Raw genomic sequence first — 135,960 nt, 5'->3', positions numbered from 1 at the left:
CATATTCAAACACATGGTACACTGTATTTATTTATTTTTGCATTCTAGATAATGAGATTTATCCTACTCTTTTCTACCTATTTTTTGGCTGTATATGTGTGTTGACTGAGACTGTTTTGCTTTTATATTTGTGTCTTCTTTTTCTGCACTGATCAGCAGTATAGTGCTCCTAATTTCCTCATATTCTGTTCAGTGACAATAAAGTCTGTCTATTCTATTCTGTTTACATTGTTGACTATATCATGCTGTTGTCTCGCAGTCCTCCACCATGCCAGCTTCACTGTAATGGTTTGAAATATGTAAAAATGTGCTTATAAAGAAAGCAGTCTAAGATGTGTCCTTGATGCAGACAGGCTGAGAGAAGCAGCTACCAGATCGCTGACAGGCAGGAGATACCAGAGGAGGAGAGAGTGGACCAATTCTGGGCCATGTGAGAGAAAGACGAGTGGTTGGGCCAACTGGCAGTCCTCATGAAAGCACTTCTCTGCATCCCCCAAATGTCTCCTCAGAGAAAACCCTCAGAATGATTAAAAAAATTGTCAGAGAAAATGAAAAGAGTGCGGACAATGGCAGCCTCTATTCTATTTCATCCTGCAAAAGCCGCTGTGGAAACAGTGGCTACAAATTCACTCCAACCCTGAGAGCTGCCAAGTCTGCTACCAGTAATTACAACTGTGTGAGTGAGAGACACCTGCAGGAGAAAATATTGCAAGCAACCTTTCAGATCCCCCCCTTTTTTAAAGGAATGTTTGTATCCTGACGGCCCAGTTGCTGCTGCGCTCATTTTGGTAAAATAAAGTTTCAACACAATAGTTTCTTTGTAACCTTTGTAAAGATGTTTTTAGCAGCTATATAGGTCTTAATCACAATCAGGTCAGAATCTCATGGGTCTGAGAATACACAGTCGTACCGAGAGGCAGCACCTCTGAGAGCGTTTACACCGTTTACTCTCAGATCTTTCTTTCACAGTCAGTCTTCTGTGCACACATGCACTGAGGCTTCACATGAAAGCTGTGCATTACAGTAACTGACCTTGTCATGAACAGAAGAAAGTGGGAAAAGCAGCAAATAAAAACATTTCACTGCGACTGTCCTTCATATCCTGCTGTTGTTGAGTCATTACTATCAGCTCTTCGTTCCTCTGCAGAGGTAGTCTGAGTAGGAGTTCGAGCCGCTGCCTCCATAACAACAAATATTTCTGCCAAACTGTCAAAACTGTTGAACAATCACAGAAACAAAACTCCAGTTTTATACGGATATTTCAAACTTTTACAGTTACTAGTGAAATGTTGTTACACGGTGAAAACCCACACAGTGTCATCTTACACCTTATTTTGTTGTATCAAACATTGTATGTCCTTAAATTGTTGATAACATAACTCTTTATCAACTTGACAGAACCTGAAGTCTTTCAATTAACTCTTTTGTGTTGATGTAGGATCATCACTGCTTGGACTTGATGACAGGGATGTAAGTACCATTGATTATATCGATTACATAAAACCTAAACTCTAAATAGGATGTACTGATCTAATTTTTTGGATCTTGATACAAATTCTGACATTTCAACTCATGATATCTACCAATAACAATAACAAATCTGTTTCAAGTGCCTTGTCTTTCCTACATTTTATATCTGTGTAAATGTGTGGAGCTCATGGTAATGTAACATGAGGCCATTTACTGCAAAACTAATTATGTTTTAAGAAGAAATATGATGACTGCTATGATCGCTATTTCTTGATTGTCTCCAGGGAATTTAACCCTTATCCTCCCAACGTATCTATTTATAATCAGTACAGGTTGTATTATGATGTGTTATATTATGGTACGTCGGGAACGTGCCTATGTTCCCACATTTTTCCCCAAAATTAGGCCCTATGTTTCCACATTTCCTTTTTCATAAATATGTATCAGATTTATCCTCCTTTATCCCAATTTGGTAGCCAATTGCACCCCTAACCCTAACCCCAAAAATCGTGTGGGAGGATGGGGATTAAATTGAGAAGAAATGTAGGAGCACAAGACCTAATTTTGAAAATGTCCTAGAAATGTGGGAACATAGGGCCTAATTTTCAGTGAAAACAAATATATATGTATTAGAAATGTGTGAGCAGTTGTGTACTTTTATGTTGTGTGCTGCTATATACTTTATTTTTTCTGTTGTGTTATATTATACTACATCATGTTATGTGTACTGTTTTTACTTTCACGAGTTGTTATGTTACATTATGTAATGTTACGTTACGGGTGGGTGTGTTATATTATAATATGTCACGTTATGTTATGCCATGTTATGTTTTATCACGTTGCGTTATGGTAGAGTGATGGTGTGTTATATCATCATAAATACGTCATATTATATTATGCTATCTTATGTTACATTCCATTACATTATGGTGGGGTAATGCCGTGTTATACTATGATCTGTCATGTTATGCTATCTTACATCACGTTACGTCATGTCATTGTAGGGGTAAAGCCGTGTTACACCAGAATATGTCATGTTACGTTATGCTATCTAACATTATGTTATGGTAGGGTAATGCCGTGTTATACTATGATATATCATGTCATGTTATATTATCTTACGTTACGGTAGGGTAATGCCATGTTACATTATGATCTGTTATGTTGTCTTACGTTACGTTACGGTAGGGTAACGCTGTGTTACACTATAATATGTCATGTTAAATTATCTTATGTTACGGTAGGGTAACGCCTTGTTACATTATGGTCCGTCATGTTATGCTATGCTATCTTACGTTACGTTATATTATGGTAGGGTAGGGTAGCGCGGTGTTGTATTATGTTGATATGTTCTGTTATCTTATGGTGGGGTAACCGTTATGTTTTACTAGTGCAGTGCCCGTAGGAAATATGCATTCCTATATAAAAGTGGGAGGTTAAGTAGCTTTTTCATGGATGGCCAAATGAGGCTGTGTTTGAAGGTGGGACACCAGGGATATTTAGGTTTGTTGTGAAATCCGATATTGCAGGGTATAATTGGCCGTTTTTGACTATTTTTGTTTTTGCCATTGTATTTCACCTTAAAAACTATTTACTTAATGTCATTATTTTCAGCACAACCTCACATGTGTGACTGTACAGTCATTTTTTTTTATTTTGACGTACTGTATTAATACAATGGAATTTTTTTTTATTGTGAAAACCACAAATATATTTAACAAGCCATTTTTTATTACTTATAATGCAAATATAAATTGTATGTGCATACATTTTAAAAATTTACAAAGTTATATGCAACTATTTACATTTAAATGCAGGTAATGCTCAAGTCTGCCTGAGCTCCTTCCAGCTGAATGAAGAGCTGCACTGCCTGCTCCACATTCAACCGTCTCCTCATTGTTTTGACTCATTAAACAAAAAAACGACTCCACTACACACTAAACACACTACATAACACACTAACTATACACTCCAAACACGCTAAATGTCACAAATCTCTCAACTCTCAATACTGCTGTCTCTACACTGACTGTCATTCATCTGCCTCCGTCCCTCCCACAACTTCCCCTGTTCCTCAGCTACCAAACTTGCTGCTTGGACATTTTCATGACAAAAGCCTGTTTTTACTGTTTCTTCCTGCACCAGACACAAAGCAAATATGACAGCAGTGTTTGTGAAAAAGCGTGGCAGATATTATTTACTCTAAGTTTGGTTTTGGACGTGCCAGTGCGTCTGGTCCGTGGACTCAGGAGGTGGGCTATGTGGGGTTGGCTAGCAGCTAGCTACGCACGAACATCCATAGATTCAGATTCCACTTTGTTGTCCACGTGTCTCCGGATCTCCAAAGGCTGGAACAGACTCGGTCTGGACTTGTTTAGTCTCATTAATCCATAACAGTCAGTTGCACAGAACAGAACGGGACTGAACCGCCTTTAAAATCCCGATCCAGCTCACACCGCTGCAGGTATAAATCCGCTTGTTTCTTGTATGTTGTATGTTTGAGCTCTGCAGTGATTGGCTCTGGTGCGCACGTGGCTACGGTGTGCAGTGACTGGCTCTGGTGCGCCCGTTACTGTGTAAAGCATTTATGAACTAATTTATTAACGGTATCATTGTAGTCCAAACAAATCCGACGTCGCACACCCTTGAACCAAACAGCAGCCATGTTGAAACTCTCAGGTCAGTCTGATTCTGATCCGCAGAGATATTTGAGAAACAGACAAACACATACATACACACACACACACACACACACACACACACACACACAGATACAATACATCTGGTAGCCAGATTGTGTGACTGTAGACAGGGTCAGGCTAGCTGTTTCTCTGTTTTTCGGTCTTTATGCTGCACCAAGTTAACTGGATTCTGGTTGTTGCTTCATAATTACTTTAAACACATTTAATAAAAAATGTTGAATAATTCCATTAACTCTGAAACAAGTGCTTGAAGTTCCAGCTTAAAGTGAGGACAGGTCAAAAACATCCTCACTCCTTGGCTGTAAAACACACACCCACATGTAAACACACAAATTCAGGCAGGTTGAGCTGGGAGCAAAGGTAATGATTTGCATGGGCAGGTGGGCAGTGAAGCATTTTGGAGTCCATCCATCGGAGAGACGAGGGCACAACATGCAGCAACATCCCGACAGACACGGCTTCACCAGGTCAGCAGAGAAGTAAGACAAAGACTGCTGTGAACCCGGATCAGACCGGAGTCAAGGTGAGACGCCGGAAAGTTGCTGATGACTTACAGCAGGTTTAGAGGAAGTAAGGGAAGCTGTACTTCACTGCCCCAGCATGTTGTGCTTTTCAACCTTTGAGAAGTGATTACAGGATTTACTTTGGACGTCAAGCTGAGAAGGTGAAAAGACTCCGTAGAACAAAAGCTGAAGGGATAACCAAGAGAGAGAAAGAGAAAGAGGAGAGAAGGCACATTTTGAGGAAGACCGAACGACACACATGTTGACAACGACAGTTCCCCCAAACACAAGCTGAAACTGAGCCAAAGACCATGAAGGGAAAACAAGTTTTAAAAATTTAAATGCATTCATATATTGGCAGCTCTGTTGAAAGAGTGTTCCCAGATGACAGGAAATGAGGGAAAAAAAGAGGAAAAGCAAGGAAAAGGGAGAAGCTCTATCTATTTGAGGCGTAAGAAATAGTGAACAGACAAGTTGTAATGTTGAACAGCTTCTCTGTCCCCCTATGGATTTTCCCACATTCTTTTGAGATCTGAATTCCCTTTAATGTAATCTAAGGACATTTTCCCCTCCAAAAGTACGGTTACATTGAAAAAGTTACACAAGTTGTTTTGAGTCTTTACTGTTGGCAAAAATATGTTTCCTCCCGAGCAAGCAACAGTCCTCCAGCCACAGCAAACCACACCATCATTTATCCAAAGAATATCTCTTGAAGAAGACTTCCAGCGATCATGAATGAGTGATGATCTCTCAGTCGTTCTGACACTGACTTAAAAAATCACACGCCTTTTGGGAGATATTTTTCTTCACTCATGAAGGATATTTCTTCCACACTGGCAAAGTTATAATGCCCTTTTAAAAACTGACAACACCAGTGAAAAAACTTTTTTTGTGATTTTCTGCACTTCAATGTGCAATCAGGGGATTGGCACCACGCTGAGACCTGCACAATGCAATCTGTACATACTACACATGTGAAGTTTACAACTGAGTCAGTTTTAGCATGTGTCGGCCGATTTTGCTGGCTGAAATGATGACTGTCATTAGCAGATTATATTTACCATTCAATTGAGCTAATGCTAGCTCCAAGAGTTAGTTGAAGAAAGTCTCTGAGTCGCTTGTTTTCCAGTTGATTTGTTTTAAAATAAATAAATAAATAAATAAAAATAGCCTATGCACTGGATGACATACATGATATCATGCTAAAAGTCAAAGCTAAAGTTAACATGTCCCACACAAAAAGTTAACGTCCTTGCCAGTTGATGGTCCATGTTGAGGATGATTAATAAAGAAATAGCATTACACTTGCACAGCAGGCAAACGCTAGTTTGCACTGATATTTATTTATGATATAGGCTGAGCTTACATTTTTCCCTAAATTATGCTAACCTAATTTGCCTGGTTACTTTACATACCCCGACAAGCAAGTCAGAGATTAGATATATGCTTCATTGTTTGTGTTTTCAAACTGTATATTTAACTTTTAAAGAGATTAAAGCGAGTCAGTGTTAAATCGGTTGAACTGTGGCTTGAGTCGATGGAATTAGCTGCTGGGTCCACAGAAACTTTGGGTTTATTCTCAGATGCGAACAAAGTCCCCGGGCCCTACAGGGAGCCGAGCCCTGCGCTGTGGAGTTGACTTTACTGATGAGCTGAAACAAGGAGCCCTGAGCAACCAAGTGACAGCACAACGAGCAAAAGATATGAAGGCGCGCAGAAAAATAACAGAGAGCTGGGTCAAGAGAATGAGAGGGCGAGGACACAAACGGAATTAGATAAGGACACACAAAGAAACAGACCTGAGGGGATGGATACATGAATAAACAAAGTCAGAATTGCTATAGATTCTATGCTTTCCACATGTGTGTGTGTGTTTTTTTCCCCATTATTCTGCACGTTTCCACTCTGGCAGTAGCAGCATCTCCTGTTGCTCCGTGCCGCACCCTTCTTTCGTACATTTCTGATCATCAGTGTTGTAACCTATGATCGTGCACGTTTCGTGTCCCCGAATTTGCTCCGTTCTGATTTACACAACCTCTCTCTTTGCCGTGGCCTTTTGCTATTTGCTGCTGCAACTTGTCATTCCCCGCCTCACCAACCCAGATCATGAAAGATTGATCTTATCACAGAGAGACAGAGGGGGAGGAAAACACAGAGAGCGAGAGAGAGAATCGGAGAGCGGGGAGTACACAGGGCACGGAGCTGCAGTATCTCTGACTGTGCTCTGCTGCTGTCAAGTGTTGTTGTTTTAATTGGAGCCAAACTCAGCTCAACGCGGCAGTCAGTTCCTCTCAACCTGACCCCAAAACAACAGATGCTAACCCACCGACCCACACACACACACACACACACACACACCGGGGGACTGAGGCACACAGTGATAGACTAGGAGAGCAGAAAAGTTTAAAAAGACAGAGAAATGCAATGCAAAAGAAAGACTGACTGGGAACTAAGGAGGAAATACTCTCTGAAAGCTAGCAATACCAGCATGTTGACGACGTGAAGTTTATTTTGACGACACTCCAGTCCTAACGTGCCATAGTCACACGGCGGCCATTTTCTTCTGACATCACAATCAGGGTGGGAACCTTAAATGTCGTGCATGCTGTTTTCCAGGTTGCGAGTCAAATAAAAGTAGCATAATCTGGCAAACTGTGATAATTCCACAGCTGCCTGATTGATCAGCAACTGAAAAGACGATAATGTGTTAGCTGAACGTTAACATTAGCATTCAACCACTTCCCAGCTAAAAGTTTCTGTTAAGTGTCAGTTAATTCTAAAATACCAACAGACATCTTGGAAACAATTATTTAAGCCTGGAGTTGAAATGCATAGAATCGAACTTTAGAGTTAAATGCTAACGTTAGGCTTGAATGGCTTATACCATGAACTATGGCTGTTTTCCAACTTTTCAGTTGCTGAACAATCAGGAAGTTGTGAAATAACAATTTGTACTTATAATTTGATTCCCTATGTTTACACACTGCAGGAACAGCCTGAGCCTGACATTAGTGGACAATGGCCACTGTGTGAATACGGTCTATTGCTGTGAATGTCCAACAGCACTGATAATGAAAATCTAAAATTAACATCACCATCTGATTCACTGGTCTTTAACACTGGGGGTGCGAAAGTGTCCAAATATTCTGAGTGATTATCATCTTTAATCTCCAATCCTCCGCTGCAAGAGGCGATGGGACTCATTTAGCCTCTAAAACAATGTTGATTATGTGCTTGAATGCCTTGGCATTGTTGTTCCTCATTCAGCAATCACAAGAGACAGTCGGACTGAAGTGATTTAAGCCCCAGCGAATGGGATCGAATTGTGCATTGTGGCACCGAAGGAGAGGCAGCCCAACTAACTGCAAAGCTCAGTGTAATAAATTAATTCGGCTGCTCGCAGGTGCCAGATGTATTGCCAAGTGTGGCTGATTAAAAGGTGGGACCTGCATAGGGAATCAGGACAATGGCGCTTTGTAAATCTAAATGTAAATCTAATCCGACGTAGCGTTAAATAAAAGAGACCGCCTCGAACGGGAACAAAAAAAAAATGTGTGGAAGAAATGTGGAAGGCCTTTTCTTTTATGGGCAGACATGTCAACAGTTATCGAACTTTGAATGAGCGTTCTGTAATCGCACAGGAAACGCTCCCCTTGAGATGATGTTTAACTGTATTTTTTTGGGGTATCTCTCAGATGTGCAGTGCTCCAAATAATATTTCCGACGCTGGATTGATTTTGACATTTTCCCACTTATGCAGTCAGCTAAAGCTACAGAGTACTTCTCTTTAAGATCCCCGTTTCTGACACTTCTCACAATGATGTTTGACATGCCTTATGCAAACTCAGTGGAACGAGCAGGAGTGAAAGCGACTGCACCTTCTTCCTGGCGACAGAAAATGAAAACAAAGTAAACAATGTGCCCCCCCCCCAATTCTGAATCTGAGGACAAATCTGGGAAGCCGTCTCTTTGAAGCTGCTGTTAGCGGACGCGTTAGTTTCTCTACCTCCCCTTGAGTACGTCTCTTGCAATATGAATATGTTAAAGGTTGAAAAAAGTGAGTCTACAAAGATGCCCTTTTTCTTTGATTGTGACAGGCAGACACCAAAGGCAGGTGTGTCTACAGTACAGTTAATGCTAACGATAGCTGAGCTGTCTTCCAAAAAAGGAAAACAGTCACCACGAATGCAGGAGGCACTCGTTTCCCTCACACAACATTCAAGACGTCATCAGGGGGTTCAAAAATATATGGCAAAAATGTATATATTGCCGCTATCATGTCACAATTGTGATTGTGATTCGCAACTCTTTTCATATTTTAATACATATATTTATCATAGCGACTATATAGGCATTGACTCAAAAGGCTAATGCACAGAAAGCCCAACAGTCTGCATTCATGCCGTGCTAGAACACTTAAATCTTAAATGCTGTGCTATTCCTGTGATTAAAGTCATTATCTGTCATTAAAGCTGCATGTTAACTCATAAAAATAATATCATTTCCCCTGTTAATAAGTAATTGAACGATGAATGTGTAAAGACGCCTTTTGTCGTGTGCTGTCATGAGTTGTTTGTGCCGCTGGAGTCCAGATGAGAGGCTGAGTTGTCCTCAAAAATATGCAGACTTTCACAGAGGGCTGAGATAGATTCTTGCGCACGGATTTTGGACCAAATAATCTGCACAGAAGAATGTCTTTTCTAACCCTAACCTCCACGTCAGGTGATTTCAGCTATTAGTTTAGGATTTTGCATTGACAGTCACCCTTCTTCGTCATGATTAAAAGACATCAACAACTTCAAGGATGCGTTACTATAAAAGTGAATATCATGTTTTGAGACGAGTAAATTGAGAAGTTGAAATGGATGCAGGTTTGTAAAATGTTACGTGTGTATGTTGGACGCACAATCACTTTGTGCAACTTTATATAACTTGTGCTAGCATAACTATTATGTTGCATGTTAAAAAAATGGCCTTTAACACAAGTGTGTTATGAATTTATAGGCACTACAATGTACATTTAATTCATTTTGTCAAACTGTTTAGCAAGTCTTGTAGTTCAGTGGTTGAGGTGCAACCTGAATATGATTTTAACGTGTTTCTTGTGAGATGTTTTGTGATAGACCTGTCGATTCCCCAGGTCGATGACATGTTTAGAGATTTTCCAGATTCATTTGTAACTTTTTGCCTCATTTAATGCTTTAAATTCAGCATTAACATACTTTTACTACTTTATGTCATTCATATGGAACCGTGCTAGCAAACACATCTAGCAGACCTGGAGCTACATTCCGCTCTCATTTATTCATGGAGATTATAGCCGCCTGATGTCTCGGTGTCACTTACCATCTCTTTAGCTGCTAAATGCTCCATTTATTTGCCAGATAGTTGCTGACTTTGTTTATTTGCTGTTGTTGCAAGATAGGGAATAAATCTCTGTTGTCCTCTTTCATTTTGTGGCAGCATCCTACACAGTGACAAGTCCTGGGTGCCAAACTAAAAAAGAACTTGACATTTTTAAAAAAATATATTTCTCAAATGCAAATTGAAATCTTTAGAGAGAGAAATGTGTTAAGCCAAACGATGCTAAATACATTCTGCACAACAAAAGAAAGGGAAGGCAGAAGTGTTTTGTTCCGTATGTTAATGGGAGCCGGCTGCTGGAGAAACAAATAATGCGTTCTCATTGTTTTTAACTCTTAAGCCAATTTACTTTCACCTTGAGCACAACTTAAATATGAGGAGTCGGGCGACTTCGGCAAGCAAGCCCCCATTGTGGCTCAACCCAGCAGTCAGCCTGAAAAAAGACATCTAATCAGCAAGAGTAATAGATCTGTGGATGTGTGCGGCCGTGAGTGTTTTCCCAATATGTGTGCGTCTTCACTTGATATGTTATAGATTTGACTTGTGACTTGTAAGAAACTAAATCACCCTGTGCGCACCCCGTTCGGCTTCTGCCCCTCCCCCCCACGATACCATGTGTTTGTTCTGTCGATTGTTTGGCTCTTTAAAAATAAAAGAGCCGCCTGACTGATTCGCCGTAGGAGACAGGTTAGTTATTGTGGAGAGAGGAACATAAAAGCTTCAGATGACGCAGATTAATGGCGGTAATTGAGTGGAAAAATTGCGGCTCCTGCGACGGGCGGGAGGTGTAGCGGTGCGGAGGTAGATTAGTTCAGAGCGACGTCGGGAGAGCGGTGATGGAGAGTGACAGGATCCAATCATAATCACTGACCGATTGTTCGCTAATGATTTATGTTGTGTGGGTCGGACCAGAATGAGAGCATTGTGTATTTGCTCAAATTAAAAAAAAAAGAGAGCATGTGGGAAGAGTGTTTTACTTCGATGAGGGATATACATTCAATATTCAACACACGCAGAGTTACCGGGAAAAAAAGTGCAATTTAGTCTTTTCGTATTTTTCTGTGTGTGTACTGACTCATATAAAAATCCAAATTGTTCAGCCATTTTTCACAGAAAGCAATTTAATGTGAGCGTCGAATTCAATTGGAGTCAATTACAGCTAATGTTTCCATTACCGGCCCTCTGTTTGTCTTGGCGTTAGTCACAATAACCGTCACAGTCATGCAGCGGCGCGATTACATTCGCAACACCCTGAACTTATTCTGTTTGTTTCTTATTCTTTTCGTCACTGTGAGGTTTTCTGTCTGACCCGATACACAAATGCAAGATGTTCAATTTCAACCCCGGTGCCTCTGAGGCTGTGTGATTAACTTTTTTTTCTTGCCTTGAGACAACTGTTGTTTTGAGAACTCAATCTGAACAATGTGATATTCTTCGACAAGGGTGACGATTCAGTCAAAAGATTTTCTCGTTCAGATCTTAAAAAAAAACACATGAAAGCAAACAGCTCTGTGAGGCTCCACGATGTGATCTCATGAGTGTGTTTACTCATCATGCCACTTTTAAGAACATTTCGCTTGTATTCTATGCTTTACGTGTCATTTAATGCGATCTGGATTTTGGGAGTTTTAAACTTGGTTGCTGAGGTAGTCGTTGTGGTGTTTGTCATACAGTATTGGATGCTGTGAGACCAAATTGATAAGATCCATTTTGACCAGGACATCAGCTGAAACAAAGGGTTTCATTAGTCACGTAATTAGTTGCACATATTATGTACATTTTCCGCAAGTAGACATCCACCGACATCAAAATACTTTCCCCCTGTGTGAGCGTTCTGCAGAGGTGTGCATGCAATAATAAGAAGCCATGAAATCTTTTTTTAATCAACTTTTGTGCAAATCTATATGGCGAAAATCCGTGCTTGGCATAAAAATGCTTTTAGTCCTGGGACCAGACTAGTGGACCGACCAACAAGCCATTACCGAAGCTCAGCTGCTAGAGTTGCTAAAATGGAGGTCACTCGTTAACTCAGGTCAACCACTCCAATCATCCTGGCGGCTGGAAGGCTGCGTCCTTCCATCCCACAAAAACTGACGTCTATTGTTTCCTTAAGCAAAGCGCAAGAGTGATGAGAATGTGCTGCAGGCGTCCACTCAGCAGAGCTTTAATGGAGAAATAAAAGTTAACATATGGGAAGCGACGTTCCCGGGCTGACACTCCCTGATTAATTGCGGCTGATTTCGGGTCAGGTCAGAGACAGAGTGAGCGGCCTGTTGTACCTGATGACTGACTGGTTTACTGACTGGGGACGAGGTACTTTACTTCCAAGGAGTTAATTTAAAAGAGCGCACACAAACATGCACACCCCCCCTCCCCCACTGCCTCTGTGATAAGACCTGCATTATTACACACACACACACACACACACACACACACACAACACACATAATCAAGTTGGAGTAATTATGGATGTGTCCAATCACCATGAATTTTCTTAAGTTTAATTAATTTTGTGCAGTAGGTCCCGGCTCTATCTATCCATCAGGTTTTTATGTGCTGTCTGCCTCCGGCCCACCTCTCCATCTACTATCATTTCCCCTTTAAAGCAGATATATTGATTGGGGCTCGTCGTCGTTTTATGAAGTAGTCTGGAGTGCTTGTCTCTATTTCTCTTTCTTTTACACCGCCGTTGTCCTGGCGCTGAAAGTAAGTGGTATTTGACTCGATGCCGCAACGGTAAAAACAGACGCCCCCGTGATATTATCTTTAAGATTCGGCCTTTAATGGCATCTCTCTTTTTTTTTTTTTTTTTTTTGACAGAGATGGGCATTATAAGTGCGGAGATAAGTGCGGCAAGATCCGAATCAGATTCCACATCGAGTCGTAATAAATGAGGTCCTCAAAAGGTGCTGAGTGGATGCTCTACGGACAGCAGTTATATTTTTAATTTCCTCTGTTATATCGCCCCTGACAGTAGAGGCAGGGTGTGCTGTTGACGCGGGAAAGAGAAGAGAATTAGTGGCACAAACCGGTAGATTTCCCACCAGATCGGTGGGTGGAGGGATAGATAGATAGATGGAGAGGGAGAGCTCTTCCTCAGGAGGCCTCCAGTTTAATTGAGTTTATGAAGCAGTGGACGGAGCAGATTGATGGAGGACATCCATCTAATAGCACCATGATGCCTGTGGAACTCTTCCTTCCTCGCTCTGCATCTTTCACCTGCTCTTTCCCCCCTTTATTCCTTCCCTATTCGTCTCACTTACTGTCCTGCTTCCCTCTAAATTTTACCTACTCTACACTCTCACACACTCTTCACAGTTATACTGTATAGCCATATTCATCACATCCACACCTATTTTAGAGACTCCATCATCTAAATCTATTCCTTGTTTCCTCCTCCCCCTTGATCCACTGTCATCTCTTCATTTTCATCATAACCTCGCTCTTCTTTTGAGTATGTCTGTGTTTTTTTTTTCCGCAGAGAAAGTGGCTGCTTAAGTAAATATTTCGTACATATGCAGTACCGATGAAATGTGGCAGCAAATCTATTTCTGTCAAGCCAAAACTTGATCTTTTCTGTGCCATGTTTTTAATTCTTAATGTGATGGTTCTTTTGATGTAAGGCAGTATGGTTGACTTATCCCTAGTCAGTGTTTTGCCTGCAGTAGATGATTGCGTGACTGACGGGAGAAGCAGAGTGCTGGATTGCTTGGCGGCAGAGGCGGCACGGACAGCCAGATGCATTTTGGCCACCTAAAAGAAGACCCACCAAAAAACGATATATCCGTTTAAATGTACGCTATTTTTTGTACTTTTGTGCTGCTTTTCGTTCCAATCAGACAGCTGTGCTTGTGCATCGGAATACGGACGTTGTACAGTTGAAAGAATGTCCCAAGGAAAAGTGCTGTCTGACGGCTAAGAAAAGCAAACAAATTTTAGAATATAAGATTTGCTTAAATGGATATGTATTTTTTTTCAAGGTGCCTTCTAAAATCCCTTCTGCCTTCGGTCCAGTTCTGCAGTACAACGCTCTGCTTCCCTGTCAGTGCTACGCACTGCTTCTCCAGCTGACAGTCATCTACTGCAGGTAACACTGACCAGGGACAAGCACCTCATACGACCCCACATCAGAAGACCCAAACTAATTCTTTAGGTGTTTTTGTGCCTAAACCTAACCACCGTTTTCACAACATGAAATTGAAAATTGAAGCATAAAGTGAAATGTAAAGAAATGTTAAGTTTGTTTGAAAAGTGTTTTGAAGCGTACAATGCCATTTATCTGACGATCTGGTTGCTATCAGTCCTTTCGCAATGTGTCATTTTGTCTGGTTGGGGCACGTCGACATGATCCGGTTCTGGTTTCATTTAAGTGTTTTAGAAGCCTGGAGAGGTCAAAGCATGCTTTTTTTGAGACACATTCGAACATTTTCGTGTTTTGTGGTAGAATGCTGATTTTTCATCCGTCCTTTCCCATCTATCATCTCAAGACCTCCCAGATTCATCACGTGTCAGCATAGGGCACCCTGATTAGGGGACTCACTAGCTTCTTCATCACCGATCATCATTTTTTACTTTTCATCACGGGGGCTCAGAGCTGCTAAACCTCTTCAGCCCACCTTTGCAAATTAAGAGTGAGAGGAGTTTAAAGCAGATCAAACTAAATCCACCTCAAGCCGCTTTAACACTAAAATACTACTTGATACATCTGTACTAATAATCTATTATGTTGTTCAAAGTGTCAGTCAAGGCCCAATTTTCTGTAAAACCAGAACTTTTACTTTGGCTACTGATGACAATTTTGCACATTGTAGTAAATGTACTAAAAGAAACTCCTAACATGTTGTGAACATGTCTCAATAAGACACACACAAACCTCTAAATAACCTTTGATCAAACAAGACTTTATATCTGTATAATCATTACATACATTCGTAATGCCCGTCTCAGGGTCGGATTCCAGTGAATTCAGGTTGGATAGGCTGTTAAGGAGGATGAATTGAAGGGTCTCACAGCCTGGGGAAAGAAGCTGAGGTTAACTTTGTCTTACCATCGTCATTTTACAGTTTTTCATCCTACGGCCAGGAATAGATATGTTACATCATCGACATGCAAACAGCAGTGTTCAAAGAAGAAAAATAGAATTCAAAATATGTTGTGTCTTTCTTTCGCTCTCTTACAAAACAAATGCAGATCAAGACGACAAAATCGACAATAAATGAAATTTACTTGTAGATTTTAAATGAATGACTTTTACTTGTAATAGAGTATTTTTACCCAAGTCAATGTTCAGAATACCAACCTACAGTATGTGGGGCTTTCACTGTTACATAAAGAATACACATAACTGTTGTAATATATAACTGTTTGTACTTTGAAAACTGTTTTAATATTTAAATGACTAAACATTGTTTTATGTTTTATATTTACTGTGTAAATAATGCTACTTATTACAGCCTGTGTATGAAATACCTATTTCTGTATTACATAAAAATTGGAAGGACATGCGACTGCTCTATTATACAGCCGGCACACCCAGGACTTATACTGAAATATGGAAGCTTTGGGACATGTGTCAGTGTCTTGTTATGATAGGAAAAAAAATCATGTCCATTACCTCGGCTGGAATGTCTTGTAGTTATCAGCGTTACCCGGTAACAACAATGAGTAGTACTGGAGTGTCATTCGCCGAGTTTTACATCCCTGAGTCAGTATATGTACACACTAAGCATTTTACTGATAAATAGTGCATACTAAAGTGTCATTTGCAGGCTGTAATAAACATTTTACCCAATATTTATGTTCATACTGATGTGCCAACAACTTCAACCCATTTTGTCGGCCTGTTACACTCCCGACTGTGTGTTGACAGCTGGTTGCGGACAGAGAGCTGACCAGATTGATGAAGCTGTCGCTGGCCAGGCCTGCAGAGTTGCAGATTTGCACGTGTGTGTGTGTGTGTGTGTGTGTGCCCGCATGAGGGAGAATTTATTGATTGAAGATTAGAGAGGAAGAAAGAAAGAGAGCGATGTCTCTGGGATGCAGAGCGATGTGAGAGAGGGAAAATGATATGCTAATGAATGCATGTTGTATGAATAAAAGAGCAGAGAGTGAATATGTGTGTGAATATAGTGAACATCCAGTTTCAGTGTGCACCAGCGTGTGTGTGCTTCCTTCCATGTGCGCATGAATGACAGTCTCCCACTTCTCCTGATGATGCTCAGTGTCACTGTTAGCCCCGTGATTATAATTCACAGACCGTAATGCCTCAGTACTTCTTATTGATTCTTATTTAACCATTCCAGTTCTATACAGCTTCTTTTTAACGATCAGCAGCTCATTAACTAATTAAGGCTTCTCATGCAGAGATGAACAGAATACTCATAATCTTACAAAGTACTGAAGACCAGGATTCAAACCCATTTATAAACATAAATACAGAGAAAATAAAAGGGGAAAAGGGGGGTGAAGAGAGGAAGAAAACAGCCCTTATAATGAGGATACAAAATTATGTAAATGTGATATTACTAGGAGAAAAGATGTTCTTATCTAGGTTATTAGAGTTATCTAACTGCAGAATTTGCATCAGTATCAATGGCTGCATAGAAAATGAACACACATACGAGGCATTCGGCTCTGCTTTTAAGTTGCACACTACTGCCTTTACAACTCGTGGGAAGATAGAAATAGACATTCAGATGAAAACAATGACAACAAAGCTTTAGAAAGGTCAAACTAAACATAGATCAACATTACGTTCATAGGAAAGACAGAACGGGAGTCTGTGGTGAGTGCCGACTTGAGCGAGAGGCTCAACTCAAACACAGAAACAAACACTGCGATATATTGTGATATCCCTGGTCCCAAACAGCTGGAACACCTTACAGCTTGTACGTTAGCTGTAAGCTAGTGGCAAGAGCATGCATGCCCCGAGTGTTTGTCTCTGTCTGAATTGAGTCGAGCCTCTCACCGGCCTCAGCACTCACCCCGATCCTCGCCCTTCTTTGTCCCCCTCCCCTCTCTGTGATGTTACATTCATGGAGTAAAGTGCGTTTCCCCCTCCAGCGCCGGTCGGCTGTCAGCATTAAAGTACATTAACGAACACAATGGAGGTCATCTCCTGGGATTGCTGCCGCCAGTCAGGCTGTTAAACAGGAGTGAAGATAAATCCGCTTTTAATTCCAAGGGTTAAAACGTAATCTCTGAGCTCTCTTAGCGTCTGTAAATAACTCTGGATCAGAGCAGAATCCAATATGACTCCAGGTGTTGATATAGGGATGCTTTACACTGCATACAGGGCATTTTAAGGCAAGATACAGCTGAAGCTTGGAATGTCATTAGTGTGGAGGTATTTGGTCATAAATCCAAGTATTGTAGAAGTTGAAAATCCTACCAGATGGTAGCGCTAGAGGAAATTTCTCAGGAGGAATCGTCCTTTGATGACCACGAATGTCTACTAAATTCCACAGTATCGCATCCAGTATTTGAGATATTCCAGTCAGGACCAAGCCACTGGCATTTACTGAAATATGAAAAGTAAGGCTTTTAGTGTGTATTAGAACAGCTTGGTCGACTGGCCACTGGTTTGAAATGATAGCCTTTGAAACCAGCATGCTTTTCGCCCCTCCGTGTCACTTAGCCCATCAAACCACCAGGCTCAGCACTTCTTTAGCTCTCCATGGCCCCGTTTCCAGCTGCTAACTCCCCAGTCAACCAGCGTATTAGCTGGATTAACCTCTGTGCTCACTTTGGTTGTCTGTCTCTCTCCTGCAGCAGCAGACTCAAAGCTGTCCTCTGGTTCTTCCTGCCTCTGCCAGTCTCGCTCTCTTTCTCTTTTTCCACAGCTTATGTTACATTCTGTTAGTTCTGCGGCAAAGCGAACAGCCCTCTCGCCTTCCTTCTGTCTGTGCCGCTGGAAATGTCATCTCCCTTTCTCTCAGATTTCTTTTGTCCTTGCTTTCTTCTCCTGGTATTATCTAGCTCACTCTCATTTTTGCAATTGTTCCCTTTTTGACAATATTTCATCAGAGAGGGGATATTTCCTCCCTTTTCCCTCCCTCTCCCATCCTCCTCTGCCTCTCTGGAGTGTTTTTTTCTTTTTTCATTTGGTTCTCTGTCCTGTCATTATCGACAGCAGTGAGTGGCTTTGTGTGGCAGCTCCTGTCTTATCTGGTTCTGTCAGGTGCCGGTTAAAATCCATTCATTGCTAAGATGCACAAAGGTGGGCTGGTAAAATGCCAGTGCTGCCTCCACACCGAAATGGGAGGAATATATATATATTTTTTATCTGGACACGCTGTGTGGTTCAAAATGTGTCTTGATTCTCTCTTCTTCTCTCTCACTTTATCTTAATTTTTACTATCTACCTGCCTATCAACAGTGGAAGAAATTAATTGGGTCCGTTACTGTCGGCTGCTCTTCATCAAGATTGTCTTGAGTGTGAACACAAAATTGACATATTTTCACCTCAGAGTGACAGTTTTATGTTAAACTTGTTACCAAACAGCTTTATTTACGCATCCAGCAGACATGGAGAAACATTATAATTAATTTCAGAGGCGATAAGATAATTGCAAGTCCACTATTTATGCTGTCCCTTTTTTGCTCTGTTTTGGTCTTCACCAACTCCTGAGAGAAATATCCGACGAATTGGACCATTTATAAATTCGGAGCAGTGATGGACTCATGTTGTTTGAGGGGCAAAGGAGGGCGCCAGCAGGCAGAAGGATGTGATACATGTATAGTAACTGAAACAAATAATTAAACACAAACGAGCAGATCAGAGTGAGCTGTTTGTGTGTTTATCATTAGCTTACTGCTAGCTAGTAGCCTGTATTTCTGAAGCTAAGAAGCATATGGTTAGAGTAGAATCATCACTTCTCACTTCCTCCCTATATCTACAAGCTATTGCACAAGAGGCAATTCATAGAGTGTCAGCTTGGATTTACAAATGTACTCTTTTGGGGCATAACACCAAAACAGTGAGCTAAAAGGTGCTGAAGTGCTCCATTAAGATAACAGGAACTACAGAACTAAGTGCTGATTCAGTTCGTTTGTAAATCCAAAAGGCACAACACAGTCATTTGATGCTTTGCTGATATAGAAATATGAACTAGCACAGCTTTAAAACCAATTAACTTTAAATGAACAACAGCTCCACCGTGTTCTTGATATAATCTAAAAAGCCATTTACCCAGCTAATTAATTGTAATAACCTTCTGTCATACCTTCTGAAGTAGCTAGTGTGGGATCAGTTTTGAGCCGGTGAGAAAGAAGAGGTTTTTTAAGTCAAAGATGAAGTGACTGTGATGGCTGGATTCCATTTAGCTGCTTCAGTTTAAGGGTCCTGGTTGTTCATTAAGGGTGCACCAGGTCATTTTGGGGAGGAAATTTTAATCAGAAGATCTTTATGACGATTTTCTTTTATGCCTAAAAAAAAAAAAAAAAAAAACCCTCCAAAAAGGACAACACAGTTTCATACCGTTACTTGTATTTGGTGGACCCACCTTTCTGGCTTCAAACAGCGTCCTGAGGACCTTATTTTCCTCTGAGAATAGCTTGTTCTCTTCTGTCGCTTTGACAGAGAGGACAATTTGGTTAAAAGCACCACCTGTGCTACTCTTATAACTTATAATAGCTTACAGTAATTCACAAGTCAAAATGTGTGCTCCAGATACAGAATCTATTATTTTCTAATCATTTCCTAAATAAACAATTGTGCCACTGCAAATCTTCCTCTTGTGAACTTTAAGGTCGCTGAAATGTTTCGTTTTGCTGCTTGAATGCAGAGTTCCTGCTTCAGTATTAGCGTGGCGTCTGAATAAGTAATGGTAATGCATTATTCCAGTATCCTCTGACCTGAATAAGAACATTTATACACTGGTACTGAGCCCCGGGATGGCCGCCATGGGCGAGAGAGAGAGAGAGAGAGAGAGAGAGAGAGAGAGAGAGAGAGAGAGAATTATTGCGGACATGGTTTGTGGCATTTGGCTTTTTGCTCTCTGTGATGGATTTGGTCCAAACCCTTGAGACACACAAATGAACTGTGACATCTATGACAGCTGGAGATGATGCCCACTGCCATGCACACACACACACACACACACACACACACACACACACACACACACACACACACACACACACTGCCACACATAGCCCGGTGCGTTGCATCCTTGGACAGCTGTTTTCAGTTTCCAAGACTAACTTTTGATGGATTATATATTCATTTGTTATCTGATACAGCTGTAATGTGTTTTACTGTCATTATTATGTCACAATATTCCCTGCAATAATAAAAAAGTGTGGACAGCTATTATGATTGGTTTAGATAATTGCATGACCATCAGTGCAGGGCAAGGATTTTAGCATTACCAGAGGTTTATTCAGTGCCACTTGCATCTTTTTCTGATTCTTGTGAGCACTTTGGTTTAAAATATGCAGAAACGCTGTGAAATTGTCTTTCAAGCCTCTGGGAGTAACAGTGGAGAAGCAGTGTGAACATGAAGAGTGCTATGATAAAAAAAGAGTCTTCCATCCTGTCTTTCTTTAATGCTTGTGTGCCTCGAGTGACATACGTATATCCTGTTTTGCCCCTCGGCTGCTTTGTGTGTTAGTAGTATATGTGCTCCTGTGCATTTTGCAGTAAGCATGACCACGTCCAGCGGCAATTCACATGTCATTTTACTCGCACCTGTTTACACATTACTTACTTTCTGCACATTAGCTATGCTTATTTTGCTCCATTTCTTCCAGCCACGTGCATGCAGGACAACATCTTTAATATTCATTCGAACGCAACGTAAATACAACATGGTACTGTCAGGGGCCTAATTTTGTCTCCTCTCTCTGTACCGTAACATTTCTCCAGGTCGCAACAATGAAGTGCCTAATTAACAGCAGGTCTTTATTGCAGGATAAATGGGCAATCATATTAGTGGTGTCAAAACCAATTAACTAATTCATTTTAAAGGCGTTTAATTTAAGCTGCAGGTTGGAACTAAATGGAGTCAGATGACTGTGCAGACACACCTAACTGGATCAGTGTATTGATCCAGTTGGGCGGATGTTGCTGCACCAACTAAATGTAGCTACATTATAATTAAATATGTTGTGCCGTCTTGTGAAGTATTCACATTTACTCCTGCAGTAAATGTAGACTAAACGTCTCTCACCACTTTCAGCTGAACTGAACAGGCTTTTTACTGCTCTTAATGCATTAAGATTGAGTTTTACTTCCATTGTGTGTGTGTTGTGTGTGTGCGTGCGCACGCGCAGAAGAGGTTTGGTCTTTTGACAGGCTGCAGGAAACAAGGTGGCGCAAAAGGTTTTACATGCTGTCGGATGACATCACACACTTGGGGGCTCTAAAACACACACTGCCAGCTCGCTCATAACCCACAGGACACGCATCCAGTCAAATCCCAGATGATGTCAGAACAAATTAGGTGGCAACACGCCTCTTCCGGAGATCCAGAGTTTAGGCTGTGTGTGACAAAGACACAAGGGGGGGGCGGGGGGATGAGGAGAGAGGTAGGAAGAGGAGAGACATGTTATTTTTCCCACGACTGAGTATGGTGAGCCCTTTAACACTTGATCAGTGGCGGTGTGAGCGAAGAATTCCAAGCAAGCATCCATCATGTCATTTTGACTTGTAGTAATTCTAAATTATGATATCTTCAACTCGATTCTCCATCCATCCATCCATCCATTATCTGTACATTATATGTACGCCGCTTAATCCTCTGCAGGGTCGCGGGGGGGCTGGAGCCTATCCCAGCTGACTTAGGGCGAAGGCAGGGGACACCCTGGACAGGTCGCCAGTCTATCACAGGGCTCAACTCGATTCTCACAAGTTAAATTGTTAATTCCGCATATTTGGACCACTGAATTCTAGTCAGAGGCAATTTTGACCTCATAGTTCTAGGGCGACATATCCATAATGTCATTTGACAATGTGGTCACTATCTTCCATAGAGTTGGATCATGCCAGCAATTTCACGTATTCTTTTATTTTTTTTACATTTTAAGATAAGACCCCAATCTATTTCAGTTGTTACGGAGAACTTTGCAACGGCATTTAGCTGTGACGCTCCAGAAACATTTGTAGACTATGAAGATTTCATCCGAATTTCCACCTGCATGGTGGTGAGTCGATAATGATGGCCCCATCTAAAATTCCTTGAATGTTCTAAATGGTCAAAAATCACATTTTGACAAATGAAATCACTGCTTACCAGTCGTGGCTGAAAGTGAAAAGAGCTTGCCATATATCCGTTTGGATACGTAGCGTGACAGGTTGAAGAAACTGGTGCTCTTTTTTTCCTGTGTTGTCAGAGGATGCTATCACGCCATCATATTCTAACCTGCTGGAACATTTTATCCAGCTATTTACTAGAATTTTTTTTCACTTTCCCCTTCTTTTGGTTTTGATGTGTGTTACTCACCACTAAACCTGAAAGCATAACGTCTGGCACATCAGGCTCGGGAACTTCCTAACTGGGTCAAATGAAAGTTTGAAGCAGATCTTTTGGGCTGCAGCTTGTAGGAGATGGCTGTCTCCTCACTAACACGCTGCTGCAAATGCTGTCGTCACAACCGTTTAATTAAGAGCATTTTAGGGGGAACGTTCATTCTTGAATAATCCTCTACTTGTTATGTAACATTAGTATATGACAGCCAGTGGTTTTTCTTTTTTTTTTTTTTGTGATCAAGCGTGGTATATTACCCTGGTGCTGAACCCACTTTCCCTCCCTTCTCCTTTCAGTTACATTTTTTTTTTTTTTTTTTGTAATTCTCTGGATGCTTCGTGACAAACCCAAGCAAGCCTGAACTTAATGAATTTCAGATGAAGGTTTGCTTGGTATCTGTGCTGTCGGATTTTATGCAGCGTGACTGTTTTACATCAGTGAAAAAAACTATTATTCCCACACGCCGGAGGTGGCAGCCAATTGAGCTGATAGGCGTGTATTTGCCCGCCCTAGATCCTACAACAGCCAATGAGTGATCATGTAGACAAGCGACCCACTCTTTTTTCTTTTTCCTCTTTCCTGGGCCACTTACATACCCGCCTCCAGATAACTGATGCATCACATAGCCACTGGGATTTGAAAACCAGTAATATTAAGTTTACATCAGGTTTAAAAGCCCTAAACTTCATGTGTTTGGCTCTTTGAATCTGAACCTTAACGTTCCTTTGGTTGTTGTTGTCTGTACAGTAAATATGAAGCTACAGTTAGCAGTCAGCTAAGGTGACAAAATCTGCCTACCGGTGCCAGCACAACTCTTTAATTGACATGTTGTACTGCATTTGTTTAATCTGTACAAAACCACTGGGTAAAAATGACAGAAATAGCCCAGCACATAACACCTGTAAAACCAAATTTCCCTTTTCTACACTAGGGTGTGGAATTAGTGAGCCTGAGATGTACTGACATGTGTACCCTTTCCTGTTTCAGCCTTTGTGCTAAGCCAAACTTAACTCATACTCTATCTCTATGTATCCATCATCTTATCTAATGCTTGGCAATAAATTGAGTGAGTATTAAACGTCCCATATCATAAAAAACACGTTTTTTCATATATAAGCTGGTCCTCCCTGAGCCTGCCTACTCCCAGTATGAGGTAAACAAGCGATTCCTGCATGGTCTCTGCATCCCATCCACTAGTAAACTGGCGCTCCTACAGGCTGTTCAGAATCTGAATGAAAGGAGTCATTATCATAGGCCGACCTCCTCTGCACAGTGATAGGAGGGTTCCGAGAGGGTGGCGTTCATCCCTGAGGTGAAGTTTGGTGTGTCCAGCGGTGAAACAGTAGTGTTTCACAATGTGGTTGCTTAAAGTTAGACACGCAAATTACTCTGTTGTTGGTTGTAAAAATCAACATCAGTGCCTGTATTCTGTCCCAGCTACAGAACAACAGAAGAGACAGTGGTTGTGTTTCATTTTTTAATGACAATGTCCCGGCTACGGTTCGTGTTAGCTTGTACGTGTGTGCTAACCACTTCACATCGGACTGCTTCAGTAACGACGGTCAGTACAAAGCTGGCTTTGCCTCGACACTGACCTTCATAAAAGGATCAGTCCCAACCATACCGGACCCAGCAAACTGCACCCGAGCTATCAAAAAGTGTCGCCATGGTTTAATAGTATTTATAGTTGCCTGCGAGCATGGTGAAGTCAGCTGGAAATCGGCTAACTAGTTAGCTCCACTTCGGTCCGCTATGCAATGGCGTTTGAAGCGAGTTTAATGTTAATAATATTACAAGGGAGCTTGGTTGTCACAGAAAAAAAGTCTGGAAACATGAGCAGACTTGAGACAAAAAGAAAACCCGCTGCGGCAGAACACACATTTGTGTCAACTTGTGACTGTAGATGACAGTGAAACGTGGAAAATACTCTGACATGCCGCTGAAATGGAAGGAGTGCACATAAATCAGGTAAACAACGCAAAACATTTAATTTCTCTCTATCAGATGTTGGTGGGACAGCAAAGAATCAGGCTTATCTGACCGAACCATCCTATTTCGGTCCATGGCCAAAATCTCAAACTGTTCGTATAATATTCTGTGTTAGATATTTGATCTTCATCTTCATCTGTACATTTCTCAATTGGAAAGAAACTGTCCAAACACACACACACACACACACACACACACAGATTTACAATCAACAAATGAATGCTACGTTTCTTGAAAGATTTATTCAAACAGGACACATGGGCCAACGTCGTATGAGTGCCTATAGACATTTCAGTCAGTTAGTCAGTCAAAACTTTATCTATATAGCATTTTGTATGCATGAAAATTCGGTTCACATCCCTTCATCCCTAAAAAAAAACCTCTAGAGAAATTTTGACTTGAGTTACAGAGAGCGACGTCAGATTGCCCGGTCTGCTTTTATATCTATAAAAAGCCCTTATATAAGCTGAGTAGTCAACAAATTTCACAGCAGACAAGTGGTACAGCATACATATATACACAAGTAGTACATAGCAATCCAAGGCAGCCTATTGCTGCCTAATACAAATTATCATGAAACAACGCATGACTTTTTTTTTTCTTTTTCTTTTCTTTTTTTTTTTTTTGCAGATGCAAAAGCTGTACAGGAAGTCACCGAATCTTCCCTTTTCGTCTTTCAGCTAATGTGTTGGCAAAGCACTTGGATACAATGCAATATCTTTTAAACATTAAGTACATGAGTGCATGTATACCATACGATGTAACTCAAAGAGATCACAAGCAAATCGAACATTTGACATCCTCTGGTGGTAAGGGAGGGGTGAGCGGGTGGGGGAGGGGAGGGGGGGGAGGTGAGGGGAGGAAGGGTGCGCAGCCATGAGTCTAAAATCTGGAAGCACTTTTCCATCAGTCAAATGAACTTTTTTTTTTTCCTCTTGTCTTTTTTTTTCTTTTTCTGTTTTTTTGACAGCAGGAGCTTAATCATTGAAAAAACACAGTACAAAAAACAAACTCGACAGAAAAACAAAGAAACAATTGTAACCACACACCATAATCTATATATTGCTAGGGATCATGGAGCCCAAGTATGTCTACCAGGTTGCATTCAGATAACCTGCGGTAGAATACTTGCATTGTTTCTTTTTATAGAGAGGAAGTTTTACAAACAACAGTCAGTTAGCTCTGACGCGAGCGAGTGACGCCGTAGTCTGTCAGCAATCAGGAGAGATTGAGTAAAACGCACTCTAAGCTGATGATCCAAAACAGTCTCAGCATTATCACTGTTTTGGATGGTTCAGGCATCAGTTAGGTGTACTCAGTTTCTCCTGATTCAAGGCTTTTGGTCCTGTTTCGTACCACAAATTGTGGACATTGTATGGAAGATATAATTAGTGTTACACCTCTGTGGCTCCTGTGTCTTGTTTTCGTGTGTGTGCGCATGTTTGTGCATGTGTTCAAGTATGTACATCGTCCACGGCAGACGCAAAACTGTGGCTCGTCGGAGGCTTTTCAGTCTTAATTTATTCAGCTTCACCAACTGTTTTTTTTTCGCAGGCAGTCCTCTGCCTGGAGGGAGTCGTAGAAGTCCATCCAGCATTGATGAAAAAAAAAAAAAATCCTGCATTCCAACCACAGGGAAATTAACTCTGACAAGTGTTTACCAACACGTCTGCATGATTGTGTCTTGTGACTGTGGCACCACTGACGCGGCTCTCTGATATTTGAGAATCAGCTCCTCACAGAGCTCGTTCAAACCGTCAGCAGACCACTGTTAGCCGTGCTAGCCGATAAAACTTGAGGAGAGTTTTGAAGAAGTTCTCAGTCTCTGTGAGCTTGCTGGTAGCCTGTCCTTAGGCTCTGTTCGTCCTGTACCGTAGTACGGACTGTCAATCCTGCAGCCAGTGTTGTGTTAAACCTCCGGCGCTGTTTGTGTGAATGGGTCCTGCTCCTTCACAAGACCCGACTGCAACAACAACACTGTTGAAAGTGTGCGATTCAGAGCAAAGAGCGACTCCCCCCTTTCATCTACAGTCGTGCAGCGCTTTTGAAAGCTGGTCGTTTGAGCACATCAGAGAGATAAAACCCAGAATTAATGTCTTTAGACGACCCAGACAAATCTGAATGAAAAACAACCGCGGCCGTATCAGCTGTGTCCACGCAACCCAATTTCTCTTTACCGTCTCATCTCCTTCATCTCACTCCCAAGCCCTCTGCTGAGCCAACTCTTTTGCTCGGCTCTCCCTTTGGTTTTAACACCCGCGCCCTCATTAGCACCCACCCCTAAACTCGGAGCAGGGCTCCACATAGTGAGACACATGGAGAGATAAGGATGGGGTGAGGGCGGTTGGGCGCTTATTGCTTTACTGACGCATATTGCTTGTTTACTTGCTGTCATTCCTCGTTTGTTCTCAACCTCTAATGCATTCCGAGTGATTAAGGACAGACCCCACAGAATATTTTGGTAGGGCTTTTAGAGGCCAGAAAACTTTTTTTGTATGAAGTGACCCACTTAAAGCGTGGCCCCTCGTGGGAATAAAAGTCAAAGAGAGAGGGAAGAAGAAACCTGCTGTAACATGGTACATTACATACTGTGCAGAGCTGGCAAGAGCATAAGCGCAGATGTGTTTGATGCATATTCACACCATGCATATCCCATTGATGCTTTTGTATTCATGATCCCCATTCTCGGCTGATCCCTTATTACAAAAGCATGCCAGCGGCTCCGAGCGCCGCTCCAACAGCTTGCCTTACAGGTTTTTCACATCTTGGAGAGGTAAAGCAGAGAAGCCACTGCAGCATTACAAACAAGCATAATATTGCTAATTTATTCTCTCTCATTAAAGTTTTACTCTGTTGCCCATTTTGTTCTCCTGTGTGCACTCACAGCTCCATAAAATTGAGATGCAAATTGGGGGAATTTGGCTGAGTGACATTTCAGCTTGGGAGAAAATTGAATGGATTCAAAAATTAGAAAAAAAAAAAAAAAAGCTTTTACGCAAAATCCACTTGGTTCATTTTTAAGGTGGTAGTGGAATCTCCAGATGTAAATAATATATTGCAAAGCATCTGTCTGATCATGCCTCAGCATGTGGTAGTTTGTGTGCGATCGAAATCTGCTCGCATGTGTGTGAGCGAGACGGCGTATCAGGGGGTGAAGTCTGCCACGCTGTGACGGACTCTTTCATTAATCATAGTTCTCACACACACACACACACACACACACAAAAACACAAACACATGCAAAGACGACCCGGTGAGAATATCATGCTAAACAACAGCGTGGTGCACTGGGTGCCGAACAACCAGAAGAGTGCTTGGGACCCATCGCTCAGCCCTCCGTGGACATGGATGCGCAGAGGAATGTCGGGTGGGTGGAGGAAAGTCTGCCAGGGAGCACGAAAAGAGAGGGAGAGCTGAGGAGGGAGAGAAAGTGCTAAATAGCGTGTGACTCTGGTAAGCACTGCTGTTTGATTAGGCTCCACCACCTGTCTGATGCGCCGTAGCATGTGCCAGGCATATGCACTGCGGCAGAGCTGGTGTCCTCATGATAACAAATGAAGGTGAATTCAATCAGTGAGTCACACTTGCTGTTCTACAGCGGAGAAGGTGAGAATATGTGGTGTGGAGGAGGAGAATGTGTTGGCTCCATCAGTAACCAGCATTGGAGGAGCTACTTGTAAAATGCACCATATTACTCATCAGTAGAAGTTACATTACTTTGTCACTCAGCCAAGCTGCCTCATTTAAAAGTGTATTTTGTAAAACAAAGCCAGAGGGGGGCAGCATTTGACCAGAGAAATCGTCGCCTGCTGCTCTTTGCTAACCATCCTACTTAGCTACCATTAATAAGCTAATTAGCTCAGGGCTCAGTAAGACGTGGAGTCTCAACTGGTGCTCAGCTCAACCGGGTTTAGCAGCCTGAAAGTGAGCACAACTGGACAATGAACTGGGACTGAACATCCAAGAGAATAGGAGGTCAGTGTGATGACAACGGACACAGTACAGAGGCGATTTACAGTGACTCTTAATAGGACTATGACATCAGGGAAGGGAAGACATAACAGGTGGGGAGGGACTCTGTGAATTGAGGATTTATTTAGACCAACCCAGGGATGATTAAGGAAAGACAAAAAAGATTGTGTGGGTGTGTTTAGTTTGGAATAAAGTGTGTTTTGCAATGAGCTAACGAGGCCTCATCTTAGTTCAATAAAAGAGAGAAGCTTGGATTCAGTTTCTGTTTGGCAAGGAAAACAGATGCAAGAGAATTTCCTGTCCTGACATTTGTGTGTATATCTTTTTATGTAATACACGAAAAGCTAACAGAGCTTCTGGAACATATAAAACCCCTTGCCGAAACTACACATTACCTCCTGCAATACAAAGTGGTACTGTGGGACAGGATAGGCTGTGGCTAGCTAGTTAGCATGCTTATAAGTAGACATCTCAGCAGCACATCACATAGACGTCTTTGAAACCATATCAACATTGTTGCATTCTCTGGAATGTAGAGATGAAAAAAGAATTAAAACTTCTGGCCATATCTTACAAATTGCTCCTTTAAAGAGGAATTCTTGTGTATGTCAACCTGGTGAATTTCCCATAAATTCAGCTATTGTAGCTCCATGGGTCAGGCTTACTTTGCACTCACCAACCAATCTTGGTTGTAGAGTTTTGGAGAACACAAGAAGTTGCGCAAATCAACGTATATCAGGCAAGCTGTGTGAGCCAATGTCAGCTTTCCAAGTAAATGGGACGTTTCCTTGAATAATTTCGAACACAGGTGGGAAAGTAAACACATAAACTTGCTCATCATCACGACTGGCTGCACAGCCGATATAAAAATCTGGGCTAACTTGTTGGCTAATGTCCATAACTATATTTTTGTGTGGTATCAGTTTACAACCACACAAACACTTTGGTTGTAAACTGATACCAACCCCCCCATTTGTCAAATTGATGGAGCACTACTGAGACAACTTACTGTACATTTGACCATTTTCATGCCAAAGAAACCATGTGTGTTGAACGTGTGTGAAAGCATTCGAAGCATAAAAGACACGGCAGCTCAGGAGCCAGCAGTCATTCATTTGTGCAGGTTAAAGTAGCTACTTCATTTACTGGGAGTGGAGTAAATTGCACAGCGCTGGCAGGTGGCTTCGGCCTCAGAGATTACGTTAGCATAGCGGCAGCAAACACATGCATCAAACAGCTGTGCTGAGGTAAAGCCATGCTGGGAGAAGGTGTTCCTGTAATGAATCAACGCATTTTCCTTCCTACATTGTAAAAACTCGCCGTGATGTTAATAATTAGTGTTTGATTATGACATAATGACTGCAAACTTATGGAGCTGTCGCCTTAATGCAGCAAAGTGGATATTGGTGTATGTATTCATATATTCATTTCACTTCCTTAGACAACCCGATGCCCGTAACAACATGCGGCACTGGCTGACATTTCTCTGACACAAACCCAGTCCCATCTGTCAAAGCCAGAGAGGAAGCAAGAATGCAGTGACTTTGTGATGACCTTTCTGAACGCGTGGACACCTTTGCTCCCTTTCGAGGGGACCCGTCCTGGGCTTTCCTTTAGAGGTAAACATCCACAGCGACACGAGAGACGGTGACTGGAACGAGCAGCTCAACAAACCGTTACAAATACCAACAAGAGAGCTCGCGCATTCACTTCCCCAGTTTCTGAGGATCAGTGCGCAGAGAGTGGAGTCTGCATCTGCTAGTGTGTCAGTGGGGGGTGCCTGTGGTCCCTGACACTGCTGGGAACCTTCTGTAGTTTTTGACAACTGTGTAGTGTGTGTGTGTGTGTGTGTGTGTGTGTGTGTGTGTGTGTGTGCATGGTTCAGATCCTTCTCATCTCATTTGCCCCTGGAATGAGATGAATAACCAACCCCCTCCTCCTCCCGCCCCTGCCCTCCTCTCTGGTATGAATTGCCAGGCTGATATCTCACTCTCCGGAGGGGCTGGAGGGCAACGAGAGCTGACAACACAATGGCATTGTCTCTGCTGATGGGGAGCCGAAGTCTTAGGGGGAAACACTTCCCTTCACCAGCCTCTCTGACGGGACTCTGAAAAAGCAAGGGGGCCCCGGGGGACGGAGCTGGTTTGTGGGGCAAAAAAGTTGTCTGTGTGTGGGATTTGAACATTTGTGCATGGTGGAGTGGTGCTACAGAGCCGGTGCAGAGTGTCAGAGAGGTGAGACGGGCAGACAGGGAAGAGGAGAAGCAGAGAGGTGTGCCAACACGCTGAGAGGCCACTCAATTATTCAGAAGAGCCGCCGGGTTCAAAGAGTCACAGCCAACACCTGCCAATCCGCCACCTTCCCAGCTTATCTGCTGCTGCTGTTGTTTTTGATCCGGTGGTCTCAAAAAGTAGACAAACACCACTCACATTATTATTATTATTGTTGTCAACAACGATGAGGAAAATGCAGAGTTAAAAAAAAAAAATTCAGATTATACACGATATTCGCTCGCTCCCTTCTCGCCGTTACGGCTGTGGATATATAAAAGATATCTGAGCATTTCTTTTTCCACTTCCTCTTCTGTCTGTTCGCCCGTTCATCCCCATGTTCAGACAGTGACCTCAGTCTTGCTGTTGGTGGGCAGTCCCTTGTGCTTGGGGTGCATGTGCGGCGAGTGGCCGTAGCCCAGCGGCTGCGAGAAGAGCTCGGGAAGTGTCTCGATGCTGAACTGCCTCTTGTTGGAGTAGGCCTGGCGCCGGCTGTTCTGCTGGTGCAGCGTGTGGTGCTGTGGCTGCTGCTGGATAGGGTGGTGCTGCTGCCCCTGGAGGGTCATGTGGGAGGCCACCGGGTGCTGGATGTGGCTCTTGCTGGGGTCCCATGCTTTAAACGCCGAGCTTGAGGTGAGCGGGTGGGTGTTGGTCTTGGAGATCTTCGGCTTGGGGATCTGGGAGGCGTTGATGGTGATGGCGAGCGGCGCGTGGACGTCGGGCGGCGGAAGGAAGGGCTTGTCCTTAGGGTGGAAGTTGATTGGCTGGAAAGTGGGAGGGGACTGGCGGTGGGTGTAGTCTACCATTGGGTAGCTCTTGTAGTAGTCTCTCGCAGTCGTGTCTAGGAGACGAGAGGGAGGGACAGTGGAAGAAGAGAAAGAAAGGAAGAGACGTGGTTAAATTATGATGGTGAAACTTCAGCTATTGATAAAAGCAATCAGTGTTTTTTGTTGTACTGTTTTGTATTTAACTGTAGTATAATGATGACAAACAGCAGTATTATTATAGGCACTGACACAAAAATGACACCGTCCACAAAAATCAATAAAATATTATTAACCATGTGAAACTTAAAAGAGCTGACTCTTTGTGAGCATCCACTCTCCACAGCTGAATCTTGTTGGATCAGCGCAGTTACGTATTAGGCGGTTGTGGCTGACAACATAGCTAACATCGACTCCCAAATCAGTTCTGCAGTTCTGAGTTTGGCTTGAGTCAGTGGTCCAAGCAGGTTTACCCGTTATGCTAGCATATGTTCTGCTGTGTGTCCATGATCGCAGTTTAGCTAAATGGTACGATTATAAGTTGTATTTTTGTAGGGAGGAAAATGCGGGGCCGCAACATAACCATGACTCTGCTCCTCCTGACTGAATAATGGACATGCATTTGCTCCGCTTGCTCCACTGCTCAGGCGTCAGTGCGTCTGTGTCCGTGAGGATCTGAGCGTTCCATATTTATGTGTTTGAGCTTTGAACCGTCTTCACGCTGACCATGGAGTCAAAAATACCAACGGCACCGGGGAGAAACAAACAGAGGGAGAGTGAGAGAGAGAGAGAGAGAGAGAGAGAGAGAGAGAGAGAGAGAGAGAGAGGAGAAATAACCCACAGATGAAGGGAAAAAGCCCTCTGAGTGAATGTCGGGCAAAACAGGAGATTTGTAGGGAATAAAAATAGAGCGGGTTTGGCGTGTCGAGTCAGATTAGAGCAGGCTCCCTGAGTGGAACTCGACTCTGCTGTTCGGTCATCACCACTACACCCCCGGCATCACACACACTCCGCCCTAAAGACACCAACAACCTTGTTTTGCTTAGCCTCATTTTATCAGCTTCTTCTTCCTGGAGAGAAATAAGATACTGAGATATTAAAAAAATGCAAAAAAACCCCAACCCATTCTAATGTTTTGTTGTTGGTATGTTTTCCACATCGTAACATCTGTCTTCCTCAGAACACAACAGGAGGCAGCTTGTACTACATGCTCATGACTAGACACATTTGTCTATTCGATCTTATCATTATTACAATCTAAACAAGAGCACGGTGATGAGATTATGTCAACGGTCTGGTCAGGAGATTTATGAGCAGTTGTGCTGCATTTGTTGTAATGAATGTCGGCGAGTGTTGCTGTTTTTTTTTTCATGGGTGTTAATGCTGTACCCTGCGCTGTTCTGCAACATTCATCTGAAAGCATATTTGCACCACACGGGTCTGCTTGAGCTCCGAGTTTTGTGCTCGCAATTACAGGGAAATAGAGGAAAAGTCTTTGAACAGTTTTCAGACGAACACCACTACCAGGAGTCACCCGTTAATGACCTCATCTGCTGCAGTTTCTCCCTCTCTAGCTGCTGCTGTCAATTCATTTCTAATCATTTATTCCACTCAGGACGACTGAGAATACTCATACATACTCGGACCAAAGATTTAAATGCAATCCTGATTTTCTCTGTGACCGTGGGAGCTGTTGTGCAACTGGATATTTTCCCTCACGACACGACAAAGGTGGCGGAGTGTACATTTTTAAATAAAGAATTGGTTTATTGATGACAGATATTTAATGTTTTGAACTATTTCCACAGTCTGTTTTTCTTCACAAGGAGAGGACCTTAACCACCTAGATGGTGCAAGAGAGCAGCTGAAAGATAGAATACAAGCCATGAACGAACCAGAGAATACTGCAGAGGTCTTTAAAGTTATAATCCTTAAGGTTCTTATGAAACCAAAAAAATGACTATTTATAGTTGGCCTATGTCTGCTATAGCTATGAAATGTATTTATATTCAGTAACATTCTCTCTTTACAGCAGTACTAAATTGGTCGTGGCGGAGTCCGCCAATTCTGCACTGGAACAGATGCTGGATGCAAAGGGAGCCTCCCTGCTTCACAGTGAAGAGCATTCAAGATTAATCATAATATAAACACATGACTTAACCAAATACAGTGCACAACAAAGGTCTAGCTGTTTACTGAGATTGTAATGGTGAAATGTTACATATTGTGTCTTTAAATTGAGAATCACTTCTGTGCCACATCAAGCAGTTCAGCGTTTAGACCAGTGTAAGGCCCATGGGCCAGAGTTTGCCCATCGTAAGGTTGGATTTAGCCTGCTATGTTTCATGAGTCACTGTTTTTGCTTGTTTTTTTCAGATAAAATGCTCTTTATGGAAACCTAATTACTCACAATTATTTATCTCAGAATTGTTTTGTACAGACGTCGGCCAATTAAGGCTTAACTTGGGATCCTAGTACGGAGGCCTGAAAAAAGCTTTTACATTAATCACTTTAATTGCACAAATTACAGAGATTTAGGAGGCAGAGCTCATATTAACAAGGCAATACACTCATTGTGTATTGTGTCCCGATATTGATGACTAAGAATGAGGAGCCTAAATACTGAAACTGCTTTGCTGTCATTTAACATTTTGAAGATAGGCATGAACGTGATGGGGATTAGCGTGGAATATATGAATGCGTGTTTGTACGTTTGTGTCTGTACGTTCATATATTCACATACATGCTCCTGCATGTGTGCCGGGCATTATGCAACAAAGAACACATTTGCATACATCCTGTGCACACTGACTGGGGAGTAAGCGGCTCGATTTGTACGCGTCTTTGCTGTGAAGTGCATCAAAAGGTTCTGGCAGCTTTTCAGGCACGACTGACGTCAGCAGGGCCACTACAGACAGACACACATGATTCAGGTTTAATGTACAGAATGCCATAAAAAAGACCGTGTAAGCATTCTGACATTTTTTTTTCACGTTTATGCTGCTTTATTGTTCATCACTTCGTACTGATTGTGGACGCTGGATGTTTCTTTTTTTGGAGCAGCTGAAGCTTCAGCAGCAAAAAACATTGAGAGAAATTGTGTTCAAATCTCTGGACAGGGCCGGAGAATCTGGGACGGCGCAGAAACAATGAATTAAACACACTCTTCCTCCCCACAGCAACTGCTGTTGCCGTCCACTTGAGTGTTTCCACACATGTTGCCAGCAGGAGCACCTGACAGTGGCGTCCGCTGTGACTGTATTAGGCGCCTTCCTCTCCGTTTCACAGACTCTCCATCTGCTCCTCCTTTCTCTGCGTGTCTCTCTTGTCTCTTGTTTTCATTCTCTCCATCTGTATTTCATTCATTTCGTACACTTGCACAACATCAGCTCCTGCCTCTCTTTCCAGCAGTAGCCTAAAGCGAGGCCCGTGGGCCCAATCTGAGCCACCCCATTATAACTGCATAGGCTGGGCTCTCCAAAGGCTAACAGAGTTTGACAACACACTGGATTCTATTTGGTCTATTCTTAATCCATTTTATCATTTTAGAGCAGTTATTCTGTGAGTGAAACCTGCACAGTATGATGTATGTTAACACACTTCAAACTGGCATAAGCCCAAAACACAGATATTATGCATATAATTCACACGTCCTAATGTTTTTCTGTTAGCAGCCACCTGTCGCACCTCGTGAATTTTAGGTGCAGTTTTGCAACCTACCGTTTAAAATATCACAAACATTTTGGTGATCTTTCCCTCTTTTTGACAACATATTGGCCATGTTAAATACAGTGTATGTTTGTCTACATGCTTTCCCTCTTCAGCTCTCTTTAACTCCCTCTTTTCCACAAGTTTGCTATGACAGTTTGCTCTGTAACTGCCTGTTCAAATATTCATTGCAGTGCTATGATGTCTTCCACTGAATGAAATATCTAAACCCCAGACAGCATGTTGTTACTGCACCATTACCTCGAATAGCAATATTTAGAAAGAAATCCAGACTGAAGTATTGGGTGCTAAACTTTGGGATCTCCATTAGAATTTGAAACACAGCTCTGCGGGCTCCGAGCGATGCTTGACAACACATTTCTCCAAGTGCGGAGCCACAGGAAGGTCCATTTAGGATTCAGCACATTATGTCCTGCAAGACAGCCAATAAACTCACAAGTTACAGAACACATTTTTACCCAAACCAGAATGTTTTCATCTCAGAAAAATACTAGTTTGGAAAAATGTCAAGAACTTTCTCCTCATTAGTCTCCACAGGTGCTCCACTGATCAACGCATGAAAAAGAACCCCTGAACCGGCGGCGCTCCTTCATCTTCAAAGCCAACTGTTGGGGAATTTGAGATCATTTTAATTCATGTATTCATCGAAAAAAATACCAAAATGTATTTGACCCATTAACATAACGGGAAGCACATGCTGATAACATCATTTAAATGTGGAGTGAGCATGATGTTATTTTCCTGCAGCATCGATGTGGTGGTTTCAATGGCAAATGACAACCAATCATTGTTGTTACGCTTAAAATCAGGATCTAGTCTCTCTTTAAATGTTCTCTACTGCATCTTCAAATGTTGTCCTGGCTGTTGGATTATTAGACTTTACTGCAATTTAAAAAAGCCTTCAGGCAGTCTTGGCTCAGAATTGGAGTCCTGGTGTCTTGGCAAACAGAGTTTCACGCCTTTCTTTGAGAACATCCGGCCACCTTCTGCCTCATCTTGCCTTTTCTGGAAACCGGACACTCAGTGGAGACTGACCTGGATCCAGCTCACTAACAATTTGTAAAATCGACATGAAATTAAATTTGCTGGATTTGTGGACATGGGAACAATTTGTGACACTCAAATGGAAAATCTGTGTCCATGTACAAGAATCCATTTGTTGCTGTTCCACAGACTGATCTTTTGGCAAAAATCACTATCTTTCTCTCACCTTCAAGGGTCAATATGTACGAATCTTACTTGAAAATATTCAAAACTTTACTGAAATTATTAAAAGTATATGAAGAATTAGCAGTTTTGGCATTATGATGTACATCTTATGTTGCAGACCTATCCACCGAGGTTAGCATGCTTACAAGCTTGCTGGGGCTCCTCCCGGTCCAGAGCTACGGGTGTAAACACTCCATTGGTCCGCAAGCTCCCAGTCTGAACCTCTAACTGCGCTGCTAACTGAGCTAGCTAGCAAAGGCTTCTACAGTTAGCAGCAGTTAGCGGTTACTCTTTAACAGATGCCCAATTCTTACACATTGCCCCTTTAACCAAAGTGGCAAAAGAGGCATTTTTTGCGACATAAAATTGTGAACTAAATGTTGCAATGGCTTTTAAATAATGACACCATCAGTGTTTAGATTGGTTTTCTTTCAGACTCACTTTCGCAATATAATTACATCTGTCACCAGACAGGAAATCTCCCGGGGAAATGAAGGCTGACTGGTGATCAAATCCATTTTCTATCTGCTTTCATGTCTCCATTATAGACAAAATGAAATGAAAGAGAAAAATGCGCCAACAAATCCAGCGGGAAATGCTTTGGAGGGTTGTCTCTTTCCACATTACACTCCATGACTCCACGTGAAGTATTTGCTATTTCTAACCTTTTCTTCAAGACAAATCTTAGACCACCTAAATCCAACCGCGTATCTTTATCTCTTCTTCCTCTCAGTCTGACATCCCGCTTGTTCATTCTGTCTCTGTCTCTAACACTTTCTCACTTCCTAACCTTCTCGCTGCCGGTCCACCTGTCCTCCTTTAATTAAGATAGATATATCAGAGGCTCTCGTGCCAGAGTCCTGCTGCTGCACCTGGCAGAGGTTTGCTGTCGCAGAGTCCCGACCTCTCTGACCTGTTATGCTCTGCGTCTTTTCCATCTTTTCGCTTAATTTTCTCAATATTTTACCACTTGTGTCTTGCTTTGTAGGAGACATTTAAAAAGAAAAAAAAAAAAGAAACACAAGCTGTCAACGGTTTCATTTAGTCGAAATGTGATTATAAAGATTTCAAAGCAGCTTGGAGCAGACACCTGCTGGTTCACTTGGCAAAAGGTCGGCAGTCCCACCCACAACTGTTGTGTGTCCTAGCCATGACTTTGTCCGCACAGCCAGGATCTCCGGACCTGGTGGCGGGTTTATGGCCCAGCGAGAGAGCTGATAAGCACGTGTGAAAAGATGATTGGGTTGTGTTTATGCGCATGTTCCCCACTTTGTGAGTGAATGATAGGTAATAGGACACAATAAACAGAACAAAATAATGACTTTAGGTGTGTTTTGGTTACTGAAACATCAGAACTGCACTGGAACAGGAGGGTAAATACGGAGGAGTAGTGTGTGTGTGTGTGTGTGTGTGTGTGTGTGTGTGTGTGTGTGTGTGTGTGTGTGTGTGTGTATTAGGTGGAGACAGAAACAGCAGATACCAAACAGAGGCGGACAAAGAGGAGCACTTCATCGTCTATGTGTCATCACACGGAGACAGAGCACCTAGATGTCGGGAGGGAGGAGGGAGCGGAGCATCGCACCTCGATGTGTGAGGGAAGTTGTTATTTTGAGCAAATCTTCATTGAGATGTGGCTGACTTCTGTTGCTCATGGTTCAGTGGTTGGGGTTGGGGTTGGGGGGGGGGTTACTGCTGCTGCTGCTGCTGGATTCGGCTTTTGTTTCTCACAGAAGAGAATAATGAGACAAGATTTTATGTTTCCTGCGCTCTCATAACACATCCTATATTGTAACACTGTTTGTGATCGACTTCCAAAAAAACTTTAAAAAAAAGTGGAATTAAGGCTTGTGAGCTGAGGGCTGTGATGTAAGTCATCACTTTGGTGTAAAGGTGGGTACACCTGAATATTCTGCAAAGTCTCTCCAACAGTTGAGTGGGGGGCAACAACCATAAGATGTGTAGCCTCACAGCTAAAGTACATAGTGGAACTTAAGTTTACTATGATTATGGGCACACTTACTTAACAATAACATTATAATAACATTAACAATTCTAAAGCAGTGGTCAGTCAAAATGACATCATGGTAAATGGTGCATGACATCAATGCTTTTTGTATGAATTTAAACTGTCGGGATAACTTAAGGCAGAATTTTATTGCCAAAAATGTACAACTTGAGAGGTTTTGCACTGCAGAAGATGTAAAAAACTTGAACACCGACACATTGTAGTTTGAAGCAGCCACAGCAACTACAGTTAACAATAGCAAAGAGATGAAGAAGGAGGGATGAGCCTCTCTTTAACCTTGTCAACTGGGAACCATTAAAATATCAGCTAGACACAGCCTTTTCCATCTACCTACTGAGTCAGAAGCTTAATTATAATTAATATAGTTAGTTATAGTTGTCGTGGTTTCATCTACCACTGTCTGAGAATCAAGGAGCCTTTGTTTAAAACATTACAAAGAATGTAATTATGTAAATCTGCCACTGCTATTAATTTAAACTGCATTATTTGTCATATAAGAAGCTTGACAGACTCAACAAGCAGCCACTGTGTCGCCGTCCTTTAAGACTCTGGATGTCTCATGCTCTTTAGATTCTATGTCTGATGCTCTGCAGAGATGATGGACAGTCCCGTCTCCCTTTGCATACCATGTCAATGAACAGTACATGTTCATGTGTCAAACTGTCACTCCTCATCATTGTCACTGTGCCCTTGTCTGTCTGCAGTGATCAGATGATAGATGGTGTGTGTGTGTGTCTGTGTGTGTCTGTGTGTGTGTGTGTGTGTGTGTGTGACTACGTACATGTATACGCCTGTGCCCAGAAGGGAGGAGTATAATGTCTGTGTGTGTGTGTGTGTGTGTGTGTGTGTGTGTGTGTGTGTGTGTGTGTTGTGGCGAGGACATGTTTATGTGTGTGTTTTCTCAGTGTGTTATCGTGTATGTGTGTGTGTGAGAGAGGCTTGAGGACGAGCTTGAGGCGAGAAACCGGTGTCTTCAAACTGCTGCTGTCCAGACTACTGTCACTAACCATCCACCGATGCCTCACTGCGTTAATGTATGTGTTTTTATTCCTTTTCGTTTAACGTAAACTAGTTCAGGTACAAGTTATGTCATCACCATGGCATTATGGGACCACACATTTATGCCAACCCCCCTTTTTTTCCAGAGCTGATTCATGGTTACTATTAACAGAAAGGCAAGCTGTCAATAACTGTCAGCGTAATATTGCGGCGGCACTGCAGGCAGATGACCGTCCCATCCAAAACAAACCACACACGGTGCTTCTTTTTCACGGCTGTGAGGCAACGACCATCCTAATGTCTGCTGTGTTCAATACGGGACTTCCCTGTTTCCATGTTTCATAAATCTAATACACCATTAACGTTACGCAATGTTTTCACTTCGTATCTATGTTGGATCCAAAAACAACACAGCAAGCATTATGTCAGTAAGGTGTGAGGACAAAGCTTTCAGGGTGCTTTGGTTTCATTTCTAGAAGGCTCTGAACCCATTGGTGGTGATGTGAATTGAAGTCAGGTGACTATGAAGTCCAGTTTGGGGAACTGAATAAATAAATAAATAAATAAATAGATAGATAGATAAATGGTATGTAAATAGGCCTTTTAATGTACCATTTCTTTTTTAAAAAAAATAAACATAAATGTGGCCATGAATTAACTATAAAATGTGACTTAAATTGATATTTCTGTTTTAATTCCATCTGCCAGGCAGGTTATGTTCTCCCCTGTGTCTGTTTGTTTGTTGGTTTGTCAGCAGGATTACACAAAAACTATTGAATGCATTTCCACAAAACTTGGATGGGTGTCAGCCCAGAATAGATCCTATAAACTTTTGATGTCAGTCCTGATAAGGGGATGGATCCAGGACTATTATCACATTTATATATATTTACATTTATATATATATATATATATATATATAAAACTGATGTCACATTTTACCCATGAATTAACAAATTGATGGCAGATGTAATGATTTACTGAGTCATGTTCATATGTCTTTATTTAGCTTTGGTTTGGGCAGGTTAAATCCTCCACAGTCCAGAATACCATTATGTTTTAAAAGAAAATAACTTTGCTAAATTTCCCCTTCTCTCTCCACCACCTGCAGGAGTTCTTTTTTTAAAAAAAATATTTTTGGATCCAAGTAACATATATTACCCACTGGTAGAGCACATTTGTATTTATGAGAGGGAAATTATTGAAATCATTGTAGGCCCTCTTTATTGTGATTAGTTGCTGGGATATGATCATGTGGTTCTCAGCACTCAAACATGACGTGTGATCAGCTGATAGTCCGATTCATAACAAAGCCGTCCTTGATTGTATGATGATTGTACTTCTTCCCCATTCAGTGTGTGTATTTTTCAGAATCCTTATTCAGGTGTGTCTATACTGTAGCATTTGGCCTCATTGTTCACTAAGCTATGTGTGTCTTCAGGTAGTTGGTGTGTGTGTTTGTGTGTGTGTGTGTGTGTGTGTGTGTGTGTGTGTGTGTGTGTGTGTGTGTGTGTGTGTGTGTGTGTGTGTGTGTTATCCTACTCACCCACGGCCTTGAGCGAGGTGTACTTGTTGAAGCCAATTCCCAGGTTGTTGTGGGGATGAGACAGGGCCATGGCTGGACCCAGGGGAGACAGGGCTGCGTTGTTCAGATGGTTATGATCTGAGCGAGCGAGAGAGAGCGAGAGCGAGAGCGAGAGAGAGAGAGAGAGAGAGAGAGAGAGAGAGAGAGAGAGAGAGAGAGAGAGAGAGAGAGAGTTCACATTTGAATATGGAGCACTTAATAAATCCATTTTCTGAGGTGTCAGTCGAGGAAGAAGTGTGTTTTCGCTACTAGAAATAATCCCAAGAGGAACCCAGTGTATCACATAATTAAGTCCTCTGCAACTTGTATACATCACGGCCCCTGTAGGACACACTCCAAGTTAAGGAGACATTTATGTTTTTGGCCTTCAGATGTGATGTTTGTACACTGTATCCAGAATGTGACGTAAGATACAAGTTAAGCTCATTTAGTGAAAACGGATGTAATGATTAGCTAAGGGTTGGATAACCATGTGCGCATTTCTATCAGCCCCCCATTACATAATGTTTCTGCTTAAAATAACAGATATATTCATAAAGCTTTAGATGCGCCAGTCGAACGGGACAGAGGCGAACGTTGTTTACCACAGGCCTCGGAACTGACAGGCAAAGTAACAGACAAGTTTATGTTTTGATGTCTCTTTACATTCTGACAAGCAGACACAAAATTAATCCTTCATTTGTGAATAATTAGGACATAATGAGTCTCAGCATCTCATTAAAACATGAAGTGTTAGTGGCTGATGTTTCTGCAAGTCCTGAAAGACTGAAATTTTAAAAATATGTGTCAAATCCCGTTCACATTGCATCTTTGTGGCCTGACTGTCATATCGGGATACAGAGGGGACAGTGTTGAGGGAACAGAGCTGCCGAGCTGGTGACTGCAGTTTCTGCCTGTGTTTCAACAATTGTAAGCACAGCACTGCCGGATATATTGGAGTAATCCTCAGGATCGTTTCCAGCCATGTTTTTGGTGAGTGAAAAACTGGTGTCTTTCAACAAACGTTGAGACATCTTCCAGCTGTGATTGTGGCGACCGAATCAAACTGAATTTGAAACCAAAAAGAGATATTTCCTTTGTGCCTGAACACAACCAGACTTCAGCTACCATGTGTCACAACATAAAATTATTATTTTTTTCTGGCAAAACAAGAAGTATGAGATAGTTTGTCATGTCTTGAACCGATTCTGAGATCAAGTTTTAACACATACATTCACCAGTCCTGGTTTGCATTGTTCTGGGAAGAACACTGAAGTCACTGCATCAATGGTTTTGTTCATGCTTCACGATCATTGGCTAATTGGCCGCTGAAATATGACCTAATTTCATGTTGATGCAGCTGCAGCCAAGCCATTGCAGCCTAACACTGCTAACAATTACTGTGCTGATACACACATTCCAACGCCACAAACCCTCCTCAGGTGCTATATTTTGTATGTTATTTATTTAACTGAAATGAAATGTTTATCGAGGGAGGGTTTCTTCTTCCAACAAAATACATACAACAAAAAATTGCTCCAATTCTTTGAGAGCTTCCTCAAATTAAATTCTGTTGCGTGACTGCAGTCACAATAGTAATTGAAGCGAATATGTGAATGCTATTCATCTCATCTATAGACCACTTGATGCCTTTCAGCTCATTGTTTTGGAATTCCAAGTGTACTGCTTATGTTTAGCCCCGCGGCTCTCATTAACTTTATTTCTAGCAGCAGAAAAAGCTGTTGCCACCCACTTGTGCACCACCTACCCTGCACCATACAACAGACAGAAAAAGTTAGCAACTAGCTAGGTGAGCCCAGAGGAGCATTTTGCAGCTAAGGGGCCAGATAGTTTTCCCGTGAGCTGGTGGAGACCAAAAATGGAGCTAAAAGGAAAGTGAAAATTGGATTTAGGATGCCAACTGCTGCAAAATAGATTAATGCAGAAGTTGTTAGAAGTGTTTTGAAAATACTCCACATAGTATCTTGAACTGAAAAACCCTCCTGGCCCTCGTAAGAAACAAGGTCAGGCCAGGATTACTCCTCAAAAATGTTGACTCTCCGAAAGTCTAAAACTTAAAGTGTTACCCACAGGGTTAGAACTACACACAAACACACACACAAACACACACACACGCAAACACACACACACACACACACACACACACACACACACACACACACAGTCTCTCCAACACACATGCATAAACTGACACACAAACCTGACACCCGCGTCCACCAGCCCCACGATGCCTGAGACGCATCAGCGCGAATGAAGCGAGGGGTGAAGAGGAGAGCGAGGCGGAGGGAGCGGGAGAGGCAGGGAGAAAGCTGGAGAGCGAGGGGATGTGACACCAGCGCTGACTGATTGAATTAGAAATAGATCTTCACTTCCCCGTGTAATTGATATGCAGTGATGACACGCTGTGTGGCGGGGGGTGGGGGTGTGGGGGGCGATGTTGTGATGTTGTGCGTGTGTAGCTGCGTGTGTGTGTTGGTAAAATAGTGGGGCTGTTGTTGTCGTCTTGTGCGGAGCACCGGTGCCACCTGCTCCCCTCACTCACTCACCCCAGACTTCAGAAACCCAAGTTTAAAAGTGCAAGAACTTCTATCAGCCAACCAGACAAAACAAACGAAAACATCACATTAAAAGATGCCCGCGAGAGCTCAATAAAGTGTTTTTTTTTCCAAGTCTTTCGAGTGATTACTTAATAACAACATTTGAAGAAGTGGCTTTTGCTCTTTAAGTGTCCTTCATTCAGATGCCATGTTCTCAAGCGTATTTCCAGCGAGCCAACAACAGTGGAAATAACGAGAGAGGGAGAGAGGGATGGAGTGAAGAACAGAAAGATAGAGAGTAGAAGGCAGAGATAGACAGGAGGGGAAAAAAATCAACTAATTGATGGAAAGATCTCTGGCCGGTCTCCAGTTTGACCACAGGGCTGTTCCTGGCCACCAGAGAGCACGGAGAGAGACAGAGAGACAGAGAGAGAGTACAGGAGTCATGTGCACACCATATATTTTTATCATTTTATTCTTTATCTTATTTATTCTTGTCTTGTACAACCTGCTTCAGCAATATTAATAACGACCATGCTAATGAGCCGCGGAAGAGATCTTTTGGGTTATTTCTCTCTTCTGTACTTGAAATAACTAAAAAAGTGTAGTAAATAAAAAAGTAACAGCAGCGAAAAAGTGAAATATCCATTTACCATCAACGATACAGGAGGGTATGAAAAAAGTAACACAACCACTCTGCTTCTGAAAACGCTCCTGGAGGGTTTTAAAGCTTTGAGGACTGTACGCCAGATGATATCAAGGTACAAAACCAGGTTTCCATCTCTGCTTTAAGCACCATGCATTCTGAATATGGACACAGATAATTTCAAACAGATATGGATACCGATGATGGTGTTCTCGCCATGCCCAGTTAGCATCATGGTTTAATTCAGTACACAAAACCTTGGCATCCCCAAGTTTAGCTATGTGCTAATTACTCCACATTGTTCACCAGCTTGTTGGTCACTTGACTTTTAACTGCTGGGTCCTGAGCAGGTTCTGGAGCATTCGGTGGCGTTTTAGAGCATTTTCACTGAAAACAGCTGATGACTGCAGTCTTACAGATGCAGTATGAATTTTGAACGAGAACATTTAAAACATGACCTAAAATGATCAACATTTGATTGCAAAGAACAAAACAGTTTTGGTTTCATCTTAGCATGCTAACCAGTTAGTCTTACACATAATGCATGTTTAAACCTTACTGGTAACACTACCAAATTGTACTGAACCAAAACATTAAGTAGTGGCCAGAAAATTACACCAAAAGCTAAAAGAAGCTAAAATGCTACACAGAGCTGAGGGGAACGGGTTATATGCTTTCTCTTTATTTATCCATCTAGTTTCTCATCAGTGCATCTTTAATGTTCAGCGAACAATTTGGATTTGAATAAATGCAACTTTTCCTTACAACACAGCACCCTCCACTCAGTACTTTTTCGTATGAATTGGGAACTGAACTTGTGATATCACAGTTGTCTCCTCTTTTGGCAAAAAAAAAGTGTCTCTCTGTGAACAGAGTATATACAGTATTTCCATTTGGAGACATCATTTTCATTTTATGAAATGTCAGGTCACCAGCCTGTTTTTATGTGTAATTCAGAGGGCTTCCTGCCTTAGTCACTTTGCCGCTATTCATACGACCGTATTGTGCGAGCGGGAGTGAGAGCAGATTGAAAGGGAATACATTCTTGCCTGTATTCTGTATTCTTGAATAAATTCCCTCTGAATGTCCTACATTTTCCCGGTGTGTGTGTGTGCATTCGTGAGTGTGTGCGTGTTCTTTGATGTGCTATAGTATAGCGGCCTCGGAGGAGAAGCACTCATAAGAATTCAAAGTTATGTTTATTAAAGAGAAGTGGAGAAAGAAATGAGGACTTAAGGTATATGATTGTAATTCACAATGTGTGTGTGTGTGTGTGTGTGTGTGTGATGGATACTATGTGGGTGAGAATAGGAAATGTATACTATTTAAGGTGTGTGTGTGCGACCACCATGTATGTTGTGGATGCTTTCTGGCTGGCACACATTTGTTTTTGTTTGTATGTGTGTGCTTGCAAGCGTAGTGTGTGTGTGTGTGTGTGTGTGTGTGTGTGTGTGTGTGTGTGTGTGTGTGTGTGACTGGTGTGTGTGCAGGCAGGCAGGCAGCAGAGCACCACTGGGTGATGGCCTAATTCAGCAGGGCTCAACATCAAAGAGGCAGACTGCTGCAAGTGCTTCAGCCAGCCTTACTCTGACATGACTGCTGTCACACACACACACACAGAGGGATGGAGGGATGGGAAAAGGGGAAGAAAGGAAAATAGGCACGAGGAGGAGAGAGTGTCGTGGGCCGCGGAAAGACAGGAGGGTCCTGTGTTGTTTAATGCAGGGCGCATAAAAGTAGCGGGGGTGAGCGTCGGAGTCCTGCGAGCCGTGCGCACTGAAATGAGCGCGCTGCAGAGCACGGAGCATGAAAAGCCAAGTGGCGTATATGTCACTTCGTTTCATGTGACGGTTTGAGAGGAGAAGAAAACAACAAGGACTGAGAGGAGGTCAGAGGAGGAGAGGGAGAAGTTTACTTTATGGTATAGAGTGGAAACTTGTCCAGACAGTGCAGTACAAAGACAATTAGTAAAGTGTTTTTTTAAATACGAGTCTGTGGTGTAATAAACTGCATGTAACCAGCACATCCCAGAATTTAAAGGGGCACTGCCTAGTTTTGGAGATGAAATTCAAACTCAGAATTTTAATATTTACAATATTAATAAGTTAATGATACAAACACCGAAATACTTATTTTTTTTCCATAACTGAATAAACAAGTTGTTCTAAGAGGAAAACAAGGTCGCAAAACATCGTTTGGAGCTAGAAAGGCGGCAGGGTCCGCCACATATAAACAAAATGAAACAGTAGCAACAATATTGTTTTTTTTTCAGTCATGAAAACAAAGACTGTGTTTATTGAGCTTGTTCAGGAAAAATAAAAATAAAAAAAATATTGTCATCTAACTCCCGGCCACAAAGCAAATGTTTGTACAGTAAATACAAAGAAGAAACCATCCAGACAGCTAGCGCTGCTCTGTGGGACGATAATAAAATCTGTTTACCGGCCCCACCAAAGCTCATGGATTCATACATTATTTTGGTCTATAATTTGTAGTAAAACAAATGACTTCTAAAGATGCACTATGTATGTTTTCATGTCTGAGTAAACTGAATAAACAAACTGACCTTAAAGGACAACTTTACTTTGTTTGTATTTGGCGGACCCTGCCACCCTTCTGGCTTCCAACAGCGTTCCGGGGACCTTATCTACCTCTGAGAACAGCTTGTTTATTCAGTTATGGGATAAAATAAATATTTCTGAGTTCATATCATTACCTCATTGATAGCGTAAATGTTAAAATACTAAGTTTGATTTTCTTCTCCTGAACTACACAGTGCCCCTTTAAGGGGTTAATCACCTGCCTGTTGGCTGTAGGTTCATATTTAGCATACAGTCAGGAGAGAAATATTGATCTTCTTGTCCAGTCCTCCACAGAAATTTAATAAGATGGACCTAATTCCCCACTATGTTTCGTCGTTTGTAAGAATTCCCAGCTCGTGACATTACGACATGTTGGGATGACGGCTGACCTGACCTATGATGTATTTTTGACGAGCTGGAAATGGGACTCAACAATCTGCTTTCTTACATGTTTGACCCTTAACCTAAGACTGCCTTAAGCAGTGGCAGATGGTTGCGCATCTGTATGCAAATTAAACTATAGACCGACGTGAAACTGGATAAACCCATTAAAAGTGAACCGCTGACATCCCTGACATCAAACTGCTCTTTACTATGATTTGGCAGCTCGACATGCTCATAAAAATATGAGCCCTACACGACTTGTCCCACGGAAGAGGAATGCATCATTCACACACTGCAGTATTTTAAGAAATGCCAGATTATGAATTAGCTAATCTAGATTTTCTTCCTGAATATTTAAAAGCTATGACAGTGTCAGGAATGCACATATTTTAATTTTTTCAGCTTTCATTTTTCCATTGTACGACGCTGCATGAGTACACGTTTTACACAGAACTGATGAAGGCCATAGCATCAATAGTAACACAGTGTACTATGTGCTTGCATATTTCTAATATCTGACTATAAGTTAATGATGTTTAACATTTTTTGTTTTTTCTGCTGCGCGACAAAAGGAGGATGTTGGAGGGTGTTGGTAACTGCATGCTCTTTGCGTGTTAAAGCTTCCAGTGTGTCACATATGGGCCTCCCTCATTAATATCTGCGCTGGAAAAAACCACACACGCCACCACTTGTTCGAGGCGCTGAGTAGGGCATTGTATCGTGCTGGGGTCCCTCTGAATCATGCAAACACATCCGCAGAACATGAGCAGATGCCGCTCCTCCCCTCCTCTCACTGTTCTCCCTCCACGCGTCTTTTTCTTCTTCACCTCCATCTCTTTTTCTCCGCGGCACCCAGTTTTCCATCTGTTTTTTTTTTTTTCCAAAAAAATTAAGTTTGGGGAGCAATCATCCACCTGTAATTTTTTTTTTTTTAAACTCTTTATCTCTCTATTGTTGCAGATGAGCATGAAAATGTGTATTTTAATCTTGGCGACAGTGTCTCACAGTAGATTTGCTTGTTGGCGCTTTGAGACCGAAGCACAGAAGTTTTCACACGTCTGGGTTACAATGTTTTTCACACAGCAGAGTAATACATGTTGTCTTGTTGTGTTGCTGGCTGTCTTTAGCAGCAGGATCGCCGGAATTTTTGTAACGCGAACGGGCACAGAAAGCGAGTGATGAAATGACTAGAAAGAGTGGCGGCACCCACTCGTTCCATGCCCGCCTCCTACTTTCTTTCTTTGGCCCCGCTCTTGTTTGTGTGTGTTAAATGGAGTAGATGGAGTCATTTCAGTACACTGATTCCGAAGAGGAAGTCTCTCTGTCACCCAACCCCCACCACCACCCCCACCCCCCAAGCCCGTCTCTCATACACTCTATTTGCAGGGTAAACGAGGGCTTATCCCAGGATAACACCATTATTTTCTGCCTTTAGCCCACACATTGAACAATTGCACTGACTGCCGGCCTGCTCAGCACTTTACATAACGCAGTGGACCGCTATACATGCACGCACACGCACATGGACACACTGAACTGGAAATAAACATAGGGGGAGTGAGATAGACACACTGGACACAGGGATGGACAGTGAGTTTTACTTTTAAAGACTCGCGTTGAAGAGATAGTTGGGGAAGGCCTATTGAGCACAGTGTGGGAACAGACTGATAAAGGTGGCGGTGACTGTCACTGAAGGAAGGACACGAGGAAGAAAGGAATGAAAGCAAATGCAGATAAAGCAAACCCAGTATGCATTTCTGCAAACCACTCGCATGTTGCACTAAACTAAAAAATTGACATTTCTTTAGGTAAAATGTTCAATTACCTGCACAAAAATAGAAATATGCTTTTCACGAGTGTAATGTTCAGTTTGTAGGATTTATGGAGGATCTATTGGCAGAAATGGAAAATAACATTCACAAATATGTTTTAACCAGTGAATAATCACCTGACAATACAAATCATTGCATTTTTAATAATGATATGAGCCATTTATACATTCAGAGCAAGTGAGTCGTCTCTCACAGTCCACCGTAGTGAACCATCGTGTTCCTACAGTGGCCCAGAGTGGACAAACCAAATACTGGCTCCAGGGAGAGCATTAAAGTCTGTTGTGCTTTGAGTGGCTGCTGTAGGTTAGGGCTCAGACGAGGTGTGTTCAGTTGGTTGCAATCTGCAGCCTCACCCCTACATACCATTAAATCCTACACAATAGACATAAACATTTGTTGACATTGAAGAAGTGAATCAAAAATGGAATCAAATAATCCTCGACAGTGTAACTGTAATCGTACTACACATTTCCTTTTAATGTAATGTATGTAATCTGGGTCAATTATTTCTTGTAATCTGATTACCTAAATAACATGTAATCTGTAATCCAGAATAATTTGGATTACCACACCCTGGTTGAAGGTAATTGAGAGATCATAAAGCCATTTAATAACAGTCACCATGTAGCCAGGACACTTGCAGTATCACAATTAAAGATAAAACTCATTTAACATTTAATGATGAGTTTAAAACTAACAAGGTCACAATATTTATGTAATCCAACCCACACGAGCAGACACAGAGCAACACCAGCATTTATTTGGCCATCTGATGCATGTATATTACTCAGTCTCCTTTAACTCCAGAAGAAAATATCTGACTCTATAGCTCTAACGCTGTTTGTCTGCAGTTTGCTGCTGAGCAGGTATTTCATTTGGATTTATTGAAGTGTTTTTTTTGTTGTTGTTGTTAAATAAAGTGACTTGAACCAAAACAGTTCAACTGTGACTCTCGCACAATGAGCTGAAAGATGCCACAGCGCCATTGTGTCCATCGTTAACATAAAAAGATGTTGATTGTTGCAACAATAAGCACTTTTATCACAGAGCGAGGGAAGAAACACATCCAAAGACTCAGAATTCTGTGGTCTTGATTTGTGCCGCAGAAGAGGAATGACAGGGGAGAGATGGACGAACAGATGGGAGACAGATAAGAGAGAGAGAGAGAGAGAGAGAGAGAGAGAGAGAGAGAGAGAGAGAGAGAGAGAGAGAGAGAGAGAGAGAGAGGACAGGAGTGAACTGAGAAGGTCCCTCTTGTGTTTTCATCTCTCCCAGAATGCATTTCAGGTGTTGTCAGCACCACGGACAGAGCTGTCAAGTGTCCGACTGAGCTCACACGGTTCTTTTCAGCACCACGGACAGCGTCGAGCTCCAACCCCTTCATTCCTTTGACTTTATCGGACAAAGCCTGGGAGGATACTCTTGTTATGCCTCTTCATTATCTTCATTTGATTTCATGTGTTTTTTGTGTCTCTTCCTGTCTCTCCAAAAACAATAAATGCCAAGAAAAGGATGTTTGTTTACACACACACACGGCAATCAAACACATGGAGACCTTTTTGTAGCTGCAGTGATCGTGTTGTGTTTGCCCGCGTGATAATTAGTGCCCGTCGGCGTGCGTGCGTGCACGCGTGGACGAGGCGGCGCACGGGCGTGTTATGTAACGGCAGAGCAAACAGCGCGGGTGCGTCCTCTTCATTCCATTATTTCTTTTTTCATTATCTACAAAGAACGTCTCTAACTCTGACAGCCGTCTGAAATCCCGTTGCCCCCCCCCCACCCCAAAGTCACCATGACTCACCCCCCGTCCTCCTCCCCCATCTCCCCCATGTTCTCCCTCTAATTGTTCTTCAAGGAACAACAAAGCAAACCCCTGGCCGCCGCTTCTTAACTTCTGAGGATTCAATTACTCAAAGGAGGTAAGTGTACTGCACAGTCATCTAAAAACCTGCTCGCTAACCCACAGACATTTACCGATGTTGTTTTCCGTGTCTGTGTTTTGTGTGCAACCCCATCATGATACGTGAGCATACTGCGTGTGCAAAATCAAGTGTGTATGTGTGTGTGTTGCATAATCGTCTCCATCTCTCCCCCACCCCCAACAGCTGCAGAAAAATTTGGAGAGGTAAAAAGAAAAACCCTCGTTACGCAACAGGACTCAATCTGGGTCTCATGCATCGAGCTCATTTGCCAGAATTAATCTTTCATGAGGAAATTTCACAACACTCGCTCCGGGCTGCAGAATCGAGGGGGTCCGGCGCACGGCAGAGGTCAAGCGGGGGTCACCTGTGTCCCTCGGCTGATTGACGACAGATCAGCAACCTTTGTCTTCTTTGGGCCTCGGAGTCACATTTGCGAGTCATGAATTCTTGATGTGACCTTGTTTGACCTGGTCATTTGCAACACGATCTGTTCATTTAGGCCCTTTGAAGAGGCATGATCGGTAGATCTGCTCATGAAGGTCCTTTTGTTGAACTTGACTTGCAAATTCACAACGTGCCCCCGGGGGCTTTTCCATACACGTGTGCAGGCTTTGTTTGATTCCATTTGACTCGGCACATCGACGTCTTATACCAAAGACAAGCTCATCTTGAGCCGAGTCTTCAGTGTTATTAAAGAATTGCTGCTAACGACGCTCCGTTAATTCTCAGTTTCATTTCCTTCTTCTTCATCGTAAAAGTCCCTCGTTTCAGTGTTACAAGGTAATAACACAAACTGAATAAACGAGCTGGAAAATAAGGTATCCAGAACACTGTTTGATGCTCAAGATGTGGCAGGGTCCGTCACAAACAGAGTGAAACAGACGGTGTTGTCCTTTAAGGTCAGTTTGTTTATTCAGTCATGAAAACAAAGAAAGTCTGTTTTTTAAGTTTGTAACAAAAATCAATTCAGATCTTTCCTTAAAAGTGAGGGGTTTTTGTATCAAGCAGCAAAATGAGAAAATGTTGCGTTTCATCAGCAGTAACTTGCACGACAACCAGCTGAAAGCGATCAAACATGATCAAACAGTAAAATGAAGCAGAAATCTGAAAGAACAAACAGGGTCTCGGGAGAGAAACTGAACTCCAAACCGCAGAGATTCATTTAGGAGCAACAAAAGCACCGAGAGCCGAGCACACAAAGACTTTCAAAAAGCGCCTTTCTCTCTGGAGTCCTGCACAGAAAGGGCTGCCATGGCGGGGCTGAGCTCGCAATTCCTCACGGTCACGATGCGCCCTTACTCCGGAGAGGGAGATGGAGGCGTGACTCGGCTCGACTCGGCGGGGCTAAACCAATAATGGAAAAGCAAACCGTCTTGCTGAGGTCTGACTCGGCCAACGGTGCCAGCGAAAAGCCCCTGTAACTCACCGAGCTTCCATCACCACTCATTTAGAGTGCTGAATGAAGTTTGCTGCACCGCCTGTCATGGACACTATCAGTGTACATTACTGGACATTTTTCCTCGTATCACAATCTTAGAGGGAAAACGAACAAACGTAAAAAGAAAAAAAAAAAGAACATCTTTTTGTTCATTATTGAGGTTTTACTGGTTCAAACAACTTGAGTACAAAGGTGTTTCGATTATTTTGTCCCCCTCATATTATCTAAACGGACACCTTATCTCCTTCTGCCATTTCACCTTCTAGCAGGTAGTCGCAGTCACACCTTTATAAATCACAGTGAAGACTACAAATATTCAGTCAGGCGGGGCTGCAATCTGCTCTACCTACAGAACTAATGAATTAATAATAACCTGGATTTGTGTGTGTTTTTGTTTGAACGAGTACGTATGTGTGCGAGTCGTTAGCGCCGGTCTGCTTACAGGTACAAGTCCTTCCTCCTGTGCTTAGAGAACTGGTGAATAATTGAGCCATTCCGAGTGTTAAACATGCCCTTTCATCACAGAGGCCAGGCAGCCCCCGGGGCTTCACTTTACACTCTCAAATCTCTGAAACTCCACTCAAAGGCTCGCTACAAGAGGGTCAGACCGTTCGATTCGAGCTGGGTTCAAAAGCCTCATTGCTTATTTTGTTTCGAAATCAGTTGTTTTTACCAGATGATGAGCTTTATCTTCTTTTTCACCCATATCACTAGAAATGTAAAACTGATGTTGGTAAGATTGTAGAAACCAGCAAGAGTCAGCTAGATTTTTTTTAAATATCAAACCTAAAAAATCCATCCCCTCACTCCAACATACACAGCCATTCTTCCAAAACAAATTAAGGTGTAGCACTTGCCGATCCAATGACAGGCTTTGCATCAACAGCCTACATCCGGTAAGTCAGACGAGTGTGAGTGTGCTAACTGGGTTAAACGAGTTTGTTGCTAGTTTGTCGCTACGGCAGCAGCTCTGTTCTCTACTGTTACTGCGTCGTTGACATTGCTAACAATATGCAACTACCTCATGTGTCACTCACATGTAAGAGAACATTATCATAAAGAACGCAAACACCAAACATGACCGTTGTGTGTTCAAATAGCTGTAGAGCAAGCAGGTTACAAGCAGGTTAGCATTGGGACATCTTGACAGCTCCTCCTCTGCCGTTCTTGTGACATTAGCTCGCTAACAACTTTCACAATACATCCACGCCAAATCTTTCAATAATTCATTGACAGGTTTATTAGATCCACAGATATTACATTGTTTTTTTTATTTCATTTTTGTCAGAGCATTTCATTTATTCATTGCTGTCGGCATGTGAAGAAATTTTCTACAACAACCCTAGCTTCAATCCTTTTAAGCCAAATTGTCTGAGAAATGAAAACTCACACTCATGTTTTGACAATCTTTTTGAGTTTGAATGTTGTTTTCATACAATTTCACATTCAGTTCTCTTAGGGGAGGATGCTAGTGTGCTGGCTGTGGAGATGTATTTTGAATTTTTTGTTTTTATACTCATTTTAAGCAACAAAACCACCTGTTTAAGCCATACCCAGCACCTGCCCTGTTGACTCATTAAAAGAAACTGGAAGCACGCGCTAATTCTATATCACTGATTCAAGTAACATGTTTTGAATGCTTCAAATTCCCCCTAAAAAACCTGCATGAATGTCACCTTTGAACAATATCTTTGACTAATGATGCTGAGATTTAAAACATTTTCTGGCCAGGTCATTGTCATTGTGTGTCTAAAAAAAGACCGCTGTGTTGTTTTGTACAGGAGTATAAATCATGACCAATTTTAGGCCTGGCACCAGAGATTTAAAGCCTTTATCCCTTCATCCACAAACCAATTGAAGCTGGAGCCAGGGGCTAATGTTGTACCCATAAAAGAGGCAAGGGAGAAAATAAATTAATTGATACCTGTTGTCTATTAAATCTAATTTCTTGCATGTTTCTGTCACCGTCGGGGGGCTTGACATTTGCACTGATTTAAGCGCTGTCACAGGGCCATAAAAATAGTCAAACCCATTTCATTAGCTGCAGGAAACTATCGAACAGGTGAGGATGATAATAAAAAAGGAGTATCATTAGTGTCTATATCGGCATCATTATACTGTACGTATTAAACTTTGTTTTATGGTTATCTGTTTTTAAAAAGGAGAAGTTGAGAAGTGAAGAAATGGATGAATCTGGATGTCTGATGCACTGGCGAGTGTGCCGCGCGACCAGCATGCAGATATTACTTCCAAATGAGGGTTTAAAAGCAGATGCACACACTCAAGGTCAGTGAGAACACACACACATGCACATATAATATGACATATAATATGACATATGGACACACTTGCTCAACTACCAATCATCACCAGGTTTGAGTGAAAGAAGAGTATCAAGCATTGGACTTAATTATTTATGTATGCATCCAGACGGGAAGAAAGGGCACAGGGTATGCATATTAGTTTCTCTATGAAATATTACTGAATAGACCTTTGATGCAGCCAAAGAAAGGCAATAAAGGATGAACGAGAGCAGAGATACAGAAGAAGAGAGAGACTTAGCGTGAGGGCGCTGGAGGTGGTGAAATATAGGGGAGACGAAAAAGCGATGGGGAGGACGGGATGTGATGAAGCCTCTTAATAAATTTGCTGTTCAAGTCAGAGGAGGAAATAGTTAGGATACAAGAGCAGCCAGAGAGAGAGAATAAGTGAAAAGGAAAGAAAATGAAAATAAAAATCACGGCCGACTCAGTTGGTCATGAGGAACTGGATCTCGGGAGCAACGTGAAAGTGATACACAAGAGATTAAGGATGTTGTAGTGTGTCATTACGCAAGAGCCGCGCTCCCTCTCTGTTACTTTAATAGTTTTGGTCGGTGAAGTGGCTCCAATCTCTTGCGATGTAATTTGATGTATATTGGTTGATGGCAGTGATACAAACTGTGTGCCATGTGGCTGTGTGCGGAGCTCCTCCACGTCTGAGCTTGGATCCTCCCCGTTTACTGGACGACCGCGGAGCAACAAGCGCAAACGCGAGTTCCCGCAGCCGCACACACGGATGCCGTACATGCTCGCCTCCCATCTATCCAGTCATGCTCAAACATCGGAAAAATAAGCATAGATTTCTTGGCAACGTGAGTCTGACTGTACAGATCTTCTGTCATTTGAGGGAAACTCACAATTGAATCAGAGGGAAGAGGAAAAGAAAGAAAGAAAGAAAGAAAGAAAGAAAGAAAGAAAGAAAGAAAGAAAGAAAGAAAGAAAGAAAGAAAAACAGAAAGAAAGAAAAACAGAAAGAAAGAAAGAAAGGAAAACAGAGAATCAGAGTTCACTGTTCATTCATTCGAAATGTATGTAGAAAGATCAGCCACATCACTACAACCTCAGACAGGTGAAGTGAATAACAGCGGTCATCAGAGTCAGGAAATTGAAGAGTAATGGACGGATAAAATCAATTTTTTGTCCTAAACATATTTGAAAGTCCTGTCCATACAGCTCACATGTAACTGTGCAGAAACTACCTTTAAATTGCATGCACCAGCCACACACCCATTTCTTTGCAGTTGTGTGCACGTACATATTTGTACATGTGTGTGTTTGTGTGTGTTTGCTGTCTTGGATTCCCCTCAGCTCTGTGCTGCGGCTCCCTGACTAATTGTCGCAGGTTGGTGATGTGATTGTAGAGGCGATAAGCCTTTCGACTCCCTCTAACCACTCAGGCACGTTCTTCGTTGTGGTAATTCCCCTGTGTGTGTGTGTGTGTGTGTGTGTGTGTGTGTGTGTGTGTGTGTGTGTGTGTGTGTGTGTGTGTGTGTGTTTTCATGACCAAACTCCATCTTCACACATTTTATGCAGGTGCTTCTGAGGCCCTTTTTGTTTCAGTCAGTCTGCGTGTGACTGTGTGGGAATGATCTCATCCATATTCTCCAGGCGGCAGCGGTGGCGGCATCGCTTCGCTCGCTGACTTCACGCCGCACCATAAAAGCCGAAGCAGCCAGCCGGCGCTGTCCTTCAGTCAACGGCTCCCATTACAACACTTGGTAAAGGGGGGGGCGACTGATCAGGAATATTAACTGCGAGCCTGTGGTGGAGAAAGGAGCTCATGCGGCCTCTCAGAGTCACGCCCATGTAGGTAACAATGGGGAAATGAAAAGAAAAAAAAAGGTGCATGGTTTCCATCTCGTCCTTAAGTGCTAAATCATGTGAATAGCTTTTTAAATCGTCCACAGAGGAAACCATCAGAGTAGAGCCACTTACCCGCCATTTATTCTGCATCTGTTCTGCATGGGCCTCCAGCATTTACCCTTGAACGTGCAGGGAAAAAACTGAGAGGAGCGAACATGTTGCCCTCCACATGTTAAAGCTACTTAGTCAGACCACACAGTGATTTAGGGATTGTCGCAGTTTTGATGTGTAATACTTCTAACTGTGAGAGCTGAGGTTAAAGTCTGCAGTTTATCTTGTCATGAGAGGGAGACGGGGATTGATTGAACTGAGGGTGAATAATGACACTTGCACAGACACAAAGACCTTAAACACAGAAAGCAGTTGTTGTTTTTTTTTTTGCTGTGTCTATTAATTTGAACTCTCAGAGTGAGGCGGTTATCCGAAGGTGTGTTAAATGTGTGCAGCAGAGAAAGAGCCATGTGAGCCCGCAATAGGGGAAAGGTCCGACTGATGCCCGGGATTTTAAATCAGCCAATCAGTACTGTCCGCTTTAATCTTGCTTCTGGTTTTAAGATTTTGGATATTTCTGCTTCCACTTTAATTAAAAATACAGTGAATGGGAAATTAATTTCTGGTATAATAAAGTAATGATTGATACAAATCTCATGTCTATAGGGCAACTATGAAGCAGCCAGTTAGCTTAGCTTGATGCGAATACTGGAAACAGGGGAAACAGCAAGCATGGCACTGAGCGCCTCTGTGGCTCACATTTCTGCGTTGGGAGACTTCACGATGTCTCTGTTGGTTGCTTCAGTGTGACAACAAGACTTCAGGAGGTCACTGCACATGGCCAAAAGGGAATCCAGCACATCCACTTCATAATAAACTTGAATGATCATGTCAATTGGTAGGCTCCAAAGGTGTGAACAGTGTCAGGCTAACTGGTTCCACCTGTTTCCAGTCTTTGTGCTAAGCTGAGCTAACTGACCACTGATTCTGGTCTCATTTTTATTGTAAACGCTTGAAAGTGGTGAACCAGCTAACTCTTCACAAAAAAGGGAATAAATGTGTGTAGAAAAAAAAAGTATTCCTTGGCTGGAGGCATTATGTTTTGGGATCCGTCCATGCCATTCCCGTGATGCCAATTACTCAAGAATGCCTCTTCAAATTTGGAAGAAATGTTCACTTGGGTGTAAGGATGAATTGATTTTATTTTGTGGGCCAAGGGTCAAAGGTCAAGGTCATAACACTAATATTAATGTGAAAACCCATGAAGCTGTTAATACCCATATCACTTTGAATTCAACTCATTGTCTGGAATCATTATTTGTCTCAATGTTTTGCATTTACTTATTATTGCAACCCACGTGATCAAATTTAAGTATTTATGTGTGTCACCTGTTGTCCATCGCTATATAAGCGTGCAACGACTGACCTCCCAAAGGATCTGTGTGTGACTGAGGAAGTGCATAAGATGTGAGGAGCTGCCAGCCAGAGTGTACGAACGTAAAAAAAAAAAAAAGAAGAACTCCTTACGTTTACTATGTTATGAATAAAACAGAGAGCAAACAGCGAGTGTTGTGAGAGAGGCTTTGCGCTCCAATGAGCTCTTTTTCAATGCAGCGGCTTTTACTCCTCTGCCACATCTTTTAGAAGCAACACACACACAAACACCTCGGTCACGGACTTCCCATGAGGACTGTGTGCAAAAAAAAACAAAACTTGTACTTGGTCACACAAACACACACACATACTGTATGGTCATTCACAAGCACGCACACACACACACACACACACACACACACGTACTCAGCAAGTCCTTTGTCATGTTGGATCAGGAGCCAGCTTCTCTCCATGCTTCCTAAAGCGTGAATCTCTCGCTGGTGTGCCCACCTACCATGTCTAACAGTGATTGATGCTCCGCAGACGCACTCTCAGATGGACCAGAGTGTGTGTGTGTGTGTGTGTGTGGTGTGCACACGCCTGTGTTTGACCTTCGAATCACCTTCCATCCCAGCAACACCCCCCCTGCCCCCCCCCCTTCACCACCACCTCAACACCTGCCCATTTGTGCTTCCCTCTCTGTGCTGTGCTGTGCTCTGGCTGATGCCTGATTAACATGGTGGACTGGGTCAGTGCCGCAAAGGCCACCTGCGAGGGAGGGAATCTGATTGTAGAGTTGGGGGCTGGGTGACGGGTGTTAGCATGTCCTGCTCAGACTGCTAATTGGCTGCTATATACCCCGCAGAGGGGGAAGGAACAAAGGGAGGAGAGGACGGAGGGAGGAAGGAGTGGGAGGATATGATGGAGAGTAGCAAAGGGAAGTGAGAGGGGGGAGAGAGTGCTGCAGAGGTGTGATGGCACGAGGGAGACAGGAAGATAAAGAGAGAGAGGTGCCTCATGAGGAGAAAGGGTGGGAGCAGATGGCTTTGAAAGGGGAACGGATGACACGAGGGTGACGAAGGAGGAGAGAAGTACATCGACGCATCCCGCAGCGGTCTCACCACGCAGGGAATCAATCTGCCTTCTTTTTTAAATGTTGTGCGCAGGTTGTCAGAAAGGTTTTCTCTCATCCTCGCGGCGCCATAAAGTTAGATATCACTCCGTGCACTACTTTTTTTCCAGACCGTTCTAAGATCCTGTTATAGCCTGTGGAGGGGAGGTTCCTGCCGAGCAAAGAAAAATAGATCAAACGGCATTAAAGCCTAAAAGGTCAGGTCATAACACTATTTGTTATAACAAAATACTATTATCTATCTATGTCATGTTATCAAACAAGAAATGCCTTTTATTAAAGGCAATATATGTCATTACATTATAACGTGATAACTTATTCTTATATCATCCAAATGTTTAAGAGATTGTCCCTTCGTATTATCATATTAAAACATGAAACTTTCAATGCTACAATTTAAGAAATGTCTTCTTTTTACAAAAAAAAAAACTTGTCCATTGTCCAGCGATCATCCTATTAAGTGTAATGTTGCCAATCGGTTTCTTAGCGTACCTCCTCCTCCCTCCACCCCCTTCATCTCCCCCCTGCTGTCGCTTCCCCACTTTCTGCTCCCCCTAGGCAGTGATTTGTGGAATCTGTCATAATGTGGCAGCTGGATCCTCTGTCTGTCCCCCTTAGAGAGCGAGGAAAAGGAGACAGAGACAGAGGGAGAGGGAGAGGATAGGGGGACGTGAGGGTCTCGCCACCTCCGAATAATTACACGTCCCCTCTCTCCATGCGCTGTCATCCTTTAGGTAGTGTGAAATGTAGGCCAGCAGACTAAAAATAATCCAGACTGCCGAGATGGTTTGCTCTCACTTTTATGAATGACTCCCCCCATTCTTAAAAAGACCTGCAGGTTCCTCTTGCACCCCTGGGTCTGTTCATCCAGAGCTCCTGTGGACAGACAGGTGTTTTTCAATCGCACTTCCTGATTGGATCTCCTCTTTTGAGCACAGGTGAGTCAGTGGTCTTGACTTTTACATGATGTGATACAATCATCTCATCTACAGTCCAGAGTTAAAACTCCTGCGCTGTTTCTTCATCATACTTTGCTGTTTGTTATTGTAGGTTAATAATGCCCAATCCAGGGCGCTTGTATCTAATATACAAATGTAGAGCGGCCTTTTTCAAGACATTTTGACCTGAAGCTAAAATATGACCTGAACATAATGGATCTAATGATGGCTGAATTCCCCCGTGCTGCTGTAATTTCATGGTTCTGATATGCATGGCTTGCTCAGAGTCAGCGTCATGACTCAAGACCCCCTATATGCTGCGTGATGTCCGGCTCCCCAGGACAAAAGTTGACGCTTTGACACAGGAACATCAAATCAAAACAGCGGTCCTAGATTGTGCAACCAATGGCTGATTTGGAGCTTGCGCGAGCAAAACTGGCGTACGCCAAATGCTCTGGCAGTGGCAGATTACCGTGACCTGGATGACTGAGAACCTTCATCAACATAAACTTCATAATATATATATACACACACACACATACACACAAATATATAAATCTTCTCATGAAACCACAAAAACAGCCTCACAAGACAGATATCACTGCAGCAAATGAGGAAAAGCACAAGTATAACTTATAACATTAATGATGACCACTTTGCATTCAGGTGAACTAGATTGTACATGCTCACTCACTGACATGACTTACAGGGACACATAATAGCACAGAGCGTAAACGTTATTGGTCACACCTGTGTTTTTCCTGCCACGATGAGTCAAAATGTCTGCTGTGAAAAACATCTACCAAACAGATCGCAGCCATCGTTAATGTCATTAGTACAGTAACACCTGCCTCTTCCCGCCACGACAAGTCAGGGTGATGGCTGTAATAAAGGCTGATTGTTGATACGCCTTTCTGACACACAAAACTTAGAGTGAGCGCAGATTCACCTAATTACATTAATGATAGCTCATTTACATTTCAAGTGGCCGGCGTGCTGTCAGGAGCCCGTCATCCGCACACCTCGACAGATTTTCCCCGTTCTAGCGTAATCGATTGCACCTGTGCTTTTCAGGTGCAAAACTTAGACTCGTCTGCATTCATTGTTTGGAATAATGAACCTTCATTTGAATTAATTTTGGTTTTCATAAGCCAATTGTTTGATGGTTTTGACTTATTAGTAATCATGTTTGAGTCAGAGCTTCCACATTTTTCTACTTATCCATCATGTCTGTCCACTCAAGCCACTGATGGACAATCTCCAGCCCCCAGGAAGCCACTCCAAGGCTGTACAGGCAACTCATCTAAGTCATTACCGTAGCTTGCAGCACACGTAGCTTCAGTGTCTAATCATGTCGAACACAAGCCGACCGGCACGCGACACAAATTGAGCTCAGTGACCTGTGCCTGACAGTACTGGCCTTTTTGTGACCTTTATCTGCCCCCGGGGCGGTTGTTGCCATCTCGTCCAGCATTTTTGCTCATTTTCACTCACAACATTTGGCGCAGTCGGCCCCTGAGAGAGCTGGCCCGGCATTAAACAGTGGGGCCACGGATCAGCTCCTCTGGAGCACAAGTGGTGGTTTAGTGACTTTGAGTTTCTCCACCACAGCTACGCATTCACTGTCCTGACCTCAGACCTCCAACCCTGGAAAACAATGCCACTTCATACGCACCTTCCAAAATATCACAGCGAGTCGATAAGGAGGAGCTGTGACTTCATATGCCAAGGTCAGGACTTTGACATTTGTAACATATGATTCATCATGTTATTGATGGAGACGGGCTGGGTGAAGTGTACCACCTCGGGGCATGTTACAAAACACACTCACGATGGGGCCACATGGCTGCTATGAGCTCAGGAATACATATATGCCAGCACTCAGCGTCGACACAAAACGTATACACAGACCTGGGATTTGTATGTATGACAGTGGTGTTACACTCAAAAACTATAGGGGGTGCCAGATTGAGCAACATGACAATTTCTATGTAATGTTGCTTTAACTTATATGTACTAGAAGGAGTCTTTAACTTGTTATGAAACAGTCTCTGTAATACTCAGGCCTCTATATACGCCTGCCACAGGGTTGGATTCCCCACAAAATCATGATTACGTGGAAATGTTGATAACTTTCTAAACAAAATTACTACTACCAAGCGAACAAATCTGTATCTGTAGACTTACAAAAATAGGTATACTAAAAAATCATCATCACATTACAGTTATTAAACTTACAGATATGTCACCTCATCACTATGCATCCTGCCAGCGTAATTCAAAAAAGAAAAACAATAAAAACAGAAACAAAAGTTTGTCAACTGTTGGTTAATGCTTACTTTCCAACAAAACAAATGCACCCATTAGCCAGACTGAGCTCTTTATGACATAAGGTGCTCAAAGCAATACTGCTTTTGTCCACAGGGGTCGCCAAAATCAACAGCTGATGAAAGTTCCTTGAATTAATGCAACTGGGAGCACCTGGCCAGTCTCCAACAGTGCCAGTTTCTACATAATGTTGCTTTAATTTTTAATGCCTAAACAAACTAAATGTGTCTGTGTCTATGTCACCCTGATCCAAACAGTGTTCTTGGGACCTAATTTACCTTTGAGAACAACTTGTTTATTCAGTTATATGAAACATACATTTTTCTGAGTTTGTATTATTACCTCATAACATTGCAAAAATTGAAATTCTGAGTTGGAATTTCTCTCTTCTCTTTCTGTATTTACAATAAAGTAATTCAATTTCACTTGTCAACACAAAACGCAACATTACTATTTAAAGACACTTGACAAGTAACACAATCTGCCACTTGCAAGATATCCACAAGCAGTGTGCAACAGACAGTGCAAATTAAACAGCACAATTAAAGATAACATGGAGGCCATATGTCACTGTAATAATACTATATGTTCATGCATGTTAACACGCATGAACATATACTATGTTAACATGCCTCGAGCCGCACAGCAACTGACTAATATAGAGCACATACGCAGAGACAGTGAGATACGTCAGCGGTTTGACCATGCTTGACATTTCTCTCACTCCGCAGCCAGCACATGTAAGCTGTCCAGTGACATTTCCCACGCTGGGTGAAGTGATAGACAGAGACAGAGGACAAAAATAAAGACACAAGAGCAAAGGAACTAAAATGAGAGCAGGAGAAGAGTGTTTTGGTGAGGGTTTAACAGGTTTTTACAGTGCTGCAGTCGCTCCATCCTCCCCTCATCTTTCTCACTCTTTCTTTCAAGTTTCAACCCCCCGAGAGTCCCTCCATATTTCTCACCTCATCATCACCCTATTGCCTCCATCTGTTATGACACACACGAGGACGCACACACCGCTCTGAAAGCCTTTATGCGCACACAAAAGCTGTCACGCTGCACTTTCTCTATGATATCTCTTTATTTTTGGCATCTCACGCATCACCTCTTTACTTCCTCTCCCCTGCTCCAATTTTCCTTCCCCTCGCCTGTTTTTCACCCTCTCCACCTCCAGTCCTCCCCTTCCTCCGTCTCTCCTGTGCCATGGTGAACGATTGAGATGCCACAGCGAATGACAGGCTGTGATTGAAAATCCTGTTTAGCAGAGTGTGTTTCCTCCTCCTCCTCCTCTGTTTTCTCTGTTTTCTCCCCCCTCTCTCTGGCGTCAGCTCCTGCATGGTGGCCAACTCTGGCCTCTCTTTGATCCCCCATAATGCATTGTGATGGCTGTGTCAGCGCTCAGCCTGATCTCGGAGAAACTATCTCTAAGCAACAAGCTGAGATCAATAGCGCAGCGTCACCAGGGAACAGTTTTCCCCTGTTGGTCTTTCTCCTCTCTCTGTCCGTCTGATTATCTTATTCCCTCACTACTCCTCAGCGTCTCTTTTTTTCTTTTTCTCGACCCCCGCGTTATCTCGCCTTCACTTTTTTCGCAACCCCTTCCCGCCTGGCACTGTGCCTTCACTTGCTATCTTGTCATCTGTCTTTTTGTGATTTATTTATCGCCTTTTTCTTCCCCGCGTCCTACCCTCTCCTGCCTCACACGCACAGGCCGGAACGCCTCGATGCACATTAAGTACGGTCGCGTTATGAAAAGTTAACAACTCTGTCAGCGTTCCAGCAGCAACAGCGCCGTCTTCTTCTGTGTGACTGCGGCGGGTCAGTGCGGCAATTACACATTTCAATTTGCTGCCCCGAGCCGCGCGTTTACAGGTGGCGTCATTTTCCTCCCAAAAACATCTCTGTCTTTTTTTATACCAAAAGAAACAGGGTATGACCGCGTGGTGCTCTGAAATAGAACAGAGCTCTTCCAAAAAATTGATTTTGTGTCCACAAAAAAAGGCCAGTTTGATGTGAACCACTTTCTGCAACCAGCCAATGACAAAAAGTGATGCTGGGTGTCCTATTTATAGCAAACAAAGAGAAAGTGCCGGTGAATGAGTTGTAGTAGCTGGATATTGTCAAATGATCCAGTGTGTGCAGTCATGCACTTGGATCTCAGAGATTACATCAGACCAACAGGTGACCTGCATTAAGGTTTGCACAAAAACTTTACAGCCTAAGTTTACTTAATGCTAACGCTAGCATGGCAACATGCTCACAATGACAGTGCTAACACTTCCTTTCCTCTCCTGTTACTATACCCATTTGCAACAGCATAAGCAATGGTCATACCCTTCGGGGTCCACTGCACACACGGTCTTGCATACTTATACACATGACAGCCACATAAATACAACAAACCAAACAGCATTCATGGAGAGGGGAATTATTAAGTGTATAGTTCCTCTCACTCCTTTTTGAATATGTACAAATCATCGAGTGTTTGACAATCAACATTTACGTCATAACGACAAGTTAAAGCAAATAACTTTTGTGTTGCCAGTTTGATTATGTTTGTCTCCAGGTATTCAATCATAAACCAAAGTACAGGACAAAACAAATCGTTTTCACCTGAAGGCGGAGTGGCTGAAGGTGAGGTTCGCCCAGGGCATCATGCAAGCTAGGACCGCCACTGAGTCGACCTACAGTACATCTAAGTCCAGACACTCTGTATGAAGCAGGCACACACAAATGCCATAGTCCACTAAATATGAATGTCCATCTAATCCAAGAAAATCTAAATTGAATTTGCATTATGTTTACTCAGGAAATGGGGTGGTTCTCATGAAATACCTGTGTAAATATTGTCCATCTCTATTCATATTTTACGAAACGTCATCGCTGAGGGTAGAAACATCACAATCACAGTCTGCTCAGAGCTCAGTAGAAGATTTTCTCGTCCCCAGAGCCAAAAAGAAGCCACATGATTGACGGCAGCGTGTGGGATAAGAGTGACAGCCAGACAGTATAATAGACAAAGACTATTATACTGTGTTTCTGAGCAGATGGTGGAAGATAAGATAAAGCAATGACATCACCTCTACCATATTAGCTCGTAATAAAAAGACCTCTCACTTCACTCAGCTTTCTACTTCGGTTTCATTATAAAGAATAAGAATCAAGCACAACATCAATAGCGGGGTGACATCACAATTCACATGTGTATAATTCCCAGGTGCGACAACAAGGATGCTGTCAAACTGCTAATTATCCAGATAGCATCCAGATGCAGATCGCAGTTTAATGCGAGGTATAAATGATGTGTTGATTCGCCCTTGTGTCGCAGATTGGTAATTGGCAGGCTGGGATTGCAGCAGCGTGTTTCAACATATGGCGAGACTGTTGGGACGAGGACGAGCACCGCGAAAAATGTGACAGTGTGTAGGGGGACGTTTGAGTGGGATCCAACGTGGTATTAAACGAATATGTGTGGATTAATGATTCAATTAAGAGAGATATTTATTTATAGTGATAACAAAAATGGATGTTCGGCTGTGTGTGTGTGTGTGTGTGTGTGTGTGTGTGTGTGTGTGTGTGTGTGTGTGGGAAAACAAGGAAAACAAGAACAAGAGATAGCACTGCTCTCCTTCTGCTGCTGTTAGATAAATGATATCTGTCACTCGCTCAGCAGTATACTGGCAGTGGTATATGGCTTCACTTTGTTATACGACAATCTCACCTTGTCATACACATAAACACACACACACTCACTACGAAGGTCTGTTTCTGTGATTGATGTAACTGTAGTAGTATCTGTGACATGACTGACCCCAGCTGTTAAATACTGACTTATAAAGCAGAGAGTAACCATGGACATAGTGAAGACAGGAGAAACGCTTACTGTAGACTTTTCATTCTGATTATTAACCGCTATACTCATTTTCAATGTTAGCTGCTTTGTAGCGGGTGAGGGGTGAAGGTGACGAGCGAGCGTCTGTCCGTTCGTCCGTCCGTCTGTTCGTACGTCCATCTGTCCGTCTCCACCCCCCCACCAGTGTCCGCCCCGTCCAATGATAGCGACCGTTCCCCCACCTCCCCCCTACACGGATGACAGTGAGCCACTACACAAAAAATTTCAGGGGAGAACTCTGTCAGTAGAAATGCTTGAAACACAATATATGGTAGATCTGATCTCATCAAAACTATTATTTCTTTACAATCTGTTGCTAATTGTATCTATTTTTTGAATGCTTTGAAAAAAGTGCTTACATGTTGCATCTTTAACACAGCAGCTTTATGTGGCTTCATGCTCCTGTCAGGATCTGTTTTCAGCTATTGACAGGGAGAACCATTTTTTATTCTCAACATGGCTAATATGACTCCCCATTCATGCATTAGCTTCCAGTCTCACCGGCTTTGTTTCCCCACAGGTAAACACTGAATCGAAGAAACCACTGGAGGTACAAACAAAACATTTCCTCGTGCCGTTTCATATGCCAAATCTGATTGGACGTGGGAGTTGCAGCCTGATGTGTGTCTGCTCACAGGTTAGCGATATGGAAATGACCCATACAATTAGTCACCCAATCTGCCTGGCAGTCCTGTCTGGTTGGCTTCATTCCTTGTCTGTCCACGATTTCGCCTGTCCTGTTGCCCCGCACAGGTCTTTTTCATGTGTTTCAAGCCACAGTGTGTGTGTGTGTGTGTGTGTGTGTGTGGGGGTGTGTGTGTGTGTGTGTGTGTGTGTGTGTGTATTAAAAGTAGGCTGCTGGCTGGTGCTCTGGAAACCCCGTGGCCGTCACACAGCACATCGACTGTCATAACAGACCTGACTCCCCCTCTGAGGATCACGCATGGTTGAGTGTGATTAGGTTAAACACGCTCTCTGAAATGACGTGATGTGATGTGGCACTGTATGTGTGTGCGTGTGCGCGTGCTGGACACAGAGGGAAAATGAGAGAGATTGTGTGTGCGTGTGTCATTTACGCATGTGTGTGATGTGCAGTGCTCACATGTGGGCATGTAGGAGTTTGTCAGTTTTTCTATTCTTAAGATGAGTATAGCTATAACGTGGTTCTATGTTCTTCTGTGTGTGTGTGTGACTCTCATGATGCTTTCCAAGAGCTCCTGCATTCCGATGTGAGACTGATTTCAATCAGATATGTTACAGCGTTGTTTGGTTAGACACCAACACACACACACACACACACACACACACACACACACACACACGGAGCTGTCATGCAGAGCCCAGCTAAGCCACTGTTTCTTTAGTGATAACTACATCAATTTAAGCCCACAGCAGGAACAACCTTCACAGACAGAAGAAGACATGGTTATCAAAAGCACATTCTCCCTCCGTTACTCCTTATTGCTCTAATTTTTTTAAACTGTATTTATGTCGTGTGAGAACCTGGCACCTTTAGTCCGCATCTCATCCATTCACTGACAAAACCCTCATGTCTGCAGGACAAAGATAAAATGATGCACTTACGTAGCAGAACTGGCCCGATCTATGAAAAGGGGAATGAAAAATAAGCAACGTCTTGCCCTTTTTTCAAGGAGATACAAGGTTTCCAGAAGACACTTGCCTTTCATCTGATATCCCCACTAAGCTTGTAATTGTGAGATTGAGCGTGTATGAGATTGCTGGTTTGATTATGGAAAATGACTGCGGTTGAACATGACAGAACACATGTACGGATTCTCGGAGTGGAGTGGAGCAAAAGAAAATTACCCCGCTGAATGGCAACATGGGAAAATCAGACGGAAATGCCCCAGAAAGCTGCATCGCCATCCCATAATCATTAGAAGGCACGCTTTTATCTTTGACAGTGTGTACAATGCACCTGACAGCTTTTATCTGCAATGGAGCGCAGAGGCAATTAAGGCAATGAAATGTTAATTAACTTTACCGTCACTCCGCATTCTGTTGGGTTCTTTAACCACAAGAAATATACATGTGCAGTTGTATAGACTTTATACATATCAAACAGATATCACACCAAAACCACGTCTAGAGACCTGCTGGTCCACAGGATCACTTTCTGGAACTTGATACTGAAGGAAAAGATGGCGCCAATTCAGTGGAATGAGAATTGCTGCATATGGCAAAAGTGGACTGTGGCTTCCAGGTTTACTTCTCGGTTACGTGGCCCGCTGAATGGATTAATATTTCTCATTCTCAAATTTTTCAACATTCAGTATATAAAGAAACAAGTAAACACTCAGGAAATCGTTCTGCAGTCCATTTTTAAAATTTGGGTCTGTAAACACTGCAACAAGATGGGACAACTAACACTGCATAGGGTAAAACTTGAGCATGTTGAGTCTAACTCTGGGTCAAAATAACCATTTTAATTTACTAAAGTAACATTCTACTCTGTTTAGTCCTGGAAATGTAATTTTAGCAGGCAGATTTTCCTGCATGTCCTCCGTGCTCTCATTCAAACACTCCCCCTCTGTCATCTCCTGATGCATTAACCAGAAAAACCATTGAGTCCTCCATGAGAGGGGTTATGCCTCATTATGATAGAATAACACAGCCAAAATGGAGCCCCGATCCCTCCCAGCCGCTCCATAACAGTAATACTATCAGTGAGCCCGCAGCAGTCGAGGCTAATCCTGGCCATTTAATGTATAGCCACGCACTGCACCTCACTCAGGGGCTCAGCGGCAGGCTGATATCAGCATCCAACAGACACAAACGCTCGCACACACACACCCATTCACACTGCTCTTCACATCCATGGAAATCCACATTCTTCCTTTGAACTTTCCCCACCACCACTCGCGGCTCCACACACATGAAACCGCCATCCTCTGCCTGCAACATACAGGCCCGCTAAGTGCTTTTGCATGCATGCCCCTATTCTCACCGTCTCTCTAAGTTTTTAAAATCCTCTTCAGCGCGCCATGAAACGTCCTCACAAGTTTTAATGGAAAAGCTTGGTGGTAATATATCTTATGTATAAAGACATCTGCGGGGGAAAACACGAAATGCATCACATGGCTGCACATACATCCGCTCGTTCTGCTGTCTTTTTTTTTTTTTTTCCTTTTTAAGGTCAAATGTGTGAAAATGTGTCAATCCATACAGGGGTGACCCGAGGGGTGACTGGAGGCAGAGGAGGTGACAGCCACAACAGAGCCTCCCTCATCCCCTCTTGATCTCGCCCATGCACACATAAACACACAACAAACAGTCATTGAGTCAGCATACGATCACAACATCCTACCCGGTGCCTGCTGTCATTTGTCTCTATTTGAGCTGCAATTTATGAATCGTCCATGTACGCTCTCCTTGATGGCTGTCTTTGCTGTGTGTGTGTGTGTGTGTGTGTGTGTGTGTGTGTGTGTGTGTAGGGGGGTTGTCATGACTGCTTGGCGTGTGGGGCTGCAGAGCGGGGTCTGGTGTCCTTCAAACGACTGAGAGGAAAATCTCCCCCGCACCGCGACGGATCAACGCACGCACACACGGGCAATGCGAGCACGCTCACATATAAGCCCCTTCACGCACACATGTAAATAACAGCACAGATGCGCCTCAAGGTACTCAACTGTACCTTATGTATGCCGCATACATTATGAACACATGTTCTCTGTCACAGCTGCAGGCGTCTATGTGTAAGTGTGTTAACCTCTCCCCAACAAGAGCGCAGGGATCCACGTGAGATTTTTTCGTATATATGTATTGCTGCCTGGGCTGGAGATATAAAATAAAATGAATACAAGCAGAGATTTCCTGAGCACTTCGTAGGACACAGTGGGATAGTAAACAAGCCGGATTAAGGCCATAGCCAGGATTTTAGAAATGCTCAGGTTGTGAGCCCAGCACAGCCTTCTCCTCACTTCCAGGAATATAAATAGATACCAATTCTAGATACTTAATCCTTTCAGATTTTGTCCAAAAGTCGCTACATTTTCAATATTTTATGTCTATAAGTACTGAAATCAGCCAGTAAAATACCCACTGTGTATAAGTTGTTACCCTTGTGAGAAGGGGGGATGTATGGATGCATGTTCCTTTTGCTTTCGCTATGATAATTTGTGCTGATATTTACAAAACATTCACATTGTTTCCACCTGATCATTAACAAAACTTGCCTACTTATTGTAAGATCTTAAAGCCAAGTAAAGATGAAAAAAAGGACAAGGACACTGCAAAAATAGCAGAACACAATGAGTAAATGAATAAATCAATCAATTCACAGCAAAACACAAACTACGTGAAAGTCAATATCTTGACTTTTGATGGTGTAGTTAGTAATACATTTATCTTATATGGTGCTTTTCAGGTGCACAAAGACACTTTACAGGTCAAAAATGAAATATAAAAACAACGTACTAAAAAAATAAAGAAAAAGACAAACCGAGATAAGTTTGGACAGCAGTTAGATGACTTATCATTACATCTTGTGTGAATGAATGGCAGTGGTGGCCTAAAAAGTTAAAGAAGCAAGCTTGTGACTGGATCCAGGATACAAGCTGGGTGGGGAAAGTAAGGCAGCAACTGCCCCTCTATCATTACCACCAATAAGCTGCCCTTGAGCATGGCGCTTAACCCCAGCTGCTCTAGTAGAGCTGGTCAGTGGCCGCAGATAAGAGTCAGTGAACTGTCCCTGAATAAATAAAGGACAAAGATGGAATGAGTACCCACGGGGGTCCTTCACCCCATAGCATCGTAGGAGAGAGGCTAAACGAGTTAAGGTCGGCTTACCCGAAGAGCCGGGTCAACTCGTATGTGACCTGTCTGGACTCCAGGCAATGACTTGCTTCAGGATCAGAATTTGATCTCTTTGTTCAGATAACATTTGAGCTGCACAATTAAATCATAATATCAATACTGATGCCATCAGTTCAGTTAGGTCTCAAAATGATCCCACTCTGTCGATCAATAAATGAGCCAAACATGGTGGAAACCTTCATTACAAATAGAATAATAGATAGCTTCATGTTACATGTATTTTTCAATGAAACTACACGTCTAATAAACTCAATCTACAAGCAAACCTAGCTGGTTTCCAAGTCGTGGTGCTGCTAGCACCGTATTTGCGACAGTAATACCACAGGAAAATGCTAGGAAATGGGAAAGTTGAACAATTGTCTATTCCTGCTTCAGCTTCTCATGCAGCACCATCGTCCTGTCCAAATATACCCATCAGCCTCAGCTCTACTCTGTGTTTAATACTTATCTGCAAATGTGAGCATGTCAATAGGCAACATACGGCAGTGACCACAGCCAACCTGCTAACGTCAACATGTTAGCATTGCAATTGTCAACACGTTAGCATTTTGCTCAAATCACCACTGTGCCTCAGTATGGTGACTTGTTGTCAAACTAACGCGGTTTGCTGTGTGAAGTTTGCATTTGTGTGTACACTGTAGATCACTGAATATTTCCAATCTAGCCACTGACCCTGTGCCTTTGGTCTCTGTCTGTCGGACTCCCTGTTTGTCTGTTTCCGTCATTGTTTTGGCAGGCTCGCTAAAGCTGTAATCTGCCGCTGCCCTGGCTTATTAATAAGCCTATTCTGGTTATTCCTCCTCTGTGAGTTGGTGACTTTCAGCAGTGGCGACGGATCTTCACAGATGTAGGATATGTAGAGCGGCACCATCCACGTCCACGTGCTCGCTTCTGGAATTCTTTTATTTTCTGCGTTTGCTGCTTTGAAAATGTACTTTTCTCTTTTTATACTTTTTCTTTATTTTTCATTCCACTTACATCATCCAATTTAGACGTCTTAGGCTTCTTTATTTCTTTTCGGACTTGAGGGGAAATGTGAGCTTTTGTTTTTCAACTAACTCTTTACTTTTTCATCTTTGTTTTTCCCCGGATCTGAACACTGCCTCTCGGTTTTGTCCCTGTAACCCCCAAAAGTTTGCTTTCAGCTTGGTGCAACTCAACTCTTGAACTCCTTAAAACACCAAAAGGGAACATCAGGTCTATTTATCGTAGCTCTGTGATCATTTCGGGGTGACTTTAGAGTTCAGTCAGAAAATGAGGGATCAGACGGCTCAGTCTGCAAGACACTCAGGCGATGATTTAGAGAGCGAAAGAAAGGGGAGAAAGAAGGAGGGAGGATGGAGATAGACGGCGAGGGGACGGAGAGAGAGCGAGAGGGAGAGAGAGAGACCTCGAGGGAAGCAGGGCTGTGAGCAGAGAGAGGGCAGAGGATGAGAGAAGATTGGTGGCTAATGAGAGGGAACTAGAAAGGGGAAGACTAAGATGTGAGAAGAGATAGTCGGAGGGCAAAGCAAGCGATGCCAGAGGATTTTCAGGCTGACTCACACCTGATTTACCCTGCTGTAACATCAGAGGGGGTGTCTCAATCTGGTAGTGTGAAGTCCTCGCAAATTTAATTCTAACCCCCCTCAAAAAATATAGCTGAAGCATTTAAATAAAACGCACTTTATTATGGTCGTTGTGGGCTTTTCAGTGGTTTTGGCTGTGTCAGTATAGTTTGGGTGGAGGGTGAGGCACAGATATTTTTGCCTGAGGGCGGAGGAAAAGGAAGGTGAGTGAGAGAGAAAAGTTGGAAGCAGATGTGGGGAAGGAAAATGCAGAGTCACATTTCTCTTTTTCCAAGTCAGACATTAATAGATTATTGCAAAGCTCATTTGAAGGTCGAGAGAAAGAAAGAAGAAATTCCAGAAGAAGAAACTCAAGACAGGAAAAACAAGGACAGACGATACAAACATCTTCAATGTCCAAAATGATTTGAAGGTCCCATATTATTCTTATTTTTTCCGGTTCTTACTTTTATTTTTGTCACCTTCTCAAAGAAATGTGCACCCTTCTGTGTTCAAATAAACATTTTTCTCATACTGTCTGTTGCTGCAGCACCTCTATTCACCCTGTGTACCTGTCCCTTTAAGGACTCCCTCTTGAAAAGCTCAGTCTGCTGCAATTGGTCTGCTCTCACAAGCCTGAGCAGGCATCACCCAAACCATTTCTGCATCAGCTCTGGCTGTGTTTTTGCTGCCACAGCTGTGCTAGAGGTAATGCTGAGGCCGGTGGCTGTACAGCTGTGATGTCACAAAGTTACAGAAGTCCTCCTGGCTCGTTTAAAAGGATAGTTTCTGAATATGGGCTGTGTGCATTTCTTTGTGCATTTAGCTTTTTGATACATTCACATTACATATATAGCACCTAGATCTGACAAAAGATGTAGATTAAGAAAATAGGATATGATTTTTTGGCATAAATATATGTATCATAACTCATGTCAATACATTTAATAGTTGCTAAGACATTTCGCTCAAAGGGTATTAGTTACTATAGAACATTTGGGGGCAAAATGCGATCAAACTTATCTTTCCCTTCACCTCTGTGTTTTTTCTTCATTTTTGGCAAATAAATTGCTGTCAAAATACAAGTGTAGGGGTGTCTGTTAGTGTGTGTGCAGCAGATATGGACATTTCTGTGACTCCAACATTCAGACATGGTGGTGGTGTTGTTTACTGTTACATTAAGTCGTACACTCACTGTGGCATCTGTGCTGATGTATTACAGCTGCCATGTCCGGTTAGACTCCCTCCTGTGATGCCATAAAATGTGTTCTGTTTTCTGAATATTAAATCAGTTCGCATGAGGCCAGCGGGCTGAGGGCCGTTCAGGGGCTACAATCGCCATCACAAGGCCAGCGAGTTTAGACCCAGTCATCCTGTCAGACACTAATTAGGATAAAAAAAACTCCCATAACGCAGACTTGTCAGTCATTCGGAGATAATTGCGGGAACCTTAACCAGATTAGAAGACAAGTTGGCCACCTGATGTATAGACTGTACTGTACACTCATGCATGAAGGCGTGTTTTCATGCTCGTATGGACATATGCACATATATTCACATATTCTTAACCCATGTTCGCTCCGTCTCCCTCTCCCTCTCTCTCCCGCTCTGGTGGCATGTCGTTGACGAGCTCGGCGCAGATATAATTGGCACCGGCCCCATGTGGCACTGTAGGCCCGATCCACAGAAATGAAGGGCGCGCAGATGTAAACAAACACTCTCTCTCTCTCTTTCACACACACACACACACACACACACACACACACACAGATGCTAACACACTCCTGCAAACACACAAACACACACACTCACACACCAGCCCCCTTGCCCACAGTACGTCTTTTCACTTAACACCCGTCCTGCAGGCTCCCGCGATACTCATTTCCTTGTTTTGATTTCAATGTCACACTGATCCCATCTCCCCCTTCACCAACCCCTCACTCCCCCCCCCCCCTCTCTCTGCATTCCTTCCCTCTTCCTTTCCCTGCTTCCATCCCAACCTGCTTTCCTTCTCACGCTCTGATGTTTATGTCTCCCCCCCCTTACAGGCCAGGAACATGCAAATTATGCCCCACAAATGCAAATCCCTTCCCCGTCTCAGAAGAGACCTCCAGTACAGAAGAAGAGTCCGCCCAGCTCAGAAACACCCCACTGAAGTCTTTTTCCTTCCGTAACGCGGGGGCGTCGTTTGTTTGAAGGTTACCCTCGGAGAACTGCTGAATAAAGCATTCCATGTGTGCATGTGTTAATATTGTGACCACGCGATGCATCATTATTCAAAGTGTTTTCGATGGAGGCTCTAATCACAGCTAGGCTGTGGGATCCAGTTGTTTATAAGGTCAATTTAATCACTGGTACAACAACTGAAACTCATGTAAGATATTATAATGGTGCAGCGGTTTATGAGTAACAATATAGTCAAGTAGCTCACAAATAAATCGGCTTATGGATCACTACAAGGGGTGAGTGACATCTCTCCATGGCAGTGCTTAAGACACTGACAAAGACAGCAAGATTTAACATGAAGAGTCTACAGCCACACTAGCAGCTAGCAGCTAGCAGCTAGTTGTTGGCGTCTGTGCTGCCATGCTCATGTTAATGTTGCCTTTTAACAGGTATAACATTAACTTTTATCAAATAAGACAAGAAAACTGTCTCTACTAGACAGAGAACAAGTAGAAGTTATACTCTAATTATACACCTAAATTATCCTGTAATTAAAAACTTTTTATGATGCACCATCAGACTGAAAATATATTAAACTATTATACCTAATTGCTCCATATTTAGAAACCCAATGTGAGGTCCTAATATGTTATTTGACACCATTACATTAGTAATAAAAATAAAAAATAACACTGTGATGAGACAACACATTGATGCCAACATGGTGTAAATCTGTGCTGTAACAGTTCACATCCGGTCGCAAGCTTCACGCTTTCATCACAGCCTGGATTTTATACAGTCCTGTGGAGTTTTTAGACTATAGCCACATGCTTCATTGAGACTCTGCTCCCACAGTGGTTACATAAGACATCAGATCTGACCCTTTAATGTCATTTCATGACCCAGCAACAGAAACATTAGGCTATGGAGGTGTGCCAGGACAGACAATGTTATTTTCCACTGTTGGCACCTTAATAGACTTACTCAACTTTCAAAACATTATGACACTCTTTTTTAGAATTTATAGGAGATTAACACATAACAATGAAACTGTAATGATCTAATGAAAGTATAATTTAGATGTATACTGTCTATTAGGGGTATCACCATTTTTGTTTACTTTCTAATAAAGAACATGTTATTTCAAGTTTTTGACTGACAAGACTTGTTTTGTATATTTGAAATTAATATCTCAGATTTCATTGCAACCCATCCAGAATGGTATTTCTGTTTTAGAAACAGTGAGTTTTGATTTGGAAGCATTCAAATTTGAATATATTCAAAGTCAGTATACTGTATGCCGGAATCTCGCAACAGCACAATTCATCATCAAACAATAGCGCCTTCCCCTGAAGTTCTTGCAAAGCCAGTTGAGTGAATGCGTCCCAGAGTCCCGACTGATCTCAGTGCTGCTGTCCGTGGTGCTGAACTCACTCACTGATGAAACAAAGCGAGGGGAGTTGCTGCTGCAGTCAGCACCGCAATCGGAGGCGATGTTTGCATGCCTGACATCAGCCATAAGTGATCTGGGAGCGCTCTCGCAATTCCCGGCTTTCCATCTTCCTTCCCTCCTTCTTCACCTGCCATCTGTTCGGCTCTCGCTGCTCCTCCCCTGCCACACATTCTTATTTACATCCCATCGCCTGATACCCTCTCACTCACATTTACATAATCGCTCACTGTCTCACTTATATGCACCTTATGTTTTGTTTTATTTCCCTCGCACTCTCCTTCCGATTGCCAGTCCTCCGCCGTGGTCTGGGGAGAGTTTTTTTTTTTCCCCCTCCTTCTCATTCCCTCTATCTGCACTTTCTCCATTTAGTTTTTTCAAATCTTCATCTCACACATAATTCATTACTTTCCTCCACACTTCCTCCAACATCCTATACCATGGCCTTTAGTGAAACGGAACAAAATGCGTGTCTTTTTGATATGTTTGGACATATGCACGCAAACCTTGTGCATGTTCGTGTGTTGCTGCGTATGCAGATGGATTAGCAGGTTTCTGTGTGTGTGTGTGTGTGTGTGTGTGTGTGTGTGTGTGTGTGTGTGCAGAGCAGGGTGACTGTCCTCGGGGCGGTTCTCCACACCAGAACAGAGCGGAGCAGCAGCTGACCAGCTGTCCCCCTCGCAGCTAGCAGCATGTTGTCTCTTCTATCTGTTCTCTCACTCTTTTTTACTCTTCCTTTCCCTCGCTTGCTCTCTCTCACACGGTGTACTTGCCTCTCGTTTGATCTAATTCCTCCTTCTTCCCTTCATCGCACAATGGACACAGCGTTACCCCCACCCCTCATTGCCATCATCAGCTCCCTTTCATCTCCCTTCTCTCTCTCTTTTTTTTTAAGCCTCCCCATCCTGTGCCCTCCTTCACTCGCTCACTCCTCCAATTCCACGCCTCAGCGATGTCACCGTTAACTTATGTCTCTTTTAGCCTCATCTAAGTTTCATCTCCTCCCTCCTGTCTCCCCCCCTCCACTACCCCCTTTGCCTTTTTCTCTTCAACTTTGTTCTATAACCCCCCTCCCTTTGTCAAACGCTTTTCTCTCACCACACAAGCCATACAAGAAAATCTTGTCTTCCTGTTTCGGTGTTACCGTCGCGTGACCTCGATATTCTCCCTCCCTGGGTTTTTCTCTTTCCCCTCTCTCTCTCTCCATCTTTCCTGTCAAATATGCCAGCCCCTCGCGCTCAACATCTCGCCACTCATATCCCTCAGTTCATCTCTTATGTCGTGTTAAATATACATCCGCCTTGGAAGAGAGCGCAGGAAGAGGATTTTGAAGAGGAAGCACAGGGATTTGGCTGTCGTCTTCATTAGGGAGAGGGGCTCAGACTTTTTTTTATTTCGGTGTATTTTCGTCCCAATCAGCTGCATTCATAGTCCTGTCGCACACCGCAGCGCGCCGATGCACAAGGTAGTTTTGTCCTCGGAGCTAAATATCAAGTGTATGTTTCGCTGCTGATGAAGACTGCCTTGTTTGTGATACATTCAGCCTCTACAATGAAGGCAATAGCGGGATCATAGTCTGGTAAACAAATGATGCATTCCATGTGTTTTAAATCTACACTACATGTAAGTCAGCAGGTGACGGTGGATAAATAAGAAAAGCTGAGGACTGCTATCGTGCCTGGCGTCATCCTCCCACTACCTCTTTACCCGTCTCAGCGTTATTTACTGCAGTACAGCCGTCAAAACAAGCCTAAATCGGTCATTAAGGCATATTCTGTCTGAAAAACATTAATGAGGCGTAAATCTATGTTTTCTTTTATATTCGTTCAGCGTATAATGTTTCTGAAGTGCGTCTAAGAACCTCAAGGAAGAATTGACAGCTTTGGTTTGTCAAAACAAGCCTGAATTTGACAGTACGTGAGAAACAAATATAAATCCATGTTCTCCTTCGTATTCAGTTGTCAATGTTTTCTGAAGTAGAAATGTGTTTTGAAAAGAACTTCTGGGAAGAAATGACAGCTTCACTTACTGCAAAATAAAATAAGCCTAAATGAGTAAATGTGGCCCTCAAGAAGCTCTCCAATAACACACTTCTGCTTCAGAACCATTAGAAACCAAACGGATGTAAAGGAAATATAAATATTTGACAGTTTCTTTTTTCAACAGGCAGCATATCTGTTGCATGAACCTACAGGTTCAGAACATGCCATGCTAGCGGCTTTGTGAGGCCGTATTATGGATCCCACTGCTTTTCCTGCCACACCTCGCCGTCACTATCTTTCACATGTGTCATCTTCATCACGATCACCAGCTTAGTTAAGCATGGTTTCAGGCCGATATTGCTGAGGGATGTAAATGTTGGACAGACATTTCACAATTGTCAACCGTTGGTGGCATCTGTAAAGTCAGTAATATAGCTTTCAATCCTGTTACCTACCTAATACTGACAAACATCTGGATTTTGTCTAAAGTGAGAAACAGCACAATCGGCATTCATTCCTTTCATTCCCTGCAGTAGTTACAGGTATTTATCAGCTCCGGCTTCAACTGGCAGTGATGAAAACACGACGCCTGGGTGGACACGCTAATTTGCTCCCCCGTTAGCACGATGCTATGACGAGTGCTGGATGCTGATGCCTTAATACTTTTCCCATCTGCCTGTGTTCCAGCAGTAATCGAGCATTTTTGCAGAGAGCGTCAGGTTTGAAAGAGGGATACCATGACATCGTTGCTCATGCTGCTTTCTACTGTTCCCTGTTCTACACTGTGTTTGTGAGGTCACATGTAACACACCAGGAAAAAAGGGAAAGTGTTTTAGAAATGCAAAATGGCGTAAATTCATCCACTGGGTACCATGAATACACACATTGTCACATCAACAGCTGGCACACTTGAATCCCAAGATGATAAAGATCATTTTACATGCTGCCTACAAGTCTTTTGGAAATGTTCTTTCAATCAGCCTGTGAGGTGCTGAACATTTGTCCACATCTCTACCCATGTTTCTACTGTCCTCTGTCTTTTCCTCCGTCTCCTTCACCCCCCCCCCCCAAAATCTCTCTGTTCTGTCTCCCCCTCTCCGTCTAAGTGGCCTGGAGGATTAAACGTGTTTAATTAAGAGGTGATTATGTGTCGACGGCTGACACAGCAGGATCAGGATGGCTTCATCCTATCGCACCAACTGTGATCACCCCGTACCCCCATTCATACACGCACACATACACACACACACACACACACACACTCTCCTCCATGTGTCCGTCCTGTTTATCCCTTCTTGCACGCCTCTCACACCTTTCCCTCCGCAATTTCCTCTTTTTTATGATCTTTTTAACTACAGGGTTCATTATCCCTCCTTCTCCGCCTGCTTCTCTCGCTCCCCTGAGTGGTAATAATACTCGCAAATAATTCTTCTACCTTCTTCTATAGCTTAAGTGCTGGAATTTTACAGCCTGTATATGTCATTACACCTAATCATACGGTTAAAGTCAGCAGAACGAAGAGAGAGAAAAAGGTTTTTTTAAATGGAAAATGAGAAATTGCTCCATAAACAAAATTTGTAACTTGTCAGTAGTATCTTTAGGTATAAGATGGAGCCATAACATCATTTTTTTGTCATGAAATCCATCCAGACTTTAAAAACAATAATCAAAAAATATAATGATATTGCACAGCATAAATGCTAAAGATGAACTAAATTGCTTAAACTACTATCATCCTCTCTATGTGCATGTTAAAGACTATCAAAAAGTTCCGGGACAAGAGCGATGTGAGAAAGCCGAGGAGGTAATAGGGGGTTTTTAATGGCAGGGGAATAAAGAAATGGAAGGTCCAAGGGAACAGCAGTAGGAATGAAGAAAGCAGAGTGCTAATAAGCACAGTACGGGGTGAAAGAGAGGCCAGAAACTTGTTTATCGCTATTGTGGGAAGATGAAAGTAAAGCAGGAGGCCTCTGCTTTTTCCCTTTTTGATTGTACTGTACGTGTGGATAAATACTGCATGTGTGAGTGCGTGCATTTGTGACAGTGTGACATGAGAAAATTTAACCTAAACTTAACACTGTAATGATTTATATATAGCCAGATCATATGAAACATCTGGTGTCCTTGTTTGGATCTGTGCTCTCTTACTGATTCATGTTTATCGATATGTTAAAGCTCCCTGCCTGCTTTAGGGGGTAACCAGATATTTCTTTTACTGTATTGCGATAAAAAGACCCGTGACACCACACAGTAATACAAATCTGGATACTCGAAAACATCTGGGCCAAAGGCTGGCTCCCATTTTTTTCCTGCTGCTCCTGATGAGAGGGACCGAACAGTGAGGCAACACGGACCTTTGTCCTATAAAGCGTCCCATCACTCTTGTCACAAATGAGCCCTCAGGAAATATTCCCACTAATCTGAGTCTCAATCCACTGAAGAGGCACAGGGTTATATTGAGAATGTATATGTGTGTGTGTGTGTGGGGGTGTGTGGTCAAAGCGTCGAGAGAAAGAGGGAGACAGATGGGTCACACAGCGCTCCCTCTGTGGGTTTGGAGCTGGAACACAGCTAATTACATCTTAATTAAATATGACCTGTGTGTCCCCGTGCCCACTTTTCCATGGATGACACATGTGTGCCTGTGTTATGTGTTACACCGAGAGACATAAAACAGAGAGTACGTAAAGTGTTTTGCTGTAAGTGGGCACAAAGGGAGAACTTCTTGTGCGGGACTCAAAACATGTACTGTATGTGTATTTAATGGGTTATATATATGTGTGTTTGGTGTGTGTGTGTGTGTGTGTGTGTGTGTGTATGTATGAGTGTGTATGAATGAAAAAAATATCATCTCAGAGGAACTAAGTCTTCAGTGTCCCTTGAGATTAGTGCTGATAGTGTTGTGTGTGTGTTTGTGAGGTTATTAGAGGACCTAAAGGTGTGTCACAGAGGATATTAAAACCTTGTCCCAGTGCTCCTAATTAAGCCGGCCCCCAGTGTCTGAATTGCTCTAGATTTAGAGGGTAGCTCATCAAAACAGTCGGGGTTTGTTGCCTCAAACATAGCTTAAGATGTCCTAACCTCCCATCAAAAATATAAAATGTTTGTTCCTATAAACACTGCTAGACACATCCTGACTTCCTGTCAAATATACTGAGTGGTGTCACACATACAAATGTCCACTGGTTTCCTTTCTACAATTGTTGAAACACAGTCTTAAACTGCAGTCGGACAGGAAATCCTTTTACCCTATTGGGCAATAGTACTGTTGACAGGGAACTTGTGGAAAGATTGTGGAGTGGCCTAAGGGATAAATGGTTGGCTTCAGGAAAGCAGTTACCTTAAAGTAGCCTTGTCTAATGGATTGAAAGTTGATAGGTACCTTACAGTTTAAATATTTAGCTAAAATCTAAAGATTAACTGTTGAAATGGAGGCTTAGCTAGCTAAAAGTACAGGCTAAATGGCTAAAACATATTTATGTTATAGTTTCAGTTAAAATTGCTAAAATGAATCGATAAACTGTTCAACATATATATAACTGTACATAAGTGATACATGGTCACTAGCTAAAATCATACAGTTGAAATAGTTAGTCAAGTACTGGATAGCCTATCGACATGGTGGTGTCTATGAAGGGCTAACCTACCTGAGTTCATCTAACAGGGAGGTAACACTGCTCTAAGCCGTGTCTGAACTGATATGAACTGCACAACTAGAGTATACAGTGTATAAATGAAGGGATATCTTTAAAATGTCTTATTTTACATCAACTCAGTGTGCTTGCATGCAAACTCAAACAGATAGTCTGACTCACTCATGAAGGACTGACCATTGTTGGAGCGGAGTGCTCTGGCCGAGATGCCGTTGGTCCCGATAGGATGATGAACCCCAGGTCCATCCACCACTCCAGCCTCCCCAGGCTGCTTCAGAAGCTCTGTGAGAGTCCTGGAGGGAGGAAGAAAACAATGAAATTTCACACTCTATAAAAGAGTCCTGCATGAAGACTGAAAAGCAGACAAACCAAACAATCCCAAGCGTCGACACAATGTAAGCAAAGAGGGCTGAAGGGAGTGAAGTGAAGTGCCAGGGGAGACTTTGGATGGATTGAGTTGATGAAAGGTAGAAAAAAGATGTTGAAGTTCATGTGGACATAATACTGAAATCCATTATTAAAAAAACAAATAGCCTTCATCGTAACAGCTATACCTAAGGAAGAAGTTTGAGACAGATTGTTCATATCTATCAAAACTGAAAACGTTCAGAATTGACTTCAGCGCAGTGGAAATGAGGATGAAAAGGATAAGTCTCTGGATGTTCGCCAGCTGGGAGCATCAACCGTTTATAAAATATAAAGCAACTTCCCCTCTTGCCATCTTTTATTGTTTGATGCCTTTGAAGGAGTTCTGATGCCTCCTCAAAACTGGAACACAGGCAGGAAAAAGCCCAGCAACATGCAGATTTAAGCACACAGAACCGTCAGCTGTAAACAAGGACGGGGGCTGTGTTTGGTACGAGACTGCAGGTTTGTCGGTTTCATTCTGCTCAAATAGCCTATAGCAGGCGAGTCTACACAGCTAGCTTAAAGAAATGTGTTAAAACAGTTACCTTATGCTATGTCATTAGTAGATAGTGCATAACTACACCTAATGGACAAATTGCTAAAACAATTATCCTAGCTAAAATTGAAAGCTAACAGATACATAAGTCATGGATAACTGGTGTTATAACTAAAGTAATGGATAAAAAGATAGTTAGGTAGAAGTAATGTGCGCTATTGTTGTTAAATAGCTAAACGACAATCATTAACAGTTGAGTTAGGTCTAGTTAGCCTAAAGTAATAAATTAATGGTTACATTAAAGTGCTATAGCTAAAAGACAAATAGCCTAGGTAACAGGTAACTGTTAAAATGACTAAAGTAATGGATAAACAGATTGTGAGCTAAAGGTTATGTGGGTAAATAGTCAATGCATGATGATGCATGAGTTGTTAAAATAGCTCAAAGACATTGATGAGCAGTTGGAACAGTTAGCTAGTAGTTATGGATAAACAATTTAAATAGGCTCGATTTTAACATAAAGTATGGATAATCTGTTAATAGATAGAAGTGAAAGATAGATATGTTTAATAGTTACCTAAAAAATTGGATAACGGATACATGGCTAATGGATAACTAAAGTGAATTAATAACTAAAGCTGGCGTATTCATAAATGGTTGAAATTAATGGATAGTGGGGTGTTGATGAAGATGAGCTTGAGTTCATCTGGCAGGGTATGAGGGGTTATTCATATCTTATGTATGAATAACTGGTTTATTTGTTGGACCATTTATTGTGGTCTAACCTGTATTCACAGATCATAAAAGCAATTTCATTTCACATGGATTAATTCTTTCTGTGCAAGACAGTAGAGGGAAATTACGTTTTTACCTGAGCTGTTGTTCCACTCAAATAAACTACTGTGTCAGACTGTGTCTTATACAGCGCTGCATCATTGCCATATGTGTGATTGCAGTTTGATTGCTACAGGAAACAACTCTGGTGGAAACTACAGGATATTACTTGCCCTTTCAGAGTTTTAGCTCCCAAATGTGCTTCTGCCACTACTGAAACACTGTTTTCAATAAAATAAATGAAAAAAACAAAAAACAAAATATGGAACCTAAATTATCAACACCTGCTAGACATTTTTTTCTGCTCATATAAAAAGTTTTAACTTCATTTCCACTGCTGACCTCAAAGACTCGGTTTTACAAACTTTCCAGTATTTCTGCACATTCATGAGGCCTGGAAACAAGCAAATTCTCACCGTCAACATGTTCCCATTGACAAAATGACAGCAGCACAGTAAACAAATCAGCTGAGACCCGCGAGCTTCTATCAAGGGGGACCCATAAATATTTCCTCACTGTTTATCTCACTGTTGAAACCTTCTGAAAAGCAGTCGAGCAATTGACTTTTTATTAGCCCGCTGTGAAATGACTGCCTGTGGTCACGGGAGCAGCCAGCATTAAAACATGAACACCTGTATTATATAATGCAATTCCACGCAGTGGACTTGCAATAGTACTCATGTAAGAATAAAGTGTTTCAGTTTCGTTTTGTTTTTTTTGTTTTTTATGCTTGTGTAGATTCCTCTAAACTGAAGGGACAAAATAACAGGAACACTAACTCTGAGCCAGTCTGGGCTGGGTCAACATATCGACATCGCTATGATTGCTTTGGTACTTGGCCTCATGCTTAGTGTGTGACTCCATCATAGCAATGCCAATATATCATAGTATAACATCTATATACTTAAAGGGGCACTCCAACAATTTTATATGTGAAGTCTATTTGCTTGCCACGAGGAAAACAATTGTATAAGGTTTTCTTTTGCTCTCATAATAAGATCCTTGTGTTACTGTATGAACTGGACAATTTAAAATTTAAGTGCATTTACCAAGCAGACACTTCAACTGAGATGAGCTGTTAAGTTGCTTTTGCCCGATTGACCTGGATAACATGTGGGGAGTTAGCATCAAACTTCTGATTTGTTTATATTTGTATGTCTCATAGGCTACGTATCATACTGAAATTCTACAAAAGGTGTCATATCATGGTTGACATTATGTGTACATGTACGACCTGACCCTTATATCACAAGGCAGAGGGGTAAAGGTGGATCTACAGGTGAAAGGCCTGCCAGCGACCATTTTTCAAGACTGTGTTTCAATATTTGTAAACGTCAAACCAGATGTTGGAATGACCAATGCCATTCCAACATCTGCATGCGTGACACAAATGGATATTTTTAAGGAGACCTCTATCAATCTATGTTTGGATCTTTGTTACAGGAAGTCGGGACATCTTCATCAGGTCTTTTTAACGAGAACTTGGGAGGAAACATACATTGCCAACATTTATTCTGGTGATGAGGTTGGTTGCTTTGAGGGAAATAGAGGTCATAGCCTTTTTGGTGGGGTTATGGCAGACGTTTGCAGATGAGCCGAAGATGCGATCAGTTTTTGTCTTTGTAGGCGAAAATCAATACATGAATTTCTGGAGTATCCAGCTCAGACAAAAGCAAACAAAGTAACTGACAAGGCAGGAACATGCTGTCCTTTCAGTCGTACATTACAATCACATTTCTACTCAACGGAGTGCTGATTGATGCTGTTTAGAGGAAAGAGCCGTGTGGGTCTTTCCAAAGCAGACTTTATGTTGCTGCACAGATGCATCAAAAATATCGAGTAGGAAGAATCTGAAATGAAATTGGTATTTCTTTCCTATTCTGTGACGCTTTTCTCACTGCTACAGCACTTTTAAGCAATCTTCAGCTACTCCGGTGGAGCTGCACAGCGACTAGCATTCATCTGCGCTTGTGCCGGGAAGCTCCCCTGGCGTGAATGTGGGAAACATCCGGCTCAGCAAAACCTCTCATGGATAAGGTCAACATCGGGACAGCGTTCGTTCGAAATTAGGCCCATGCTGAGAAGAAAAATGACACTTTAATGATTTCCAAAGGGGAAATTGGTGCATTGACGGGCACGCAAGGACAATAAATACCCATAAAGGCGTCCTCGACCTGGACGCCGTGGATGGTATCTGCCACAGGAACACATGTGCTCCACTGACACACACGCTTTACATTTTCTGCTTGCTCGCCAATCCATTTCTCTCTCTCATCTCATCAATATCTGTCCACTTCCATTCCAGTACTTCATTTGTCTTCCACTCTCATCCCCTCCCCTCTCATTCTCAGCGGTAATAAAGCGAGCTGAAGCCGTCTCTCCCCTCCCACTCACTCCACATCTCTTCCCCTCGTCCCCCTCCAGAATGTTTAGGAGCGCTATTGTTGAGTACTTGTTGTTCCCGACGCCCTCCATCTCCCTGCAAACATCGTTTCTTTCTTTCGCTCCTCTCCCGTCTGTCTTATCTTCTCAACTTTCTGCATTTGACTCCAGCCACCCTCCAGCCTGTCCTCCCCCAAGTTTCTCTTCCCCCTCCCTGAGGAAGCTGTCACATAAACTACTTCAACTTACAATATTAGCACTCTTACAAATGATATGAAGACATCAGAGCCATCTATAAGCACACAGACAAGAAACACACTTACACAAATCCTTAAATGTTTGTACAATTTGCAATCGAGAGATCTATTACGCCGCGTTAAGACAAAGGCCCGGCTAAATGCCTAAAAATGTGGAAAATACAAAGCAAATCGGCACCACTTAAGTATCGATTCAAACGCTGTGTAAATCCCGGATCAGAATAGCATCCACCCAGTCTTTATGCCGAGGGACATCTGGCTCTTTCATGATAAGGGTGGGAGCTCTAAGTGTTGACATCAAGCAAACTTCAAACAGCAAACACACTTCTGACGCAGATATAAGGCAGGATACCATGCAGCATGCTGCAGGCCCACACACAACAATGCACACAGAAACACACCACGTTCCTCGTTTGGCGCTTCTCTTTTCTCTCACTGTGTTTACTGATATGCACCAAAGTTTAAAATACTACCTGATTCTGCTCTGCCATCTTCATTATGAAGAAATGTATTTTTCAGATCCCCTTGCGAAAGCATCGGGCGTGTTATGAGACGACAGGTTAAACACATTTTCTCTTTGAAATATGTTGTTTCATGTAGCTGCGTGCACCCGCTGGATTTGAAACTAGGCCGCTTAAGCTGAGGTGATGTTCCTGAGCCACGTCCTCATCAATCTCTAAAGAGGGGTGTGAATACTTCAGAAAACCTCAAACATAACACGTTACATAATCTATTGTAATTTTCTTACAAGACATATGAAAGCCCATATCTGCAGGTAAAGAAAAAAATATATTCCCATGGTAAATCAGTTTAAATGAGATTAAAATCAATAATAATGACTGTTTATCTAATAATTATTACTCTCCTCTCATAATTTGGGCTTTTTATCCAACAATTATGATTTAGCCTAGGGGGGATTACTTTTAAAATTCAAGGCTAGGTTTTCAGGCTTTGACTGGTGGAAATGGGCTTCCACATAGATATGTTCAGCCAACATGGTAGCCAGTGGTATAACTGGCATTATGCTTCAGTTAAATGGGAAATTCCCAATAACCCCTTTTAATAGCCATCATTATAAATGCTAATTTTATAGTAAATTAACCTTTATACATTGTTTATTGTTTGTTGAAAGTAAAATAACTTAATTTCAATTAACTATAAATGCATCATTTACTCATGATGGTTTTCATAAAGTGTCACCAATTTGTTTACCCAAAATCACACTATTGATTGCATTATGGGAAATGCAGGATATAGTGTTTATGGAGTGTTTATTTCTAGCAGCCACACTTTATTATCTGGTATTGTTTCAAAGTCATTGTGTCTGAATGACCTGGATTAGGTAGAACAACAGCTGGCTTCTGAGCAGCTACTGTCCAGGGTGTACTTCGCCTCCTCGCACATTGCATGCTGGGATACTTCCCAATGTAGTCTGACACTGCAAAGTCACTACTTTGATCATTGTATGAGTCATTTATGACTCATACTAATTACATTGTGACTCTTAAAGCAATGTCCATTTTTCATTCTTTCAGTCCATGTTGTTACATTTTTCCATCTCATTTGTTTTATATATATATATATATATATATATATATATATATATATATATATATATATATATATATATATATATATATATATATATATATATATATATATATATATAATATAAAGAAGTGTTGTTCTTTGAACTGTATATTTATTGTTGATCAATTTCACGTGGCCTGCACCCACACAGTGCGCGATGATCCATTAAAAAATGGATTTTCCCTGTAATGCAAGATATGAGTTGAATAATGAATAAAAAGGCTGATGCACAGAGACGGTACAAAGCTCATAAACACAAATGATTCAGCAGAAGCCAGTAAATATCTGCCACAGAGGGGTTTTAATCCCGTGGGGTTCGGTGGAACTTCTGGAAAAGTCCAAAGAAGCCTCACTAGGCAGTCTGGCAGGCTTAAAGCACCACATGCTCAGCTTTGTCTCGACTGAGACTGGCTTAAATAATGCAGTGGAGGAAAACACAAAACACTACAAGCCACTCCTGGTATCCCCCAAAATTTGATTTTACAGAGCTGATTTTACTGAGCCCGCCGACTGAGGACGAGGATGAATATGTGTGGTAATTGCTTCCAGTGGAGCCAGACATTCACCATGGCAGAATCTGTTCAGTCAGGCGCAATTAGGGATCATTCAGACGTTTATAGGAGAAACGATTAGCTTCTGAAAACTGCGCTGATATTCACGCAGTATAAACCTTCTCAGGGCTGAAACATGTGGCACTTGATCAGGCTGCAACAACTCAACACTGTCTTTATTAAGCTCTGCCCTCTAAATCTAAACAGACTTCAGAAGAGAAAGATGAGGCTGCTAAAACAGGTTTAGCAAGTGCATTTTCTTTACTTTATGAGGGGAGAAAGGATGGGAAGAGGGGACCTGCTCCTCTGACATTTAAGAGTATTTAACACACATTGTTCTAGGGTATCAAAAGCACTGGAAAAGGTGTGAAAAATACCTGGCACCTGGCCCGCTGACTGGTCAGATATTTGCTCTCTACCGATTGGACAGATCTGGTGTTCACTACGGCGCGTTGCTATGACGACCAGTACTATTAAGCGAGGCAAGGCGAGATGCGCTGTGCAGCCGGTACAGGTCAATCACGGCATGCCATCGAAACAAACCTATTTATCTGGTTCCGAAAAAATAAAAACAACAAAGGTAAGTCTTTTTTTTCATGATGTGGGTGGAGATGGAGCTTTAGTTGGCTTAAGTGTTACTTTAGGAAAGTGCTAAAATAAAATGTATATGTCTGACTAAAGTGAAAACCGTTTTGGTGAATTGTTGCAGGTCCAGTTTGTTGGCATTACATTTGTGAAGTAGGGTGTGTTGTTAGGCAGATGTCTGTCATGTCTGCTGGATCCTCATCTTTTGGGGTTGTGTGCTGGGGCAGCAGGCTGAGGGCAGCAGACGCCAACAAGATCAGTAGGATCATCAGGAAGGCTGGCTCCGTCCTGGGGGTCCAACTGGACTCTTTGATGGTGGTGTCTGAGAGGAGGATGCTGTGCAAATTGCATAGTATCCTGGACAACAACATTCACCCTCTCCACCAGGTGCTAAACTCACACAGCAGCACCTTCAGCAGCAGACTCATCCCACCCCGATGCAACACGGAACGCCTGAGGAAGTCTTTTCTCCCTCAGGCCATCAGACTGTTTAATGCATCCACATCTGGTCGCAGGAGGGACAGTGGAGACACTGTCACCTGAGCCAAATCAAATCAATATCATTCCCCATCACTTCCATCACTTATTGAGTGTGCACTGGACTTAGTAAATTGCTGCTATTTCATGCTGCTGCTAAATTTACTATTTTTATCTCCTTATACCACTTGTCACTTTATTCAATCTTATTGTGTACTTTTTATTTCAGTTTATGCTGCTCACTGTTGGTTTACATTCTGTGTACTTAGTAACTGTTTATTTTGTTTATTTATTACTTTACTACTATTTATTACTTTGGTATTCCTTTCTCACTTTACTTTACTACTGTTGCACAACAATTTCCCTCGGGATAAAAAATCTTGAATCTGGTGGGAGCTGCTGGTCTGTCATAGACCTACTTTAGGAATATTTTAGCGTGTCCTCAGTTTATAGGTCTCTAATGAAACATTTCAAATTGTCACAGGGAAATGTAATCCATTCCCACTAATGTTGCAGTGAATGTGCCCTTGAACACTGTTCTGCCACAGCAAACTCTCCAGTGGAGTAGCTCAGCTAAAGGCTCACTTTATGAGCTCATGTAAGCACTTATTGTTTTGTTGTTACGACATGACAGAAAACTCAAAAGGGAGATTAAAGAGTTCAGCATGATTAAGTCATTCCCTCACTTGCTCACTGGTTTGCTCGCTCACTCAGCTGCGTTAAAAAATCTGCAACTGTAATGTCAATTGAGCGAGTGGGTTGTGTGATGGAATTTAATTTGCAAGTATTAAGGAAAGACACGTCCTTTTTGTGTGTGCTGGTCTGAAAAAAAACCCAAACACTTCATGTCACGCAACTCTGGAGGAGAGGGGAAGGCGAATTTTTATTTCAAGGTCAAATTGCCTCAATCACTGTGAAACCAAATCACTACGCTCTTGTACTGTACAATTGGTGCTTATTAGTGTATTACAACCTTGCAGCGGCCTCGTCCTGATTGTGTAACGAAATGTGCACTATTGTTTTTCAATTGTCAGAGAGTGTTTCGTGCTAAAAATAAAGTGAGAAAAACACCCCACGGTCGTGTAATAAGACATTCAGTATTGTTCCGTATCACAACGGCAAACAAACACACAGTGGTGTGCACAAACACATTTACTCCCCTGGGTCTATAACACAGCATTTTGTGGCTGAATCACTCTTCACTGTCACAGCAGGTTAGTTTATATTACACGGCCCCCCCACGGAGGATTCCAGGGCCCTGTAACCTCGCATGGGCCTCAGCGTGGAGATGCAAGCCTGCTGTTTTCAAGCAGCGCTGCTGTATAATTGTGTGTGAAGCCGCTTGCCACCTACAGTTGCGCCAGCCGACCAACCTACACAAACAGAAAAAACACGGATCATGCCCGCAACACACAGCCAGTGTCCTACCTACATTGTGTGCCTAGAGGGAGTTAATTGATGCCACACAGTGAGTGAGTCACCCTTTAATTCTCATGGGTGGTAATTTAGAGAGGTTACAGTGGGTGGGAATTGTGTGTGTGTGTGTGTGTGTCTGTGTGTGTGTGTGTGTCTGTGTGTCTGTGTGTCTGTGTGGTTACCGATGATTTCACAAAAAAAAAAAAAAAATCTGGGACAGGCGAAAGGAAATTCAAAATGAGTGCATGTGAGTTTAGGAGCATGCGGGGGCTTTTTTTCTCACTGTGTTTCACAATTAATTGGAAATGTGAGACCCCGAATCACAAAAGCGAACACAAACAGCCTTCTTCATTACGGCCTTTTGACCAAGTGATCTGATTTTCCAGGGACTTCAAAATTCAAAATTACAGGCTGCGCTTGAGTGATTTGTTTTCGTGTTTTCGATTTAGTCTGGTGTTTCATACAGCGAGGAGCCGCTCTGTCCGATTGTCATGTAAATTAAGCTGAAGTTCATATTTATTGTTGCCTCCTTCTTTTGAGCCAGAATTTTAAAATGAATCCTTTGTCAGCGAGAGGAGAAGGCAGGAGGATATGTAGCATGGTGTGTGTTTATCTGTCTCTCCATCACGCCCTCCTTCTCTTCTTGTCTCGCGGTGCTATGAAATGACGGAGCCAACACTTGAAGTCTCTCTTCATCAGTAATTCACTGCACTTCATCAGAGGGAGGCAACACACACGCTTAGACAAACACACACGAGGCCAGATAGATAGTAGGCTAAACGGACACTGTAGTGGTGGCGTGCATTATCTCAGAGGGGGTCTGATACACCAGCCCCTCTGACACAACAACACTGGCGTACTAGCCGGTGCGTGTGCTCGTGCACGCGGCAGACCCGCAGATATGCTGCGGCTGCCAGATAGTGCACCCTTGTAGGCTTGGTACAGAGCCTGGATCTGTCTCCCACCCTGCTGTACTCCTATTAGAGCTGACAGCTGCCAAATAATGTCCCTTGGCATGGCTGAGTGCCTGCAATGCCAGGGTCTGTTTGTGCTCATGCATAGTTTCTCATCCACTTGCATGTGTGTGTTCGCATGTTTGTAACCCTACAGGAAGAGTTTCATTCCATAACACTGCATTAAAATTGTACCAGTCACGTCCTACAAAAAAAGAAAAATAGGTCATTTAACATTAAGGCTAAATGATTATTTCAATATTGTATTTGTATTGTTAATTTCTTCGTCTATTGTTGCTTGTTTGACAGGTTATTTCAATATTCATTTTGTCTGCTGTGAAGTGTTAATTACAGTCAAAGCTTAGAAAATGAAAAGTCTTATTTAAACAAATCAGGCTTCTCTGAGTGATAGCATGGCATGTAAGAGCCTGCAATCCCAGTGGAGCTGTCAATGAAAACCATGATAACATTTTTTTTTATTTATTTTTTTTTTTAAAAACTCTCAAAAAAACAATAAAGGTGGACTAATGGACAAATTTTTTTTTGTTTTCATGAAAAGTCTCATTAAACAACCTTCAATCATCTATAGACCCACACAGATAGCACCCTCTACTGTCCAGGGCAATCTCCTCTTCAGCAGTAGATCTAGTAGCTTGACTCATTGCATTCACATTTAGTCTCTGCTGGTAATTTTAGAAAATATCAATTTTACCAGATGGAAAAATAACAGATTTATTCCAACACGTACTTATGATTGCACTTGACAGGCTGCAACCAAACTACTACGATGACATTTTTAGAAAGGTAAGCTAGCGTGAAGGTAACAGTGTGTTGGGGTAAGGGTGGATGTTAATGTTACTAATAAATGCTATCTTTTGTGGTTTTATCAGAAATTAGTGCAGTATTAACACCAGCTAAATCTTCCTTTGGAAGGAGTAATCATGTCTGAAAAGTGTAGCCAGGTGCCTGGAACCTGCATTTTTGCTAATGGCCAGCAGGGGCGTTTTCACTGGTTTTAAATCAAGTCAAATTGCATGTAAGCCTATGAGAAAATGTGCCCACTTCTCACTTAAACTATTACCTCTGTAAACAGTGTTCAGATGAGTTTATGGTCTTAATCTCTAGTTTCACTTCAACACAGCGTGATTTTCTTTTGGGAAATGTTGGTACAGTTAGGATAGCTGCCAACTGCAGTTAGCAGCAGTTAGCAGTTACCCTGGTGATATGCTGCCCCCTGTTTGTTTTGAATCTGACTGGCTGACAATTCTTACATAGTACACCTTTAAACAGGACCATCATTTTTCCAAATGAACATTACGCTGTGTTGAATTGCCACTAGCGCTTGAGATAATACACTCATCAGAACACTGTTAACAGAGGTAATAGTTCAAGTGAGAAGTGGGCTTTCGATAGCTTAGCTAGCTGTGCAGCTTGTAGTCCGAGCTAGGAGTTTGCGAGCCGGGGCAGGGTAGGTGTTAACGCCATCAGCACAGGAGCTTTAGATCGGGTTAGGGTCAGGGCTAGCTGGTTAGTATGCAACTAATATGTGAACAGTATATGACTTTGCAACAAGATACGCAATTCTTATTCACATTCTGTTGATGATTTTAGTGGATTTTGAAGTGTTTTAACTGTTCTTACTTGTTACACCTTTAAACCAAAAAAGATGATAAATCAGGGTATGCTTTAGTAAACTGCTATCATAGCGCATCATCAGTTTCTTCCCCAGCTCTACCCTTTCAAACCAAGACGGTAACGAGCTTAGTCCACAAACCAATGGATAAAATGCATTTAATTTTCCTTGACGAAAATGAAGAATGTGTGGCAAAAACAAGTTCGATCAAAATGAATCAATACGGTGTCCTCATGGACTCATAACTTTCTATAAAAAGGCTGTTTTCACTTCAATGTCCATCACGCCTGATAAAGAGAAGCCTAAATTATCCTCACTTTATGTTGTCAGTTATTAGTGCAGCTCTCATCTCCATTTCAACATCTCTGACAATGTGACAGAAACGACGATGAGGATTTTTGGTGGGGTTTGATTCACAAGTTCTTGCATCACTGATTTAACGCACCAGCGCGCCCCGCCCAGGCAGAGCAGTAAAACAGTCATAAAACGAACAAATTCAAAGGCAGCGTGCTGGGAGCCGCGTGAACCAGTCGCTGGCAGGATCTCAGTGCCGAGGCCGTGGCGCTGCTGACGATGATGTCACAGAAAATGCCATATGTCAACCTCTGAGTCACCGCCTGCACTCATTATTTTTGGGCCCGTCTTTATTTTAGAAACAACAAAACACACGCGCGCACACACACACACGTAGATTAGTTCTCCTCAAGGGATTTGTTCATCAGCGTGACGCACACATAAACCCACGCATGAACACACACACGGACACACATGCACACACATTGTCGGCAGCGCATTAATTATCGTGTGCGGCCTTTGACATTATTGATGACATATAGGTCCTCAGTATGCTTTGATCTTCCCATCATCCATCTTTACATTGAGATAGACAGGATAGTATTGATCTGTGTAATCAAATATCAGTCAGTGTCAAAACGGCAACTCATTGGGAGAGCTCGTCGAAGAAGTCATTATAGATCTACATCAAATAGAACATATATACGGTAGATGGTTTTGCCACGTACCAACAACTCTATCATTATTTGGACCAGCGTTATTTTCTTTATAATAATTAATCAGAGTTTAGACTGGTGCACATGCGCTGCAGCTACTTTTATTTTCCTTTGTCGAGCCTTTTGTAGTGTCTGCTGTTCGCTCCAGCCAGTGGGGTCAGCAGCCTGACCATCCATCCATTAGACGTGGACACCGAGATCAATTCACCGCTTTGTGCCTTTTATAGATGCCCCCAACACACAACCTGTAAATGTCATGTACTGTAAATATGTCATGGTCAGAGGCAGCATTGATGAATTAGCAATACCACGGCACTCTATCTCCTGTGCACAGCGACAGGCTGTTCGCGGTGTGTGAACTGGGGAGTTAAGTGACCTTGCATTACATCCGCAGGCACGGACACATGGCGCTGGCATGGCCAGTGTGATGGTCATTCTCCCTGGGAGTGCTTTGCTCGGTTCAGGAAGGTGAGACACATACACACACACAGATGTGTACAACTGAAGAAAAACAAAAAACAGGATGCACGGATGAGCGGCGGATCTTAACTCTAGCTCATTTTGGGTGCCGTTTATGTGAGCACTGGGATGTGGCAGCGCTGCGTCTCCCCAGATGGGTGCTATTTGTGGCTAAGGGGATACAGCTGGTCAGCCAGCAATTTGAACTATCAAGTGACACGCAAACAGCTTGATTAGACACTCAGGGCCGGCTGATGCACAAGAACACATCTACAGATCCTCGTTTCAGGTTTTTGCATCGTTATGGTGTCACATCAGGTCAGATTTATGATTCAATAACCATTTATGGGCTTTTTGTTTTTGTTGTTGAACAGAACCGCTCACTTTAACAATATTGTTCCTAATCAATACTGAGCAGAAGACTCGTTTTCTTAAAATCCACATGTATTTCCACATTTTGGGAAATATGCTTGTGCCTCAGACACCCTGAGTTACCAGGGGAAACTTTTGAGAGTGACAGCACACAACCAAGAAATACTATGAGCCTCCATAGAACTACAGTTCTCTAATAACAGCTTCATGGTCAGGTTGACGGTACGTTTTTTTTGTAACAGGGTGAACCTCTTTCTGCTCTATGCACTGTAACTTCAGTGAGAGGGCAGGATCACAGTGTCACATACAAGTTGTCAACACATAAAATTGTCACGATGCAATGAGTTTTGTTTGTGGTTAGCGCCTACATTACATTTGACAAATTGTTACAGACTAAGCTACCTTCTTTATATTGCTGCTTTAAGCTCCGTTTTGGTCTCCACCAACTCCTGAGGGAACTATCTGGCTTTTTTAGCAGCAAAATGACCCACTATGTTCACAAGCCAGTTTCTAACTTTGTGTGTCTGCTATTTGTGTTAGCTGTTAGTGGCCCTGACACCCCAGCGCATTGCTTTATATCTCTTGATGCCTTTAATCTCCCAAGACCGACTTCCCCCCTTGTCTGATCATGGTAGCTGTGTTGCTCACGCAGTTTAGACAAAACGTCTCACTGCTACGCTGTTTGACGAAGTACAATACATTTGATGCAATGCAATGTAACGCAACGGAAAAAAGCAACAGTACAAAAAGGCCTCGCAATGCAGCGCAACAGAAGTGGGAGCCAGGAGTCAACCTGTGTTTAGCTCATAACGCACGCTCACTCATGCACAGACAGTCCCTTCACACCGCATCCAACTCAAAGTTCAACCTTGTACACACACTTCAAAGCCGTGCGCAATATGGAGTTTGTCAGGGGGTTTACAGGCGCACACACAAACACACACACACGTACACTGAGTGCAAGGACACCCTGATGATGCGGTATAATATACTAATGGAGAAGCAAGTCTTACAGCCAATTCTTGTTCCTCATTTGTCATGAAATCAAACGCACACACGCGCGCGCACACGTGTACAATAAGTCTGATCTTGGCTTCACATGAGTGAGTGTGTAGCTACAGGGTGGGTCACATCAATGACTCTAATCTATCAACCTGTCCAACTTGACTTCTAATTCCATCCACACAGTCTCTCTCTCTCTCTCTCTCCATTGCTCTCTCTACTGCCAGTCTGCTCGCACTCTCAACCTCTGTCTTCGTCGTCAGCATCATCTTTTATACATCAGTTATTCCTCAGAAGTCTTCAAGTGGTCCATCTCACTGGTGTCATTTCACTTTTGATCTCTGCATGCACTCAACCTCTGAAGCCATTTTTCTCTCTCTTTCTTTATATTGCCGGTTTGTATTGTATATTTCCCGCCACCGCTCACTCAGGCGGATATCATTTTCAATAATTTAAGAAAACACGCAAAACTGTTTTAAACATTTTAGTCCAAAGGGCACGAAGGAAGCAAAAAATGTACTTTGGAGAGACGTTTGCTGAACATTTTATGGCCTCGTTTTCATACACTTTTTTTTTCCTCTGTCCACAGCTTGAGATTCACAGCCTCCCGTTATCCTGGGGATGGTAGAAAACTAAATAATATAAATAAAACAGCTATCCCATTTGAATTAAATTCAAAGCTGTGGTTAAACCATCTGGAGTACAGGGATGGTTGTGGGCTCTTTGGAAAGGTTACAGTTGGATGTTTTTTTGTGCCTCAAACAGTCAGAGCTTCTGGCATTAATCTATATGAGTTTTGACACACTGAAACATTTATTATTTTTCTCGCATTAATTCTTTAATGCAAAAATAAGCCTGCAGATGACCGACAACTGCCCCAGATAGTTGGAAAATGTTCACACTGACAATTTTGTGTTTCTAAGAAAATATATCCAGGCACCTTTAAAAAAAAAAAAAGAAAGAAAATGCAGTTTTGCGACCTTAAAATACCCCTGCTTGACAGTAAAAGAAGCTTAAACTCATTAAAAACAAATAGAGAGCGGGTGTCCTGTGTGTGCAATCCCTCTTTGGCTGTTGCAGGCTCCAGGGTGGGCATAGAGGGACTTGTCTGGTTAAATGAGTCTCTGGCTGGATTAAAGCATTTAAAAACACACACAATCATAGTTTGATGCAATTTTGTCAGCATTTATGCATGGAATACTGTGATTTGATGAAGGGAAAGACCAAGATGCATTATTGGCAAGCTGCTGGAACTTGGTTAATGTTTTTTTTTTTTTTTTTTTTGGTTAGCTTGTTTCACGGATTGTTCCTGCCTGATGTGGTTGTATGTTGAAATGACTTACATGACTTTAATCAATCTAAGCTAACGATGTATGACATGAACACCCACTTAAACTGAGGAATTGGGTACATCACCTAGCCAAGGTTGCATTTTCACATGAAGGAGTTGGACGGAAAGGTAACGGCTGAACAGCCGAACCGTGGTTTTCTTTGTGAAAGGCCCGGGAGGGATTTTCAGCAAAACAGTCCGAAGGATGTGACGTCTTGCACCTTCTCAAGTGCCTCGGATCGGTGCCTCTCTCCGCTCTGCTAAAAACAGAGCGACAGTGGCTAATGTAAGTTTAGAAATGGAGTCTGCTAACATCAACAGCTAATGACCGACTCACAGCACAACAAAGAAGCTCCACAGATCTCCTTAAATATTCAGCCGACAGTTACACTTTCATTTTAACACTCTTCAAAGATGTGGTGAATAATAATCTATTGTGAACGAAAAAAAAAAAAAAAAGAAATCATGTCAAAAATTCAATAACATTCTCATGTCCACATGCTGACAAGCAGCCATTCCAGGGGGAAGTGGAGAGAAAAGGAAAGACATGCAAAGAGGGAGGGATAGATTAATGGAGTGATGGTATGAAAAATTAACTCGCTCAGTTTGCTCTTTTGATAAAATGCCAATTAACCAATCTCTTTCACCAGTTAATCTCAATCCCTTCCTTTCCCAAGCTTTCTCTTTTGCTCGGATCCACCCTCTCTCTCGCCTCCCTGCCGCACCTCGGCCTGTTTTCCTCTCTCGCCCGCCTGTTTCTCTTTTTAATGGCTCTGTAACTCTGACGCCCCCCCCCCCCCCCCCTCACCCTACCCTCACCCCCATCCCTCTATTTCTCACACTCCTTTTATGTCCATCCCTCTTTCTTCATCTCCCACACGCTTCCATTCTCTTCAGGATTTTTTTTTTTTTTTTGCCCATCGGTCGCCCCTTATCTCCGCTGCCTCCCGACTGCCTCTCTCCCTCTCTCTCTCTCTGTTACGTGTGCTGTTTAGCTGCGCTTAGCTTCACCTGTCAGCTTGGATCAGGGCTGTGGAGCAGCAACATGACAAACTGCCCTCTGATTCACTTACACGCACGCAGACACACACGTAGAAGCGCACACACGTAGAAGCGCACACACTTGTAGCGTCGTCTTCTCAGAAAAAGAGCCCCCCCCCGAACACACCACTCCTCTGTCTCTTCCTCATCCTCGCTGTCTTTCACTGGCTTATTTCTTCGTGTTGATGCCTAAGCTTGTAGTTACACACAGGCCTGTCTCTGTGCAAACATCTTTAAAGATATACAGTACGGCGCATGTGCTTTTTGCCAGCTGGTCGACTAATCTTTGATAAGATGTGAGAACAGATGCCAGAGTGTGTTCTTGGATTGTGTGTGCCAGCAATAAAGGTGGCAGTAGGTGACCACAAACAACATCGATCACATTTACAGCTTCATAGTGAAATGTGGCTGATTTTGCATGGTTGTGTGAGGATATGCGACACCATTTTTAATAATCATACCATAACAAGTTGCTACCTGAACGCAGTGTAAATGTAAATGCTGTTTTAACTGTAGGTAGACATTAGAGCATGGCTACCTGACCCAAGTCCATCGGGACCTGTTGGGACCCGATGCGCCAGCCTGAGTTGGGTTTGGACAGAATGTTAATATGATGGGTCAGGTTTGGTCGCTTCAACTGATGCTGTGCTTCCTTCAGGGAAAATAAATCAGTTGCATTATGGGAAATGTAGTGTTCTTTTTTGAATTTGCCACAAGCTCTCTTGCAAGTCTCCTTATCCAATGGAAGTGTAATACTTAACCCCCAGAGTACTGCTTTAAAGTCATTTTCTCAAAGATTTTCATCTAAGTAAATATGTGTTAAGTCACTATCTATCGCCAAATGAGGTAAGTGGCCCACTGATGAACGCTCCTTGCATTTGCTGTAATACCAGAGATGCACACTGGGTGATGGGGCGACTCTCTTGGGAAATACCACAGGCAGGCGCTCAGTTGGTGAAGCGTTCACTCAGCAGCGGTTGGTTGGCCAGAGAGAACAGGTGGCTCACATGTGAAGTAACAGTTTTGTTTGTCCTGATCTCCGCTAGTTTAAATGGTTAACATTACTGTTAACAGTCAGGGCCGAGCCAACAGAGAAGAGACTGATAACAGCGGACAATGACGCATTTCGCTTTCAATAGTTGTTGTTATGGAGGCCTGGCAAAGCTGACTGACAACTGGCTGCCTCCACACAGGTGCACTGGATTTTAAAAAAATGACACCTGCAATTGTCGCCTCTAGATATGGTCGAGATTGCCACTTTAAATCTTAAGCACAGTGGATGAATTCATGTTGGCAAGACTGTTAATACACAGACCATAAATAAGACTATAAACAGCAAGTGTTGCCCTGTTAACGTGCGCAGTGGGCAGCTATGTGTGTGGAGTATTTATGTAAACACATGCATGGTGTCCTGAGGCCTCAGAGGCATGGAGGTCATCCTCCGCCGCGGGCGGATCTGTGAAGCTCACTGTATATAGCGAACATACACATTTACATATACATGGTGAAATATATTTCAAGCACTTTGTGGATGCTTTATGATGCTAAAAAAATAAGTGAACTAAAAGAGGTATTTGCTTTCCATGCACGTGCAGTGGAGCTGCTTTGCGTGATTTAAAAGTCCGCTGCACAGATGCCTTTAAAAGAAATTGTTAATTAAAGAATCACTCATTTTCTCCTTTCCCCCTGCCTCCCTCGTTATCTCATCTGTTCCTTCCTGCGGTCCACATTATGGTCCGCAAAATGTTTCTCAAGTCTTTAAAATCCAATCCAAATTCAATTATTAACTTTGGGTTTTTATTTTTCTCAATATTCAAATGGACTACGTGCGAAACGTCCCCGGCATAAACAAACCCTCTCAGGGAAGAAAAAAAAAAAAATGCAGACGCACACGTAGGGGGAAAGAGCATTGATTGGGAGGCAGAGAGGAAGAAAAGCAGGTCCATAAATCCACTTAATGGCTGCGGATATTAGCATGAGCTGAGCTGCTGGGATAGACATCACTTAGAGGAAAGGCAGAGGTGGAGATGGATGGAGGAAAACAGACTGACAGACTTGAAGGGAACAGTGGAGAGTGGTTTGTTGTATGTTGAGTGGTGCATGGGTTTGTGTATGTGTAGATTAATGCCTGTCCACATATCCGTGATGATATGGGGACACACACACACACACACACACACACACACACACACACACACACACACACACACACACAGCGGCAGTCTCTGCATACAAACAAGGACCGACTGCGCTGACATCACACTGACTGACTGCACTGTTATTGTTGTACACAGGCGAAACATACAAGATCTGTGTCCAAGTCCAGATCTTTAATAATGTAATAGTAATATAGCCTAATAAAAATGACAGAATGGGAAAAACACGTGTAGTCATGTAGTCCTAATTAATCATACCCTGTAGATTTTTTGTAAATAAACAACGCTTAAGTGTAATTACCAAAACACACCATGTGTTTCCTTGAGGCTTGATGTGAGCGGCTCTGTGGTCAAGTTAAGACTAATAACTAATATACAACGTCTGGTTACACTTTCAAAATAAAGCTTACTGACAAACAGTTTATGACACATTATGACTTTTGGACTTTCCGAAAAGAGACGGCTGGATAGATGAGTGAGTTGGACGGACTTAAGCACAGAATCTGACTGGTTAGGTTAGGTTTGGGAAACAAAAGATCATACTCACATTACTATGTCCAGTCTCATAAATAACTTAAGTTAAATAATTTGCATGCGTTAACCTGTTCATATAACATAATCCGGGATTTCAACATTGATATCTAGGTAATATAAAATTAAGACTTTTTTTTGCTCTTTTTTCAACCACCTTAAATGTGGCTGCAACATCGATCTGTCATAAAACACAAGCTTATGTCATTATTTTGATAATTTGTTCATTTGTGGGTTAAAAGAGCGATAAGATAATAGTGATTAATGTGAAGGTATTTTTCCACAGTCATGTTAGCACTAGCAGGTGGATTCTGGTTGAGACAAAGACGATGTTTAACTTTTCATATAAAATGTCATAAATATGGAACTATATAGTTGGTGGACTTTTAACAAAACCTTCCAGGACATCGCAATTGGAGCACTTATGTACAGTAATGCAAATATTAAAACATTTTTATTTTTAGCATTTTAACCAGTAACCAGCCATTTCTTATTCACCTACTGGTACACCCTCAGAAATACACTTAAATGCCCCCTGTAGTGTTTAAACTACATCTACATGTGGGCGGATCTGTTTCTGTGTGTATACAGCTACAGGTACATGTCAGATGCACCTGTGATACTCATGTAATCTTGCACTGAATACCACAATACAAGCGCACAGTTAATGTGATGGTAAACTACAAATCCCAGCATCGTCATGTCGTAACAACACTTTCTTCATGTGCAGTGTGATGCGGGCTGCTGGCTGCTCTGCTTGTTAGAGAGCTCTCAGAAGTGTTTGAGGGCTGTCAACAGGGCGGAGGTGCCTTTTGAAAAACATTTTCCTTTTCTTAAAGCATCTTCAACTGCTGCAGATTTGGAAGAAAAAGACAGGGAGGGTGCTGACAGCTCATAGCACTGTTGCTATGAAGCCATCTCAGTTTGCACAGAAGAATGTCAGGAAACCTGGTGATAATGCCATCTCATACTAACTTTAAAGGAGCACTACATAGTTTTGACATCAGAAGAGAACTATCTTCATTGATTGATTTTCATTATGCCTAAACAAACTAAGTAAACAAATTATCTTTATCTTAATAAACTGAACAAACAAACTGACCTGAACACAGTTTCATACTGGTTAACTCTGTTCATATTTGGCGGACGCTGAGAACAACTTGTTTATCCAGCGATGGAAATAAACAATATTTTGTATTATTACCTCATTAATATTGTTAATATTGAAATTCTGAGTTTTAATTTCATCTCCAAAACTACACATTGCCCCTTTAACATACACTCTACACATTTTTCTCCCTATGTTTCATTTGAATATAACTGAATAAATTCTGCCATGCTGAATCTTTTTTTCAGTCAGACTGTGGGATTTTCCCACGCTCTGCCTTTTCTACTTTTCTACTGACATCTCCCCAGACTTTTTTCGACAACAATTATCAACTCTGGATTTTTACATGGAGGAAAAAAGGGATTGTTTTCTTTTTAAGTAAAGGTGTGGCCCATAAACTAAATGCATACCTTGTCGATGTGAGGCACTACCAACAGCTGAAACAACTGTTGTTGTTGGAGAACCTGTGTGGCTCTCCTCCAAAAAACTTGTTATTGATTGCTGGCTGAGACGCCGGCAGCAACAAGTGTTTGTCTTTACATGCAGCGGTTTTGCTACACTTATTAAGGAAAATTCTCATTTTGAAGGGGTACCGTGTAGGTTTGTAGAAGTAATTCAAGCTAACAAAAGGAAGATCCGTATCTTCTGATTAAAACTGCCTTGCCTATAACTACGTATTGCACCTTTAAACGTGAGTTACATGTCATCCCCCTCTGTCTCTCTTATTGTCCTGCCTGTCTCTGCAGTTGGTTCCCGGACCAAGTCAAAAATGCCACAGGGTTGCTCAATATTTAAACATCCGCATGGCAGACGTTGTGGCTGTATGAGGTGTTTACCGCTCGTAATTCCAACTGAGAACAGTGAACATCTGGTTTGCTGTCAACTTGCCTTTCTGCCAAGATACGTATGCAGCATATAGAGCAACCCACCCCTCGCCCTCTCCAAAGATTTATCACACTCATTTGTACAAAAGTAGGAGAGGAAAGGAAAGGAAGCATGTGGCTGGAATGTCAATGTCCCCATACGGTGGTTCACACTGATAAACACACCGAACGGAGGGGAGAAGGGAAGATTGATAACTGAACAAAGAAGGGGAATGTGTAGAGGAGGTACAAGCGAAGTGAAGTAGAAGGAGAAAAGAAGGTTAAAGAGGAGGAAGTGAGAGGGGAAGAAGTGTAAAGAAGTTACATGTATACACAGACAGTGTTACAACTTTGCGGGTGCAGAAATTAGGCACGGTGCAACAAAAGAACGCGCTGCATTTTATCGAGACACCTCTACATTTCTTTCCCTCATGAAATGCAGAATCCGGCGCACTGTTTTCTTCTGTTTGTGAAGTATACGTCCTGTGAACAGACAGCGTTGTGTTCGTGGTGAGAACAAAATGCTGGAATGGGTGCATCTTTCACCGTTCTCATCTTGCTATGTGTTTGCATCGACGCAGAAAGAAAATTACAGTGAGATTCCATGGAGAAAACAATGATCCGGCTGGCTGCAGAACACTGCGGAGGATATTCTGCTCGAGTGCAGACTCAGGTAATTGCCCCCTCTGCATTCTCATCCACTGTTTGACAGTCTACGTGACATCTGTCGGGGCAGTCGTTTGCAATTAAGAATATGGAATGACCTGTAAATTGGCTCTCAACTTTAAGGGACAAGTTCATGCCCAAAATGAAATTCCAGAAATGTTTTTGTGGACTCTGAAAATTCACCTGACTGTCCATATATGGTGCCTATTTTAGATCAGTATCTGAGGAATAAAATCTTACTGCATTTACTTTTTTAGACAACATGGTCGGGACTGTTAGAGATGATCCTGAGCAGATAGAAACAGCAGCAATGATTTTTAGTTAGTTTTAAGATATTTAGTTTTAATGTCCTATGTTGAAGTCTGTGAAGACTTTTAATCATCCTGGTCGTGGTGGCAAGAAAGCACTCAAACAGGTCATTTTCAGAGAAGAAGTTGACCTATTTTGAAATTTAGACCGGAAGACTTCTTAGCGAATGTCATAAAATGTGCATTTCCTCATCAGTTTAAAGTCTTGTGTTTCAATGAATAATCGATGTTGGCAGCTCACAACTTGTCAGGAGGAAAATGTACCTTAAAAACAACTCCAATTCAGCCACATAGTGGTAATAAAGCACTTTCACCTTCTGTCTTGAATCCGGATAATGGTACAGCCAGAAACTGTTGTGGTCTGACAACCGCGGACTGCAGTTAATTTGGAGAAAATATCTGTATCAACATTTATTCAACGACTAAATCAACCAGAAACAGAACCCATCTTCGTATTTTTTTCTTTATCGTTGCTCTCCGTGTTTTCCCTCTGAAGCTTCTTTTTCTGTTTCCCCCCGAAACTCTCTCGCTCTCCTCTTTTGTCCCATGTTATGTAACCGTGTTTCTGTGCCTTCATGCTCCACTTTCGCAGGGAGCCTAACAACTCTGTATGGTTGAACATCGCAGCTGAGCACTTGGAGACAGGGATGGGCGTATTGGTTATGAGGACTCGCAGTAACGGTTGTTTTTTGTTCCTTCGCTGAGGACAAAGCAGGAGTGAGCGGCGCACATGGAGTGACTTTGTTTCCTGGAGCGATAGCTGAACTCTGGAGTGCTTGTTTCACATCAGCCACTGAACAGTCTCAACATTAAGGGCTCTTTCGTAGCCATTGTACCTGAGTGGATGTTCTTCAGTGTGGTCACGACTGCCAGCCTCCCCCTTAATCACAGCAGAGACTGTCCTTGGTTGTATAATGGTTTGGTGGTTACATTACACACATTGGTGCTTTATACTTTACTTGCAGCAAATGGAAATTTATTGGCCTATTGTGAATGAGTTCTTGGTAATCACAACAGTTGTCACTGCAGACAGTGAGAAAATGCCATATTACTGTAAGTAAATTCATTGATTTTTCGCCACTTGGGGGCAGCACAACAAGCTGTAAACTATGACAAGGAGTTGAATTGCCATATCATCATCACTGACATTGTGTATCTTATATACTTAATGTCACCTTTTTAGACATCCAGCACACATGGTATTAGCTAGTTGCTAACTTTGTTGCTCTTCTTGTACCTACCAGGCTGCAGTCTAGGTGACCAGGCTACAGTCTGTGTGACGAGGCTGCAGTCTAAGTGACCAGGCTACAGTCTATGTGACCAGGCTGCAGTCTATGTGACCAGGCTACAGTCTATGTGACCAGGCTGCATCTATGTGACCAGGCTACAGTCTATGTGACCAGGCTACAGTCTATGTGACCAGGCTGCATCTATGTGACCAGGCTACAGTCTATGTGACCAGGCTGCATCTATGTGACCAGGCTGCATCTATGTGACCAGGCTGCAGTCTGTGTGACCAGGCTGCATCTAAATGACCAGGCTGCATCTATGTGACCAGGCTGCAGTCTGTGTGACCAGGCTGCATCTATGTGACCAGGCTGCAGTCTGTGTGACCAGGCTGCATCTATGTGACCAGGCTGCAGTCTGTGTGACCAGGCTGCATCTATGTGACCAGGCTGCATCTATGTGACCAGGCTACAGTCTATGTGACCAGGCTGCATCTATGTGACCAGTCTGCATCTATGTGACCAGGCTACAGTCTATGTGACCAGGCTGCATCTATGTGACCAGGCTGCAGTCTGTGTGACCAGGCTGCATCTATGTGACCAGGCTGCAGTCTGTGTGACCAGGCTGCATCTATGTGACCAGGCTGCAGTCTGTGTGACCAGGCTGTATCTAAATGACCAGGCTACAGTCTATGTGACCAGTCTGAGGTCTCTATGACCAGGCTAGGGTCTATGTGACCAGGCTGCAGTCTCAGTGACAGATTGCAGTCTCTTTGACAGATTGCAGTTTCTGTAACCAGACTTCATCTCTGTAACCAGGCGGCAGTTCTGCAAACCCACCCAGTAAGGGAGCTAGCCAGCTTTCAGCTCACTATCCCAACATGCAGGTGTGTCTATATGCATACACTTGAAATCTATGGTTGATTTGTTGCGTAAAATATCCTCAGAAGTGAAGTTAGTGATGAAAAATTGTCAGTCTCACAGTCTGCCATGAGACAGTCTGATGAGACGCAATGCATTCAGCTGACAATGTGCAGTATCTCATCCTACAGTAATCTCACAGTACATACTCAGAATTTCTAGTTAATGTAGTGTAAATTTCTTGCTTACACAAAATGTTGTGCTATGCAGCTGAAACACACTACATACTCAATTTGACCTCATAATAAATATTCAATTCCTCAAAATATCTTTGACCTGCCACATCATTTGAGCTTGACTCAGCCAATGCTGATGGTGTTGATGATCAGAGCAGAGGGTTAGCAATATAGAAAAGTGTTTACAGTATGCCCATGAATAAACACTGCAGCTCCTCAGTTGCAGTTCCTGTGTCTTGCTTCTAAGCTTCTGGGCAAAAGTGGAGAGAGAATTACAAACAGATGCACGCTCTGCTCCACCTAGGTTTTAAATTGCATATAAATATATTTATTCAGTGCCTTTTTATCAGGGCATCGACCTTGCATTTAATGCTTGTTGTCAGAAAAATAGACTTGAAGAGTAAATAAGTGCTTTGGGTCATGCTTTCACCCGTGAGACGCAGCAGAGACGCGCGGTGCATTCGGTTGCATAGATTGAAAAAAGAGTGAAAAATACACATATTATACACATGAGGTCTAGACATGGGGTAGTAATAAATTAATATTACCTTTCTTGTTTTGCACTGAATATTTTATGACATAATTGAGACTCTTTGATGCACTTTGATGCTGTAAATATATATTTGCAAATAGCCTCCTCCAGAGTGAAAAACATTTAACTTTATTTTCAAATTGCTGAGCACACTGCAGGATGTGTGAGCATGTCCCAGAAGTGCCCCCGGATTATATTCTCTGGTCACCCCTTCTGTCCTTCAGTGTTGGCCTTTTGGATTTTAGCAAAGCCAGGATCTGCTGTACAAATGGCAAATAATGTCTCTGCCTGAGGGCACGTTGGTGATCTGCTAAAGGGAGGTCTCTCTAATCGCTTGTTTAGCTGTAGCCTATACAGCAGGTGAAACTATTTCATTTGGGCATCTAGACAGACACATTATGGACAAAGACACAGGGTGGGTCCACATTTGCAGCTATTACTGAACAAAAATCACAGGTTTCCATCGTTGACATATTAATGAATAATGTGCGGTTAGAAGCTCGTTGGGGGCGGAGAGGCTGTGGAGTTTATGAGGAAGATAACAGAGGAGGGAAGCGGGGTGGAGGGAGGATGTAAAATGAGGATGAAGGTGATGGATTGAAAAAGTGATGACTGGAGAGAGGGAGGAGCGGACGGATAAGGTGAGTTGTAGTTTGACCATCATGGCTGTCATGTAGAGATGAGAAATCTCAGTTCCCCTGTCATTTTCCATTGACTTCGTGTTATTTCACAGCAGCCTGCAGGGACTATTATATTGTTTTCAGTCCAGCTAAAGGGTGAGACATCAGAATCTCTTTTCCTCTCTCACTCTTCTCCATCCATCATCTTTCTTTTTATTTCTTTCTTCCTTTCAAATAAGATTTATGGGTATGAATGTTAAAAATCACATTAAGCTTGATTAAATATTCTAAATAGCATGCTTGACATAAAATAACTAAAACAGATTATCACAAGGGAGAAAATACATTTTATATACACAAACTCTCATTCACTGAGAAACCCAGGCAGCATCAGTGTTGCGTCACGCTGATATTTATAACTTTGATACAGCATTGGTATAATTAGAACGCACATATCGACTGTTTGACTGCTGCCAAATGTGAGTGTGCGTATGGGTATGAGTGCTTTTTGCATGTATGCAGCAGGATTTCACTTTAAGACTGATGGCGAGTTTTGACCCTGAGAGCTGCCACAACACTGTTTTAACCTCTGAAACTTTTTTTTTTTCTAAACGTTAAATCCATTGCATTTTTTCCATTTCCATTTTGTTTTTAAAATTGAGACCCATGAGTGTCTCGACATTTGGTGCAATTCTTGCAATGATGACACATCTGAAGTGTGTGATTCACTTCGTTATGAAAACAAAAAAGTGAAGGATTTGACTCAGCGTTGGCACCGCTGCGACCAGCTGAAAAACAATACAAATAAAAAAGTTGAAAGATTATTAGAGTATTAAAGTATTAGAGCGTCAGAAAGCCAGGCATGTGTCCAGTGATGGTGGGAGGCGTCCAGAGTACTTAGAAAAGATGCAGGTAACAGGTTGGCTCAACAGACAGCACAACCGCTCCTACAGCAGAGGTACCTCTCGTGTATTATCATAGTGTCATCATGTGCTGTAACTGCAGGCCTGAATCCTGATTGATTTTCATTACAGCTCAGACACTGTTACTAATCCTGAGTGCAAAAGCACAAACACAATCCTCTTCAGTGCGCAGATAGTACAGATACGCTCTGCCGCGGCTCCTGCTGTGATGCATTTGAGCTTTTCATGAAGTGTTTTTAACACGTCGCCCCGGTCCATCGATGAAAAATGCAAAATAAGGTGACAAAGGCGCCACAACAAGTGTGCTGCCGCTGAAATCAGAACAATATGATGAGTTTGGGAGCTGGTAAACTGCAGATGTAGACAATGTAGGCTCACTCCCATGCCAATTGAAAGTCTTGGTCCACAAAACATTTCAGGAGTTTCACAAACAAACAAAAAATTGAGAAGACTTTAGCTACACTCTCAAAGCACGGTCATGCACCGCTTAGCGTGTTACTGCGCTAAGGCTTTTAGCTTAGCAGCTACAGTAAAGATTTCGGCATTAAAAGGGGGTGTAACAAACGTCTTTTTCAAATCAATTTGGGATCCCGTGGCTTCCCTGGACTTGGATAAAAGCCCCTCCGGTGCTGAATGGAGCCTTTTTCATGTTTTTCTTTCTGGTTGCTGTTTTCTGTTGTGTATTCTTTCAAGTGTATTTTGTATGAGTGTGACGTGTGTGTGCATGTGTGTGTGTGTATTGGAGGGCTTGGTGGGGGGGGTTAAAGCGAGGCGAGCCAGAGACAAAATGATGTAGTGGCGCTATCGACTGCAGACCCTGAACCCCTGCAGTCTCATCAATCATGTGACATGTTACCCACTAACATAGAGAGTAACCCCCCAATTAGCTTCCAGGGAACAACAGGAACACACTGTGTAAAGAAAAAATCCAGCACAAAAAAAAATCTGAACCACACAGTGAAGATTCTACATTTCAACAATCTATTTAAGCCCTGTATCGCTGAATTGTTAATGAGGAGAACAATGACCTGTTTTAATAATATTTCGGATTAACAGTGTGTCGTCTGTTTATCAACTGGGAGTCAGATGAGAAATCTTGCATCGGTTTCATCCCATTAAAAAGCTTAAGGTCGAGATAAGATCGACCTTATAAGTGGTAAGAGAGGAGAAACAAATCTTTTGTTTCCGTCATGTAAACAAGATTAAGATGCAGGCTGGAAGAAGTCATTATGCTGCGTGGGACACTGTTACTGCAACAGACTCAGCACTTTATATTTATTCTCGATGATTTCAGCAGATTCGGTTCAGTGTTTTGTTTCTGATTCCAACAACAAAGTGATTTGATTGGTATTGAACTAAAAAAAAAAACAAAAAAACAACTGAAGCATGAACAACAAATATTCCTCTGAAACAAAGTTGCAGTATTTATAATGAACGGTGTTGGAAGAAGGACACGGAACTTGCAGCTATAGTACAGGATAAAGTACTGCCATAGTGAAAAGTCATGTACTAAAATGTTAAAGGTAGCACCATCAAAATGTACTTGACCTTCCAAAAGTGTACATGTTGCAGCTGGCAGAGGTGGGGATCATTTGCCATTTTAATCACTTCATGTACAGCTGGGTATAGCTTGTGAATTTCCACAGCATCATACGTAGACCACCTAATCACTCTCATAAGGACATATTCCACCATGCCCAAAACAACATGATTATCATGACGTACCAGCAACAGGCACATTGCACCTTCATTGTATGCTTACTAGAGATAATGGTTTGGGTTGAAATACCTACTACAAACATATCTGCAGTATATGTGTTCGACAGAAGTTACGTAACATACGTGACTTAAAATCAACACATATATACATGGTAAGTTAAAGTAACTTTATCTATTTATTTTCGGTTTCACACTGGACACAAACAGCAGTCTCATAGTTTTGTTGATCTGACCTCATTGGTGGACTCAGGTGCAGAGGCGGAAAAAGACAAAGGGCACCAGCTGTATGTGCGTCAGGGCACCAACGCACAGAAAGTGGTGATACAGTGAACTGGACAGGTACCATTAGAGGCCATTTTTTTTCAAATGAAAGGGCAAGCTAGAGGGCCCCGCACCACGTGCAGGCATCCAAGAGAGCACTTTGTGGCATTTTTTTTCAAACATGGCGCCACCAGGGGGGGCAATTACCGCACAGTAAATTCTTTACCAAGTCTTTGTGATAAGGTAAATGAAACTGACGGACGGGAAAAACAAGGAAACTTTCTTGTTCACTTTCTTGACTTTTTCATTACTCTCCCTCTCTCTGTCTCTCTCTTTCTCCCTCTCTCTCTCTGTCTCTCGGCCGGTATGAGAGCAAGATGAATAACCCGGCTCTCCGACCCGAAAGGTGAGAAACTGCCGGCGAGATTGCTCTCAACATATATTGGCACTGCGCTCTGCAGTCCTGTCGCAACAAGTTTGTGTGTGTTATTGTGTGTTTCAGTGAATGTGTGTGTGTATGTGTGTGTGCACTGTTGGTGAAAAAAGCAGAGGGTGAGAGGTGAGAGGTTTTGAAAACCAGCCCATGCAGGGAAATGTGTATAATACTGTCAGCATTATGAATGATGAAGCACTGATTTGTTATCAGATAACGGCTGCATTGATGACTTGAGTCGCCTCGCTAGCCACTACAGTTACAGTATATGTTCTCCTATCGGGCAGCAAAAACTTGCTTGGAAAAGAAAGTGGGGCTGAGAGCAGCGAGACAGACTAAAAGGATGCGAGAGTGAGAAGGAAGAAGATGGAGACAAAGGGAGACCAGTGGGGAAAGAGATGAGCACGAGCATGCGAAAAAGCAAACAGAACATGAACAAGGATGACTGTAAGGGATGAAAGTAAAGAGCAAAGTAAAGATGTGAATCCCTCCTTGCTGCGCCATCCTGTTCCCTCTACCAAGTCCCCCCTCATCCACACTCTTGTTTCATCTCTGCTCGCACATAATGCAAAAGACTCCAGACTGTTCGGGCGAAGCGAGCTAGCAGGTAATTATTTTCTGGACGATGAGGAAAAAAAGGAACGGGTGGAGATGGAGGGATACAGTGGGATAGCAGAGGCTGGAGAGACGAATGGCAAAAGGGGATGAATCTCTTTCTCTTGTTGTAATCTGCGTGTTATGTCAAAGCTTTCACGATGGTGTTTAGTGATAAGAGGCGAGAGGTGATTACCGAGGAGGTAATGTAAGCGAGTGCCACGACGGGCAGAGGATGAGTGGGGAAGGAGATAAAAAAAAAAAAAAAAACATGAAGCAAAACGAGGGAGGTGGGAGGAAAACACATCGACCCAGATAACAACAAAACACACTGGATGAGGTCTGCTGTTACACCTGTTAGGAGTTATTGACCACAGTGATTTAGAGCTGCTCTCATTGTGACTCATTAGCAACAGTGTTTACATGATCTGCAGCCAGGACAATTGGCAAAATATGAGATGTATTCAACAATGAATATGGAGAGCAGTAAGCGAGGGATGATAAAGAGACAGAATTAGATCAGCTATGAAGAACTGGTCACATTAATATATTAAAATCAGATGATTTAATAGATCGTGAACAGCGTTGTGGGAAACGCACTAAAAGAAAACAAAAACAATATGTTTAGCAGTTAAATATCACTTTGAGTAGTAGCGATATGTAACAAGCAGCAATATAAAACGTTTCTAAAGGGATTTTGGTCCACTAATAGCGTGTTACCACCTGAGATTAAGTGTTGTGATGGTTCATCCACACCACAGCACTTCCGCCAGTGTGCCACCGTTAAGATTTCCCCCGCAGAAGAATCGTGTTCCCAATGCGGGAATGACAGCGGACGCCGAGGGGTGTTTGTGGTCAGCTTTGCCTCCGACTACAGTCAGCACCCACCAGGGAGCAGTTTTTTTTTGGCACTTTTGGCGTTGGCCTCATTTTCCAGCTCCAGAGGCTGCAGCTTGCATGGTCGACCGGGCTGATAAATTCTTTCCTCATCTAATGTAGTATGTAGTCTTTTAGGCATTTACAGTAGAAACATGGACATTATGAACACCTCGTTTGTAAATGATTACAGATGTATAGTTTTGAGCTAATTCCACACGAATGCACATAAACTCTCTTTAACACCTGCACTTTACTTTCCCGGGGTATCAGCAATTCTACCTGAGCGAAATGTTTCAGTATTCTCCCCGTCTCTGACAGAAGGATATTAAAAGATGAAAAGGAAACACAAGGTGGAAGGGGCAGGCCGAAAAGAAATGAGGATATGCATAATAGCTGAGAACGGTGAGATGGAGATGAATAAGACGGACGGCAAGACAGAACGCGACAGCCGGATGGACGTGAACGCCGAGTCCGTGGTGAGTTAGAGGAGCGGGAAGAAAGAGATATGACCGGCTGCAGTGCACGGAGAGCGATAATGCTTGCTACTGCGCGCGCTCCAGCAAACAGCTACATGCAAGCAAGTTGATTTTCTGTCAGGGCGACTTGGAGCCAGCGTCAATCTACCAGGACAAGACCATTACCAGGATCAGTGGAGTGAAAACGGAGCCCACGTTGGATGGCCCGCTCCCAAAACTCCCGTGCAGACTGCTCACAACAAACACCGACACACCAGAGAAGCAGAGACGCACGGTGTTAACAACACACAGTCAACACCGTCTCCGGTTATGAGCAGTTAGCGAAACATTTTTCGACCAAAATGCGGAGGAGAATATATTTACGCACTTAAACAATGGAGCCTCCCACAAACAACCTCCTACTGTGGCTCCAAATTCACAAAGTCAAAAGTGACACAGATTGTTCACAGCCCACAGCCGCGCTCAAAAATAAACCTCTCATCATGAAGTAATCGGTCTTAATGAATCTATAGTTCATCTCCTGTTCGAGCATCGAGTGGGATACGGTGCTGGAGGTACACATCCTGTAAATATCTCATTTGGTTGTGTGGGCCTTAATGAGGAACTGATATAAATATTTACAGGGATGATGAAGAGGAGGCATGACTTTTTTTTTTTGCTAAAATTAAGTCAAAGCAGGGATGAGAGGAGAGGAGGCGACTGTAAGATGGGCTGTTGACACTCAACTTGAGTAGAGAGGCGAGGGAAAAGGTTAAACATTCTGCTGTGGCTTTTTTGGGGAAAAAACATTTTTACTTTGAGCTTTGAAAATGATGCTTTCACTGTCCTACAGGTTTCTCTATGCAGGATTTTGCTTTCTAATTAAGCTGCTGTATGGATATTGTGCAAATCTTTCAATTGAAATCTATTAAAACTCTCATTTGCTCCATTTGACAGTTTTATTGTTCTAAAACTGCAAGTTACAGTGACAAGCGTTAAAGTTTAAATATTGCTCTTCATTCTGTCTCACAACTCATATGGAGGAGTAAAAAAGTTACAATTAAGAATAAAATGAATGTATCAGTAGCCCAATAGACACATTAATTTGCCATTTAATGCATAAATAAATAAATATAGGTAGCAATTCATTAATTAAATGTAACATATAGTAAGATATTCATGGTTTAATTTGCTTCTGTATTTATTTAATTTCCCATTTAATTTTCCATTTTATATTTATGTTCTATATCTATATTTCACTTTAAAACGTATTTATTCATGTATATATTTCAGAGCTATTTTCTCTGTTTTTTCAAAAACATATTTATTTCTGTATTTTGTTTAAACTTTAAACTTAATATTATCGCTGTGGAAGCTAACTGGGACAAACTGTTCTGAGCTGCAGTGAGAGCAAGTCACAACACTGTTATTATTTTAATTACTTTAATTGTGTTCTCAGTGCTTTTATTTGTGTCATGTGTCATTTTGCTTTTGAACCTGAACATCTGCCTTTCACCTTTTTCAGCCTGATAGCAGCACATGCATGTTTTTATGTATAAATATGTACCTGAGGCCCCAGAGGACAGGCAGAGCACGACAAAGAGGATGAGGTGAAGAGACAGTAGGGTCCTGGTCGTTTCATGGCGGTCCCCAGTGTGCTGTACGTGCTGGAGGCTTTCCTGCCCCCAGCACACGTGATTCAAATGAACAGGTCGCTATCGGGCTTCTCTGCAGAGCTCGATGTCAAGCTGATCATTTGATTCCGGCTGGTGAAATATCGTAATCGTAAAGGGTTTGAGGTCCCAGGATAAAGATTTAAAAACAGCGGTTTTCTGTATTCAAAACTGGGAGAGTAAAGCAAAGGAAAAACGTAAAAGAAAAGAGACCCGGCGGTGAAAGTAGGGTGTCGCTGAGCCACTGCAGCAGCAACAGTTGAGCTGAGGAAGTTGAGCGGTCTGCAGCAATCTGTCTCACTGAGCTGTGCTGCACTGAGGTGTGGTGTGGAGTTACAATCATAACACAACTGATACAGCTGCTTCTGTGGGAAACGCTTTTAAAAGACACCGTGCACAAAGAACGTAGCTATATATATGATGAGAGAGGTATTTAAATATTTTAAATAAGTAAGAGCTGCACAGCTTCATGGTAAAAAAATACTCAATTATGATGTTAATCTATGAATATGCATCAAACTCTGAGATAAACATACAATCTGCATGTGAAATCTGTATCTGAAAAGTAATAACTCATAGAAGTGTAACAGGACTTAAGATGGAAAATATTCAAGTAGAGTGCAAGTATCTTCTAGTTGTACTTAAGTGTAGTACTTTGTAGTTAAATTTCACCACTGCCTACGTGACATTTCACATTTCTTAAGGCAAAGTAACTGTTTTATGTTGAAATAACACTAGTTCCACACTAAGTAACTTGTAACAACACAGCAACGCTTCACAGCAGTACACCACAACCACAGCATCAACTATCACAGATTTTTGTGAAACTGTGAAATTTTTAGGGAGAATTTATTTTCTCTGTCTCGTCTCCGATTTCCTTGGGCTGCTTTGCTTCGTCTTTCTCTGATTTACATTTCATTTTTTTGATTTACATTACATTTGCAGCCTGTAACTGCTGCGTGGCGTAGCTAATAATCAGCTCCTGCTAGCTCACGCAGTTACCCAGTTTGCAATGTTTCCAGACGGCATTAGCTTGGCACTAATGCCTGAGCATGCAGGTTTACCTCCACTGACGACTGTTGCGATGCACTCAGAAGTGCTAGGGGGCGCCACATCACACAAACTACATTACTACATAATGTTGCTTTAATCTCTCTAGATATCGAACAATATCAAGCCAGTTTACAAAACATGCATTGACAAGGCTTTTTATTTTGGTTTTTCCTTCAATATCTGCTCCTGACAACTAAAACATGACCCGATTTTCTTTTTCTTATCTCGTGGAATATTTCCTCAAATATCAGTTATGATTTGTAATATCAATCATACTCCTTTAACAGCACACGAATAGCTTCAAAGGGGTTCAACCAAAGAGAAGAAAAAAGAGTACTTCAATTAGCTAAGAAAAAAGCTGTGCGTTTTTAATCACATTAGAGTCCAACTCACACGGATCACTTTGGGCTTGTGTATTTTATAATAGTGGCAAAGTGAAGGTATGAAAAGCTTAAAGTGAAATATTTATCACATCGTGACGGCACAAAAAAAAGAAGAAAACACTCCCAGGTTGAAAATATTCAGTTCAGTTCAGAGGCTAATGAAGGGCAGAGACAATAACAAGTAAACTGCACACTTCTTCCATTCCGCCGCAGCATCAAAGAGTTTATTTTGGGTCCAGATTAGGCATGGAGGAGGAAGAGGAGGAGGAGGAGGAGGAGGAGGAGGACCACGTTAGCTTAACAAGCCTCACTGCTTTTCTAAAAACAAACACACGGGCTCGTGTTATTAATGCAAGGTGAGAGCAGCTTCTAACAAAGGGAGACGAAATCAGCACCGAAGCCCGAAGACACGTTTTATATCAGTGATGAGTTTCTCTGTGAGTCCATTTGAAGAATTGTTTGATCTACTTTTATGTCGTTTCCTATTTGATATTTTAATTGATTTTTTTTTTTTACCTTACCTGGAAACTTCTTAATGAAACTTCCCATCATCAGTTCATTCCTCCCCATGGGCCTCCACACACGCACAGAAAAGTTCATTTGGACCAACATGCACCTCGCTATCAAATGTTAGATTCATCTGTCCGCTGCTGCAACATGGCGAGCGGAGCCGTGTGTGCACGTGTTTGTCTCCGGCCTCTAAACACCTGTCACGGCTGGTGATGAAAAGCACCGCCGCGGCCGAACAATAAAAGGAAATAGAGAGCACTGTTGATGAAACACAATACAGTAAAAAGAGCAGAACGGCCCGATGGAAGTGGTTGTTTGGATCCCCGGTGGGTCATTCAATCGCCTGTGCCCTTGAACACATGGCTCTTCAGTGGAATAACTTATGATAAGTGGTATAACGCTATTAAAGGGAAGGAGAGGTACGTGATGCTGTGTGTGTGTGTGTGTGTGTGTGTGTGTGTGTGTGTGTGTGTGTGTGTGTCTGTATATCCAGATATCTTCAGATTTAGTTATGGAGTGGACACTTATTCCACAAAAAAACCTTCCATCTATTCTAAACATGGTCCGTTTGACGTGATTTGTTTAGAGTTTCCCTCATCGAAATGCAGCTCACCAGTCACTTCTGGATTTATTTTGTCGGCTTTAACGACAGCCAGACACAAGTGTTAAAGGAACAGTTCACTCAAAAAGAGGATTCAGTCACCATCTACTGAAAATCGGGGAAAGCTGCATAGTCCACAAAAATGTTTCTTGAGAACGTTGCAGTGTTCATTGAAATACAACCAAAAAGAAAACTTACTCCATGCAGCTCGGTATAATCCAGGATTATGGAAGCCCTGTGTTGTTTTGGGGAAGACATTTTAATCAGAGAAGTAAGATCTTCATTGTTCAGGCTTAAAAAAAAAACTGACTCAAAAACTGTCTTAGTTTTAAATGACTAAATAAACACAGTTTGATCCTGTTTTACTTTGTCTGTATGTGGCGGACTCTACCACCTTTCTAGCTTCAAACAGTGAACAGTTCTGGGGACCTTATTTTCTTCTGGGAAAATAAGGTCCCCAGTTTGAGTTATGGAAAAGATGAATATTTCTGTGTTTGTATTATTACTTTATAATATTGTAAATCATCAAGTTAAGAGTTTGAATTTCTTCTCCAAACCCCATAGTGCTCCTTTAAAAAACCTCTTTTCAAATCAATTTGTGATCTCAGGGCTTCCAGAGACTTGGATTACACCAGGCGGGCTGTATGGAGCCATTTTATGTTTTTGTTGTTGTTGCTGTTGTTGTTGTTTTACATCCCCATCCACTCTAGTTTTTAAGGAAGATGCTGCAACCCTGTTTTGCTGTGAAGCTCCTGAACTGTTTTGAAACCAAACCCGACTTCCCATGAGCATGGGGTCGGGTAGATAATGACTGAATTTAAACCTTTTTTCCACATATCCTTTGCACAGAGGCTGGTGTGTGTTGTTGATACTCTCCCTGTTTATTCATGCTGCGCTTGTCTGATGCTAACCCTTGCAGTAAATCATGCCTGGCACTGAGATTATTTATGCCGTTGGCTGATAAGTATCATTTTATTGCATTTAAATTGCCAACTGCAACAGTGGCCGTGCTTTGATTACTGCTGCACAAACACATCTTCATAGATATATCTTATTAAGGTTGATGTGCCAAATATTTAGTAGCCAACACCTTAATTGCACTGGCACTGATTAGTACAGCCACAGTGCGCATGGTGGTCTCAAAACAGGGCTTTTAGGCACCTAGTTGTCTACACATTCAGTCACCTCAACGATGCAAAATGTCAGCTTTCAACTTTAAGCTTAAAAGTCTGTTTACTCCACCGTAAAAGTACTTTGAAGGCCCTTGTGTACTTCCACTTCTTTTTCTCTCCCTCTGAATTCCCCCTTCACCTTCAGTCTGTAAAGCTGTGAGTGGAGCTGAGGTGTCGTTAATTGAAAACTGGCATATTCATTCCCACCGCTGAATCGCGTATCAAAGGAAATAATTCATTCTTAATTTTGCCTCGCAGCACTTTCCGCATGACAGACGCAGCAGCAGCAGACAGACCGAGAGCAAAACAAAAACACAAACAGTCACTTGGGAGGTGAGAAGCGGTGTAATGGAGGGGGCCACTGTACAGTGATTATGAGCACAGGTTTGTGTGTGTGTGTGTGTGTGTGTGTCTGTGTGTCTGTTTGCGTGAGTGTGTATGCACATGTGTGCATGCGTGTTTTGTGCCATACATCATCGCTCCGCTGCCTGTTGTGATTGCCTGACCCAAGGTTTCAGCGCATTACCACCTTAACAGCTTTGTGGTTGGATTTATTTGTTGAGTGCACACACATAAACCCACACACACACACACACACATACATAGACCCATCGCATCTTCTCGCTTCAGCTGGGTCAAAGTGTTTCGCTGTCAAATGTTTGCAGATTGAGAATGAATGCTAAAATGTGATGCCCATGAACAGCTGTGATAAACAATTTTCTGCAGGCGTCATCAGTTCGGCAAAAAAAGCACCAAGAAGAAGCCTCACACTGTTTTTCTTCCACAGGTGAAATCGTTACTTGATATCTGATCATCAGGCTCTCAAATTCAATGCAGTTCTTTGGTCATATTGATTTTTCTTTAAATTAGCATAGGCATTGTACGCATGTGTTTATTTCTTTCATTCATACCAGCGTGCAACAGCCTTATGCTCAGACTGATTTTGTGAGATAGGCAGAAATCTTTGTTCTTACTTTTAACCATTTTCAACTCTGCTTGTTTTGTCTGTTTGCTTCCTCTTGTGTCTCTTTGCTGATGCTGTGCTCAAAGTGCCGCCTCTAAAAAAAAAAATTTACCTTAAAGGTGTCTGTGGTAAGAGAGGTTTGTTTTTCTTGGAAAAGTTTGTTTGCTTGAATGGAGGAGGCCAGTTGTAAAAAGCACTGAGTGTCTGTAACTGAATCTGTTCAAATCCTGACCAGGATGGACGTCTCAGATAACTGGAAGTACCTTTGGGGTAATACTACAGCAGTCACTGTTTGTAAAGTTCAGCACAACCTCTTTGTCAAAATAAATGGTGAGAATGAAAGGATGCATCAACCCTGCCATCACAGCAGTTTAACAACAGGGTAAAACTTTACAATCTGGTACACTGTAAGTTAATACTCAGGAGTAAGTAAGCAATGAATCAGGAACACCTTGATAGTTAATGAATCTTTAGAGAGTATTTACTGAATAACTGTGATTTGAGGACTATATAATAGATAAAGATGAGTTACTAGACAACAGACAAAGAGATAATAACTCATTAGGTAATGATATTACATTTTATTACATGATATTACATATATTACAATCAATATTGGGACAAACTAGTAACAACTCATTAGTTAGTAATTACTTTATCATTTGTTACTCTTTATATGCACCTTCAGGGTAGGTGGAATTAAAAATGAGTACTTAGTAATTAATTAGATTAATAAATAACTAATCCCTTTATTATTAGTTAGTCTTTTTTGTGTAGTCAAACATAAAACTGAGCAGTTGCCCAGTGACTCATTAAATACTAATTACTTATCCTAATTACTTAATCATCATACATGCTCTATTTGTGCCTCATTAACAATTCCTGATTCATTCCTTACTCCCTCCTCAGTAACTAATTACATTTTTGTGTACCTTATTGTACAGTTTTGCCAACAACAGTTCCATCCCTAAAAACAAAAAAACTTAGATTGTCATAATGTGTTAATAGAAGAGTCAAAATGTCTTCAAAGTTTTCAAAGACAATCATTCTCCATGCAGCCTGGCCACAAAGCTAACCAGTCATCCACAGCTAACGATGGCAAATCAGCAGAATTGCCACAGCAAAGTCCTTCACTCATCAGCACCTCCTCCTCTCTTCCTCCATCCCTCCCTCGCTCCCTCATGCTCCAGCGGACTGTCCTTTCACATGGCCCTTCATCACTGAGCTCTGGACTCATCACTACTCTGGTGTCACAGTCTCTGTCTTCACATTCACCAGCCTCAGCAGGTACAAAGTGAATAACTCTGATAGACACGAGGGCAGTACAGCCCCTCTGCATCAATATTCACTGTTTCACCAACATCTTCCTTACCTCTGTTCTCTTTTATTCTTACGTTCTCGTTTTTTTTTATTTATCTCCTTTGTTCTGTATGGTCGTTACTGACCTGTTCTCTCCTGTGAGATCAGAGACACTTTCTTGGTGGGACTCTGCCATGGTAAGTTCAAAGAAGGGCACGTTCACAACGATTCAGCTTTTGTCACAGTACCTCTTTTATATTATTGCTGAAAAAGAAGTGTTGCAAGGCAGACAGAGGGGTGCATTGGATAACGCAAAAACACACTTCTTCTGACAACACTTGCGTCTTACAGGCAACAAGTCAGCCTGACAACCTGCGGTGGCACGAGATTTGTTTAACTCCTTCGTCAAGGAACTTGATTCAGGCAGCCCCTACGGAAAATAATCACTGATATCTCACTGATGATCTTGTTTGCTTATCAAGGTCATGTAGAGGCATCAGTATCAAATGTAGTGTTTCATAACCAGTAAATTATATAATACTGAAGAATTCTGCACTAAAATGCCTTAAAACTACTAGACCTATATTTTGTTGAGTTGCATATTAACATTATCCCAAATGTTTACAATGATCAAACTCAGAGAAACCCACACGTTTGTTCAAGGTGAGTCAACATGTGAGCAAACTTGTTACTTTGGGTGTTTATTCCTGCAGAAGGTCTGCCTCTGCCCTCCACTCTGTCTGTCCCTCCCCATACAACACAAAGTGTCTTTTGTCTGATTTTGATAGAGAGACCCCTAGCAGGAGAGCAGATACATGTGCATTTAACTACAGTGCAGTAAAATGTTCAATATTTTCTACTACTACTACTCACATAGTACTTGATTAAATGCATCAACTTGCCTTCAGCCACTTTTGTCATGACAAAACTGATCAGCTTCTTCTATAATTCAGCTCTGGTTAGACAAATACAACTACTTCATGAAGGTTATGGAAACACCACCATCATGTTGGAAAGACACCAGTGAGACAAGTCAAGAACCGCTGTCCGCGTTTCCAAAGTCATGCTCTTTGCTGACCATCCGCTCTGGCTGCTACAGAATTACACAGTGTTTGTGTCTTAATTCAGCACATGAAATGTAATTTAACAGAGATACTACAAGTCCTGGAAGCACTATTTAATTTGAGAAAACAAAAATCCAAAGCAAACAAAGGTAAATGTTCTCTTACGGCCACATAAACATAAAATTATAACATCTCCAACTCACTGTTTAATTCATTTGCTCACTGGGCATCTCACCTCAAGGTTTGCCTGGATGAGTATTCAGCATTGAATAGCCACACTCCCTCTATAACAGCTTGAATACTGCCCCTTGGATAGATAGGCCCTGAAACACTGGATGTTTGCCCACACAGGCTCAATCGTCATAATGTGATCGCTGGTAGGTTCCAGTATCAATAACTCTTATGTGCATTCATTCATCTGACATGAATTTGCAGCAAGCTGTTTATCCGGTTTTAAAGAGGACTGATGATACTCATATCAAAGAACTGTTTTCTTCCAGGAGGGTCAAAGTAAACGGTCTCATGTCAGTGTCTTGCTCCAGGCCACTTCAGCGGGACAGATGGCTATCAGCATCTGTCCTGCTGATTGTGAGGTACGTACGTGTCAACTCTGAGAAAATCTAAAGACAGACGCTGAACATTTCTCTCGACAGTACGACCTGCATGTGAAGACAGCCCACCAGATATCAGGGGAAATCTCCAGAACAATCCCTTGGTATTAAAATTCACACATAGATGTTTGACTGAGGGGCCAGCCTCCATTGTGTTCTGGGCAGCTCAGTGCAATCTAACATTAATAAGCACTGGCGTCCACTGTTGTCCTCCTCTTCTTCTTTCTCCTCTTCAAACACCTCCCGTGGAAGAGGAGATCCGGTAATGACAGGGTTGTAAAGGAGCCCCCGTGGCCCGACTCTTAACACTCGATGGGCTGGCCGGTCACACCCAGCATACACGCTGTCTCTCTCTCTCTTCCTCCCCCCTCTTCACACACACACACACACACACACACGCCACACATTCAAACTCACACCCCTGTCCTCCGTACTAGAATTAGCCGTTGGCTGCACTCCAGTCAGATCCGCTCAATATTCCACCCTTCCAAAAAAACCACCCCTCTCTCTTCTCATTGTTCACTGGAGGCCGCACATTGCCACAGTCATAGCTGTGTCACAGCAATCAATCACCCGTCAATGTGAAACGGCTACACCATTACAGAGAAAACACGACGCGGCCCTGCACTGTCATTTTCCCCGCAAACTCCTCCCTCGCTTTCACCTGACATCCGTCCTCAAACTCCATCCTCCTGCTTGACCTCCATCCGCTCCTCTTTCCCCTCATCATCGCACCACTTATCACCTCGCCGTGATTCAGTCTCTTGATTCATTATCCGGCTGGTGACCCTCTCACACATATGCAGAGATCCGCGCAGACAGACAAACACACGCTTACACTTTGCGTTTTACTCCCACACATACATGTGCTGCGCTGTACAACTGAATACGCAGACAGATCATTACATCGCAGCGCATTCTGCCTGCGACTGGCTGCGTTACACCGACAGATTTCTCAGCAACACAAGACAGTAATCTGATTCCTCTCCAAAGTAAAAGGCACTGCACTTTGAAAATTAGTAATATGATTACAGTTACTAATCTCAGTGACACAGTAGTTTGACAGGCTTGTTGGTTGTCTTACTGGGAGTTTAATGAAAGTCTGAAATCTGTTTTGTCTCTGCTTAGAGAAGAAATTGCTGTGGGATGTGTTAAATTAGCACGTCCAGGCGGTCGTTTCAGAAGAAATATCTACATCCATATGTACTGAAAATGCAAATCACATGACCAATCTGTCTCTAGGAAGCGAAGACGTGCATCTGATTCATTGTTTCCTTCACCCTGGAAATATTTTTCCCTAAAAATCTGTTTCCAGTGACCTTCAGCACCATTCACATGTGGTCAAAAGACCACAGAACAAAAAAATGCTCATGTATGTGTGGACAGGGCCTAAGAATAAGCTTGTTTTGTTCAGTGTCAGAGGGTGTGTGAACCTGTTGTATCTGATATCACTGTGTTGGTGTAATAATGATTCATGCTGTTCCAAGATCCTCCTCTCAGCCTCCTAAAAAATTAGGAGATCTACTTCCTCAGTTCACTTATTATTTACCAATTCTTCTCAGTTTTCTGTTGCTGGTTACTTAGGTTTATTCAACAAAATTCTCAGTTGTGTTGAAACAGACCATTTGTTTGGTTAGTTTCAGTCATGGCCCAGGAGCGACACCAACACAGCAATATTACATTGTGCATATAAATCCATTCTGAGGACCTGGAGACTTCTGGAGTGCTGCATATGGTTGACATGGCTAATGTAACGATAGCTGCTAGTCAGTCACTACCTCCAAAACGTAGGCCAGGTAGGTCATAATGTCTCAGCTCCTATTTCTACAATATGTTGGTGTTGGCTTTGTACTTTCAATGTGGGTCAACAAAGAAATGCAGGGTTTCTCAGATTGTGTAACAATTCCGATTATACTGTAGCACCGATAATTATTTCACCTTTGTTTTTTGCGAGAGAAAATGTTTTTCCATTTCCGTGGAAAAGACAGCAGATTAAAAAGCTGTGACTTCAGACTGTATAACCAGCTTTCCCAACACTGTAATCCTCATCTTTCACATGGTAATAGTGGCATACATGGTAGGATTTCAAGCTCTTGTTATACTACTAATAATACTTTGAGCCCTGGGTTTTATGTACAGATGCTCAAACCTTCAACTTCTAATCAAAGAGTCTGATGTTTTTCTCATGCAGTTGTTCATCTTTTGTACAACTGGGTGTTCTCAAGCTAAAAAAGAGCTCCAAACATGAGTGGCGTTAACGTTGTCTGGGGGGGAAATATGAATGGGCCTGTGCATACCGGAACCAGAATGGCGAACTCAGTCAGGCAAATATGAAACAAAATGCATCACGACATGGTAGTTGTTTGAAACATTGACTGCTAATCATATCAATCTATCATCCACCCATTATGCATTATCATTGCCTTCACCCAATATCACCCATCCATCCACCTTCCTCAGCTCATACCTGGAGTTGGTCATGTCAGTCTGTCCTCCTTGACTCTTCTCCAGCCCCAGCTTGGTGAAAATCCCGACCAACACCATGATGGCCACCACTCCACAGATAATATACACGATCATGTGGGTCCGATCCCGGTCTGGTTCCTGGTGGACCTCCGTGACGGGCGCCGCCGGCTTCCCTGTGTTTGCCCACACGGGTGTGTCGTAGTTGGAACAGGAAGTCTGGTCCAAACTGTGGACTTTGAACTGGCAGCAGAAGCGGTAGAAGCAGGAACCACAACAGAACAGGTAGATGCCAGCGTTACAGTTAAAGGGCGGGTCCCACTGGCCCATGACATCATAGTAACCCCAGCAACGGTTGCCGGCAATTGGAATCACTTTGTCCTCCCCTTCTGGCGTCGGCGTTGCCAGCGCGGCCTCCGGCACCACAGTGGGTTCCGCTGTCTGGTTGGAAACTTGGGCCAAAGCTTGACCCGATCGCCAAGAGTTCAGTCCGCCCAGAGAGGTCAAACCCAGGAGAACAGCCAGCGAGCAGCTCACCAAGAGCGGATGAATGGAGGCGGCCATCTTGCACTTATTCCAATGTCTTGCGATGGCTCAGTGCTGATGTGTATTTGTCAGTGACAGGCCCAAACTAATGCTCCTAGGATAAAACAAAAACAAAGAAAGAAAACATTAGATATCCTTCTGGTCCAGAACACTGAATGCATCTCTGAGTCTTTCAGGTATTCATCGAGAGGGTTTCAACTACATTCAATAGGGAGCTTTCAATTAGTGTTGTGGGAGTTATTACTGCACACAGTTACAGAAAGCGGAATTGTTGCCAAGGGACAGAAGAACAAGTGAGTGAAAGGAATCAATCTCCCATCTCAACATGCTCCTAACAAGAGTGAATGAGTCCCTTGTGAGCAGGCACTCGCATGCGCATCACACTCCCTCGCAGTTTACTGTACGCTGTGTGTCCGTGTGTGTAGGTGTGTGTGTGTGTCTTTATCAAAGTAAATAAATGTCCCAAAAATGCAGGAAATGTCACCTTTCACAAAGCCATATGTCGTCAGCAGACAGCAGAGGCGGTTGTAGACAAATCCAAAGCTTGGAGGGAGTCCAGTTTAAGAGGGCGTGTTACGTACGAATGAACTCGCCTCTGGCATTTCCAGCAATGCGCTCCCCCCGCTGAGTGGATGAATAATCTGTGAAAAGTGAGAACTCTGAGGTTCCGGGGCGCCGCTGAGAAAAAAGAAGAAGGGCAGATTCCTCCGAAATTCACAGATAGTCACGGGCTCCTCACATGAAAGGCTTTTCACTCCGGAGACGGACTCATATTCCTGAGTGGATAACAACTCTACACCGGAGTCAAGTCAATTCTGATGTCCTGGAAAAAAAACTCCTGAAGTGAAGTGTTTTTCCACCGGAGTTTGTCTGTCTCCTCCACTTCTCCCCCTCTCAGAGTTTAACTTGCATCAATCATCCTCCTACTCTCAGAGTCACCGCTCAGGAGAAGCTTTTTTATTTTAGCGGTGGGCATCTTTTCGATGCCACCGTGGTCCACTTCGGGGAGACGTGTAGCTCCAGTCTTTCAGCCTCTGGTGATGTTGAGTGTGGAGCTTTTACTTTGTAGAGATTGGTATCAGATATCTCCTTCCAGTGTCAAAGACCCAACAGGTCACCACAGCTGCTCGAAAAGTCTTTCAAGCATCACTCCGGGCTGTTGCAAAAAGCTGAAATCCCGTGATGATTACAGTCCGGAAGCATCCCTCTTGCACCTGAGGCTCACACACACACACACACACACACACGCACACACACTCTCTCTCACACACACACAAACACACGCACACACACTCAATCTCTCTCTTTCTCTCACACACTCATTCACACACACAACTCAAATCCCCCCACCCCCCCCCCAGTGACAGAGCTCAGTCAGAGTCAGTGTCACTCTGTAGCTTTTTAAGAGCGACACACAAGCAGTCCAATGGCTTTTTTTGTTTTCCTCGGCGCGTGCGGGGGCTCCTGTTGCTGCCGCCGCTGACACCCCTCCTTTTACTGCGGATCTCGGGGTCTTGTAACAGACCCGGGACACCAGCTGGGCGCTCTCTTGTCTGTCAGCCCCGCTCAGTCCTGCCCTACAAGTGCTAAGAGCTGAGGGGAGAGGAGAGAGGAGGAGAAAGGGAGAGGGGAGGGCTGATGTTGTGATATCCCTGATCTTAACGTCTCGGCGTTGGCTGCACACCGAGACTCAAGAGAAGCTTTGAGAAAGCAGATGCTGGAATGACTTGACCAGAGTGGAGGATCTCAGCTTATTTCTTTGCGCGGGTTTGGTTTCTTCCTTCCCCAGTTTTTAGATGGTGTCTCTTTGTTGACACTCTGATCCTGATCTCCCCATTATCCTGTCTTTGTTTGCTTTTTTCGCTCCCCCCCACAACTTACCTCACCCTTTTCCCCTCTCAGCCCAAGCTGGGGCCGCTTTATTATTATTATTTTTTGTTTTTTGGGTCGATCGTTGAGGAAAATATCAGCGTGAGGTCAGGGAGCCTGTGGACTGCCCTCTGCACCCTCAGTGGCGCGTTCGCACGAGCCTCGCTGGAACAACGCTCCCCCTGCCCATACGGACGACAGAGACAAAGTGGAGATACGACAGCACAACAACAAAAGAAAAAATATATCCTGTTTTCAAAAGAAGCCCCCTTTGGAGATATAGGACTGTCTGCAGCAGAAGCTCTCAACAACTCAGTTTTCCAAATTTTCGCATTTGCAACAAGGTATTTTTTTTTTGCTTTGGTTTTTTTTTGTCTTTTTTTTCCCCAATCAGCAAAAAAAATGACAAAAAAATCTCAAGATGCAACAGTTTTGGGCTGCATATCATCTCCCAATTTTGGATTTTTGCTGTCAATTCAGTCCTTGTCCGGCTGCAGCTTCTTTGAAAACAGGCATAATTTGATATATATGTATAGGAGTTTTATATATATATCATATGTATGTGTTTTCACTGGTGCTCTGCTTGTGGGATGCTCCAAACAAGAAGTGAGAAGAGAAAGGAGAGGCAATAAATGCTTTTTTTCCTTTTTTTAATTCCGTCCTCCCCCTTTGTTGTCGCTTCTTCATCAGTGCGTATTCCCTTTTAATTCCCCGCCGCCTCGGTGCGTCTGCGTCCCGTCCGCTCGGTGATGCTCACTGCTGCTCGCTGCTGCTGCTGCTCTCTGCCAGGACTGGATGACAATGTCTCCCCCTCTCTCTCTCTCTCTCTCTCTCTCTCTCTCTCTCACACACACACACACACACTCCTCCCTCTCCAACTCACTCCTCCCTCTTTCGCTCACTCCTCCCACCCCTCTCTCTGTGCGTGTCTCTCTCTCTCTCTCTCTCTCTCTCTCTCACACACACACACACACACACACACACACACACACTCACTTATATCTTTTGTGGCAGAAATGAGCGCAGCTCCTGCCTGCTGACTCTCCTCCTCTCTCTCTCTCTCTCTCTCTCCATCATTATGTGTCACTGACACTCTCCCCTCCCAGTTTTGTCCCGCGTTTTTTTTTTTGTTTTCCTTCTGGCTACCGACTATCAAAACTCACTCCTTGTGTCTATCTTTTCCGTCATGTTTCTGCCCTCCTGTTCTTTCTGTACCCGATCATCTGAATTCACCTCCTGTCCCTCTCACCTTTTGCTCTGGCTGCCCCCATTTTTCAATTATTATTTCCCGATTCTGATCCTTTTTCCCAAAATGCCTTTCAGTCCTACAAATGGGAGCATTGGTGCTGATGCAGGCACACTTTCAGGTGCACGCGTGCGTGTGTGTGTGTGTGTGTGGTTGTGCAAACACCTCTGCACATCCTCGTCTTTGTGTGAGCACATCTGGAGCATGCGTGCCGCTGCAGCCTATAGGGGCTGATTTAGGGGAAGAGAGAGAAGGACGGACGGGGGAGGCAAGAGTGAGATAAACAGAGAAGAAGAAAGAGGCTGGGGGGAGGGGGGGGGAGAGGAGAGGACAGAGGAGCGATTGCCAAAGAGAGAGAGAGGAGAGAAGGGGTTTGACAGAGAGGAGCAGGGGAGGGAAAGAGGAGAGGAATTATCACGGGGAAGGGAGGGGGATTAAGAAACACAGGGAGAGCAACTGGAATAGGAACTGACAGAGGGATAGTGGGAGGGAGGGTTATAGTTAGGACGGGAGGCGCAGACAGGTAGGAGGGAGGAAAAAGAAAAAGCTATCCGACACATTAGAGGAGCAGTCAGAGCCTGAGTAAAAATTCACAGGAAGTAGACTGTGGGGCGAGATGGAGAAGCAAAACGTTATGAATTTTAAATAATCTCAAGTACAATGCTGAATGTGAACTAGATTTTTGAAGAAGAAGAAGAAGAAGAAGAAGAAGAAGAAGAAGAAGAAGAAGAAGAAGAAGTAGTGCCTTTGGGTCTGACCATGAACGGGGCATCATCAGGAAAAAAAAAAAAACACAGGAAGAAAAAAGAAAGAGCAAAGGAAATGCTGCTTAATATTTTATTCCGTTTGTAAGTGGCTAACGTTATATTCATCTTAAATATTCATTTTTAAAAACTTTTCTTTTTTTTTTGCATAACAGCTTAAAAGCTTTTCTTTAATTTCCCAGGCACCCTCTCTTTTCTTTTCTTCACACACACACACACACACACACACACACACACACACACACACACACACACACACACACACACACACACACAGGCTCTTGTGCGTTCCAGCCACACTGTCTTATTTGGTTGTTTTTTAAAGGAAGGACCCGCAGCCCGTCTCTGTTTCCTGTTTGTACTCTGTCCAAACCTCTCGGCCTAAATTCGCTTAAGATCTTTGGCAAAGTGCATCAGGAGTTAAGTCGAAAACACACACGCCAAAGCACACTTAGGGAATGCAAGCAAACACACATGGCTTCACACCGCGGCTACGTGACGCGCCACAAATCAGCTAATCCTCCCTTCCTCTCCTGCGGTCTGACATTAAAGTGTCCTCAGCACATTTCCTCTAATGGAAAGGCAGGTCATTAATTTAGGGGGAGGAAATCAAAGTTGGGTTGAATAGAGGTTGGTTTACTGCCGTCGGACAGGCAGGACCGCTGCGATCAGACGTGGGAGAACGGAGGGTGTTGGCTGGAGAACAGCGAGATGGGAGGGAAGGGAGGAAAGAGGGATGAGAGGCAAATAAGATGGCATGGGAGGAGGAGGAGGAGTAGGAGGAGGAATCCTAGGGGAGAGATGGAGGGCAGAGAGTACAGATTGAATGGGAAATCTGTCTTAAATCATTTCACTCTCTCTCTGCTCGGCTGCGGTCTCACACACATCCTCCACTCCATGTTTCTGTCGTGTTCTTTATGCTCTCTTTCTCCTGCTTGGTCCTAACCCCAAACTACTGTCTGCGTCTTCCATATCTCGAAAACATCTGCGCTTGGATTTTCCCTAATCTGGCAACAAATCGGAATACGTCACATCTTCTGGATCACTCGATTTTCTGCATCAAAGTTTACGATCAGCTGCCAAAAACCCTCAACATGTTGCACAAACGATGAGACCTGAGAACATTTTAGACACGCGCGCTCGCTGTGGAATCCATATGGCCGCCGATGGCATCGCTTGCAGCCGCTTATCCGCTCCATCTCCAGGTTCTGATTCACAAAAGAAATTGCGCTAATGATATGACGGCGCGAGCACAAGCGCCGTTATCTATGTGGCAGAGTATAACACGCTGAAATGACAGCTGACAGCAGCAGAGAGGAGAACGGGCGCAGATAAGAACCGGCTGATAGAGATCATGACAAAAGAGTAAACGGCCTTAATCAGTTGATACGACTTGGCAGAAGAGGAGAGGAAGAGGGAGATGAATGAGTAACATGAGGATAGTCTTCCCGATTAAAATTATGCTGCGCTTCATTTTCAGAGAGGGCTCCCCGTGTCTGAAATGTATAAATAAAAACAGCAGGAAAGCTTTTGTCTGACATGCAAGAGGCTCTCTTGGCCCATTTCACAGACACTTTTTTAAGATGGCTCCTGACTTCAGCTCGTCAGCTCATCAAATCGCCAAGGTCGCCTGTGCAACACGAGTCAAGGCTGATCCTGCGCTGACCAGCGAATCTGATGAAACCTGATGAAACGTCATCAGCCCGGCCTCTTCAATCAGCCCACAAGCAACACCACTTTAGACTTTCAAATTGAGCGCAATACATACTCAGACGCATCCGGATCCGATGCAGAAAGAGGGTGGAAGTCGAAGCGGGTGGGGGGAGCAACAACAGAGGCTCAACTGAAGACTGCACTTAAATACAAAGTGAACTAATGAGGGGATGAGGTGCAGGTGGAGAGGTGGGCGGAGAGCAGGAGGAGAGGAAGGGAGCTGATTGGATGGGGGGGGAACTCTGGGAACAGAGCAGGGCTAATTACACTGATGCTGGGCAGGTGTGACGGGAATGTCAAGCTGGGGAGGAGTACAGGAGGCAAACACTGCAAAGACACCACAATCACCCAGAAAACACTGCGTAAGGAGATAAAAGTCACTCAACATCCGTAGGTGCGCGTACAGGTATGTTGTGTATCTAAGTTACTTGTCGAGGTTTACAGAAAAGGGCCCAAAGACAAGACTCAGGGCAGCTTGCAGAAATAATAAAAGGACGATTAGATAAAATAAAGCTGAAATCCATTTAACAAAGACAGGCAGTAATAACAGCTGACAATAAAAGGCAGGGAACAAAAAGTAAGAATCGAAGAACACAACTGAATAGAGTACAAATCAGGTGAGGTGCAAACGATCTGACAGAACTGAGGGAACAGCTCAGACTAAGGCCTTGTTCACGCTAGTATAGATATTTTTCAAAGTTGGTAGTTTTCCCCTCCATTTAAAAGCGAATCCTGTCCGCACGAACTTTGTTTTACAAAATATCTCAGTACACACAAAAACAATTACACACATTACAGGCTGGAGCTCACAGGCTGGGTCAGTGGGTGGCGATAAGGCCCACATCTCCCATATGTCAAATACCAGAGAAGGACATTCGCGCACGCCTTTTGTGCGATGCTGACATCAGTGCACAGAGTAGTCTGCCGGTTATAATATTGCATGTCTGATGTCTTTGGTGCCATCCATTCACACCTTTAACTGCATCCTATCTAAAAGCAGGTGACTGCATTTTAGTGGGTTTTTACGAGATCTGTGTGTCACCAAGCCAATAAATGATGTTCTCCCTCCTCTCTTTCTCCTGCTCTACACTACCTCTCTCTACCTTTCTCCTTCTACTTCCATCCTCTCCTCTCTTTCCTCCTTTTGTTCCATGTCCTTCTTCTCTCCTCTACTTTCCTCTTATCTTCCACCTCTCCTCATCCCCCCCCACCATTAAACTTTATAGAAAACCTGAAGGGCAACAAACATGCTAAGTTTCCTCAAAGCCGACCTCGTTCTTCCTCTTCATCTCCGTCACCTGCCGCCTCCGCTGCCGCTTCAAACGGCGTCCCCTCTTCGCTTCCGCTTTGTCCTCTCCCCGTCCTGTCTCCGTCTCTCACCTCGTCCTCCCATCCTCCCGTCAAACTGTCTACCGCACCTCTCAAATTCCGGTGCGTGTGCCCCTCCCCCCGCCACGCCACCCCTGTCACTCCCACTCTTCGCGTCGCTCCCTTTCACACGCTATGGCTGCTCGTCATTCGTGTGCTCTCTGGACTGTACCTCAGCATAGATTAGGCCAGGGACGGGGGTTATTTGGGTTTTAAAGACAAGGCCACAAGAGGATAGGGTGAAAGAGAGACGGGGGGGGTGAAGGAATCCAAAATAATGGAGAGGCCTTGTAACACACTGACACACTATGACCAAAAAAAGAGAGGAGACGAGTAGCACGCAACGGGACACGGATCAAGTGATTCATTTATGTAGAAATAAAAGAGGTTAATGGCATCTGCAGGGCTGATGGATGTCTGCGGTCGTAGTGGAGTGTTTTAAAAAACACATTCACTGTCCTGTTCTGCCTCGTCTCGAGCTGGTGCCCTCCCACAACCTTGTCCTTGACTGCAGGGGCCAGACATCGTATACCTGCCATTGATTCAGAGCCAGCACAAACACACACACACACACACACAGACACACACACAAATGAATACTTTCACACAAGCACACACGCCCATGTACAGACACCTAAACAAAGATTTCATTTGTATCTTTATTGCTGTTATCTCTCCCACCATGACACTGGTATATTTCCCTGCAAAGAGCAAACCAGTGCATTAAAATTAAACTGCCTGAAACTGTGAAGACGTTTTTAGATTCAAGCTGAATTTCTGCCAAATAGAAAGTTGAGATTCTCAGTTTGGTTTTTAGCGGCATGTTGAATATTTTCATCATCTGTTTCGGCGTTTTAGCAGTCCAGTCGTGCCTCTTTTTACAGATCAGACGGAATAAATTGCTGCAGCGCCACACTTCTCTTAGATTTCCACAGAGTAATGCTTCACTCTCTCTGTTTCGCTTTTTGTCAGCAGTGTTGGGTTCACAGTTGTTCCGTGTTTAGTGTTAGTATCTCGCTGGTTTAAGAGTACATAAAACATTTACAAACTGCAAATTGTAGTTGTTTGGGGGATATGTAGGCTTTTCTTTGGCAGTCTTGCATTACAACATCAGGTACACAACAGCAACATATACAGCAAGCAGTGAAAGGATATGTTCACAATGTTGCACGGCAAAGACAACGCACTGGCCAAACCATTCTGGTCAAACAAACAAAACAAAAGCATGAGAAGCATTGATTTTTTTATTCTGGATAAGGACAATTCATGTCATCTTAGCTTATCTCATGTCAACAACCAACCTATCTGTCCTCTCCAAACCTTTTTACCGTCACCACAGAAATAAGGAGGAAGCAAACCTGGCTGATGTTTGTGACCTAACATTAAGCTAGCTCCTCTTGACGTGAGGTTAGCTAGTTAAATATGTCACGTAGCGTTTGCCCGAGTTTGAATGAGAGGTAATGAGAGGTAAAAGCAATATTTTAGGAGGGGAAGAAGCTACGCGTAGAATAGGAAATCCCCTCGAGACGACAGGGTGGAGTTGTTTCTGGTGAGTAGAACCGTCAGTAGAGGAGGATCAGGGGGAGTAGGGTCGAATGGACGGATCTTAGAAAGCTCAACGATGGTCACCAGTCAAGAAATGTTCAAACATGATTTGGTGAGCTGCTAGCTTCATATTTAGTGGACAGCTATGTGAGTGGTGTTGATCCATCATTTCCAAAGTTGCTCAGCTATTCCTTTAAAAACAATGCCATTGAAACTTTGACATTTTTCAGCGATCTCTATACATCCTGAGTAGAAACGAGCTGACAGTGTCTGGCAGTGTAGAATTCCAGCCAGTATTGTCGGAGAGATGTCTCTAATATTATCTGCAGATAAAAATAAAAAAGTTCTTGAAAGTAACACTGTCTCACTGGAGGTTTTAAAGATGTTCCCTGGCTGTCATCATTAAATAAAAGTTTCATTTGCGGATGATCCCACTACCACCACCACCAGCCACACATCCACCCACCCGTCCATGCAGGCCAGCCAGGTCTTATTCCCGACTGGGGCACTTTTTGTACTGTGATCCCTCTTTGTCTGTAACCCTCTCATGTTTCCCTCTTCGTCAATCAAAAGAAAGTACACAAAGAGCTCGCCCTGTCTGTTCCTCATGTCAGACAAAAAGGGAGACGGCCTGTTGTGAAAGAGGAGGACTGCTCTCACCTCTCTGTAAGACAATGTGGGTCAGCTTGATATAAAAAGAAAGAACACTATCGGGTGTCTTGAATTTCCTGTCATGGATTTTTTTCTGTTTATTATTGGACCACATAACTTTAGATTGGTGTTGTACTCTGTTTGTTTCTAGTGTATAGTGTGTACACCATCCTCCACTTCCATACTGTTTCTCTCTCCTGCCACACCAAGGAAGTCTACCCCAGCTGCCCTCCCACAGGCAGATCAATGGCTACTACTAATGCATTTAGGTATTGAGCCATTTGTTTACCAGCCTATCCAGTCTTGTCAGTCAGCTGTCCAAACAGCCACTTAGTTTCAAAACAATCAACAAAACAATCCATCAGTCAAAACCATACTTGCATGTTTCATGGTTTACGTACTTTGAATATACCAAATGTTTCCAACAATGTTCTTGTGGAAAGCCCAGAGTTTTCTCAAGGTAACGGTGCATCTTATTTGGTAGCCTGTCGCTGTAATTACTGTGATGAAGTGAGGTAGGCAGTCCGCAAATGAGACAACGTCAATAAAATTAACTCCTCCACGAGCATTTGCGCCCGAGTCTCGTCAGATAGATTTTCATCAGCAGTGATGGTCGTCTCATGGAAGCTAACAAGGAGACGTAGAGGCTGTGTGTTTGTGTGTTTGACTTCAGGTCAATCACTGAACTCAGCACTCACCAGAGGTCCCGGTTCTTTCAGCACTACAGTAACACCCGACAATGGAGCTCACCTACGCAGATTGCTGCTGCAGTCAGGGTTGAAGATAAAGCTACTTTTTAAATCCCAAAAGTGAATAAGTACTGTCTGAGTGCAAAATCCAATATGACTGTGGGTGTTTATTCCCCCAGAAGGTCTGACTTTGCACCACCAATCCAGAGTCACGGATTTGCCTGGTTCTGATCAGCTGAGTACACCTATGCCCCCCTTCACCTGACCCCACTGTCTTTCTGTTGTCTTTGTTTTTGATAGAGACCTCAAGCTGCAGACGTGAAGTATTTTGTGTGTTTAACAAATAGATATAGCATCCCTAGTTATTCTTTACCCTCTTCTTTAATGGTTTCCTTCACATAATCAGCCACAGAGCACAACATCGCTAGTGTCAATCTTGGTCGAGGATACAAAGAGGAAGTGTGACCAAGCCGACAGAAGATAACCGAAAGCTTGGAGGAAAGAAAATACCCTAAAGAGCACTTAGAGCTGGCTGTTTGATGGGGAAATATATTTTTGATCAGCGCTCTTATCAACAATGCACAATGTTCCTGACTCAACTCGCATCAGTCTAAACTTGCAGCTAACAACCTGCAGATACATATCGCTGCCTGAATGCTTTGGAAAGAGTTGACGAATAAGAAAGCTAAGTTATTGCTATTCGAGCAACAACAGCAGACACACTAGTTGCAGATGGTAAATAT

General features: G+C 42.7%; 1 protein-coding gene across 2 annotated transcripts; it reads right to left on the bottom strand.

Moving 5' to 3' along the window:
* Nucleotides 1-24,718: 24,718 nt before the first annotated feature.
* LOC119014816 (protein shisa-8) lies at nucleotides 24,719-127,972 on the bottom strand. 2 transcript variants are annotated; one of them, XM_037090307.1, is made up of 5 exons: nucleotides 125,857-127,972; nucleotides 124,831-125,466; nucleotides 82,029-82,159; nucleotides 41,011-41,127; nucleotides 24,719-31,578 (listed from the first exon to the last, which is right to left on the bottom strand). In XM_037090307.1, the coding sequence occupies exons 2-5, from the start codon at nucleotides 125,388-125,390 to the stop codon at nucleotides 31,079-31,081; spliced, it is 1,308 nt and encodes a 435-aa protein (XP_036946202.1). In that variant the 5' UTR covers nucleotides 125,391-125,466; nucleotides 125,857-127,972; the 3' UTR covers nucleotides 24,719-31,078. The 2 variants fall into 2 exon arrangements, with proteins under 2 accessions (XP_036946202.1, XP_036946203.1); XM_037090308.1 differs by having other exon boundaries at nucleotides 82,044-82,159.
* Between the last annotated feature and the right edge of the window lie 7,988 nt (nucleotides 127,973-135,960).

This window comes from Acanthopagrus latus, chromosome 23 (assembly GCF_904848185.1).
Source record: "Acanthopagrus latus isolate v.2019 chromosome 23, fAcaLat1.1, whole genome shotgun sequence".
Taxonomy (NCBI): domain Eukaryota; kingdom Metazoa; phylum Chordata; class Actinopteri; order Spariformes; family Sparidae; genus Acanthopagrus; species Acanthopagrus latus.
This window is presented reverse-complemented; position numbering and strand designations above follow the sequence as displayed.

Excerpts from the sequence above, each read along its gene's own strand:
- LOC119014816 (XM_037090307.1), bottom strand. The coding sequence starts at position 125,390 with ATGGCCGCCTCCATTCATCCGCTCTTGGTGAGCTGCTCGCTGGCTGTT. Across the intron at positions 82,160-124,830 it reads ACTGACATGACCAACTCCAG|GACTCTCACAGAGCTTCTGA; the intron begins GTATGAGCTGAG and ends TCCTCCCTCCAG. Across the intron at positions 41,128-82,028 it reads CAATGGTCAGTCCTTCATGA|ATCATAACCATCTGAACAAC; the intron begins GTGAGTCAGACT and ends TCGCTCGCTCAG.